The 117370-nt window shown below is 44.5% G+C and overlaps 1 protein-coding gene and 2 pseudogenes across 10 annotated transcripts; 2 read left to right on the forward strand and 1 right to left on the reverse strand.

Moving 5' to 3' along the window:
- The first annotated feature begins 4478 nt into the window (after positions 1 to 4478).
- Positions 4479 to 7208, forward strand: LOC100751007 (annotated as a pseudogene).
- A 14155-nt stretch (positions 7209 to 21363) lies between these two features.
- On the reverse strand, positions 21364 to 22331 carry LOC100751298 (annotated as a pseudogene).
- A 24706-nt stretch (positions 22332 to 47037) lies between these two features.
- Positions 47038 to 113189, forward strand: Abcc5 (ATP binding cassette subfamily C member 5). Of its 10 annotated transcripts, XM_027413069.2 has the most exons (31): positions 47063 to 47181; positions 47946 to 48156; positions 51712 to 51892; positions 64393 to 64550; positions 64718 to 64873; positions 65509 to 65656; positions 70119 to 70352; positions 70496 to 70669; positions 71246 to 71393; positions 72303 to 72466; positions 73217 to 73324; positions 76632 to 76988; positions 80366 to 80437; positions 85778 to 85902; positions 86015 to 86087; positions 87794 to 87997; positions 88921 to 89064; positions 91627 to 91726; positions 93749 to 93933; positions 94410 to 94556; positions 94812 to 94941; positions 96436 to 96589; positions 96671 to 96799; positions 98435 to 98621; positions 100248 to 100337; positions 103691 to 103880; positions 106788 to 106947; positions 109547 to 109625; positions 111259 to 111372; positions 112028 to 112192; positions 112692 to 113189. In XM_027413069.2, the coding sequence occupies exons 3-31, from the start codon at positions 51764 to 51766 to the stop codon at positions 112791 to 112793; spliced, it is 4326 nt and encodes a 1441-aa protein (XP_027268870.1). In that variant the 5' UTR covers positions 47063 to 47181; positions 47946 to 48156; positions 51712 to 51763; the 3' UTR covers positions 112794 to 113189. The 10 variants fall into 10 exon arrangements, with proteins under 10 accessions (XP_027268868.1, XP_027268872.1, XP_035300599.1 ...); XM_027413067.2 differs by lacking the exon at positions 47946 to 48156 and having other exon boundaries at positions 47038 to 47181; XM_027413071.2 differs by lacking the exon at positions 47946 to 48156 and having other exon boundaries at positions 47038 to 47181; positions 72318 to 72466.
- Positions 113190 to 117370: the final 4181 nt, after the last annotated feature.

The raw sequence follows: 117370 nt of genomic DNA on the forward strand, positions 1-117370 counted from the left end.
CTCACCTGTCTCTCTTTTTCACCTGTCTCTCTCTCACACCTGTCTCTCTCTCACCTGTCTCTCTCTCACACCTGTCTCTTTCTCACCTCTCTCTCACCCGTCTTTGTCTCTCACCTGTCTCTCTCTCACACCTGTCTCTCTCACCTGTCTCTCTTTTTTACCTGTCTCTCTCTCACACCTTTCTCTCACACACCTGTCTCTCTCTCTTTTTCACCTGTCTCTCTCTTACACCTGTCTCTCTCTCACCTCTCTCTCACCTCTCTCTCACCTGTCTCTCTCACACCTGTCTCTCTCACACCTGTCTCTCTCTCACACCTGTCTCTCTCTCACACTGTCTCTCTCACACTTGTCTCTCACACCTGTCTCTCTCTCACACCTGTCTCTCTCTCACACCTGTCTCTCTCACACCTGCCTCTCTCACACCTGTCTCTCTGTCTCTCTATCTCTCTGTTTCTCTGTCTCTCTCAAGCCTCCCTCTCAACTGCATGGCTGCTTGTCTATCTCAAAGGGCATGGCTTTTCTCCTTACCTTCATTCTCCTGCAGGCAGCTGCTGAGTTTTACATTTTGCCTTCCCTGGGGCTTTTCTTTTAAATGTTAATAAAATTGTCCTTAAGCTTCTGTTTGAGTCTATTATTATTTTTGTTGTTGTTTTGCTTTTTTCTAGACAGGGTTTCTCTGTATATCCCTGGCTGTCGTGGAACTCATTCTGTAGACCAGGCTGGCCTCTAACTCAGAAATCTGACTGCCTGTGCCTCCTGAGTGTTCGGATTATAGGTGTGGACCACCACTGCTTGGCTTTGAGTCAATTCTTAAAGCCCTTAATTAAGGACACTTAACCTCAAGAGCCAGGCTGTGGTGGCACACACCTTTAATTCCAACACTTGGGATGCAGAGGCAGGGAGATCTCAGTGAGTTCGAGGTCAATTTGGTCTACAAGTGAGTCAGGGCTACACAGTAAAACACTGTTTAAAAACAAAAAAGCAAGAACCTCAAGAGAGTCATTGTAGACAATGTTGTGGGGAAAAAAATCCTCAGGAGGTGACAAAAATTTTCCAGGAAATTGGACATACAGTACTGAGAGGTAACCAGCCACATGGCAGAATGTAGATTAATAAAAACAAGTTAAGTTTCAAGAGCTAGTTGGGAACAAGTCCAAACTAAGGCCAAACTTTCATAATTAATTAAAGTTCCTGAGTCATCATTTGGGAGCTGTCTGTCCAAAGAAATACCTGATACATATTTATTTATTTGTTTTTGAGACAGGGTTTCTGAGTAGTCCTGGCTGTCCTGGAATTCTCTCTATAGACTAGATTGAAGGACCAAAAATTAAAATTAATAAAAGTTTAAAAACTTAGGCCCTGACAATGAAGGGACCAGCTCCCCTTTTGACAGCCATAACGGCCAAACACGTGCTTCTATGACCTTGTCCGAGACACTAGAAAGTCAGACACCTGCCTCGTGACAAAGAACCAATCAGAAGTTAGCTGGTGGCGCTATGCTTTACAACCCTGGGTGTACTTTAGGGACAAGCGCACAGCAATGACGCACAGAGCATAGCAACCACCCTGGGAGGGCCTATGGGCCATAACAACCAGTTGACCAATCAACACAGGACAAACCCTCTAAGCCTGGAGGCACACCAATCGTGAGCCTGTGCATACCCCCAGACACTCCCCTTACGCTGCCCTACAAGATCTCTCGGGAAGCCCTAGGAGCTGTCTTTTTCGAGCCATTCACCATGGTGGGTGGGTGAAAGACCCGAGCTAACATGGGGTTAGCTCGTTAAATTACAATAAAGCCTCATGCGGTTTGCAGCGAGCTCTCGAATCTGCCTGGTGATTGGGGGTGACCATGGTCGTGGCCTGGGACCCTGGATACCTGAGTTTTCCGGTGGTCTAACAAAAAGGGAACTTCTAATAACTGGGAATGCTGTGGCTGGTACCTGAGTCCCGCTCTCAGAGAAGGGAAGGTGACCCTCCACCACTTGGGTCAAAATTCCTATGTCGCTAATTGCTGGTCATAAGGTTGTAAAGATCCCTTGGACCAGGGGATGACTGACAGACCCTGTGACCCTGTAACCCTGCAATCCCATTGCCCTGTCTTATCTTACTCAAATGTATCTTGCTTAAAATATATAGTTACTGCTTTACTCTGTACTTTGTATGACCTTAAGTAACTGTGGAAACTCTGAAATTTGTGGCCTTCAACCTTATGGTCTGCCCCTTTAAAAGCCTCTCTTTTTGGCTGGTTGGGATCTCATTTTCCTGCCATGGAGTGAGATCCAAGCTGACAAGCTTGAACAATAAAAAGAAACCTTTGCTTTTGCATCAGAGTTGTCGGCTCCTTGGGTTAGTCTCTGGGGCTCTGCGAACCTGGCACAACAAGGTTAGCCTGGACTCAGAGATCTGCCTGTCTCTGGGGTTAAAGGCATGCATGTGCCTCCATGTCCAGCTTCAAAGTTAAGTTTGTTTGAGATTCACAAAAATGTGTGGGGAAAGAAATAAGGCCCTACTCAACATTATATGTATCATACATTTAAAAGCCTTCTGCCTGGGTCATTCCTAATTTAACATAAAATATCTGTATGTGAAATATTGACCCTGTTGTAGCAGACTTACTAGTAAATGTTAATTGTGATAGAATTATTTTTTTCCTCAGATGGAGAATGGCATGAACCAGAACTCAGAGTGAGGGGCTCCTTTCCCTTCTCATGGCTCCACAATTTTCTGTGTCTGGTATCCTGACTCAGTAAGATGGTAGACTAGAGGCTGCCTCTGTGAGAGCTGGCAAAGGAAAGAGTCAGAAGAAAGAAACAGGCTTTTGCTGGGGGCTGGGGTGGGATGGGTGGTACATGCCTTTAATCCCAGCTCTCGGGAGGCAGAGGCATGTGGATCTCTGTGAGTCAAAGGCCATCCTGGTCTGCAGAGTGAGTTCCAGAACAGCCAAGGCTACATAGAGAAACCCTGTCTTGAAAAACAAGCAAAACAAAACAAAATAAACAAAAAAAGCTTTATCCCAAAGAGAGAAATAGAGGAAAAGGTTATAAAATTCATGAAGGAAGCGAAAAGAGGCCAAAAAGGAGCAGCAACAAAGGTGTACAATGCAGAGAAGCAAACCCAACACAGACAAACTCAGAAGCTATTTCCAGAGGGTAACTCAAGCAACAGTCCTAGCCTGGAAGTCCTGCACTCAGGATAAACCCACTGTCCCCAAGAACCTCAAATTCAGTTGTAGGTTTTGATGGCACAGCTATTCATCATGTAGATAGGTCACTGTTGAAAAGAAATCCAATTTTCCACTTGGAAATCTACAGATGTTATCTATAGAGACAGATTATTAAAAATTGATATACTGGGACCAGTGAGGTGGCTGATTGGATAGATGTGCTGTTTGCCAAGCCTGATGCCCTGAGATTAGTCCCTGGACTGACATGGTGGAAGGAGAGCACTGACTCCTGCAAATTGACCTCTGACCTTCATGTGTGCACGCATGCATTCAACAGATAAATAAATGATGTTATGTAATAGTGTACTCCAAGATTAAAAACCTTCCAATTGGAGGGGAGCATGTTAAAATTCAGGACCTGGCTCACAATTTTCCATAATTCCAGATGGAGGAGCTCTGACTCCTCTAGCCTCTGTGAACACTCTCTCTCTCTCTCTCTCTCTCTCTCTCTCTCTCTCTCTCTCACACACACACACACACACACACACACACACACACACACTAAAATAATAAAAACAGCCGGGCGTTGGTGGCGCATGCCTTTAATCCCAGCACTCGGGAGGCAGAGGCAGGTGGATCTCTGTGAGTTCTAGGCCAGCCTAGTCTACAGAGCTAGAGCCAGGATAGGCTCCAAAGCTGCACAGAGAAACCCTGTCTCGAAAAACCAAACCAAACAAACAAAAAAACAAAGAAAACTCCTCAGGACATAATCAACTCAATAGCTTCAGGAAGTCCCTAGAGCTTACCAGATTCTCTATGTCTTTTACTCTGTAAATTTAGATAAGCAGTGAGGACAACTGAGAAACACCCTCAGACCAACCCAGATGCCTAGAAGTTTCGGATAAGCTGAGCTGCCTAGAAGAAGCTCATACCAGCCTAGCTGTCTGCAAGAGGCATTCTCCAACCTGTTGAGTTGTCTGAAAGTCATGCAGTGAGCTCCAGGGGTCCAGTTTTTTGGTTGCTTTTTGTTGATGTAGTTGTCACATAATAGTAGAGCTGGGAATACCACCAGTGCACAGCATTTGAGAAGTAGAGGTAGGCAGATCTCTGTGAGTCTGAAGCCATCCTGGTCTGCATAGTGAGTTCCAGGCCAGATGGAGTTACATAGGTCGGAAGAAGTAGCTGCAATAAACACCGTTGTGTAGAAAACCTATTCCGGTAGCTCCCCCTGGCCTCAGGCGCAGCTGCTCGAGGGGAAGGAGTTACCGCCGCTCTTTGGCAATAGAATTTACCCTAATGGCTGTGACCTAAACTCCTTAGGAAGCCCCGGGGTCATGGCCCAGTAGCACCCAGAAGAAGGGTTTTGTGGAGCCCATCACAGTGGTGGTGCCTCCCTCAGGACATCAGGACCCTCTGTGGACCCTGAAATACTTGCATTCTCAGGACTCAGGGACTCAACAGACACTGCTCCTAAAGCTACACGCTGCCTCACAGAACCCTCTGGTTCTAAGTACACACAGCCCCCAAACCCAGCCCCCTGGAAGGATCCAAGCCATGGACCTCCAAGGGGGTTCAGGACCACCTAGAGAAGGAGGCTACCTTGATGAGAGTGAGGCACCCTCAGAAGAGTCAGGAGCGGACCAGGAACTCTCAAGAGAGAACGAGACTGGGCACCAGGAGGACGGGAGCCCTTCTTTTTTTTTCCCATTTGGTCTGCTTGTAACTGCCAGGGAAGCCCTGGAATTCCCGAAGGAACTCACTCTGAGGAAGGAGATGGCTCTTCTAGCAACTTTTGCCACCATTGCACCTCCCCATCCTTAGAGAAAGACGAAGAGTTAGAAGAATATGATGACAAGGAATCTCTTAAATTTCCCACTGATTTTTCACGTGTGTTCAGTGGAAAGAACCCCCCCCCCCGACATCCCAGAGGCAGAGGCACAGTTTTTTGACCAAGAAGGATACTTGGGATAGTGGACGCAGACATCCCAGGTCCCCAGGTCGTCATCAGCTGTGCCGAAAACGAAATCAGGCAGATAAGCACAGAGGCCTGGGACTGTGGGGTGTGGAGGAGCTATGTCAGCTTGGACAGGCAGGCTTCTGGTAGCTGATTTGTAAGACCCCAGGAAACTCAGGCCTCCAGAATCTTTTCCCAGGACCTCGGCCACCCCAATCACCATACGGAGGCAAAAACTTGATGCAAACAGCAAGAGGCTTTAATGAAAGGTGGATGTTTGTACAAACGGACTCTCTCAGCAAGCAGGCTAGAGAGCAGCCCTGTCCCCCAGGCACAGGCGTTTTTAAGGCAAACCCCACAAGTTTAGGGAGGGACCTAGACTCTCTGTTCGTTGAGTATGTGACCAGAGTCATGGGTTCCTAGGAGGCCCTTTGTCTTGAGGAGAGGGCTGGGAATCAGATGGCCTCCTGACCCACCAGTTGTAAAACCTGCAGACCTCAGGATATGCTTATCTTGCCTGAGCAAATGGTAGCTATCTCTTTGTTTCATAGGGACCTTTAATTGTTAATTATTGACACATTGGCCAGTGGGGAAATCTGTTTCCTCCATGAGCCCCTCAGGGAGGGTGGCCATCTGGGAATTCTTGGTACCCAGTTATCTTATGGCCTTGTAAGCTGGTAAATTCCAGGCACTAAGTCATAGTAGTGGCCTTAGTTTCTGGGTTAGGCTGCCCTACATTCAGTTTGGAGAGTTTCCTTATCTGGGCTATATTTCTTTGCTAATTTTTAAGTCTTTCAATTGAACTTCTAGCATTGGTGGGAGAGTATGTAGAAACATGTGGCCATCTCATTTATGCATACAGGCAGCTGAAAGGCAGTGACCTGGACCTCTTTAGAGTTTGGGTGGGAGCTTGGGCAGGGAGATTGGGGGGCTGGACCCAGGTGATGGTCCAGTTCCTAAGCCAGAGCTTTTCCTGTGCAGCAGGGCTATTCACCCATCTTCTTAGGCCAGTGGGTGCTTTCCTGCTCCTGGCTCTTGCCCTCCTTTTGGGTTGTCTACAGCTGGGCTGGCAGTTTTTGGTGGGACTGGGTGACAGGTTAGGCTGGAGGGATAGAACCACCAGGCTGGTCTCTTGGCTGGATTCTCCAACTGTGCACCGTTGCTTGACTCTGCTTAGGCTGGAGTTTCCTTGGGTCAAGCCGAGGACTGATAAGCAAGGTAATGGACCTGCCGCTAGTGGGCGCTACTGCCAGCCAGAAGAGGAAGTGGCCCGACTTTTGACCATGGCCGGGGTCCCTGAGGATGAACTGAATCCTTTTCATGTGCTGGGGGTTGAAGCTACAGCATCAGATATGGAGCTAAAGAAGGCCTATAGGCAGCTAGCAGCGATGGTTCATCCTGATAAAAATCATCATCCCAGGGCTGAGGAGGCCTTCAAAGTTTTGCGGGCAGCTTGGGACATTGTCAGGAGCCCAGAGAGGTGGAAGGAGTATGAGAATGGCAGAGAATGAGCTAATCCGGTCAGTGAATGAGTTTCTGTGGACGCTACAAGATGACCTCAAGGAGGCAATGAATACTCTGATGTGCAGCCGATGCCAAGGAAAGCATAGGAGGTTTGAAGTGGACCGGGAACCTAAGAGTGCCAGATATTGTGCGGAGTGTAACAGGCTGCATCCTGCTGAGGAGGGAGACTTTTGGGCAGAGTCAAGCATGTTGGGCCTCAAGATCACCTACTTTGCCCTGATGAATGGAAAGGTCTACATATCAGAGTGGGCTGGATGCCAGCGTGTGGGAATCTCTCCAGATACCCACCCACAGAGTTCCTTACCATATCTCATTTGGTTCTCGGGTACCGGGCACTAGTGGTCGGCAGAGAGCCACGCGAGAGACCCCGCCTGCTGACCTGCAGGATTTCTTGAGCCGGATCTTTCAAGTACCCCTCTGGAGCAGATGTCCAATGGGAACTTGTTTGCAGCACCTCACCCTGGACCTGGGGCCACTGCGACCTCCAAGCCCAACAGTACAGTACCCAAGGGAGAAGCCAAACCTAAACGGCGGAAGAAAATGAGGCGGCCCTTCCAACGCTGACACCCTTCTCTTCTTTCCTCAAATCAATGTCAGGGAATCAAAAGGGCTGTGTACAGCACAGGATGGAATTTGATTTATTTTTAAATACTTTAAAAGGGGAAAAGATTAAATTGTTCACTCAGTACTTAGAGGAAGTCCGTGACCTATACTCCCTCTTCCCCAACACCTAGGAACTGTATCTTGTCTTCTGACAATACCAAAGAAATAAGAGATGGCTAGAGCAAACAACATAGGGGTCTGGACCTAGTCCAGTCAGTGTGTTCCTGAGGTGTGGGAACTGGGCATTTTCTGGGTTCTGTATGCCTTTATCTTATCATTTGCTTTCAGAGCAAATGAAACTCACCCTTTTTAAATGAGTGTATCTTATTTCCCATTTCAGGGGTTCCTCCCTCTTTACTCTGATGTACTAGTTAAAAGAAAAAACATGTAGCCCTAATTTTGGAGATATAGAATTCAGAGTGGAAACTGAATTTTTCCTCTGACTTTCACTTTATGGGAAACCACTTGACTTCAGGCTTGTTTTTGCAAGGATGGCCAAAATTAATTAATTTTTAAAAAGAAGACTTAATGCCCTGTACCCTTGGGTGAGGGAGAAGCATAGAGGGGTTCCCAGAGGCCCCTTGTGAGCCAAGGGTTTGTATTTTTTTGTTTGTTTGTTTTGTTTTTGGAGACAGGGTTTCCCTGTGGCTTTGGAGGCTGTCCTGGAACTAGCTCTTGTACACCAGGCTGGTCTCGAACTCACAGGGATCCGTCTGCCTCTGCCTCCTGAGTGCTGGGATTAAAGGTGTGCGCCATTACCGCCAGCGGGTTTGTATTTTTTTTAAAGTTTGTTCATATTTGTATGTATATATCTATTTAAAGCCAGGGAATTATCTTTCTATAAATATATAACTGGCAACTTAAAAAAAGAAGAAAATCTTGCTGGGCGGTGGTGGCACACACCTTTAATCCCAGCACTCCGGAGGCAGAGGCAGGTGGATCTCTGTGAGTTCGAGACCAGCCTGGTCTACAAGAGCTAGTTCCAGGACAGCCTCCAAAACCACAGAGAAACCCTGTCTCTAAAAACCAAAAAAAAAAATCTATTCCATGAAACTATAGCAGAAAAGTTTCCAAGTGTAGAGAAATAGACATCCAAACACAAGACACATTAGAACCCCAAGCAGATGAGACCAGAGAACACAACACACCATACTCAAGATGTCAAGAACACAAAGCTAAGAAACAAAACTTAATGCTGTAAGCAAAAGCCAGCTCATAAGAGCAGAAGCATCAGAATAACAGAATTGCTTGTCAGAAACCCTCAAAGTCAGGAAAGCACAGAGTGTTACATTCTCAGCACCCAAGCAGCTAACTGCCAACCCAGAACAGGATATCAGGCAAAGCTACCTTTGATTTTTACAGAGAAACAGGACACTTCAAGACCAGTACAGACTAAAGTAGTTCATGACCATCAAGCCAGCTTTGTAGAAGATATTTAAGGGAGTACTATACTATTAGGACTAAGATAGACAGTCTTAATGGTTAGAGCACAGTTAATATCAAATTTTATAGGAGGAATAGCTGAAGAAAGAACTAGGAAGGAACCCAGTGTTTCCAACAGAGTGAACCATTAAATTCCTTATACTAAAGAGAAAGCAAAGAACAAACCGTAATCAAACAAACCAGGAAACCAATAAAGTTATAGGAATTTCCTGTGGTCGTTTGAATGAGAATGGTCTTCATAGGCTCCTATGTTTGAATTCTTGGTTCCCAGTTGGGAGAACTGTTTGGGAAGGAATAAGAGGTGTGGGTTTGGTGGAGGAAGTGTGTCACTGGGGGCAAGCTTTGAAGTTTCCAGTAGCTTTCTCTGCCTTGTGCCTGTGGACTAAGATGTCAACTCCTAGCTACTGCTCCAGGACCATGCATGCCTGCTACCCACCGTGGTATTGGTCATGGACTCATCCTCTGAAACTGTAAGCATACCTCAATGTAAAACATCTTAAATATAAATGGCCTCAATTCAGCAATAAAGAGACATGGACTGGATTAAAAAATTAGACACAATTTTCTGTTGTCTCCCAGAAACTTTACCAGTAAAGAGACAGAGTATCAAAGGATGGAAAACAATCTATTAACTGAGCAGAAACTGAAAACAAGATAGTGTAGCTACTCTTATATCCGATAAAGTCGTTTTCAAACCAAAATTAGAAGAGATAAAGAAAAGCCACTACATAGAATAAAGGGAACAGTGTGTCAGAAAGATGTAACAGTTGCACATATTTTTGTACTACATACTGGGGCTTCCAATTTTATATGAAAAGAACCCACTATTGAACATAAGAGGTCAAAATATTGATACAATAATGGTGGGTGATTTTAATAACTGGATGTCATTTCTGGATAGGTATTCCAAATAAAAAAAAAAACAAGAGAGGCTGTGGCTGAGCACAGTTGGTAAAATGCTTACCCAGCACGCTCAACACTGTGGATTCTATCTCCAGCATTGTACAACATGGTGCACACATGTAAAGGTGTTGGTAGGAGGATCAGAAGTTCAAAGTCATGTTCAGATACATTGTAAAACCTGTTGACAGAGGCTTATAGAAATTATAAACTGTTTGACCGATGGCTCAGGCCAAACATTGGCTAGCTTTCTCTTAATTATTAACCCATTCCTTTTTTAAGATTAATTTTTAATTTAAGTTAAAATAATCTTATTTTACATACCAATCCCAGTTTCCTCTCCCTTCTGTCTTCCCATCCCCCCACCATCTCCCCATCCATGCCTCAGAAAGACTGAGGCCTCCCATGGGGGATCATCAAAGTTTGTCACATCATTAGGGGCAGGACCGAGGCCCTCCCCCATGTATCTAGGCTGAAAGAGCCTCCATAGGGAATGGGAATCAAAAGTCCATTCATGCACTAGGGATAAATACTTGTTCCACTGCCAGTGGCCCCATAGGCTACGCCAAGCCCCACAACTGACACCCACGTTCTGGGGCCTAGTCTGGTCTTATGCAGGTTCCCCAATTGTCAGTCTGGAGTTTCTAAGCTCACACTTTCTCAGGTCAGCCATTTCTGTGGGTTTCCCCACCATGGTCTTTACCCCTTTGCTCATCATTCCTCCTCTCTACAACTGAATTCCAAAAGTTCTGCTCGGTGCTTAGTTGTGAAGCTCGGTGCTTCCATCAGCTATTGCATGAAGGCTCTATGGTGGCATTTAAGGTAGTCATCAATCTCATTATAAGGGAAGGGCATTTAAGGTAGCTTCTCCACTATTGCTTAGATTCTTAGTTGGGGTCATTCTTGTGGATTCCTGGGAATTTCCTTCATGCCAGGTTTCTCGTTAATGCTATAATGGTTCCCTGTATCAAGGTATCTCTTTCCTTGCTCTCCTCTGTTCTTCCCCCAACTCGACTTTCCTAATCCCTCATGTTCTCCTTCTCCTTCCCCTTCTCCCCTTCTCTTTTTTCCTACTTCCCTCTCCCTCCTCCCATGCTCCCAATTTACTCAGGAGATCTTGGCCCTTTTTCCTTCTTGGGGGGGTCCATTTATGTCTCTCTTAGGGTCCTCTTTGTTTCCTAGTACAGTTTCTGTGGGGTTGTGGGTTATAGGTTGGTTATCCTTTGCTCTATATTTAATATCTACTTATGAGTGAGTACATACCATGTTTGTTTTTCTGTGTCTGTGTTACCTCACTCAGGATCGTTTCTTCTAAGTTCTATTCATTTGCTTGTGCATTTCAAGATGTCATTTTTTTTTCCCACGGAGTAGTACTCCATTGTGTAAATTTACCATATTTTCTTTGTCCATTCTTCAGTTAAGAGGCATCTAGGTTGCTTCCAGGATCTGGCTATTACAAATAATGTCGCTATGAACATAGCTGAACAGATGTCCTTGTGGTGCATGTGAATGTGCATCCTTTGGGAATATGCGTAAGGAGTAGAATACCTGGGTCTTGAGGTAGACTGATTCCCATTTTCCTGAGAAACTGCCATCCGATTTCCAGAGTGACTGTACAAGTTTGCACTCCCACCAGCAATGGAGGAGTGTTCCCCTTTCTCTACATTCTCCCCAGTATAATCTGCCATTGGTGTTTTTGATTTTAGCCATTCTGACAGGTGTAAGATGGTATCTGAGAGTTGTTTTGATTTGCATTCCCCTGAAGGCTAAAGATGTTGAGCAATTCCTTCAGTGCCTTTTGAACATTCCTCTGTTGAGAATTCTCTATTTAGATCTGCACCCAATATTTTAATAGGATTATTTGATGTTTTGGTGACTAGCTTCTTGAGTTCTTTGTATATTTTGGAGATCAACACCCTGTCTGATGTGGGGTTGATGAAGATCTTTTCCCATTCTGTAAGCTGCCATTTTGTCTTGTTGGCTTTAGTAATCCATTTCTATTAATCTGTGTATCTCCATGTAGTCTTGGCTTACTGGTGATGCCCATACTTCTTGCTTCTTTGGCAGCTACATGCCTTCTCTTTTACTCTGCCTACTACCTTTATCTATCCCTGTTTGGATTTCCCACCTGACTAAATCCTGCCTGTCCATTGGCTGAAACAGCTTTATTCATCAATCAATAAGAGAAACATATATTCACAGCATACAGAAGGACATCTCCCATCATCTCCTCTTTTCTGTCTAAATAAAAAGGTTTTAACTTTAACATAGTAAAATTATATATACAAAAACAGTTATCAAGCAAGAACCATAGTTGACTATATTTAGTCTACTAACATTTGACAAGATTTAAAGAAAGTATTCTATCATATATCTTATCTTTGTGAATCTAAAGCTTTATGTGTAACTTATTTTTTATCATAACTAAGGAAAACCATAGCCATAATTGTCTTTAACTCCATCAAAGACCCCCAGAAGAATACTATATAAGCTCTAGAATTGACAGTACATCTTGCTGCCTGGACAGTTACCCAAAGTTCCTCTGTAATGGTGGGGCATCCCTCTCAGCCGATAGGCCCAGAATGTCTGGCAGACTTTTTGATGAATCGGAACCTTGAAGGACCATCCTGTCCCTTGGCAAGTTCAGCAGTCACTTTTCTTTGTAACCTGCTTGTCCAGTTTGAGCAGCATGCTGTCAAGCAGTCCAGGCAAGAGCAGTTACTTGTCCAAATGGCTATCCTCTGCCAGGTTGAAGGCAAACTCCATAATGAGTTTCTTCAATGCCCATCTTCCTCTCTGGCATAATTGGTGTTGTCAGGAGCAGTTGTGTCTCACTGTCATGAAAAACCCTAGTAAACCATTTTTAAATGCCATATTCTGTAGGTCTTTGAAAGTTTTGTGTGTGTGTGTGTGTGTGTGTGTGTGTGTGTGTGTGTGTGTGTGTGTGTTTCCTGGAGACAGTTAATCTGTATTGCTTTGGTGGTTGTCCTGGAACTCACTCTGTAGACCAGACTGGCCTAGAACTCACAGAGATCCACCTGCCTCTGCCTCCTGAGTGCTGGAATAAAGGGCATGCACCACCAATGCCCAGCTTTTGAAGAATACCTATCCATCTTAAATGTATCTCTGTATATCTAGAAAATCTAACCAATACAAGTTTTGACTATTATAGATAACTATTAATTTGTACTTTTTAATTATACATTACATTTTAAAATGAGCTGTGTAAACACAATATCTAAACAAGAGTAGCAATATACATATAGTAAAATTAACCTTAAATTTCTATTAATAAAGCAAAATCCATACCAGTGAAAAGTATTCATTTCTATATCATTTTCCCTTTTTTGGAGGGGAGAGAGATTGACTGTGATCATTAACCATTTATAACCAACCCCATTTAAAGGGAAACAAACATATAAATATTTGGGAATTTGGGCATAGCTCTTTCCAAACTGCTTCCTACTGTTTGGGGGCACTGTCAATCCCAAGGGGATCCTGAGAAAACCCAGAACCCTGGCCAAATCCTGGCTGTAGTGATCTGTGAGGCTGTATGGTCTCAGCTTTTTTGGATGTTGGATCACCTGGGCCACTGCTGCAGGGGGTCTTGTTTGATCAAACCGTATTTGTCTGGAAGGAATCCATAGCTTTTCATCATCTTTGGAAACAAAAGCAGAACCTCTTTTCCAAAGTAACCTGTCCTTAGACTTAAAATTTGAAGTTAAGGCATTTTCAAAATATATAGGTTAGATTAATCCAGCATCATTTGTAATCACATGTCTTTTAGCAGCTGTTGCTTCTTCCTCAGCAATCAAACAATTCAAAAACAACAAATAACATGCAGTACCTAGAGTCTCTGTGTATTTTCCATTTTTACATGGCTTTTTTATGACTCTATTTTTTATATTTATTTATTTATTTGTTTATTGGTTTTGCGAGACAGGGTTTCTCTGTGTATCTTTGGTTGCCTTGGAATTCATTCTGTAGACCAGACTGGTTTTGAAATTACAGAGATGCACCTGCCTCTGCCTCCTGAGTGCTGGGATTAAAGGTGTGTACCACCATGCCAAGCTACTCTATTTCTTCTTTGAGGACTTTCTTTATCCTTTTTCTTTTCTCCCCCAAGCCTACATATATTTTTAATTTTTAAAAAAGATTTTATTTATTTATTATGTATACAACATTCTGCTTCCATGTATATCTGCACACCAGAAGAGGGCACCAGATCTCAAAACGGATGGTTGTGAGCCACCATGTGGTTGCTGGGAATTGAACTCAGGACCTCTGGAAGAGCAGTGAGTGCTCTTAACCTCTGAGCGATCTCTCCAACCCCCTACATATATTTTTTAAAACACTGTAAACCGTTTAGAGGTTTTTTTTTTTCTCTCTGAATCTGTCTTTACTGTATATCTCTATCTTTTTCTGCCCACATGAGTCTTTAATCTGCTAAACTTCATGGCTAGGAGGCTCCCTAAGGCATTTTCTGATGGCAAAGGGCTACCTTGCCTGTCCCTTGTTGGTCTTCATTCATTTGTCCAAATGGCCTTTACCATACCTTCTGTGTACTCCAGAAGGCTGCAGCCTTGTATTTGTATTATCTCTAGAAAAAAAAAATGTTTCTAGGAACACCTTGCCTACAATCCCTTTTCTGATAACCACAATTAAAACATTTAACATTTTGATTTTTCTTTAAAATTTTAGAAATCACTTCTCCTATCCAAGTATCATCATAAGTGTGAGATCCAATATCAGCTATATTTCCAATCCATTCATCTATAGGTGTTGATCTTGCCTTTAAAGGCCTAATCACCCTTTGGTAGCAATAAGTCTTTCTGCCAAGCCACTCAAGCACTGCTGCCACCGGGGCGCTTTCTGCTGTGCCGCCCAAATTCTGCCCACCGCCATGTTATGGTCCCAAGTAACACACAGAGACTTATATTAGGTACAAATGCTGATTGGTCAATGACTAGGATTTCTCATCTGCTGGCTCAGTCTTAATTATCATAAATCTAAATATTTTATAAGACTTATCAGACAACAGAGGCAAGCGTCCTGTCTTCCCCGGGCCCACATGGTGACTCAGCGCTTTCTCCTACTTTTCCCAGAATCCTCCTTGACTCCTAATCCCATCTATCTTGTTTTTCTATTGGCCAACAGTACTTTATTTATCAACCAATAAGACAATCATATACACAGAAGGACCTCCCCCATCTTCTTTTCTGTCTAAATAAAAAGAAGGGTATTACATCACCTTTTTGCATTCTGAATTAGCATTTTCAAAAGACAAAGATTCAAATATTTGTCTCACTTCTGGATCTGATATTATTCTATTTATAGCTTAAGTCAACCTTTGCAAAAAATCAGTGAAGGCTCTTTTGGGCCTTGTATAATCTTAGTAAGTCACTCAGCCATCTTTCCTGATTCTTCAACCCAGTCCCAAGCATTCAAAGCTGCTAGATGACAAAGGGCCAAGGTGTGATCATCAAATCCAAACTGCCTTTGCAAATCAGCATACTGGACTTCACCAATAAGTGGTCTTAGGAAGTATCAATACCTCTAGCCCTACCTCATTGTTCTATAACCTAGCTTCCTCCTTTTACCATGTTTTCCATTATAACTGAGGACAAGCTTACAATATTGCTTTAGCTAAATCTTCCAAGTTTGGGGGATAATTCTGTTCCAAGTTGCCCATGAATTTAGCATCTCCTTCACAGAGGACGAATGCATACCATATGAAATGACTGCTTCATCACATAACCTCCAATCTAACATTTCTAAAGGATTTCAGTTAACATCTGCATAGTTTGGGGTGCCTATCATCTGGTGGTTGTTCTTGTATGGTAACTGGGTAAGCTAAGGCTGATATTCTAATAACCTTGGGGCACTCCTCTTCAGTTTCATAATGCAAGGGTGCAGGATTTCTGTTCTAAATTCCTCTGTCTCTGTGTGAACATTTTCCTTAGTTCCATTAGGTAGGTCTTTCTAAAGATTGCATGTTATTAGTCAATTTTTTCATATTTGCCACAGTTATCAAGCCACTTTTTTAAGGGTAAAATATGAATCACCAAAACTGATAATAATTATAATTGACATTATGTCAATCCCAGCTAAGTTGATTATTCCTTCATTTATTTTTTTCATTTTCAAGCCATCCATCGTAGAACTATAACAGTCCTAACTCCCTGCAGTGTAATAATATTCCCCATTCTTAAAGTAGGAAAGATTTTTTTTTTTATTAAAGCCTGATACCCTCTTTAAGAATTCCCAAGTGTCGGGGCTGGAGAGATGACTCAGAGGTTAATAGCACTGACTGCTCTTCCAGAGGTCCTGAGTTCAATTCCCAGCAACCACATTGTGGCTCACAACCATCTGTAATGAGATCTGGTGCCCTCTTCTAGTGTGCAGATATATATGAAAGCAGAATGTTGTATACATAGTAAATAAATAAAATCTTAAAAAAAAAGAATTCCCAAGTATCTCACCAGATCTACTGATTTTTCATTTTGTCCATAGCAGTAACAGTAGTAATGGCAGAGCTGTGTATGCCCAGGCAGCAGGCTAGCGTGGTGCAGCAGGCTGCCTCTGCTGCACAGGCTGGGTCAATGGCACCTGCAGCTGTTCATGCACAGTCGGGGGTTGAGGACGCAGGCACTGATGTGTGGCGTGGCAGCGGCAGCAGCAGTTGCCACGGGAGAAGCCCAAGCAAGTGCAAGCAGGTGTCTAGGCCACTGAGGCTAATTGCCTGAGAAGCAGACACAGGAGGATAGTCAGGAGGCAGGAGGCGAGAGCAAAGGCACCACCTGAACAAGAGAGCCAGTGGTTGATGGCTGTGACTCCTGCAGCTATGTAGCTGGCAGTAAGCAGCTGTGACTCAGGCAGCTGCAGAGCCAGCCGCTTCAGAAGCTACCTTGTGATCTTGTGACCTGCACTGAGCAGCAGATGAAGTATTTATCTGGATTGTTCTATTATTAATAAAACTTGAGAGAAAGATATCAGGGTTAAAAACCCGATAGATCAAGCTATGGATACCATCAAGATTGATAAAGATTAGATTCTAACAATTCTAACAGGAGAGACCTCTTGATTAGAAAAGGCAATAGTTCATCAAACAGTGTGGCCATTCAATCTAAACTAACTTGCAAGACTAATAAATGCCTCTCATTTTATCAGATATAACCTGCCTCCCCCCAAAGGAATTCCCCAAAGTTAGGGTTGGGGCAGGGTTTTGCTTTTGTCTTTCCAGGAGAATTCAACTGAGGAATCTGAAGACCACTGCACAAATGAGAAATTGGAAGAAAAAGATGGTGCATCAAGAGAAAATGTCCCAACAAAAAGAATAAATTGGCCTAATGGTATAGCACACTTTCAACAGGATAGAATTTCATAAATCTTCCCAAACATCTATTTTTGCTGTTCTCTACAGACAGATAAGTCAAATGATCTTTTTGTAGTCCCAATTCAATTAAAAAGTAAAGCTGGCTTTGGAGTTGGAGTGTGGCTCTTTCCTTCTCTAAACCCAAGCATGCTTGTTAAAGTAAGATCCAAAATTTCTGTCTCTTTTCAGACAAGCCACATTGTATGGGACAGAAGAAAACCAAAATTAAGTAACTATTTTATTGTCGCTGATCTCATAATCCTTTGGTTTTATTTTGACTCTTTAAAACTTTTTTTTTAAAGATTTATTATGCATACAGTATTCTGCCTGCATGTATGCCTGCAGGCCAGCAGAGGGCACCAGATCCCATTACAGATGGCTGTGAGCCACCATGCAGTTGCTAGGAATTGAACACAGGACCTCTGGAAGAGCAGTCAGTGCTCTTAACCTCTGAGCCATTTCTCCAGCCCCTTAAAACTTTTCTTAAGGTATAAATATCTCAAAACTTCTAAGATTATCTATCTATCTATCTATCTATCTATCTACCTATCAGTCATTTATCTATAAACTTCTATCGTGATATTAATGGTCATATCGAGTACTAACTAATTCTAGAAATAAGCTTTATCTAGCTTCCTGTATGTGATTTCAGGCTTGAGTCTGAAACAGGTGACTAGGAACTAAGTTTATATACCCTAGATATATTTAACAGATTGTGGTCCTTTAACCTCTTTGAGATCTGCCGCATATGACAATTTAAAGTGTTGAAGTTTTCTGTAGTAAACTATGATCATTCCTGGCAGTGACCTTTGAGGTCTCCAAGAAGATGATGGGGCCTGGCAACTATGAAGCCACCTGAATTGTGGTAATGCCACTAAGCTGACAAACATAATCCCAAGATCAGCTTTGGACTCTACACTGCTCAGGACAACTCCAAAGTGGTAAGCTAAGATGGTCCAGCCTCATAGACTACTCCAGCCAAGCTTCAGATAAACAGCACACTTTGCCATCACACCAAGACTGGAAAACAACTAGATTAAACCATTACTCAATTTTCTTGGGGTTCCTTAAAGATGCTGTTGTCCCTGTGGTAGTTTGAAGGAAAATGGCCCCTAAAGGGAGAGGCACTATTAGGAGGTGTGGCCTTATTGGAGGAAGTGTGTCACTGTGGGGGTGGGTTTTGAGGTCTTTTTCTCAAGCTTCACTCAGTGTGACAATCAGTTGATTTCCTGTTGCCTACCTATCAAGATGTAACGATTCTCAGCTCCAGCACCATGTCTACCTGCATGACACTATGTTCCCCATAATGATGATAATGGACTGAACCTCTGAACTGTAAGTGAGCCATCCCAATTAAATGTTTTCTGTATAAGAGTCGCTGTGGTCATGGTATCTCTTCACAGCAATAAAGATGCTAAGGGTTAGGGTTAGGGTTAGGGTTAGGGTTAGGGTTAGGGTTAGGGTTAGACACCCCCAGAAGCAACATGATGCCCACATTCATAAGAGGTGAGGTGTGCAGTTTTTGTTTATTCAGTGGATTATGGGTGTTTATCATTATTTATGGGGTTGCAAGCTATTATTGGTCATGGTCAGGAAGGAAACTAAGCAAAGGATTAGTTAGATTCAGGGTTCTAGTTCTAAAAAGATAAAGGCGGGGATATAGGAAGAATGATAGGATAAAAGGAGAGATTATTGAATCTATTTTTAAACTAAAAAACAATTATTAATCTCAAATATTTTATATTGGTATGGATTTTTGTATGTTGATACAAATTTAAGGTTATTTTTATTACAAAATACTGTATATATGTTTCTACTCCTGTTTAAGATATTGTACCTATGTTTTCATTTAAAAATGTAAAGTTCTGGCCCTTGAAAGCTATTATTATAAACTGTTTAGGATAATTAAGAAATGCAGGTTAGTATTTAGTCATGTATAGTAATCAAACTTGTAGTCATGTTAGGTATGTTTTCAAGGTCAAAACAGAGTTATACTTTAGGTAGATAGGTGGTCTTCAACACTTCAGAGATCTACAGAATATGGCACATAAGATGTGTAGTAACATAAGACTTTTCTTAACTGTGAGCTGTGTCTGCTTTAGAGAAGATGATAGGCATTGAAGAACTTCCAAATGGAGTTTGCTTTCATTTGTGATAAAGTTAGTCACTGGGCAAGAAACTGCCCTTGCCTCAACTGCTGACAGTATGCTGTCCAAAAGTGTGTCAAATCACAATATGGCTGGGTGTTGGTGGTACAAGCCTTTAATACCAGCACTTGGGAGGCAGAGGCAGGTGGATCTCTGAGTTTGAGGCCAGTCTGGTCTACAGAGCTTGTTCCAGGAGAGCTAGGGCTATTACATAGAAAAATCCTGTCTCAAAAACAAAACAACAAGCAAACAAAACAAAAACAAAAAGCAAGATAATAGAGTAATTTTTTTCTGAATTTGCAAAACTACAAATGGACTGGACATTGTAAATGTAATACTTACCTGATAATTGTTCTTATTGTATATAGTTTTACTAATTTAGAGTTAAAAACCTTTCCTTTTTATTTAGGCAAAAGGGAGGTAATGTTGTGTGGTATTTGATTGCACTGGAACATTCTGAGACTGTTAATAATGTTGACTTTGAATCAGGGGGTGGAGTCAGTGACTGGCTGACCCGAATTAGCTACAGAGATTTTGGAGGACTCAGAATATGATTGAAAGAACAGGAGGTAGGGAGGGGCTTAGAAGGATTTGAGGGTTTTTTGATCTGGGAAGTGTGGAGAGAGTCAGGTTGTTACCCCAATGTCTGACACCTGAGTTTTCGTTAATAATAGAAAAATTTAGATAAATGTTTCTTGTGTGTGTGTGGTTGCTCCAGGAGTTCAGAAAAGGGTGTCAGATTCCCTTGAGTTGGAGTTACAGATGGTTGTGAGCCTACTAATGTTGGTGCTGGGAATGCAACTCAGGTTCTCTTCAAGTACTCTTAACCACTGAGTTATCATTCCAGGTTAAAAACAAAATATTTTGCCGGGTGTTGGTGGCCCACACCTTTCATTCCAGCACTCGGGAGGCAGAGGCAGGCAGATCGCTGTAAGTTTGAGGCCAGCCTGGTCTCCAGAGCGAGTGCCAGGATAGGCTCCAAAGCTACACAGAGAAACCTTGCCTCAAAAAATAAAATGTTTTAAAAGGCAAGAAAAGAAAGTTCTTGCTTTTAGAGAGAAAATAAATGTTGAATTATGGTTGGTGTGATGATTAAAATTGCCAACTCTACAGGATCTGGAATCACCTAAGAGACAGGTGTCTATGGGCATGCCTGTGAGGGATTTAGATTAGACAGAGGTGGTACGCACCTAAATATGGGTGGTAGCAGGATGGCGTCCCCGTTTGCTTGTTTTATTTTCAGTGCTGGGGATGAAACCTAGTATCTCGAGCACACTATGCAAATGCTCTATTTTATACTTGACCTAGTCAAAAGGCTCAGGAGCCATACCAGCACGCTATCCTTAGTTTTACCTCCAGCCCAAATATACCTTAGCCTAATGAACTTTGATAACTCAGCTTAGAAAATTAGAAAAAGAATAAAATAAAATGAAACTAGAGACAAAGTCAGAGCAACACAGGAGAAAATATGAGTAAAAACAATCTGCTAGTAAGTGTGGACTAATGTCCCTGGAAAGCCAGCACTCGGGAGGCAGAGGCAGGTGGATCTCTGTAAGTTTGAAGTCAGCTTGGTCTACAGAGCAAGTTCCAGGATAGGCTCCAAAGCATTACAGAGAAACCCTGACAGTTGAAACCATACACAAACACACACACACACAAAAAAAAAAAAAAAAAAAAGAAAAGAAAAGAAAAAAGAAAGAAAGAAAGAAAAGAAAACTGTGCCATCACAAGCACTCCACTAAAGCTGGTTTGTTTGTTTTAGTTCTTTTTGCTTTTTGAGACAGGGTCTCTCTATGGAGTCCCAGGTGTCCTGGAACTTGCTATGTAGGCCAGGCTGGTCTTGAAATCCCTGCCTCTGAATCACAAATTCTGGGATTAAAGGCATGTACCCTCACATTGGTCTTACAATGGCTGACTGATTAGAACTTCTATGACTGTGAAGAGGTTAGAATGTTTTCTTGGCTCCTTGAATAGTAATTTATTGTGTTACTATTAAGTGAATCCTTTGAAACATGTGAACGGATTCCTAATTCCCACCAACCGAAAAGTTAAGGATGTCATCAGACAGCATCTGAGGCCTATAGCAGATGTTTCCCAATTTGCTGTAGCCCTCCTACCCAAAGTAAACACCAACACATTTGAAAAGTATTTTTTTTCTTACTCAAAATCATTTTATTTAATGAAAATGATAACTGATGAGAAATTAGTTCTGAAAACTTCACAGTTGAAGCCTGGGCTACATAAGAAAACACTATCTAGTTTCTTCTGATAAGCTGAGGCAGGATAGGGTATGTGGTATCTTTTCAGGGCTCTTTTTGGTCTCATTGAGGATGCTTGCCAGAGAAGCATCTGTTTCAGTGGCCATGTCCTTCAACACATCTGGGACAGTTCCATCTTCTTCCATAGCTTCAGGAAGTTCTACTGCATATCCTTTGCAAACTAATTCTAGCCCAATATCAGGTTTCTGCCCATTACTGGTTTCATATAAATGTATTTTTGGCCAAGTTGAGTTTCCAGTCTGGACATAGCCAAAGATCTTGGCCACCAATGGCTTCAAGTCAGGAAAGTGAGTCTCTCAAACTCATTTAGAGCTTCCTCTTCTTACCGTTCACCGCAGGGGGCGATTTGTGCCAGACTGCTTTCTATTGCTTGAAAGGGAAGGCTCAGGAAGTCACTCCTGAGAGCCCTGAGATCCTTCAGTAGGCAATCTCCATTATTTCCAAAGTCCACAAAATAGACATCCAAGTTCCCATTTTCCAGGGTACCACCAATCTGGTCTCGATACCAGGAACCATCTGCAGAATATGGTACTGCTACAATGTCTCCTACGTGCACAGTCAAGTCTTCAGGCAGAGTATTTTCATAGTGCTAGGTCATCTCAATGATAAGTTGATCCAACTGGAGGCTGTGTGAGCCAATGATTTGGATTCAGAAGTGGTTAGGGTGTTCATAAGCAGAAATGAAGATGTCTAGGTACTCATCCTTATGGAAACTGAAGTCAGGACTGGGAACTTCAATCATGGACGTCTCGGGACTGTTCTGGGCACCAGAATTCTCAAGGCTGTCATCAGTAGGTTTCTCCCAGGAACTTTCATTTGGTCCTGCAGCAACCATATCACCAGCACCTTTGCAGAGAGGAACCTCCAGGGGTACAGCTGGCCCCATGGTAGAACAGGTATTCTTCCATAAAGCTGCTTCACCAGCTCCACCTGGCTCCATCACTGAGACTAGACTTACAGAACAGCCAGGCCTACACTGATAAACCCCTGGTGATCAGCAGGAACTCCCGTCTTCACCAGAGTAATGCTGCTGCTTCTGAAAAGTACTTTTGATTTATGTCTTTCTTTGTTCTGTTACTATAAATTTTTGTGAAATGGTTACCTTGTTGGAGACACTGTTTGTAGTGACAGCATTTGCTCCTGGGCCATGGTTACTCATATTTGGCTCCTCTGAGGTGAGAGCTGCATTTCAAACATCATCATAAGGAAACATTCATTTGAGAATCTCTCAGGGGACGGAGACTCCATCGCAACAGTTGCAAACATCAGACTTAAGATGATGGGGTCATTTCTTAAAGGCACCCAAGATTGAAGACAGGAGGAAGAATGCAGCATTACTCCGAGACTTCTAGTTCTGCATGAACTATCTACCCTACATGGCAAAGCCAGAGATCTCTGCAAAGTGATTTATTATTGCAAATTAGCAGTAAGGAAGCAGAACCCGTTACATGGAAGATGTAACAGGACCTAGAACCATGTGGCAGGACTGAGGGAAATTTCATAATGTGGGAACAAGGAAACATATCTGAGATGGAATGAGATTGAGCGGCTGGGCTGGGTTAGCATATGGGAATGCCACAGCCATTTCATAATGTTTGAGGGTGTGACAATTAGTGCTCCAGAAAGGGCAAAGACCTGGATAGCTGGTGAAGGCCAGAAGCTGTTGTGGGCTATTTGATCACACTGTGAACCCTGTGTTTTTGTTAAATAAAACCTCGGGTCAGAAGGTGGAGCTAGCAACTAGTTGACAGGAAATAGCCATTGAGAGTTAAAAGGAGTCCAGAAAATGAATAGAGAAATATACAGGAAGTAGTAGGGAGGGACTTCGTGTTTGGCAGTCCTTTTGATTTTGGGGAGGAACTGTCTCTTGCTGGGTTGCCGTTAAGGAGGAAGGTCAGCTGGCTGCTTTCTCGGTCTCTCAGAGTTAGCAGGTTTTCACCCCAGTATTTGACTCCCGAGTCTTTATTGTTAAACAGAATAATAGAGACGTAGGTAAAAACTACATTTGGCTACAGAGGCAGAGGCACTTCCGGCGGGATGCAGAAATCCTGTTGGGCCTCGGAGCCACAGTAGATTCAGGTGCAGCTGTTTTGTCGACAATAAAACAACAAGAAGCAGCTATGGGGTGGGCTCCAGAGGAGCAGGCAGACTCTGCCTGTGTGCTCCAGAGGACTGTGAAGGTGATGAAAGAGGAGGCCAGGAAGAACAGTGTCTCTCAGGTGGCTGAACTGTACCTGCAGCTCCACCAAGGGCCACTTCTGGGCCCGTAGCTCCTTCTGGGCCCATGCTGACTCAGGGTACTCTCTTGGTTTTCCTCTCTGAGACCTGGCTGACCCATTCTGCACGAACTCTTCTGGTTCCTTCAGGCCTGTGAGGAGTACAGAGACACAGAACTGATCTAGGAAGGTGTGGTTTCCCTATTCCACCACTGTCCCCTGCTGCCTTTGCTTCTCCAGGATATGGGAGTGGCTATATTGATGGCGTGGGAGTGTCAAGGATGGAGAAAGTCATTATGAACAAGGAGACATTGTAGTTCAGTAGGAGGGTGATTGTTAAAGAGATTTCAGAAAAAATTTCTCTGTGTGTGTGTACATGCACAAGTTTGTAGGGGAGAGGACAACTTGCAGGAACTGGTTCTCTCCTTGCACTATCTGGTACTGGGATCAAACTCAGGTTGTCAGGCTTGGCAGCAGGCACTTTTACCCACTGCACCATCGTGCCGGCCCAGGAGAATCATCTTGATTGAAGCAGAGTTCACATATTCCGCTGGGAGGTAGAAACAGTAAGGCACTCAGTACCAGGAGGTGTTTGAAAGAGAAGCCAGGCCTGCATTTGGTGGACAACCGCAAAGAGAACAGAGAATACAGCACACAAATTGATGCCAGAGTGTTTATCTTGGATATTAGACTATCTAATCCTTGGCCGTGTGGCTGGGGACTGTCTCTGTTGTGAGCCTGAATGTATTAAGTGTGCTCATTCATACACATTAGTACCTTGTCATCTTATTTTATTTATTTTCAAGGTGCCAATAGATAATAGTTGTAGGTCTTTATAAGAAAATAATGTTACCCTGACCATGGATGCCAATGGGGAGGCCCCTGCACTCCTGGGAGCCTCCGGAGGTGGACTGGCGTTTTGCCCTGGTGTGTGTGTGGGACTTCCAGAGCCCATCCCACTTGAAGGGATGCGCTCTGGCTCTGAACACATGGGGAGGGGCCTAGGCCCAGCACAGGAAGATTTGATGGACTTGGTGGAGCCCCGGTTGGGGGCCCTACCCTGCCTGGGGAGTGGTGGGTGGATGGGGTGGGGGGTAGGTTGGAGGTGGGGGAGAAGGAATGGGGGTGAGGGGAGGGAGAGGGAGAGGGGAATTACATGTGAAACAAGCCTGTTCCCTAATTTGAATTAATAATAATAATAATAATAAAAAAAAGAGAAAAACAAAACAAAACAAAAAAACAACAAAAAACAATAGGAAGCTATCCCTAACCAGGAATACACTCTCCTTAGTGACAACAATGGGGGCAAGGGGAGTAGCATCCTCCAAGTTACTTCCTGCTGAAATGGGAATATGATAGCCTTGTGGGGTCTTCGAAGCTTGTTTGTGGAGCATCTCCTTAAATGTTCTCTGGAAGTGGATTAGCATTTTCCCTGGTGTAAGAAGGGACTTTGAGAGCCCATGCCACGTGAAGGGATACACTCTGGGCCTGGACACATGGGGAAGGGCCTAGGCCCAGCACAGGAAGATTTGGTGGACTTTGCAGAGCTCCTGTTGAGGGCCCTACCCTGCCTGGGGAGTGGTGGGTGGATGGTTGGGGGTGGGGGAGGAGGGATAAGGGTGAGGGGAGGGAGAGGGAGAAGGGACTTACATGTGAAACAAGCCTGTTCCCTAACTTGAATTAATAAAAAAAATATATAAAAAAAATAATGTTACTACAGATATTGTGATGGTTTGAATGTAATTGACCCCCATAAACTCATGGGGAGTAGCACTTTTAGGAGCTGTGGCTTTGTTGGAGTAGGTGTGGCCTTGTCGGAGGAAGTGTTTCGCTGTGGGAGTGGGCTTTGAGGTCTCCTATGCTCACGCCACACATAGTGACACCATACACTTCCTGCTGCCGTGGATCAAGATGTAGAACTCTTAGCTCCTCCAGCACCTGCACACCGCCATATCCCATCATGATGATGATGGACTAAATCTCTGAAACTATAAGACACCCAATTAAATATTTTCCTTTAGAAGAGTTGCTGCGAGGGGTCTGGAGAGATAGCTCAGAAGTTAAGAGCGCTGGCTGCTCTTCCAGAGGCCTGAGTTCAATTCCCAGCATCTACATGTCAGTTCACAATTGTCTCTAACTCCAGTTCTGGGGGATCTGACACCTTCTTCACACCTATGCACATAAAATAAATAAATAAATAAATAATCTTGCAGAATATTTATTTTTAAAGAAAGGAATTGCCGTGGTCATGGTGTCTCTTCACAGCAATAGAAACCCTAACTCAGACAACCATGAAGTAGTTGGTTGCTCCATTCCGTGTAGCAGTTCTCATAAAAACCTTCCCATTGTGGAGCAGAGTGAATGTGGAGGAGCCCAGGATATGGACTCAATCAAGCATGTTGAAAGCAAGCAGGTGTTTGTTTCACCACCTCGGGCTTCTGTTTACTTCCTCCAGAGCGCTGAATAAAGATCATCTGGAATTGGAGGCCAGCCAGGACTCATGGAGTAAATGATTGGGTCATGTAAGTTGCCGCCACGGGGTGGCAATGATAATCAGAAGCTCCACTCTCCTTGGGTCTAAATGGTATTTTGAGACAGGTCTATGATGCCCTAAAGCTTGTCCTTGTCCATAGTCAGTTACATGCTACCTACAGTAGGAGAGGCCTGTCAGCTCGTAATGAAAGTGTCCTCCAACTGCTTGGCCACAGAAATCTGATTCCTCATTTACTGAGCTTTTTCCACACAGTTTTGTCTTCCTGCTTTTGAGGCAAGGTATTTGGTTTGCTCAGGAGTGGGCAACAGGACTAGCTATTTATTATGTACATGTGGGCTGTAACATTGATTTTTGTTGAAAACAAAAGAGTGACTCAAAGGCATTGTGGAAATGTTAAACATGACTTAAATATGAATCAAGAATTTTGGGCACCATTCCTGTTTTCCTACTCAATTCTGCAGTTGTAGGACATTACTCCAATGGAATAAGACTTGAGTAACTCAGCATTTTGATAACAATATGCACACCTGCTATGATGATTCATTTATCCACATCTGCCATATGACATAACTTGCTAGCATGTGCTGGCATGTAAAATTAAAAGATTTGGGCTGAAAAATTATAGTTGTGTAGCAGATCAGAGCCAGACAGGCGTTCGTTGATGCCCATGCATCATGGGACCATGTGCAATATCTTTTTTTTGAGACAGGGACTCTCGACATAGGGCTGGCTGTCCCAGAACTTACTCTGTAGACCAGGCTGGCCTTGAACTCACAGAGATCCACTTGCCTCTGCTTCCTGAGTGATGGGATTAAGGCCTTGAACTCACAGAGATCCACTGCCCAGCCAAATAGTACTTCTTCTTCTATTTTTTTTTTTTTTAAGATTTATTTATTTATCATGTATACAGTTCGTGCCAGAAGAGGGCACCAGATCACATTACAGATGGTTGTGAGCCACAATGTGGTTGCTGGGAATTGAACTCAGGATCTCTGGAAGAACAGTCAGTGCTCTTAACCCCTGAGCCATCTCTCCGGCCCCAAACAGTACTTCTTAACCTTGCTATCATTGCTTAACATTGGCATCACCAGGGGAGACAGGAAAATTAATAATCCAATACCTGAGCACGACTTGGAACAATTAAATCGAGATCTCTGAGGAAGTGCGCAGTTATTGGTATTTCTGAAAAACTGTAGTAGGCAAAGTTGAGAAACTCTCATCTAAAATCTTCCCTAACGGTATCTACACCAATTATCTTCCTCAAAACATTAAAAAAATGTATCTGTTTTGTGTGTACATGGGGGAGGGCAGGGGTGCATATGGAAATCAGAGTACAACTTGTGGGAATTGATTCTCTTCTTCCATCATGTGGGTACCAGGGGTGGAACTCAGGTCAACAGGCTTGGCAGCAGTGGCCTTTATCCTCCCAGCCATCTTGTTGACTCTTGTTCAGAACCTTAGATAACAAAAGCTACATCACCCTCACCCATGTACAGTGCATAAATGAAAGTGAAGGCAGTTCTGTTGCCAAAGGGAAGCAGGAAGTGCTATTGCTGAGCTGACTTTACTGTGTATTGTTTGACCTGTTGTGGGGCATCCACCAGAGAAAACTGCTCAGACATAGATTCAAGCTAACAGAAAGTCTTTATTAGCCAGCGGCTGACTACACTGGGTGTTCAGGACCTGAGTGCAGTCCTGGCACTTTCTCAGGATGAGCTTTAAAGCATAGAAACCATGTCTTGGGCTGACACACCTTGGTTAGCAATTATAGTCAGCCAAAAGTAGAATTACAGAAGCAAAAAAGCAAGTTAGTACATCTAAGGACTTTCCCAGAACTATGGACTTTGATGGATTAGGTCTTTGTTCTCATTTTAGCAGGTGTTGCTGCCTATGTGCTGGGTTCTAAGGCCTGAGTAGTACTTCCATCATGGCGTCTGTTGTGCTAAGGTCTAGGAGCATGTTACATTCTCTACTAGTTCTATGGCCATGAGTCAAATCTGGGGACAGGGGGTTATATTGTCTCCTTAGCACTATTAGTTTAACAGAATTTATTCTCTGTTTTACATAGCTAAGTACTGAGTTGAACAAACAGAGTCCTATAGTGAGGGCTAGGAGCCAAAGGATTAATGTTCCAACCATGACCATAAGTAGAATAGTCAACTAAGGAGACCAGGAAAACAAAGACTGGTACCAGTTGTTGGATTCTTAACAACTCCTTTCTCTGTCCTGAAGGTTACTTCTGACCATGGCTAAACCTCCTCTAATTATCCCTGACTGACTGACAGAGAATCAGTGTCACACAGAGACCGCCGTGTCTCTAAAGAGGAAGTCTAGTCCTCATTGACTCTGAGCAACAACCTCAACTAAGGAGTCTAACTGGGCTTCCAGATGGGAAGTGGAATTTTCTAGATGGCTCAGGTCTAAGTCTTCTTGAGCGCTGAGTTCCTGGGACCCCGGATACCTGAGTTTTTCCGGGGGTCTAACATCCCAAGTGCTAGGACTAAAGGTGGGCACCACCACTGCCTAGCAGTCTTAGGTGTTTTTAAAGAAAGATTTATTTCTTTATTATGTATACACTATTCTGCCTGCAGGCCAGAAGAGGGTACCAGACTGCATTACAGATAGTTGTGAGCCACCCTGTGGTTTCTGGGAATTTAACTCAGGACCTCTGGAAGAGCAACCGGTGCTCTTAACCTCTGCGCCATCTCTCCAGCCCGAAAGAGGCTGTTGTTTTGTGTTTTTGTTGTTGTTGTTTTTTAATTTTGTGTGTATATGTGCTTACCTGAATATATGTATGTGTACCCCACAGACCAGAAGAGGGCATCAGATTCCCTGGAACAGGAGTTACAGACGGTTAAGCTGCATGCATTCTGAACCCAGGTCCTCTTTAACCACTAAAGCACACTGTTAACCACTAAGCCCCAACTCTTAGGTGATTTATAATAGGCACAAGATTTTGTGCTTCTCAAGTTTTATCTATAAATAATGTTAAGCATTCTCTCCTGGACATTGGTCTGAGTCCCAACCCTAGCAGAGGAACTATTTGCATTTGATAATGGCTGGGTGGGTGAGGGAGTCATTTTTCTTTAAGGGTGTAACCCTTGGTAGGTCAGCCACTCTCCAGGGCTGGCCCCACACCCAACAGTATTTAAGTAACACAATTTGAACTCAATGAATTGAAAAAAAAAAAAAAAAGAGAGAGAACAAGAAGTTGGGTAAGAAGGAATGCAAGAACGGATGTGAGAGAAGTTGGGGTATAAATGTGATCACAATACACTGTACAAAATTCTCAAGGAAGTATTAAAATAGTATTTTTGAATCCCTTCCCTCCATTTTTTACTTTACTCAAAGGGTGTACTTCATACAAGATTGACTTGCTATTACACTGTAGAAACTCAGGGATCAGATGAAAGTGCCAAAACTCTAGGTTGCAAGGTTTCTTGGGTCTAGCTAGGCACACATAATTGCATTAGGAATCTGAGAGAAGTGTTAAAACTGGAGGTTCCAGGTCATTCTAGCCCTCAATAAGCAGATGTGGGAAGACAGACACATTGTCCATCCGTGGTTCTAGAAGTTTCCTGGCTCTGACTCTGTCTTCAGGAAACAAGTCAGATTTCAGGGTAAATGCTCTAATGTTTTGTCTTTTTATTTTGCCTCAATTCCATGGGCTATAGTTCTAGAATAAATAAAAAGGAGAAAGGGCTCTGAGCAGTGGCAGCTGTTGCTTTTAGGTTTCCGACTGGATACAGTGTGACCATCGATGGGCACCATGCTCCTGCTGCTAAGCCTTCCACGCTATGGTAGGATGAACCCTCAAAGTTCAAGACAAAATAAGCCCCCTCTTCCTTAAGTTGCTTTTGTTAGGCATTTAATTACAGCAATGAGAAAGGTAATAACACAGTGAGAGTTAGACCCCCGAAAACTCAAGTATCCGGGGTCCCAGGCCACGTTTGCGGTCACCCCGATCACCAGGTGGATTGGAGAGCTTGCTGCAAACTGCATGAGGCTTTATTGTAATTTAACGAGCTAACCCCATGTTAGCTCGGGTCTTTCACCCACCCGCCATGGCGGATGGCTAGCAAAAGACGGCTCCTAGGGCTCCCAAGAGATCTTATAGGACAGCGTAAGGGGAGTGTCTAGGGGTACACACAGGCTCAGGATTGGTGTGCCTCCAGGCTTGGAGGGCTTTCCCTGTGTTGATTGGCCAATTGGTTGTTATGGCCCATAGGCCCTCCCAGGGTGGTTGCTATGCTCTGTGCGTCATTGCTGTGCACTTGTCCCTAAAGTACACCCAGGGTTGTAAAGCATAGCGCCACCAGCTAACTTCTGACCTATCTCATGAGAATGGGTTGTATTGACTGAGAAACAATGCCTAGGATTCTCGGAAATTCAAAGATTGCCAGGTATTAACACTTCTGTTTTAGTTGAGGTTTCTAATGCTGTGAAGAGACACCATGACCATGGCAACTTTTATAAGAAAAACATTTATTGGGTGGCTTACTTACCGTTTCAGAGGTTCACTACATTATCATGGCAGGTAGCTTGGCAGCATACAGGCAGACAGGAAGTGGACTATGACACTGGGCAGTATCTTGAGCATAGGAAACCTCAAAATCCCATAAAATACAACACTGGAAACCCTAATATATATACAAAAGACCTGTAAGGGAAAGAAAAAAAAAGCCCAGACAAAGTGTTGTAAGACAAGAAACCTTCGAGAATACCATTGCGTTTGTTTTGTGTTGGTCATCTACTGCTGGGCCTGGGCCTTCCCTTCAGGGTGGTTTGTGTACCCAGTGAGACTCCATTAGAGAAAATTAATTTTTCCTTTGTGAGCAGTTATCAGTTGGAAATAGCTTTTGGGTTAGGGATGGGGGCTACTGTCCACTTCCTCTCCCAGCACGGGGATCCCATGTGGGCCCTTGCTTGCTTCTAAGAGGACATTCTTAATGCTCTCATCCGCCTCATCTCATATTCTCCCTCCTTATCCCTTCATCTCTTCTTCTTTCTCGAATCCTTAGCCCCTGCTCATTTTACTTCTTAATTATAGTATTCCACAGCTTTAACAACCTCTGACATCTGACAGTGTCCCAACTTCTCCTAGCTACTTGAACCAGTTTTATCTTTTTCCTTTTAAAAGTTATGTAAACTATTTTATTGCTTGCCATCTACTCCTTCTGGGTGCGTTTGCTTCTTTTTGTTCGGGTGCTTTTGTTCTGTTAATTCACTAGAGTGGTGATATTGTACTTAATCCTTATCCCTCCCACTCCTAATCTTCTTAACTAAAATCTGAACACACTCTATCCTGCTGGTTTTTGTTTATCCTCCACCAGTCTTTGGAGTTAAAGGGCTCACTGTTGCTAACTGGCTAATATGACACTCACATAGTGTTAACATCAAGCTCCTGGTGTTGTTCTCATGGATAAAACCTTACCCAAGAATAAAAGGTACCCAATGCTTCTGGACTGAGGAACTATTTCCTTCTCTCCCTCTCCCCCCATCTCTCCTTGCATATGGATTCAGAAACTCACAGAGACCATAGATTCCAGATCTTACGGAGTTGGAGTTACAGGAAGTTGGGAGTCACCCAGTGTGGGTGCTGGGTATTGAACTCAAGTCATCTAGAAGAGTAAACTCTCCACTGCTGAGCGATCTCTCCAAGCCCCTGAAGAACTATTTTTCTGAACTATACATTCAACTTTACCACATGGAAGGATTGGAACAATCGAACAAAGAGATGAAATAGCAAGAAGGCCCTGTGTTAGTCGGGGTTCTCAGGAGGAATGGAACAGATAGAATATACATCTATTTAAAGTAGCTCACAGCTGACGGGGGGGGGGGGTGGTGGTGGCGCATGCCTTTGATCCCAGCACTGCAGAGTCAGAGGCAGGAAGATGTCTGTGAGTTCGAGACCAGCCTGGTCTACAAGAGCTAGTTTCAGGACAGGCTCCAAAGTCACAGAGAAACCCTGCCTCGAAAACAAAACAAAACAAAACAAAACAAAAAGTAGCTCACAGGCTGTCTCCCAACATAAAGGCCAAGAATCTGGTGGCTGTTCAGTTCTTGAGGCCGAATGTCTCAGCTGGATTTCAGTCTATGTTGGAATCTTACAGTGTGCTCAATAAGTTATCCCCCACCCCCACCACCCCCAATCACATCAGGAAAACCAGCTCTGTGAACTTATCAGACACACATACAACATATGCACTACTTGGAGTAACTTAGGACAGGGAACAACCTGATCTCAAGACATACCTTTAAGTGCTACTAGCATTTGCAAGTGTCCTTCAGTGACTAGAAAGAACCATTAAAGGAGAGAGGTGGCACCTACATTCCTGGAAAGTCACACATTCCCACGAGTAGTCAACTCATTAGCCTAGCTCTCTCCCTCATTTCTTTAACTGTATATCTATAACCTGAAAGGGCTGAAAGGTTGCTTTGCAAATTTATCTCTCTTCCTCTTCTTTTTCTCCTTCCTTCTTCCTTCCTTCCTTCCTTTTTTTGAAGTAGGGTCTCTGGCTACCCTTGAATTCCCTATATAGATTAGGTGTTGAGACCATGCTGTACCCTGCTCCAAATTACAGAGGAGATTGCCTTGCCTTGAGAGACTCCATTCTACAAGCAGATTTTGATTCCATTTTGAGGACAGTACCATCTGTCCACCACCACCCACACAGCACAGACTAATCAATTATGTATTCCCAGGAGTAGAAAGGATGGTATATTATAAATTTATTGCAGTTAATCGGGGGATGTAAGGGCACATGGCCATATTAAAATTGCGTCAGGAAAACAAGATCTGAGAATTTACTGAACAACACCAGACCAAGGAAGGGATGTAACTCCCTATAAAGAAGTGGACACCTAGTATCACAATGGCAGTGCCTCCCCCCCCCAAAAAATCCTGTCATCAGAGCATCAGGTGCATGTATCAAGGACCAATAGGCAGAGAACACTCAGCTGTTGCAGGAGGTTTCAGCTCAGGTGGTTCTTGCTGTTGACTCAGTCTTCTTGAATTGCCATCTACATGTCCTCCTGTCTACCTGTCTAGGGCTGTGTCCACCTACATGCCTGTTCATTGATTCCAACCATGCCTTTGGTTCACCTCGATGCTGCAGCCCTGCTTTTGCCATGCACTCTGACTACAGCACAGCATTAGCAGCTCAGTCTGGTCTTTCCAGTGCTGAGACTAGTGTGTTCCTCTGTTTTCTAGCTGTGTCTTTCAGGCCTCTTTGACTCTTGCCTCCTTAATGAATGCGTTAAATTTGTAATCATTCTGTCTCTCTCTCTCTCTCTCTCTCTCTCTCTCTCTCTCTCTCTCTGTGTGTGTGTGTGTGTGTGTGTGTGTGTGTGTACTGGAGCAAGCATGTGCCACAGGCAATGTACAATACATGATCTAAGTTAATATTAGTAATTAAGATTGGAATAAAAAATTGTGTTTGGCTATACCCAAGGGTGTACGAGCAGTAGAACTGGCCCCCCCCTCCTTGTTGTCTGCTTCTCTGGGTGAGCTAGTTGAGCAATGGTGGTGATTGGGTGGTGATGATGAGGGAAACCTGGCAGTCTGACCAACCCAGCTACCACCCAGGCCCAGAACCAGGACTACAAGGGAGCACACCTTTAATCCCAGCAGCCAGAAACTAGGAGGTGGTGGCACACACATTTAGTATTAGAACTCAGGATTAAGAGGTAGATGGATCTCTCTGAATTCAACGCCACCCAGGATTACATGAGATTGAATCAGCCTAAAAAAGTAACAGATCATATGCCTTTAATCCCAGCACTAGAGAAGAATAAAAGGTAGAAGCAGGGTCTTCAGTATTTGGTAGGAGGTGTTCATTCTCTAGCCACACTGAAGATAAGAACATTCATTCTCCAGGCACACCGAGGAGAGGCAACAGTTTGAGGCTTGGTGGAGAGCTCCTGGGTCAGCCCTTTCAGCCTGAGGTAGGGATAAGAATTAGTGGCTGGCTGCTTTGCTTTTCTGAATCCTAGGGTAAGCTTTAATAAATTATAAATAGATCACTACAATGCAAGGCAACAATAAGATATCCAAGAGGAGTCCCAGAAAGGGCCCAGTACTGAGGGCAGAACAGAATCAGAGGCCTCAAACCAGACCAATGACTCATTGCAAATGAACACTTACAAGTAAAGATATATGTACTAAAAGGTATACTGTGTGACTCAGTGGGCCACACTACCACTTCCATGCCAAGATTTTTTTGTTTATTTGTTTGTTTTGGTTTTGGTTTTATTTTTAAATTTTGTTTTTGGTGAAGGTTGCAAGGGTAAAGGGCAGAATCAAGGGGGTGGGAAGATGATGTGAAATCCACAAAGGATCAATGAAAAGTTAAAAAAAAAAAAATCTGTGTTTGAGTTGGTTAGGGCTATCAAGGGAAGTGGAAATCTCTGGTAAATTGCTGCTATTGAAACCTTGTGAATTTCTTCTTTAATAAATTCTGACGTGTGGAAAACACAAACATATTTATCCATCTTTCTGACAGAGCACACTCATGACCTGGCTTTAAAGTATAGCTTAAGTCCTGTTGCTCTGCCTCCCCAGAGGTTTTACAGGGGGGTGACATCAAGTCAGTTGTTTATTTGTGTGTTTGTTTGTTTTAGACAGGGTCTCACTATGTAGCTCTGGCTGTCCTGGAACTCTCTATGTCGACCAGACTGGCCTTGAGCTCACAGAGATCCACCTGATCTGTCTCCTGAGTGCTATGACTAAAGATGTGACCTTCTCGCTCACACCTTCCAGGTGCTGGAATCAGAAGCATGCTCAACCACCACTCCTGAATTCCCATTCTACTCTTCTTAACCAAGAATACATTCTGCTTCACTTCACTGTTCAACTGGTGCTCAGTCTTGTTATTAGTACGGAGATGGGATGATGGGATGATGGGATGATGGGATGATGGGATGAAGACCCAGTTTGGGAAGCCAAAGATAGTAACATCATTAAGCCTTTTTGGTGGCCCAGCTTGTAAAAATCTGTGAGTTGAGGAACTGCCAAAATAATAATAGATGCAGTAATATATTTAATTGAATTTTGGAGCTCCTCATTTGAGCCCATGTTGTGTGTGTGTGTGTACAGTCAATTTTCAACATGTTCTGGACACACCTGGAGAACTGGGGGTGGTGAGAGAGTACTTAACAGAGTTCTGAGACTGAAGAATCAAAGATAAAAGAGAGCGAGGGAAGAGAGTCAGCAGAGAACCATGATTCCAAAAGCAGGTGGAAGGGCCTGAGGGAACTGCAGGGATTTGGGACCAGCTTTCCATATCCCTGCGGACTGCTGAGCTATAGCAGGACACTGCAAAGAAAGAGCCGGTTCCAGCATGTCCTGTTGACTTAGCATCCGGAAGTATCTGCAGCTTCAGGATCCTGTCCTACAGTGGCTTTGACTCTTGGGGCAGATGTCTTGCAGCAAACATGGGGACTCAGGCAACCTCATTCCTTTTCCAGCATTTACAGCCACTTGACAAGACTAGAGTTTGAGGATGGGCAGCAAAGAGGAAAAATCAGAATATATTGTTTAGGAAACAATTCTGTGACTCTGATTTCTCTCCTGGATATTATGAGCTGGATTCCTCCCTCCCTCCCTCCCTCCCTCCCCCTCCCTCCCCCTCCCTCCCTCCCTCCCGCTCCTTCCATCCCTTCTTTCTTTCTGTTTTTCAAGATAGGTTTCTCTGTGTAGCCCTAATTGTCCTGGAACTCAAGCTGTAGACCAAACTGGCCTTGAACTCAGAGGTCTGCCTGCCTCTGCCTCCTAAGTGTGGAATGAAAGGTATGCGCCCATTGCCACCACCTGGCTGAGCCATAGTTTTGAGACCATTAGAAACAAAACAAAGCTGAAAATAGTAGGATGAATGAAGGGATACAAGATCATGTTTGAGTCACATGTGGGTTGCTTTTCTAAATGTGGAATGTCAGTGATCAGTGGAGCCTCTGCTTGCCTAAGGCAGCTCATGAGACAGATGGGCCAGTAGACAAAGATGTTCAAAGTAACATGGCTAGTGCCAGGAGGAGTTTTCCCTTCACATGGAGCATTTGCGTTTCTCCCATGTCAAGCAGATACCATTTCAAATGTGCTTCCTTCGGCTTTGTGCCCTTTTCTTAGCATGAATAAGGAGGGAAGAGCAACCCAAATGGCAACACAGACACTATTAGCAATAACAAAAGATTATGCTAACACTGTAAGTGCTTGATGATGGATGAGTCATATGCCAGGCTGTGACAAAAGGCACAAAGAGGCCTTGTTCTGGCACATTATTAATTTCTGAATCTTAAATTAAGAAAGCTGGGTTTTGGACACTAATCCGCATTATAATTCTTTCTAATAGGTTTTGGCCCCTTCTCTCCAAACCCTTTCCACCCTTCCCCCACTTTTACAAGCCTGATAAATTAGATAATGAGATGTTGTGCAAGAAGACTCTCAAGCTCAAGTTTTTTTTTTTCAGGTGCAGTGAATTTTATTGATGGTATTCGAGACAATGGGGCTCCCTAAGCCTCTCCCCTTCTTCAGTGGCTCTGGGATGGAAACTGAGGGGAGATACTCAGTGTTGGGGGGCTGAGTTGGGGCTGGAACTCCTCAGAGGCTGAGGGCCTGTTCTCCTCTCAAGTTCTCGCTAGTGTGGCGTTGAAGAAGACATCTGTGGTGGCTAGTCATCCAACAGAGACAAATCTGTTCCCTCCAACCTTCTATGGAGGAGAAGATGTAGCTGTCTCTGGAATAGGAGGAGACCCCCCCCCAAAAAAAAAACCAAAACAAACCTTTTTAACTGTGGGAAGATCCAGGACTTGTCCAAAGGGGTTTATTGGGGTGAGTCCATCAAGAAAGTGCTTTGGGGACAGAATCCTGGGGAGTCAAGGGGTCAGGACTCATGGGATAAGGCAAAAAGGTATCTCATATAGAAACAAGTACTTACTTAGAGACATAGAAACTATCCTTGTCTGGTCCAAAACTGCACAGAGACCTGGATTTAAAATGAGTTGCTTCCAGGCCTTTAAGGTTCAAATTTGGATGGGTATGAGTGGTGGGTGGTTTCTGCAAGCATGAGTATACCCTTATTGTGCTTCTTAGGTGGACATCTGCCTAGGTGCTCCAGGGGATGAAGATGACAGAGGAGGTCAGGAAGCTCAGGTACAGGCGAAAGAGCAGGGTGTCCATCCAATAAGAGCAAAAGTGGAGATGATACCTGTAAGTGGTTTGAAAGAAAATGGCCCCCAAAGGGACTGGCACTATTGGGAGGTGTGTGGCCTTGTTGGGGTAGGTATGGCTGTGTTAGATGAAGTATGCCACTGTGGAGGTGGGTTTTGAGGTCTCATATATGCTCAAGCCACACCCAGTAGGTCAGACCACTTCTTCTTGCCTGCAAGTCAAGATGTAGGACACTTCTCAGGCAACATGTCTGCCTGCATGTCACCAGGTTACGCTATGATAATGGACTAAACCGTGAACTGTAAACCACCACAATGAAATGTTTCCTTTATAAGAGTTGCTGAGGTCCTGGTGTCTCTTCACAGCAATAGAAACCACAACTAGGACAGCTCTAGACTAGGCTGCCTAGTGAGGCAACTGCTTGTCCCTCCCACTGTTGTCCTTCTAAACCAGACCGCAGAGTTTGACTCATTCACGCTGTATACAATGGAAACACCTGTCATTCCTTCCTGTCCAGGTACCCACTTTCTCCACTGACGCTTTTATCCCATTCTTCTCTCAGCAAGACAGGGAGCAGGTCCCTGGAACCACACATCTCACCGTTTGTTCCTGCTTGTTTATCCTTTTGAGATCAAGACATTGGGAAGGGGAAAGTAGACAGTAATAGATGCTCTGAGTTTTTTTGGGGGGAGTGGATTTGAAATCATTATGTACCAATCTCAGGGTTCCGTTGCTGTGAAGACACGCCATGACCATGGCAACTCTTATAAAGGAAAGCATTTAATTGCTGCTCACTTATGGTTCAGAGGTTTAGTCTATTATCAGCATAGTAGGGAACATGGAGGCACAAAGGAAGACATGGTGCTGGAGAAGGAGCTGAGAGTTTTACATTCAGATGGGCAGGCAGCAGGAAGAGAGAGACGCTGGGCCTGGCTTGGGCTTTTGAAATCTCAAAGCCCACCCCCAGTGACTCACTTCCTCCAAAAAGGCCACACCTACTTTAACAAGGCCACACCTCCTAGTAGTGCCACTCCCTGGAAACCAAGCATTCAAATCTATGAGCCTAGGGGGCCATTCCTATTCAAACCACCACAAAGCTTTTTATTTTAAAATAACTTTTACATCTTTATAAAAATTCTTGCTCTTTAAAAGTCCCAGTAGCACTTGAGGAAAGACAGGCTTTTTCCCCCACTCCAGAGAAGATTTATTGGATGGGTATTTACTGAGAACTATGCATTGTTCTAGAATTGGGGGTTTATTTTTTTTCCCCTTGGGTGAACAAGCCATTTTTTTTAAAGATTTTATTTATTTATTTATTTATTTATTTATTATGTATACAACATTCTGCTTCCATGTATATCTGCACATCAGAAGAGGGCACCAGATCTCATAAGGGATGGTTGTGAGCCACCATGTGGTTGCTGGGAATTGAACTCAGGACCTCTGGAAGAGCAGTCGGTGCTCTTAACCTCTGAGCCATCTTTCCAGCCCCCGTGAACAAGCCATTTTTAATGTATGAGGGCTAAAATTACAATAAATGTTCATCCTAAACAGTTGTATGAGCAGAAAGGACCTTAGAAATATTTTGCCTTGCTTCCATATTTTTAATATATATACTTAAATTTTGTTTTTTTCCTTTTTTTGTTTTCTAATTTTCTTTCTTGTTTTCTTTTCCTTTCTTTCTTTCTCTTTCTTTCTTTCTTTCTTTCTTTCTTTCTTTCTTTCTTTCTTTCCATTCCAATCTCAGTTCTCCCTCCCTCCTCTCCAAGCCCACTTGCTCCCATGTTTAACTCTTTTGAATAATTCTACTATGATAAATCAACGTTCACTATGTCTTTGGTGCTCTTTTTGAGACAGGATCTCTATGTAGTCTCAGTGTCCTGGTATTTGCTATGTAGATTAAACTGGCTTTAAACTTGGAGAGGTTGTCATGCCTCTGCCTCCCAAGTGCTGAGATTAAAGGTGTGCACTGCCATGCCCAGCCTAAGTTATTGATTTATTTTATGTGGAGGGGCATTTTGACTGTGTGTAGTTATGGCCTGCACACCACATGTATGCAGCGTCCCAGAAATTAGTGAAGGGACCAGACCCTCACCCAGCTCCCTACTTTGGCAGCTATGACAGGCTGCAGAAAAGACCTAGCAAGATGTAGGTCTCTGATTCAGCAACATGTGCTGAACTTCTGACCTTTCCCAATCTTGCCCCAGTCACCAGGAAGCCAGATATCCTTCATGCAGCAAGGAACCAATCAGAAGTTAGCTGGCAAGCTCTGGGTGTGATTTCTGGTAACAGTGGTTTACAGAGCATAGCAACCGCCCTGGAAGGGCCTATAGGCCATAGCAACCAGTTGACCAGTCAACACTGGCTGGACAGGTAGCCCTAGCTCAGAAGTGAACCAATCCTGAGATGCTGTAGACCCCAGACACTCCCCTTGCTCTACCCCAATAAATTCCCTGCCCCGAGGTCCCTTCAGGTTCTTCCTGCTCCACCTGCTGAGTGGAACAGACAGAGGACCTGAGTTAATACAGTTAACTCGTTAATAAAAGACTCTGCTTTTGCACTGGATCAGTTGTCTTGGTGATTTTGGGGTTCAGAATTTGGGCACAATAGTTAGAAGAGGATGTCTGATCCCCTGAGACTGGAGTTATAGATGATTGTGAGCCTCCACGTGGGTGCTGGAAGGTCCTGCAGCATTTGCAGCCTCAACACAAACCTCTCCAGCTGCACAGAATGTTCCTGAACTGTCTTGGTGATGTCAGTGACAAATTTTGCAATCAAACCATGTTTCTTCTCTTGAGGAGGCGAAGGGAAAAAGGGGCCACTTCCTGTTTCCTCGCTTAGATATGAGTCTCCTTGCTATGTCACTTCCTGCGTGGATCACCAATTCTCTACTACATTTCCCAGAATCATCTTTGACTCCTAGTCCTGTCTAACTTGCTGTCTCATTGGTCAAACAGTATTTTATTTAATAATCAACAAGATAAACATACACAGTACATTCCCCATCACCCAGCCTCTGGTTTGGTTCTGTCCACATTCACGGTGAGTCTTTCTATATCAATCAGCAATGACAACAATCCTCCACAGGCCAACAGAGTCCTATCTAAACAGTTCCTCAAGTGACACTTCCTTCCCAGGTGACTCTAAATTGTGCTAAGTTGACAGAACTAACCCACACATTAACCTTGAGCTGCCAGCAACACCCTGAGCCCCAGTTTTGAGGAATACCAGTGATAGGCTGCATTAGTTAACTTCGCCTGCAAGCATGCTTGGCAGCTGGAGACTGTCCTAGTGTAATGACCTGCACTGTGATCTTACTGGATGGCAATGCCACCGCCAAACGTAATAGCCAAATCAATCTGGAGTGCAGACAGACTGGTAGATGTCTGAAGGGCATGGAATAGCCACCATGCTCTTGAGTGGCAGCTACTTTAATCCCCCTTTCAGTTTTGAAACTAAGGTGGGGGGACATATTCTGTCATTTATTTACATACTTACTTATTATGTGTGTATATGATGGGTGGGGGGTGTGTGTACCTCAGTGTATATGTGAAGGACAGAGGACAACTTGGAGGAGTCTGTCCTCTCCTTCTACCACGTGGGAGCTGGGAATTGAACTCAGGTTGTCAGGTTTGGTAGCAGGTGTCTATCCTGGGAGCCATTTGTAGGCCTGTGGGGGACCTTTTAATAATCAGCTTCAGATTCTGATGTTGTAAACATGCTGTCAGCATTAGTAAATTTTAAGATTTGATTTTTATTGTAGGAGCAATTGTTAGAAGCAATTCAGATTGAAGAAAGGGAGTGAGGGGAGATGGAGGTGGCAAAGGCCACACACTGTTTCTAGAGTTCTTACCTCTATGAAACCCTCAGACTGAATGGGGCAAGAGATCCTGTTTCCACTCACTGTATATTCCTGTCTCCACCTCCCTAGTGCGTCCCAAGTGCTGGGTTCAAAGGCATGAGATGCCAAGTGCTGGGATCAAAGATGTGTGCCAGCACTGCCGGCCTCTGATCTTCAGGCAAGCTTTATTTGTTAGAGTATAAACAAGATATCAGCACAAGATATCCTTCCCTGCTACGGACAACTGGCCATGCCAGGGAAGGGGCAAAGTTCTCTGCAAACACTATTAGCTATGAAGGAAAGCCACAGGCCTCCGTAAACACAATTTAGCTGAAAACTTGTTAGCAAAAATTGTAAATCTTAAAATGCAATATGTCTCTAAGCTTAACCTCAAAATTGTAAAAATGCCTTTGTCCATGCCTAATGCTTATTTTTTGCTATAAAAAGGGGCTTAGAACCTGCCCCCATTGCACAGTTTCAGAGGCCCGAATTCTGGCTGTGGTCCCAGTTAACTGGTAAGCTTTTTGTGCCCTGTGGTGATTTTTGGAATAAAGTTTGCTTCTGGTTTCTAAAGAGGCCTAACTTAACATTAGCATAGCCATGACAGGCTGCAAGTGAACAATACCGGGACTAGGCTTCACCGCATACAATAACCAGGAAAAATCACAGACTGTACCTTGTGGAGGACCAATCAGAATTGAGACAAACAAGTACTAGATGCTCCAGAACATTAAGAGTAGCTTACCTAGCTTGTATATAGGTTGCCAATTTTCTTGGAGCAACACCAGTACCAATCCCTGTTTGACAAGACTTCTGCTACCTCACTCCCGCCCAATCAGGAGTTCAACCCCCATCTGAATCTGGAATTTCCCCATCCCTGCCCCATCCTTTACTCATTAAAAACCCTGCCAAAGCTGAGCTCAAGGCTCTCCATAATCCAACAGCTATGTTGGACTTCTGGATGGAGAGCCCAAGCTTGAGCTTGCAATAAAGACTCTTTGCTTTTGCATATGAACTTGGTCTCCTGGTGGTCTCTGCGGGGGCTCATGATGCAGACATAACATTTGGGGGCTTGCCCAGGATCGCCCAGACCCATGGATTCTTCCACCAACCGGTGAATGTCTGTCTGTCTGTCTTGGTTTCACTTTGTCTCTGTCTTCCATTGTACTTTGACTGGGCCCCTTTCTGAGTTGCCTGCAAAGGTCTGGTTAGGTCACCAGACTGGTAGACATCCCAGGACCCTTTTGTACAGGATTGTATCTCTGAATAGACAAGGTGGGTCGTGGCTTGTCTATCAGTGACAAACTGTCGTCTGAGTTTCAGTTTTTCCTCTGGTGGCGAGAAGGAATTTGCATTAAAGCTTTGTTGCTTTTGGACTGCTTGTTTTGTGTCTGACTCTCGAGACTGACATCTTGGGATAGAAGCCAAGTACTCCCACTCCCTGGACTCTGATTCTTGACTATTTTCAGGAGTTCCATTGGTTTGTCCTTAGAGCAGCAGTCTGTCCATGTCTGTCAGTTTGTCTGTAGTTTCGTTAATTGGTTAATTGTTGCTCTGTGTTTTATATTAAAAAATAAAATAAAGATGGCTCTTTTACAAAAACCGACACGCTGACTCTGCTATGGGAGCGCTGCACCTGCAGCTCCTTTAAACCAAGTACAATGTATGGTTACAGAATGCAGTACTTGGACTTGTGGGCAGCTTTCCCTGATGCCCTTGAGAATTGGAGCCAACGGGTAGCAAGGCACCCTCCTTAAAATTATAACTACAGAAAGTAAAACAAAGTTGTCAGTTTGATTTAATGCATGAATGTGCTCACTGCATGTCTGTGTCTGATTAGTTTTGAATGTATGAGTTTACTATGTTCTGTATGTCTTGATTACAGCTCAGGTGTTACTGTTGCAGGCAGCCACATGGGCTCGGAATTTATCTCTGGGCATTCTGGCCATTAAAACTAATGTAATAGTGATTCAAATGTCAATTGAGCATGGATAATATTGTTTTGTGCTGTTCTGCATTATTAAAAAGCTGGCTCTGAAACTGGGTTATGATCCACAATTTTTCAGACCCAGACTTACTTCTAAAGTCTCTATGTCTGGGGTCAGAACTTGGCAGACAGGAAAAACAAGAGCAGAGCAACCAAAAAATTATTGGTTTGTAAATTTATTAGACATGGTTAAAAATCTGTAATATTTGCAACAAAAAGGTTAACTCAAAACTTCAACACAGGGTTAATAATAAACAGAAGACAGCTACATAGGTAACTTTAAAACCAAGACCTAATCCGTCAATGTCTATAGTACTGGGCAAGTATTCAAATGTGTTAACCTTGCTTTTTAACCCCATTGGTTCTACTTCTGACTGTTTTTGTCAACTGAAATATGTCAACCACAAAACATGGTTTTATGTTTAAAGGCTCACCCTGAGAAAGACTCAATGCTACACTGGTGGCCAGAAGAGGGTGTCAAATCCCCAGGACCGCAGTTACAGACAACTGTGAGGCGCTATGTTGATTCTGGGAATCAAACTTAGTTCCTCTTGAAGAGAAGGCGGAGCGTCTCCCTAGCCCATACTTCATTATCCCTTTATGTCTACCTGAGTAGACATACCAGGTGCACGCGCATACCAGGCCAGTAGAAGTTAGCTTTATGGAGTTGGGTCTCACTTTTACATAGATCAGACATAGTTAATTCAGATCCCCGGCTTATATGGCAAGTGCCTTTACCCGTTGAGCCTTCTTGCCTGACTCACCTTTTAAATGGTTGTCTTTCGTTCACTGTACGGAGTTGTAGTGTGGTCTAATACACCATTTGGGCTTTGTGATTTCTCCTCATCTGCCTGTCTTCAAAGTCCCTGCTTTGCTAGTTCTCACTCTGTCTTGGAGGGAGCAGATAACCTGTAGTGAGATATACACCCTGCCCATAACTGTAGCACTGACCACGCCCATTTGGTGAGGGTGTGCCAGAGGACGCCAGAGCTCTTCCCCTGCTGCTGGTCGGGTCACAGGGAACAAGCCTGGGAGGATCCTTGGAGCTGGAACCTGTGGCAGCCACCTGCCTCTTGTGTAAGTGTAATCTCTCCAACTAAACCTCATTTAACCTGTACTGAGTCTAGTGAATCTTGATTCCCATGTGACAGATACTGTCTTTCTTTTTTTTTTTAAGTTATTTATTTTTATGTGATGTGTTTGGATGTTTTGCCTGTATGCATGTCTGTGCACCACACATGAAGGCAGGGATCACGAATGCCAGAAGCATCAGATCCCTGGAAAATGGAGTGGCCATGCGGGTGCTTCTTCCTCTGGAAGAGCAGCCAGTGCTCCAACAGGTGAGCCATCTCTCCAGCTCAAACAGGCCCAGATTTTTATGGTACTAGGGATCTGAACTCAGTTTCTCAAGCATTTTATGGACTGGACAATCTCCATAGTCCCCATGTTTTTTTTGAATTTTTATTTAATTTTATTTTTGAGACAGGGTTTCAGTAGGTAACCCTGGATGGTGTGTAACTTGCTACTACTATGTAGACGAGGCTGGATTTGAACTCACAGAGATTCACTTACCTTTGCCTCCCATGTGCTTATATTAAAGGTGTTCACCACCATGCCTGTCTTCTTCATCCATTTTTTTTTTTTTTTGAGACAGGGTTTCTCTGTATTGCTTTGGAGCCTGTCCGGAAATCACTCTATAGACCAGGCTGGCCTGGAACTCACAGAGGTCCGCCTGCCTTTGCCTCCTGAGTGCTGGGATTAAAGGCGTGCTCCACCAACGCCCAACTCATCCATGGTTTTTAAGAGAAAGGATAATCAATATATTTGAAGTAGTTCAAGATTTTAGGAGCTTGCATCTTCTGTGAAGGTACCTGATCTGCAACTTTTGTGTTCTACAGTAGTCAAGGCATTGTCGGGACTACTGGGATGCTTCAGTGAGATGGAAGCTCACTGTTACTTTAACCTTTGACTGGTAAGAGAACCTGGGTGTCTTTTCAGATCTGAGCGGCTATTTGCGGTGAAGAGTGATGTTATTTGCCTTTTCTTATTTGGTCATTATAAACTTCACTCACAAGGATATAGATCGGATGGTAGAGTCCTTGCCTATTATGAACTACGCCCTGTGCTCAGTCCCCAGCACTGTGTAAAATGAATCATATCGCTACACTCAATATTAAACCATTGGTTGAATCACCGGATCTTCAAGACCTCTGAACACTGCCTAGCATCACGAGCCTTGGGGGAATACTTAGTACTCACATGCAATGCCCGTCTCTGTCTCCCCTTTTGTTAATTTTAAGAGGTTCTCCTGTATTCTCAAGTTCATAAAGGTATCTCATGTTTTCTCCAAAAAGTTTTAAAATTTACAACCAATTTAAAGTTTTCTTCACATTTAGATTTTCGATCTGCCTGAAACCTGGTATTGACTAGTTTTCTTTTAAAATGAATAATCAATTGCCTCCGTATTATTTACTTGCTTCATTTCTTGCTGACTTGTAAATTTTTATCACACATCAAGTTTATATTTAACCAGAAGTCTATTTCCTAGAGGACCCATCCCCTCCTTTTCCAGTGTCTCATCATATAATTCTGGCAACCCTGAAACTCACAGAGATCCACTTGCCTCTGCCCTCTCAGTGTCGGGATTAAAGGTATGCCCTACAATGCTCCTCCTGGCTTTTTACTTTTTTGTGTGGTCCAAAGTTTTGGCTCAAAATCACAGTTTTCTTGCCCTCACGTCCTTAGTGGTAGGATGACAGAAATACACCACTATACTCTGTTCTTTCTAGACTATAAAAATTAGAGGACAGCTTTGGGTGTCCTGTTGTTTCACTCTGTCTTGTCTTAAACCAGGCTCTCTCACTGAGTGTGAAGCTGGCCTGGTAGCCAGCAAGTCCAAGCAATCCTGTCTCTGTTCCACACAGTCCTGGAGTTCCAGTGAATGCTCAGTCATAAGTGGCTTTTTCCATAGGTGCAGAAGGATTTGAACTGACATCCACAGGCTTCACTTGTATACACTCTTACCACTCCTGGGCTATTAATTCTATAGAACTGGTCTATTGCTCCTTCTGTGTGTCACGTATACACTCTTGTCAATTACTCCAGCTTTAGTGTTCACACTAGCTAAGTAGGGAGTTGTGTGAAGATGGACAATCTCACTAGCCTATTTTTGTTTTTTCGAGATAAGGTTTCTTTGTGTATCCTTGGCTGTCCTGGAATTCACTCTGTAGACGAGGCTAGCCTTGAACTCACAGAGATCCACCCACCTACTTACAGGCATGAGCCACCACTTCCCGGACTTAAATAGGTAACCATAAACAAGTCGCAGGTACTTAATGGTAGGGAAACACTCAACACAGTAGTTCTTATATTACGACGCTGAAATAGACAAAAAAGACAAAACGACGAATCCGTCAGGAGCCTCTATTTCATTTATGAAAACAAATCGATTAGCTAGCATATCATTTTTACATCCCTTGTCACTTTAGAAATTGTGATCCTGGCATTTTATTACTTAGAAGCCAGGCAGCTGTGATGGACCGGGTGAGAGAAAAGCTCCAAAGATACTATCCATGTAGAATGCGGTGGACTCACGCATCAGCAAATGTGAAATGATGAGTGACACCACAACTAATAGTTGGGGCTACTATGACCTTCCTGATGTTTTCTGGCTCTTGGAACCGCAGCATCTTTGAATCTCGGGCTGCCCGGGAATACAACGCCACCGGCCATCTCGACCTGCCCGCCCAGCCCCCGGGACTCAAGATTTCAGAGAAGATTCCAGACCGGGAATCAGAGGCTGGGGAGGGATGGGGGCAGCACGGGATGCGCGCGGGCACGGTGAGCAGCCTGCACCCCATCCCGGGCACCGGTGGTGCTTCTGGGAAACGTAGTCCTTTGCGGTGTGCTGCGCCGGGGGCTGCCGAATGAGGGACTACGATTCCCTTCTGTCTTGCGCAAGCTTTGTGCAGCAGCGCGCTTGCGCGGTGTGGGGACTGATGACGCTATAAAGGCTTGTTTGGCTCCGGGTCCGATGTTCGAGAGCATACCCGTGCGGTGCGCTCTCCCTTGGGGAGGCTGGAGTGCAGGTAGGTGATGGCTCTTGCCTTTCCTATGCAGTGACCGCGGCTGTCACGGGCTCACTCCGTGGGCTTCCCGGGGCGTGGTGGGCGGTGAGAAGCCTTGAGCGGGAGAAGCGGGGCCAGTGTAGCCCCGGTGTCTCGCGGTCCCCGGCTTGGGTGGCGACCTCGAGACCCGGGACCCCGGTGTTAGAGGGCAGGAGGGGAGGTTTGATAGGCGGTCGCGGTCGGCTCTACTCTCAGCACGGCCACCAGGGGGAGCTGCGCCCGCTCTGGGTGGGTCGTGTGGTCACCCGGCCCGGGCTGGCGTGGGAACGCCCTAGGGCCGGGGTGGCGGAGCTGCCCGAGAGAAGCCCCAACATCCCCGGGACTGGAGGCTCGACTGCCAGCCACCTACGACGTAAGTCATTATCTTCGCCTTTTTGCGAAATGGTGTGTGGATGTACGTGACATCAGCACGCACAGCGAATCCGTGGCAGATCCGGGATGGGAGCCCAGGTCCCCTGTCATCGGTGCCCTTTTCGCTGCTGGCACGCAGAGCTGCTAGTGCGTTTGTGTTTATCACATCTGGGTCATGTGTTTTCGCACAGATGTGGAAGTCACGATGCAGATGGGCACAGGATGATTGGGAAGTTTGAGTTCTGAAGGGAGAAATGGATAGGTTTTACTGGGGTCTCTGGAGTAAGTGAAAGGTGAGGGAGCTTGGAGGCACAGGTGGGTTCTGGGGGAGGGGCGTGGTAAGTGGGCATCCTTCAGCTTCCTTGCTTCTGTAGCTACAGGGCCTGAAGGAGCTTCCTGAGGCACTGGAAACCTCCTGATGGATGTTGTGATAACACCACTTGGAAACACCAGCCTGGCTAGTTCCAATTCTCTCTAGTCCTACGCAACGCCCCTCCCCCCTGCAGCATCGTCGCATCCCTACGCAGGGCCAATGGCTACTCCTTTATTACTGGAAAGAGAATTTTTAAGCAAAAGACTGATCAGGTGACCGCATCCTTGTCAGTTTTGAGGGGGGGGAGCACTGATGTTCGAGTCCCCACTTCCTTTATTCTTTTTAATCCTTTACCAACGCTGGCTTAGACCTAAGCATACCGGTTTTCCTAGCCCTCTGATACTTGGGGCCTTGGCTTTGGTTTTGGCATTGCTGGAGACTGAACAGAACCTCTGGCTTACATCCTTTTATCACTGGGCCCGAGTTAGCATTTTTTTTTTAAGACTTCCGGTCAACTGCAAGGGAAAAGTTCAGAAAATAAGGAAGTGAAAGCGTGTTGGTCAGGAGTGATTCATCTAGTGTAGTAATCCATCCTTAGTTGTTTGCTTCATATCCAGGCCTTGTTTCTTTTCCAAACCTACCAGTCACCTTCCTGCTGCTCCACCAGCTCCGAGCTTGTCATATCCCAGACATACAGAATATGGTTCTGTATGTTCATTGTGAAGAAACCAACTTTATGGCTACTCAGGTGTTTGCATATGCTCAGAGTGGTGCTTTTTTTTTTTTTGTTTTGTTTTGTTTTTTTTTGAAAGTCAAGCAATGGAAGTGTTCAAGATAATGGGGCACTGTTCCCCATACCTTTCATTATAGAAACTAGCTTTGTCTGAAAGGATAACAAGTCAGAATAGATCACCACAGTCCCTATCTTATCTCACCAACCACTAGGAAAACAGTTGTTTCTGTCATAACAGGACCATTTCTACCATAGTCTTCTTGTACGTTCTACAGGTTCTGCTTCATAAGCTTTGTCTGAAAGGATAACAAGTCAGGATAGGTCACCACAGTCCCTATCTTATCTCACCAACCACTAGGAAAACAGTTGTTTCTGTCATATCAGGACCATTTCTACCATAGTCTTCTTGTACGTTCTACAGGTTCTGCTTCATAATCCATGACTGAAAAAAATCTGCCTCCTGTAGGTTTTAGATACCAGAGACACCTTTCCTGTTCTTGGTGTGTTTGGTATTGTGAATGGGATCCCTTGGGCTCCTGCTCAAACTCCCTTAACCCCATCCTGCCTGCTTTTAAAGTGTCACTCATCTTCCTCTTCCAGATGCCAGTGGGGCCAGTGGCAGATGCCAGGTCTCTTTATAGCTTAGCCTTCCTGAGGCCTCTGTGACATGGGCACTATTTTTGCTTAGTAAGCTGGTTTTGTTTATAGTGTATGTAGTCATTCAACTAGGTGCTGTCCCCCTCTACCCCAAGGCAGGATTTCTCTGTGTAGCCCTGGCTGTTCTGAACTCACTCTGTAGACCAGGCTGGCCTTGAACTCACAGAGATCTGCCTGCCTCTGCCTCCCAAGTGCTGGAATTAAAGGCAAGAATCCCCACTGCTCATCATGGATGCTATTTTTATTTTATTTTATTATTTATTTATTTATTGGTTTTTCAAGACAGTGTTTCTCTGTGTAGCTTTTGAGTCTATCCTGGCATTGGCTCTGTAGACCAGGCTGAACTCACAGAGATCCGCCTGCCTCTGCCTCCGCCTCCCGAGTGCTGGGATAAAAGGCGTGCACCACCAACGCGCAGCTAGATGCTGTTTTTAAATAAACACCTTTTCTGTATCAATTTGGGATGCTTGAACCAGAATTCTAAACAGCAAAAAGTCCAGCCCTCTCTGGAGATGTAAGGAGTTTTAATTTTTTTATTTCAAGAATTAATATTTTTTCTGATAATTTAAAAACGAATAACAGGGGCTTGGGATGTAGCTTTGCTGACAGAGTGTTTACCTGGCATGTGCAGGGGTCTGGGTGTGGTCCCCAGCACCATACAAACCTGGCATAGGAGTTGATTTTATAATCTCAGCCCTCGGGATATAAAGGCAGGAAGACCGGACGTACAAGTTCATCCTTCAGTAACAGAGTTTGAGGCCATCCTGGGCTACTTGAGACCCTTCCGTCAAAAACAAATGAATTACGGTTGTCAAAATTTTGTCCTGCAAAGAGACACCACACACTCTGTAGTGACGGTCATAGCTGGGTCCATGGACTACAGTGTAACGCGGTCATACTTCCTTCAGTTATCCATGGTGTCTTCATCTCTTGTGTCCAGGAATCTGTGACCTTCTGAGAATGGGGGCACCCTTTTAGGGGGACATGCATGTGTTTAGTTTTTAAAAAGTGGCCAGAGGGCCAGTGAGCTGCTCTGCTGCCAAGCCTGAGGACTTGTGCTCCATCTGCAGAACCAGAATGGTAGAAGGAGAGAACTGACTTGCAAGCTGTCCTTTGATCTCAACGCACAGTACTGTTTCTATTCGCCCTGTCTCATATAGTAAATAAAATAAATTCAAACTTTTTTTTTAAGTGACTGGAGTTGATAGAGTGTTGACGAGAATTAGCCAGGCAGGCAGTGGTATAGAGCTGTAGAACTGGGTTTTAGGAAGAGAAAAGGTAAAATGTAAACCGGGTGGTGGTGGTGGTGGTGGCAGACAACCTTTAATCCCAGCACTTGGGAGGCAGAGGCAGACAGATCTCTGTGAGTTTGAGGCCAGCCTGAGCTGGTCTCAAAAAGAGAAACCCTGTCTCGAAAAACCAAAACAAACAAACAAACAAAAAAGAAAAGGTAAATCATGTATACGTATAGATGTGTATATGTATATATATTTATATATTTTGTTTTTGGAGGCAGGATTTTACCATGTAGACCCAGCTATCCTGGAACTTAACTCTGTAGATCAGGCTAGCCTGGAACTCAGATCTACCTGCCTCTGCTGCCTGAAAGCTGGGATTAAAAGTATGCACCACCATGCACATTTAAATTTAATTTATTGTTATTGTTTTTATTAGTTACTTTTTAGTTTTTGAGTTAGGAGCTCTGTGTAGCCCTAGCTGTCCTAGAACTCATTCTGTAGGCCAGACTGGCTTCGAACTCCAGAGACCTGGGAATTTGTGTTTAAAGTTGTTATTCTGTTTTTTTTGTTTTTTGCTGTGTAACTTCTTGGAGCTTTAAAATAACATCAATCCATTAGATAATTATAAAAATGCAGAAATGGGGTTTCCCATTGGTAGGGTAAGATTTGTAAGTTGCATCTAGGCACATTTGGTAGGAGAGAGGTCCTGGAATTTGTAATGCATGCAAGAAGTTTAAAGGCTTTCAGAACGCTTTCCCTATCATCTCAACGCCCCATTCCTCAGATTCTCTTTTACTGGTAGGCTTATTTTTTAGTTTATTTTTTCCTAGGAGTTGGGAGAAGATATATTTTTTCCCTTATTCTTCTCCTCCTCCTTTTTTTGTTTTGAGACAGGGTTTCTCTGTGTTGCCCAGCTGTCCTGGAAATCTCTCTGTAGACATGGCTGGCCTTGCATTCACAGAGATCCACTTAACTCTTCCTCCTGAGTGCCTAAAGGTGTGCACCTCTATGCTTGGTTAGGGAATTTTTCTTGACACTAGAATACTAACCCTTTTCCTTTAAAAAGCAAGGTAGTATTTGAAATAATTTGTATGGCTATAGAGGTAAGAACATGTCAATACTTTTGTCCCTTCTTCCTGTTGTGAAGCACTTCGGCCTATGCCTAAGCATGGTTGGGACATGTCTGCTTTTAATTTCAGAAATTCTGAAGTGAGAGGAAGAGTCTGAGCTCCGGTACCCCACTTGGTGAAGATGAAGGATATTGACATGGGAAAGGAGTACGTCATCCCCAGCCCCGGGTACAGAAGTGTCAGGGAGAGAAGCAGTGCACCTGGACCACACAGAGACTGTGAGAAATCCAGGTTCCAGAGAGCAAGGCCGGTTAGTGCTTCCCGCCCCAGACTCCCTTCCTCACCTGCTTGCTGGACTACCCCATGTCTCCTTTTCTGTATGGGCTTTAGGTCAATGTTAAGGCTTTATGATTCCTTAGCCCTGGAGTGTAGTTCAGTGGTAGAGGGCACTAGGCATGCATGAGGCCCTGGCTTCAGTCCCCAGCACCACAATAAAGAGCTGGTTCAGTTAATGGAATGAGAAGTTGTCTTGTACCACTCATTTGTTTCTTCCTGTAGTGTCACAGAGTGTCACTCTGTGTGTGTGTGTGTGTGTGTGTGTGTGTGTGTGTGTGTGTGTATGACAGAGAGAGAGAGAGAGAGAGAGAGAGACACGGACGGACGGACGGACGGACAGACGGACGGACAGGGTGGCCTAGCCTGGTTAGCCTGGAACTCTATATAGGAGAGCCTCCTGCTTTGTCTCCCAAGTTGCTGAGGTTAAAGGCATGTACCACCATGCCTGTCTCCCTTCTTTTTCATTGACTCCATTTTCGTACCTGTTGAAAATCCCTTGATTAAAAAGAGGAATGGAGATGTAGCTAAATGGTGGAGCACTTGCCTGGCATGTATAAAACCCTGGCTGGGTTCAACACCCATTACTGAAAAAAGAAAATAAGACAAATAGGTAGGGTGGGGGAGGGGAGGAAGCCAGAGGACGTTGGGAACTCAGCCATTCGGCTTCTTTCATGGGCTTCAGTTTGTTTTTTTCTCCTCTCTTTGTTTTTTGTGCTTTAAAAGAGGAATTATTTTGCCAGGCATGGTGTCGCATGCCTTTAATCCCAGTACTCAGAGGTAAAAAGAGGCGGATCTCCTAAGTTTGAGACTACCCTGGTCTACATAGCAAATTTCAGGCTAGCCAGGGATACAGAGAGAGATCCTATGTCCTAGTTGGGGTTATTGTTGGTGTGATGAAACACCATGACCAAAGCAAGATGGGGAGGAAAGGGTTTATGCTTTATCATGACTATTCATTTTTGAATGGAGTGAGGACAGGAACCTGGAGGGAAGAGCTGATGCAGAGGCCATGGAGGGGAGCTGCTTACTGTCTGGCTCCACATGGCTTGCTCAGCCCACTTCCTTATAGAACCCAGGACCAGCAGCCCCGGGATGGCACCACCCACCATAGGCTGGGGCCCCTCCTCCCACATTGATCTCTAATTAAAAAATGCCCTACAGCTGGCTCTTATGGAGGCATTTTTCTCATTGAAGTTTCCTCCTCTCAGATTACTTTAGCTTGTAAGTTGACATAAAACTATCTGTCTTAACAAAGCAGAACAAAAGAATCATTTGGAGATATTTGCTTAGATTTCAGAGTGGTTGGACTAGTTATTCTAGACAACTGTGGGATAATCAGTTAGTTGTGTGAGTGTGTGTGTGTGTGTGTGTGTGTGTGTGTGTGTGTGTGTGTGTGTCCTGATAAAATAAAAGCATTGTTTCTTTTCTGGACTTGCAGAAGAAGCCAGAAGTGTGGAAGGGTATCTAGGTTAAGTCAGGTTAGGTTTCTGTTCAGGCTTTTGTCACCTGAATGCTGTCAGGTCTTTGCCATGTGAGCACTTGCGGCTGTGAGCTTTGGAGCTGACACTGGTGTCTCATTAGCCTGAAGTGGCCTTGGTTGGATGACAGTTGTTGCTTCCTCTTCAGTTTTTTCTTCTAATGGGTCTCCTTTGACTCCACCGTGGTATCGAATGCCTTATCATTCAGTGTTCAGTGTTTCACGATACCAGTTTTATAACTGTGTGTCTTTATTGTCTAGCACAGTGGCTCTCAAACTTCTTAATGCTGCCACCCTTTAATACTGTTCCTCATGTTGTGGTGACTCCAACTATAAAATTGTCTTGTTGCTACTTCATAACTGTAATTTTGCTACTATTATGAACCATAATGCAAGTATTTTTGGAGATAGAGGTTTGCCCAAGGGTTCATGACTGCACACATTGAGAAAATGCTGATCTAAATCTTGTATTAATGAAACACTTATTGAATGCATGTCTAGTAGTTAAATCTAGAAAAATCTTAAGGGTACATTGGAGCAGAGCATTGAAGGATGGGGGGGCTTAGGCAGCAGAGATAAAGATCTAGAGGTCTAGAAAAAGGGCAGGGCACATTGGATTTTTGAATAACCTGCCTGTTCCATTGTGCTTTTGTGTGGTAGGATTAAGTAAGATGAGTGTGTGGTTCCTGGTATGGTCAGAGCTCAATAAGTAATTTGTCCTTAGATGAGTTATCTGTAGTGTGGGGTGTGTAAAGGGATATGATAGGGACATTTCTGCATGCCATAATAGGAAGTCTTTTTTTTTTTTTTTTTTAATGGGCATAAGGAAACCATTGGAAGTTAAAGAGATTTTAAAAATTACTAATTTTGAGATAACTGAATTTATGTACAATTATAAAAAAAAATAATGAAAACCACTACAGGATTGACAAGGATCCAGCCCACTGATTTTATGAAAAGTTTAGCAGTCTGAGTTGGGGAGATGAGATGTCAATCCTGTTGTTATATTGGACTAAAGTTATGCAAGATATTGATACTGGGGGAACCAAAAAAGCATGCAAGGGATTTTTTTTTTTTGGTGTTCTTTTTCTGTAATTTTGCATGTAAATAAATGAATAAAGTAGAGAGAATAGAGGGCAAGGCCCAAAGTTGACCCCTGGCTTTCACACCCTCAGGCATAGGTGAGTTCATCTGTGGGCACACACACAAGTTGCTATGCTCTTTCCCAGAGTGGCTATGTCACTACATACAAGTAGTCATCCAATTTTTTCTGTTTGTTCTCACACATATTGGCCAGTCTGATAGATAGATAGATGCTTCTGATACCTCATTGTGGTTTTCATTTGCATTTCCATAATGGCTACTGACCTTAAACTAAAAAAGAGATTTTAAGGTTTTATTTTGTTTTGACCCCAGTATTGAGGCTTGACACTAAGGTTTCTTGCACGCTAGGTTAAGTACTACCAATGAGCTGTTTCTTCAGCTTCTATTTGCTCTGTAGTTCAGGCAGACCTAGAATTTGCCTCCCAGGTAATGAAGGGACCAGACCCTCACCCAGCCTCCCCCTCCCCAGCTGGTTTTAGCAGCCATGACAGGCTGCAGAAAAGACATGTAGGCCTCTGACTCAGCACATGTCTGACCTTGCTGGGCCTGCCTTTAGTCACTAGGAGGTCAGATACCCTCCTTGTGGCAAGGAAGCAATCAGAAGTTAGCTGAGATTGTTGCGTACCCCTAGACACTCCCTTTACACTGCCCTAATAAGTTCTACACAAAGTTCAGACGAAGGGCGAGTTCGTGCTGTTAGTTCATTAAACAACAATAAAAGACTCTTTGCTATTGCATTGGAATGGGATCTCTTGGTGATTTTGGGGTTCAGAATTTGGGCACAACACTACCAGGTCTTGCTATCTTGTCTCTCCGTCTAGGAGTATATCATATAGCCCCAACTGGCATGCAACTTTTGATCTTCCTGTCTTAGCCTTCTAAATAATGGAATTAGAAGTGTGTGACACTTCCTTGCCTCTGAGAATCCACTTTTGTTTTCCTTTTTATTTTTTTTGAGAGAGGGTCTCATGTAGCCAAGGCCAGCCTTGAACTCACTATAAAGCTGAGGCTGGTCTTAAACTCCCAATCCTCCTGCCTCTGTTTCCTTGTGCTAGGATTTCAGATATGTGGCCAACTGCTTGCTGCCTCCTAAGAGCTGGGATTAAAGGTGTGTATCATCATGTCCAGCTGAGATGAGATTTTCAAAACTATATTTTCATTTTGGATCAGTCTTGAAATAATGTAGAAACCCCTATGAGTATAGGGAGCATCATGTGGCAGGAGCTAGGACCTGCTTCCAGACACAAGTGAGGAAGAGGGACATAGAGAGGTTGAGGGGTACGTCTGGAAGCGAGGACTGGGAACTGTCTGAGATTGGCTAAGTTTAAAATGGAAGAAAAAGGAAATCTGGAAGAAGAGAGTGAGTGTTTTGATCACTTTGGGGCCTCTTGGCTAACATCAAGTGTGAAAAAATGAGCGGTTTTTACAGGAAGCATTGGGACCCATGATGCTGATGCTCAGTCCTGTCCACAGTTTGTTGAAGTGATTGACAGGGCGTTCAATGGCTCTGCTGGGCTTTTCCTCTGTCGAGGAGAGGAACTGCAAATGAAGCCGGCTTTACTAAGTCACCGGCCATGAAGCCTTTCCTTGAACAAGATGGTTGGTAGTAGATCTGTCAAATTTCAGGAACCCTTTCTTGTTTGCCAACCTTTTTTTGTTTGTTTGTTTGTTTGTTTTTTCGAGGCAGGGTTTCTCTGTGTAGCTTTGGAGCCTATCCTGGCACTCGCTCTGTATACCAGGCTGTCTTCGAACTCACGGAGATTCGCCTGCCTCTGCCTCCCAAGTGCTGGAATTAAAGGCGTGTGCCACCAAGGCCCGGCCGGCATTTCCCAACCGTTTAAGTTTGCTATTTTCCTAATTTTCTTAACATTTTTGGCATAAAATATTTAAGAGAATACTTATTTATTAAAGTTCTACTTAGCCTTGACCTAAACAATAAAACGGTAGATTTATCCAGCTTACTTTTGCATGTACATTTATTTATTTATTGTATATAATGACTGTATAACTAGTCAGTGTCTTTAGAAGTAAGTACACTTGTCATCTAGCGCCGTCTTGGCTACCTCCAGTCAAAACCAGGATTTCCCAAATACATGTACTGTATTTGGAAACAAGCGATGTAAGCTTGTTACTGGGTAGTCAGCCTAATGACAGAGGTTTTCAGGCTTGAAATGATACTAATGTTGATAATTTCAGTTTTTAGGGAAGAGGATACATTTTAAGTAGAAAAAGAAAAGAAAAAGAAAACAAAACCCAAACCCCGAATAGCTGATGGGGCAGAGTGCAGTTTCCTGCCACATCTTGGTGCACATCAGGTCTTCGTGGTGAGAGCTCTTGGGTGCTGGTCTGTCCGCACTCATCAGAAACGCAGAGCAGTCTCTGCAAGACATGTGCATGTGATCTTGTTCCTGCTTTTGTGTTCTCGGAGTGGAGAACACTGCCTGTGAGTCAGCTCAGTTGAGGAAGAACAGCAGGATAAACATTAGTGTATTGTGTATCTGCTTTGTCTGTCACTTGTTGGTCCTGGTAAGTACACTTTCTGCCTCCCCCTCCTTTCCTTCCTGTAAGCTCTGTAAGGCTCAGGGGTCTCTTGGGTTGCTGGGAATGCATGACACAGTAGCAGCCCTTGCTTCAGATATCGGTCTCAGTGCTGGCCCCAGGCTCCCCATTGGAGATGGCCACAGTGCTGCTGCTGCTGGTAAGAGCTGCTTGGGGATTGGTTGTGTCTACAACCACAGGTCACTGATTCTCACAGGAAAGGAAAACTGGTGGAAGGAGCTTGCGGTAGGTTTTTTTGTTTTTGTTTTTGTTTTTTTTGAGACAGAGTCTCACTATGTAACCTTAGATGGCCTGGAACTTTCTCTGTAGACCAGACTGGCCTCAAACTCAGAGAGATGTGGCCTCTGCCTCTGCAGTGCTGGGAGTGAAAGGTGTGTGCCACTACATCAGACATAGCTGCCTGTTTCTCAAGTAGTTTTAAGCACCAATGTCTATTAAGGTAACTTGGGAGTTACAAACGGCCAGTGAAAACTTTTCCAATAAAGTCTTGGTTCTGTGTTTGATAGCTTCTGCTAATGCAGTCTTACATCTGATCACAAATGAAAAGGCCAGTTGTAGGATAAATGGTCCCTGTGGGACCCTGTACGCTTCAAACACAGTGATGCACAGTTCTCTTGGTACACTGACGTCCACTAACTACTAGAATTAGGCTTGTCTAGCCCTTCCTCCCTCCCCTTTAAAAGGTGGAGTTAGCTATTTAGATGTTACTAGGCTTTGATGATTCAAGACTTTTCTGGCTAGGCAAGGGCCTTTACTCCCCGTACTTGGAAGGCTTTAGTAGGAGGATAATCCCAAATTTGAGGCCAGCCTGGGCTGTGTAGTAAAAACATATTTCAAACACCAAGAAGATTATTCTCTGCATTTGTCATTCAAAGAATCAACTTGAATTTGGCAGAAATGATAGAAAAACATTGTTATGATAAATCTTTCTGCCAAAAGCCGCCTGAGCCCCACCGCCACGTGTGAGCTTTACGGCAGCCGCCCGCCTGAGTTAGGGCCCAAATGAATACACAGAAACTTGTATTAGGTTCAATGCTGCTTGGGCAATGACTAGGATTCCTCATCTGTTAGCTCAGTCTTAATTATCATAAATCTATATATTTTATAAGACTTATCTTATCGGACGCCTTATTGGCGTCCCTCCTTGCCGGTGGCTCACATCCCGCCGCTGGAGGAGGAAGGGGAAAAGAGGACACTTTCTGTTTCCTCCTTAGATATGAGTCTCCTTGCTATGTCACTTCCTGCCTGGATCACCACTTATCTACTACATTTCCCAGAATCCTCTTTGACTCCTAGTCCTGCCTAACTTGCTGCCATTGGCCAAACAGTATTTTATTAAACAAACAATAAACATACATAGTAGTACTTCCCCCATCAAAACATGATTGACAAAGTCTGTTCATGAAGGACTAAAGCAAGACCGACTTACAAATGTGTGTACTTTACAAGGTACACAGGGTAAAAGCCATACTTAGCTTCACCTCCCTGTGGGTGTGACTCAACAGGATTTATCAGCAGACCTGAGTAGACCTGGTGTTATCTTATCCATGTGGTATTTCTGGAGTTGGATGACTCACAGCAGAGCTAGCAGCTTCGCTTTGAAATATTACTTTCACCTGCCTACTGTTTGGCTTCAGTTTCTAGGACCATCGGAAGGATCTTGGGACAGTCAACAATATTGACCTTGTTACCTAATCTCAACATTAAGATATGTTTGCTTCTGGAGCAAATATTGCCAAAAGGATTTGTGTGCTGTTCTGTGTCAGAGAAATACTTACATTTGGTTTTGAGAAGTAGGTACACAATATGGGTGTTAATAAAAGCTAAAGTCATTTGGCTCTTGTAAGAATTCCATGATAGCTCAGTGATTAAAGTGCTTGCTTTGCAAGTGTGATGACCTGAGTTTGACCCCAGACTCATGTGAAAAGCCAGGTACAGCAGCATTGAGGGCTGATTGTCAAATCCCAGGTCCCAGTAAGAAACCCTATCTCAAACAATAAAAATAGTGGGTCCTGAGGTAGCTGGGATTGGCCCCTGGCTTCTACATGAAGGAAGTTCTGTTTTAGTGTTGTTGTTTTCCAAAACTAAAAACTGAAAATCTCAAAGGAACTTTCATCAAGACCAACATATACAAGTTTTAGTATCTCAGACAGTAGTTTTCAAGTGAGACTGTGTATAAAGTCTCTTGAAGAGTGTTAAAGTAGTGGGGCCTATTCTCCATCCACCAACCAGTCTCTGTGGGTGGGATGCAGGCATTGGTGGAGTTCTGAAGACTCCTGGGGGAGCTGCCCTGCGAATCCCCAGATCTCTTGGAATAAAGGCAGCTCTCAGCCCTTATGTTAGTAGTTATCAACCTGTGGGTAGCGGCTTTTTTCACAAGGGTCGAGTAACAGATATCTTGCATATATGATATTTACATTACAATTCATAACAGTAGCAAAGTTAGTTATGAAGTAGCAAAAGTTATTTTGTGGTTGGTTGGGGGTCAGCACAGCAGGAGGAACTATGGTAAAGGGTTAAGAACCACTGCCTTAAGCATTGGGCTCCAAGTAGTTCCTCATTCTGTGACTCATTGTCAGTTGGATCACTTGAAACTTAATCATAATATTAATAAACTTAAACTCAGATCTCCCAGTGTGATAGGAACTTTGAATTGCTTCCAATCAAGCTTATGCAACAACTTAAGTTCTTCCTCATTATGGGTAATTTTAGATTACAGCCTGAAGAAAAATACCTATTTTCCTATGCCGATACCATGTTCATCCTTTGGCTTTATGTATTTGTTTTTATTTATGAGTTGCACTGATAGGTGGGCATGGGAGTGTGAGCTGACATGATTTCATTTTCCCAGTTGGGCATGCTGGTCAGGAAAGTGTTGGTTTGTTCTAAAGGGGGCCGATTTCTGGTCCCTGATCATTGCAGGGCAAGCACATTGCTACTCTGTTGGCAAATTGGCAACCTAATGTGAGATGGGCAGCCCAGATAAGCTGTGGCTGTGTATGTGATAGGTTCGTGAATTATTACAAATTAATGCCCACAAGGAGGAGAAGTCTTTTGTGCCAGCGGCTCTGTGTGCGGTGGATTGACTGCTTCTTTTCCAGCTAGGCACATGAAAGCAGCTCTCCGACCTTTTGGCTGTATTTTGGCAGAGTCCAGACGTTAACTTTTGTTTTTATCTCTACAGTGTCTCTATTCCTTCATCATCATCACCTCATTAGTAAGACGATGAGTACTCACTCTCAAGTCGTGGTTGTAAAGCAGAGACAACCAGCAGCAGCGTCTTCTCCTTGCCTAGTCTTTTGGCACCTCCTTGACAGATAGAGCAGCACCTTGCCCCATTTGAGAAAGTCACTGCTACAGTGCCTGTCCATGTGGCCACTGAGACCCTTTGACACCATTGTATTCCCCGTCTCATCCCAGGAAAAGCCTTAAAAACTTAACTTCTGGCAGCTGAAGATGTGTTCAGTTGCTAGACTGCTTATGTATGTGTGAAACCCTGGGTTCCATCTCAGTACTGCATAAACCTAGGTGTAGTGGTCATGCATGCAATCCCAGCACTGGAGGTGGACATAGGAGGATCATAAGTTCAAGGACATACCAGGCTACATATTATAGATAAGGCCAGCCTGGTCTACACAGTGAGTTCAAGGACAGCTAGGGCTACGAAAAGAAATCCTGTCTTGAAAAACAAAGAAACAAACAAAAACAAAACAAAAAATTACTTCTGAAAAGGATTTAAAGCTTCATAACATAAAAAAAAAACCCCTATGACCTCATGAAACACTTTCCCGTAGATTAGTGTATACTATGTACTTTGCTAGCGGTTTAACAATCCATGGTTGTCTCAGTGCCACCAACATTGTAGAATGAGGATTTTTATTGTGGGACTACCCTGTGTATTATACGATGTCCATCCTCTTCCCTGGCCTCTGCCCAGTACAGCTAGCAGCACCTTGTCCTGGTGACAGCTACATATTTCTTCAAATATCCTCTGGCCAAAACAAAGAAAGGAAGGAAGGAAGGAAGAAAGAAGGAAGGAAAGAGCCCAAACCACCACCACCAGAATACCCTCAGTAGAAACTGTTTGCATTGCCCAGTATAGTAGCCATTAGCCACTTGTGATTCTTGAACATTTGGAACATTTCCAGTCTAAATGAGCTATGCCCCATGATTAAAATAGAAATTTTAACCACAAAAGCCAAATACCTCATTAACAAAATCTCAATAATGTTTATAGTGATTGTATGTTAGCCCATCCATCTTAGCTTTGATAAATTTTTGACTTTTGGCGTAAGTGGAAGCTATCTCCCGTCCAGCTTAAGCTACTACTTAATTTTCTCCCAGAGAGGACATTGGTGAAGGTACTGTGGGATGACCACCACGCACAGCAGTAGCTGTGGAGTGGAGCCCAGAAGATCATGAGTCCCAGAAGTCTGACCCTGAGCGTCACACTGCTGGACTGGGTTCTGCTTTGATGTGATTATGACTGTGCCTGGTCCTTCCCTTTTGGAATAAGACAGTATGTAACATATTTTTGATTTTACTGGAGCTCAGTTATGAGACCTTAGATATTTTAGAGAGATTGAACTTCTGGAGTGTTTGAATTTGTAAAGATTGTGGGACCTTTAAAATTTGAATATATTTTATATTATATTGACATTAATATGACATCTTAGGAACAGCAAAAGAAAAAAAAAAGCAGTTATGTGTTTTTCTTTTCTTTTTTTTTTTTTTTTTAAATAATCCCTGGCAGGTCGGGTGGTGGTGTCGCACGCCTTTAATCCCAGCACTTGGGAGGCAGAGGTAGGCGGATCTCTGTGAGTTAGAGACCATCCTGGTCTACAAGAGCTAGTTCCAGGACAGCCTCTAAAGCCACAGGGAAGCCCTGTCTTGAAAAACCAAAACCAAAAACAAACTAAATAGTCCCTGGCAGTTATGGTTTGACAGCAATGTGCACGGCAAGTTGACAGGGGGGCCAGTCCTGCTGGCCAGTTTTTTGTGAACTTGACATAAACTAGAGTCATTTGGGAAGAGGGAGCCTCAACTGAGTAAATTTCCTTGTGGGCAGTTCTGTGGGTCACCCTGTGGGACATTTTCTTGATTAATGGTTAATGTGGGAAGAAGGCCCAGATCACAATGTGCAGTGACATGCCTAGGCTAGTAGTCTTGAATGCTGTAAGCAAGCAGGCTGAGCAAGCTGATATCCCTGGGAGGCCTGCTCTTTTCTGAAGAGAAAGGAAGAGGAATGGATGGGGGCAGGTAGGAGAAACTGGGGGGAGGGACTAGGAGGAGAGGAAGCAGGAAGAGGAAACTGATTGGGCTGGCAAAATTAATCAGTAACTAATCAATAAAAAAGACTGCACCACACTGTATGATACCAGTCTTTAAATAGTGTTTAGGTTTGCTTTATGGCAACATGCAGTCCATGTGACAGATATTCAGTATACCTGTGAAGTGCTGTTCTAATGTCCTTTGTCTTCCAAAGCTGTGTCTGTGCAAGTAAAGCTGGTGCCTGTGACTTCATATACCTCCTGTGCAGAGACCCAGGCATACTTGGAGTCTAGGAGTATCTATCTTTGGGTTTTTTCTTCTCTGTGGTTGTATGTAGCTTAAAAGAAGAGACACAGCTGTGTCAGCACTCCTCTTTCCATTGTTCTGCGATTTTTAGACTCTAACCACAATTGTTTATGAAGACTTCATGTCAATGAACTGTTGACTCATTTGCCCGTTTTGTGCTATTATTTTCTTGAAATCCCGGCTATCTTGTCATTGACAAAAGGAAGTGTGTTTCCCAGAACTGTGTGATTTCCTGATGCTAGACATTTTACTGTCTGAGGATAGATAATTAGTCTATGAATTAAAGCTCTTAGGTTTGATCAGCACAGACTTTCAAGTTGCTCCTATGCACAGAATTCTAATACTTGAGTTGCCTCTGTAATTTTTTGGGAAAGCGGTAGCACATATAATTAGAGACTGCTTTGTGTGAGGAATGGTGCCCTAGGTTCTATACCACTTTGTCTTGATTGGGGGATCTGTTATTTGTCACTGTCTCATCACGATTGCTGGGAATACATGTGACAGTGAGTTTTCACTGCTCAGAGAGAAAAAGGAATCTAGGAAAATGGAGCTTCTACAAGGAAATCGTAAACTCTGCCCAGTGGAATAAAGGAGAACAGATGGTGTCAGGTGATGTTGGTCGCCTTAGCGACTGTGCATGAATCTACTGATATTTTAATTACCGTCTGCTGTCCCAGGGTCACTCAGGCCATGGCCTGGCAGGGCATCCTGTCCGTGGCCCCAGCTCTGCCACAGCCATGATATGTGGTTTAAATTAAGTCTCTATCATTCTATTTATCAGTAAGACTCAGGAGTCAAAGGCTGAGTTGAGAACATGCTAGCTCAGAGAGGCTGAGTAGCAACTAACTGGCTGACCTTGCTTTTTGGCCAGAGACACCTCAAGAGACACATCTCTTCCCTCGTTCTAGAACCAAGAGGGCTCAAATTATAGTCCCTGCCTTGCCTTTCTGTGCATCTTGTCTATCTAGATTTCCATCACAGTGACTATATATTTAGGACTGAGAATATTGGAGTTTCTTGGCTGGGCAATCAGCTGCTCTCCTGATGAGAGATGGAGACAGGACACCCTGGCTCTTAGGCTTAATTGGGACTGACTTTGAAATTCTGTAGTAGAAAATTTGCAATACAATTAGTAGTTATTGGTGAAAGGATTGTCTCTCAGTACATGTTGGGAAACAGAAGATCAAAAATTTGATTTTTAAAAATCATTATTTTGTGTGTGGTGCTAGGGAATTTTTCGGGGCCTTTTGTACTCTAGTGCTCCCCTGCCCCCATGCTAGGTATCAAACCCAGGCTGTCATCTATTCTAGGGAAGCATTCTACCATGAACTACATCCCTAGCTCATGATAAAAGATATGAGTGATAACAATAAAAAAAATTGAATGTATAAAACAAGGATTGAACCAAATATTAACATGTGGATTTCAGTTAATGTGTCTGCATTTGCTTGTCATTGTAACAGTTGTACCATCTAGTGGAAGATACTAATGTAGGAGGAAGAGATGGAGGAGATGGGAGATATTTGCAATCTATACTTTCTACTTAGTTCTACAAACCTAAAAATACTCAAAAACTCTGTGTGTGTGTGTGTGTGTGTGATCAAATGCTCTACAATGGGTTCTTAGCATGTAGAGTTAGTTTCTAAAATGTGTTCTGGGGGTTTCCAGTGCTGCTTGACACTGGTGTATTACGAGTTGTAGTCAGCTGGGTTTGCCTCTCTTCCATATATCTCATTGACTGTTCTTCCCACCAACAGTTAGAAAGTCAAGATGCCCTAGAAACAGCAGCCCGAGCTGAGGGCCTTCCCCTGGATGTCTCTGTGCATTCTCACCTCCAAATTCTGGATGAGGAGCATACCAAGGGAAAATACCACCATGGCCTGAGTGCCCTGAAGCCCTTCCGGACCACTTCCAAGTAAGGCTCTGTTGGCTAATGATTCATCCACAAAGCAGTAAGAGTGGGTTTGAAATTTTGGGATAAAGTGAGGACAGCTGGGGAGGTCTAGTGTTTGTCAGGAGCTATTTCACACATGCTCAGCCTGGTGTGGGCTGACACTCGTGGTTGGATTTTCCTCTCCTTAGGCACCAGCACCCAGTGGACAATGCTGGACTTTTCTCCTACATGACTTTCTCATGGCTCTCTCCTCTGGCCTATGTGGTTCACAAGAAAGGGGAGCTATTAATGGAGGATGTGTGGTCTTTGTCCAAGTATGAGTCTTCTGATGTGAACTGCAGAAGGTAGGCGTCTCTGGTCCACCCTGTATACTGGATGCTAGGCCTGAGTTAGGCGGGAGGGCCAGCTGTGTGGAGTCTGAAGTGCCATGCCCTTTAAGGCACTCGACTGAGGGTGGATAGCCTGTGGACTCTTTTCCCTCCGCCACATCTCTATTTCCCTCTAATTGTGTTTCAACCAAGGGCTTTTTCTCTCTCTCAGCCCCGCTTCTCTTCCTGAGCCTCCGGGAGATTTTGTTGCTGCCTTGTGACAGAGTACATTTTTGATGATAGTCTCATGAAAGCCTAGTTTGTAGCATTGCATTTTACCACAGGATCCTTGAGAAAGGATTGGGAGCCCTGGAGAAAGGAAGTTTTTTTTTTTTTTTTTCTTTTTCCCTACACTTTCTTCAGGGAGAGACCTTTGAGGAGTGAAGGGAAAGGCTCCTGCTCTCCTTGTTGTCTATACTTCAAACACTCCCTCTTGGGAGTAAGTGAATACAGGCCAGGAGGGAGTTTTTCTCTACAAGATGGAGGCTTCGTGCAGAACTGTATAGGAGAGATTTGTGGATGCCATGACCAAGCCTGTGAGGCAGGAAGGGGTCTAGGGTGTGTTCTTTTCCTGGGGAGATGTGTAACATAGGACCTGTGCCCTTGTTAAGACTAGAGAGACTGTGGCAAGAAGAGCTGAATGAAGCTGGGCCGGAAGCCGCCTCCCTGCGAAGGGTTGTGTGGATCTTTTGTCGCACCAGGCTCGTCCTGTCCATCGTGTGCCTGATGATCACGCAGCTGGCTGCCTTCAGTGGACCAGTAAGTTCTAACTATCCTTTCCGAACGTCTCCAGGGGCCCAGCCATGGCCAGCATTAACCCTGTTCTGTTGCAGAGGTTCTGATCGCCTTTGGGCCAGTTAGCATGCTTCTAGGGCTACCGAAGAGGGTCAGTGGATTTGGGAGTGGATGGCGGCTTGTCAGCTAGAAGGATGAGGACACAGTGCCGCAGGAGAAGAAACCACTGGCTTGTTTTCCTGGGGCTGGGTGAATCTGAACAGGTCCTCACAGCACAGGACCTGCTCGTTGGTTATGTGCTAACCGGAAGCAACAGTCTCGGACAGGACAGTGATGTCTCGGCAGTGCTGTGAGTGAGTGAGCTGAGCGTTGTGTGGCATGGGCTAGCAAGTCTGTGTTGGTGACATACCAGATGCCTGGGGGCACAGCTACCACGTGTAATGACTCTAATAAATGATCCCCGAAGAAGCTAGGGACCTATCAGAGTTTTTAAGAGTCTTTCTAGTTTTGCAGATGATGTTAACTGTGGCAAATGCTGGGTGTCAGCCGTGGTTTCCCTAGCCTATGTGGAGGCAGTGTGGGCTAAGGGGCTTTGGAGAGGCGTTTTTCAGGGCACTGTTTCTTGCATCTGCTGTGCTGCCCGACACTTGAGATTGTGATTGAATTCATTCTCTACGTATTTGCCTTGAGGCATCGGAGCAGTAGTACTGTTTAGACTGTGCGTTTTCCGTGTGTGGGTAAGCTGGAGGTTCTGGTGGGGTAAGTATGTGTCTAAGATGCATGGTGATGAGGTAAAACTAATCTACACTTTTGAGATTTTTTTTTTTTTTTTTACCCTTCTTTTTAATGTATGATCCTTAAAAAAAAAAATCAAAGTTTTGGTATTAGGTTTCTTCATTGACCAACTAACACTTCTATATAAGTTTTAAAAAAAAAGGGACCATGTAACTGAAATGTTATGTCATTAGCCAAAATGGCAAATGTTGCAGAGAGTCAGCGTCCCCCAAGAAGAGCTTCTGTCATTGTTTCACTACAGGGCTGGTGGCTGCTCTGACTCGTCACACACAGTTCTTTCGTCTAGGTGATACAGTGTTCAGAGTTTCTCAGTAAAATCCTAATGGGCTTTCTTAATTCCCTTCTTGGAAAAAAATGCCGTGGATGCCAGGGATTAAATATTTACTCCAGAAAAAGTAGTTACAAAGTGCATGCTCCCTTTGGTGTTGTGAAGATCATTCCTTGAGTGTCCATTAAGTTAATCTTTCTCTTCTGATGCAGCACACCTGGGTGCTAACCTAGAGAGTTCTTCTAGATGGCCATGGAAAGGCGAGTGCCTTTCTCTAACAGGAACACATAGACACCTCACTCTGTCTGCCCTTTTGGGAAGAGCCCTTGAAGGTTCATGGGCCTGAGAAAGCTGTGGGCTTGTCTATTGTCTCTTTTTTGTGTAAATGATGAGAAAGTATATACAATGTAGACTTCTGTTTTGGAGCCCTGATGCTGATTAAGTTCTTTTTTGACTGGAAATCAGAGAATCAGACTGGCTTAAAAAAATAAAATAAAATTAGCATTAGTGGTGAGCAAACCTCCTGTAAGTGGACATGGTCCTTTTGAGGAACATCTAGGGGTAGATTTTTGCACATTTTCTGATTGGGCATGATTTTCAGATTGGCTCGTTTTGTTCTTACCAAAATCTTAAATTATAAGCTCCAAACGTTGAACATCCCCTTAGGTCTCATTGAGCCTTGGTGGTCATATACAGAACAAATGAAACACAGTCAAGTTGTGTTTGTGTGTGTGTGTTTTTAAACTTGGTCAGTTGATGCTGACCTCAAATATAGACCAAGGTTCTGACACCACCAGCAACAGGTGCTCTCTGGTGGGTGCCTCAGGGTCATATGAGGCTAGAATGTTGCCAGACTTTGTAAGGGTACAGGCCTTACTCAAAACAAAGAACTTCTTAGACTAAGATAGTTTCAAAGGCCAGGCCTGACCTAGGATTTGTGATCGGAGAGCTAACACCTGCCCAAGAGAAGGCTGCTCTCTGCAGTGCTGTCTCTTTAGTGCTAACTGCTCCAGGCCTTGTGGGGAAAGAAAGGACAGTGAAAAGCCCGGGGAGAGGTAAGTTCCCACCCCCCAGCCTCTCCAGCCACAGCTCGATTGATGCTGTCAGGGTCTGGACTTGGGGGGAGTGTCTCTGTAGTGGGACCAGTGACAGAAGCTGTTCTTTAGAATTTTCAGGATGGCTGTATTCTGCGGTCAGAATGAGAGTCAAGCTGGGCAGGATCTCTCCAAGAGCTCAGGTAAGGTAAAGTTTATTCACTGGGAATGCTTTCCACAGCGAGACAGCTATGCTGGCCACTTCCAGTTTCCTTCCAATTAGTTTAGACTTATAAACTTAGGACTTTTTTTTTTTTTAAACCAAGTTTATTTGGATTTTTCATGAAAACCTGCTTTTCTTTCTCCCATGCAAGCTCATTTGGAATGTCATTGCCTTTTAAAACCCTGTGTTGGACATTTCTTTACCTCTCTCTCCCCCTTTGAAAGTTTTGCATAGTGTAAATATGCCTATGTCTTTTACCTCCCCTTCTCCTCCCCTCTGGGAGGGGCTGACTGCTTGCCCATTGCTGACAAGGGGCACCCTAAAGGTATGGGAAGGAAAGAGTCCTTCCAAACACCACCTGCTGGCCTTGCTTGGAGACCACTGCTGTGTGTGGGAAAGCGCTTCACCGCAGGCCAGCCTGCTGAGCTGCTTCATCAGAGGAGGGGCTTTGGCCTTGGGACCCAGTTCCACATTTTGGATGCATACTGGAAAGAAGCCAATCTTCTTGCTAGTAAATCTATGCAGTGAGGACCAAACATTGAATCTCAAAATTCTGAGGGAGGGTAGAGGTGGATTACAACAGTTCTCAGGGTCTGAAATCCCATATCTGATCAGGTTGTTTGTTCACTGGGGCTCGGCATGAACCTAAGTGTGGGGACCTCCTAGGATCAAGTAGACATTTCGGTATAAAGTTATGTTCAGGAAAATGGAAAGGATGAATTACCCCAGAATCTGGGCTCTAGAATTCAGTGTTAGGTGCTTCAGGATGATATGTCTGGCTTCTGTCCTGTGCTGTTTAGAAGCTTACAGCCCCAGCCAGGACTCCTTGCAGTAAGAACCAGGGTAGATGGGTGCGTGGGTTTAATTTCTTTTTTCCTTTAAGGTGGGCACTGGTTTGGCTTTCTTTTGTTACATAGTTTGGTTTGATTTTTGCCAACATTGGTTTTGGCTAGCAGGACTTGAAAAGACTCCGAAGGATGCCAACACCCCTGCCCCAGCTGGCCTAGAATTTTGTACTCTGTCTAGAGCAAAGTGTTGCCTTGCAGCTTGATACGCCAACAACACCTGCAGTTTCACGAAGGGTACCTTGTTAGGGACTTTTTAGGTTTTTTTTTGTTTTTTGTTTTTTTTTTTTTTTTGTTTTTTTCCTTAATCTTCTTTCTTTAGCAGCAAGGTTTTTATTGCTAGAGAATCTACTTGATTGCAGCTTCAGGATTCCCACCCGATGAAAGCTGCCAACCTGATGTACAGACTCTGGAAGCAGATACAGCTCTGTTGTGTAATTCTACTGTGTATAGTTACAAGTTGGAGGCCAATGGCCTATGTGATGGCTATCCCTGTACGACTCTGTATGTTCCCATGGATGTTCCTAATGCCCTCACTATTGTACAGTGTTTGTGAGATGCTCTTTAAAGATGGTATCTTTATAAATATATATATTTCATTTTCAATAAAAGTACATTGCTTCCCACTTCCTGGTATTTAATGCTGTTGCTGAATGTGCCTGTGTGAGTGTGTGCTCCGGCGTTTCAGGACCTCAGAGCTGGAGGTGCACTCGTGGTTCTTGGGGGCTGGCTGTCTTCCCTGCCTGCAGGTGGTGTTAGACACATGCTACCTGAGGTAACATGTTTTTGTTTTTGAGAGGGCGTGGGCGTGGGGAGGGCTGGAGGGAGGGACTCTGGAGTTTGCTAGTCTGCTTTGTTTGCTCTCTTCTGTCCTATTAAACTGCCCGTGTTTGTTTTCAGGGATGTTTTGCACTTCTCACTCTTCCCCGTACAACTGTAGGTACACTGTTCTTTCTTATCAGATGATGTAGCCACGTGTGAGAGGATACAGAGAAAGGTCTTGATGTCATTTAAAGAGATGTAGCCATGTGTGAAGATTCTGGAATAAGAATTAATTTCAGCTCATGGACAGGTTTATGTTACATTAGAAAGAGTAACGGTCATGATGGCGCCCTTGAGGAGCAAAGCAAATGATCCCTCTGTCCTGCACCTGTGGACAGGTTGCCGGTGATATTTGGTCCAACAACACAGTTTTTTCTTTATTTACATGCTGATCACTGTGCCGTGGAGCAGCCTGCTCTTTCTAACCTAACATAACACTGTGGCATTGTGTGCGGTTACTGTGGAGGATGTTGACACTGGTGTGTGTTTCTCCCTGTAGGCCTTCATGGTGAAACACCTCTTGGAGTACACCCAGGCAACAGAGTCTAACCTGCAGTACAGCTTGCTGTTAGTCGTAGGCCTCTTTCTGATAGAAGTTGTACGCTCCTGGTCACTTGCAATGACTTGGGCATTGAACTATCGAACTAGCATCCGGTTGCGGGGGGCTATCCTGACTATGGCATTCAAGAAGATCCTGAAGTTAAAGAACATTAAAGAAAAGTCTTTGGGTGAGGTGAGTTCAGAGTCTGTGCCTTTTGCCCAGAGCGAGCTCTCAGCTTGCTTTCTTGGCCTCGGTCCCTGCTGTGTCCTTGAACTTTACCTGAATGCAGTGACCCATGTCCTTCAGGCTCCCCCACTGTTTATCATATCTTACAGCTCATCAACATCTGCTCCAACGATGGGCAGAGGATGTTTGAGGCAGCCGCTGTGGGCAGCTTGCTGGCTGGAGGACCTGTTGTTGCCATCTTGGGCATGATCTATAATGTAATCATTCTAGGACCAACAGGCTTCCTGGGATCAGCCGTGTTTATCCTCTTTTATCCAGCCATGGTGAGTGAGCCTCTCTCAGCTGTGTTTTGGTCGCTTCTTCATGGGGGACAAAGAACTTGTACTGAGTCACAGAAAGCACATCCTCTGGGACTTTTCTCAGGGACGGTACCTTGTGGGAAAGACCAGTGCTAGAGGAGCTCAGTTCACAGCTCACAGTGGCAGTATCTGGACTTGAGAGGAAAGGTGTCATTTGCATAGAAGGCGGGAGTGGCGTGAAAGCAGAGTGAATCTAGGTGAACCGGAAGGTTTCATGCAGGTGAACCTGGCCTTAGGTAAAACCGAGTTACTCCATGTCCAGCTGATGCTGATGGGACTGCCCTGCTTCCACAATGGCACTCATTATCTGTGAGATCAGATCATTTAATTGCCTTCATTGCTCTACAAGGAGATGAGAATTAACTATTTTGTAGCCCAGGAAGTCCCTTTAATTAAAAAAAAAACAGTACAGCTGTGAAATCTGGTTTGTCTTAGGGGCAGGATTAGAAGCCCATTTAACTCAGACTGTTGTGAGCCAGGTCCAGTGGCGCTCCAGTCAAAGCAGGTGCCAGTTTTACAGGGCTCTGCTTTTCCTTCCAGATGTTCGCGTCTCGACTTACTGCGTATTTCAGGAGAAAGTGCATAGCTGCCACAGATGGCCGTGTCCAGAAGATGAATGAAGTTCTCACCTACATTAAATTTATTAAAATGTATGCCTGGGTCAAAGCATTTTCTCAGAGTGTCCAAAGTGAGTTTAAAGATCTCCCTTGTGCATATAGGAGAGGGACTTTGGATTCTTTGGATCTGTTCGTTCATGTACTTTGCTTCCTGAGCACATTAGATACTAGGCTTCTGATGTCTGTTATCTTCATATAGAATTGTTTATGTTTAAAGAGATCTTAGGGACTTGAACCTGGAAACTGATTATTGCCCAAGATATCATGGCCAGCTAGAATGCTAAGTATAAATCTAGCTATAATAGCCAGGAGGTGGTGGCGCACGCCTTTAATCCCAGCACTCGGGAGGCAGAGGCAGGCAGATCTCTGTGAGTTTGAGACCAGCCTGGTCTATAAGAGCTAGTTCCAGGACAGCCTCCAAAGCCACAGAGAAGCCCTGTCTCAAAAACCGATTGTAAATATGTATATATGTATATATGCATATATATATTATATATAATAATCCTTATCTCACCCAATACTTGATTTTTGGTCTGGCTAGGAAGCCATTGCAGAAAGTGGTGTCAAGACCATGGCCAAATGCCCTGCTCTTAAGCCTTCTCTAGTCTGTGGTGCACAGATGCCGGAGGTGGTTGTGTAACCCCAAGGGGTGAACTGGGCTTCAAGGCACTTGGACTCGGTGCCTACCTCTGTTGCTTCCTAGGGCTCATTTTGTGATCTTTTAAAATGCTTGATACAGTTACAAGGTTCTCGGTGTGGGCTCCATTCCCATGTTTAAGTTCAGCACAGGCATAGCATGTGAAGTATACATGCAGTACAAGCCTGTCAGGGTAACTAGCATGACACTGGCATTCAAACAGGTCTGAACATGAGTGGGACGATTGGCCTTAGACAGAGTGGCATTTAAGAAGTTTTATAGACACCTCACAGGTGATGAAGTAACAGTATCCCAAAGTGTGTTTTGACTTGCTTGAGAGTAGATTTCTTTTTCACAGAAATCCGAGAGGAGGAGCGTCGGATCCTGGAAAAAGCTGGGTATTTTCAGAGCATCACTGTTGGAGTGGCTCCCATTGTGGTGGTGATTGCCAGCGTGGTGACATTCTCTGTTCACATGAGCCTGGGTTTCCACCTCACAGCGGCGCAGGTGAGGAGACACTGTTTATGGATCCATTCTGCTCCTCTTGGTATTTCACTTGGGACTGCTATTAGGTATTTTTTTCATTCATGTGTTTACGTTGAGAAGGAGCTACCCTTCATACAGAAATAATGTGACGTGTTTTTAGTCAGCCTGGGTTTGGGTTCAGTTCTGGAGCTACAGACGAACCCTCGTTTCATGTTTATTAATAATTTTAGATGAAAGTCTCATTCAAAACAAAATAAAGAATGCTACCTTTAAAATAAAAATGTGGGCTGGAGAAATGGCCTAGTGCTCTTGTAGAGAGAGCACTGGAGTTCAGTTCCCAGCACCCACACAGGGCAGCTTACAACCATTTGTAACTCCAGTTTCAGGAGATCTGACACCTTTGGCCTCTGAGAACACCCTGTTCATGTGCACATACTCACACACATATACACATAATTAAAAAAAAAACACAAAAAACAAACTTTAAAATCTGTAATAGAGACTTTTGTCTCCAAACTTAATGACCTGAGTCCAGTCACTGGAACCCACATGGGGGAAGGAGAGACCCAACTGCTGTGAGTTGTTCTCTGACCTCCACACAGCACTGTGACACACATGAATGCACTCACACACAAACCAATTATGCTAGTGTAACTGATTGCACTAACATTTGATAATTCCAGCCTTCCTACCTCCCGAAAGGAGACTGGTGCTGCCGTATCTAGTGTATAACCTCACGAGGCTCGCTCTCACCTCTTTTTGTATTTTAAGGCCTTCACAGTGGTGACTGTCTTCAATTCCATGACTTTTGCTTTAAAAGTAACACCATTTTCTGTGAAGTCCCTCTCAGAAGCATCAGTTGCTGCTGACAGATTTAAGGTAAGTAGTTCCTGCCCCTCTCCCATATCAACAGCTACCCTGGGCACAGCTCTCTGTGCCCTGTATTCCAAGAGTCCACGCAGGCCAGCTGCACTTGATCCTGGTTTGCCTTAGGAGCTGATAGAGACAGCTGAATTAAGGGATAAGAATAATGCCATTCAAAATTAATTTGCATTTTTATCTCCTGGTTGGTCTGGTTCTGGGCGGTGTTCCCTTCCCAGAGGGAACTCTTCTGCCAGGCCCAGCATGGATATACACTGTCACCTACTCAGCCTTTAAGTGGCTTAAATGTAGACCAGCACAGCCAGGTGGCTGTCGGATCGCCCCACCCCTACCTCATTCCTGCTGCCACTCTGATTGGTTTCGATGCTCAGTCCTTTTGATATTTCTTTTTCCTACCCAGTGATTGCCACTACATGAGGCAGGGAACGCAGTGACATGGAAATAGTCATAAAACTAGATCATGTTGAGAAGTACAGTTAAGTAAGTACCAGCTCTTTTCCTCGCGTGGTTAGTTGATCAGACCTTTCTGTGTTCTTTGTACCTTCCGAATAATGCAACCAACCGTGTAACACAGGAGGATAAAGCAACCGCGTAACATGAGGGAGCTACCTGGGAGGGCGGAGGGAAGCAGGGATGAATTAATTTCCAGAAAGGAGAAGCAGCACTGTGTGGGAAGGAATTTACTGACAGGGTGTCACTTCTGATGTGGTCTCCCTTGGCCAGTGAGGTGGATACAGGAGCCCCTCTGCTGATACGGAGAGTTGAAGCTCCAGGGCTTGATGGATGACTACCTTAAGAGGCTTGGGGAGAACAGTGGGTGTCCCTATAAAGGTTAGGGTAGTTTATTGGAATTTATTTTGATTGTTTCCTTTTGCAGTTAATCAGGTGACTTGCATTGGGTCAAGAAAACCTCCTCCAGAGTATACCCTTTCTCTTGTATCCCTCCTCCCCTCCTGGGTACTCAAAACAAGAGCCAGAGTCACAGGAGATTGATCTGTTGACACCCAGAGCTTTGACTCACCAAAGCCACAATATCTAGTCCTGGAAGAAAGGGAATATTGTGACCAAAGTTCCGTCCATTTGTTTCTGTGTCCTTGGCAGTGGATAGAGTTCGTTGAGTTTTGGATAAAGAAATAAGGACAAAAAGTATTCTCCTGACCCCCTTGTTTCCCCTCCTAAGTGAGACCACGTATTATCAAGTGGCATAGTCATATTTATACTGGAAAAGGATTTTTTGTTTAACTGGAACCCAAGTGAAACGTTGTGTTGTGCTGTATCTGGCAGCTCTGTGAGCACTCCCTGATATGAACAAAAGTGAGCATGTTTTCCTCCTTGGTTTGTCGAGGGCTTTGTTTTGAGTCAGGCTGGCTGCTCACTCATAGTACTCCAGCCCCAGCCTTCCAGGTGCTGAGGTGACTGGTGTATCCCTCACCGAGGGGCTAGGAAGCGGTGTCGGTGGTCAGCACCCTTGTGGAAAGTAAGACTGCTGTCTTGCAGGTGTACACCTCAGCTGATACACATTGAGATGTCGTAATACCCTTGTCTGACTCAGCACATGAGGGCTGTGGGAAGCAGGGTGGAAGTACAGGGAAATCTGTGTACACGGCAGACACCAGTATCTCTCATCCTCATCCTTTTAATAGTGCTCTAGGAAGAAACGGTGGACACTCTATTCACATGTGGTTTTGCTCTGTGAAGTTGTCAGAAGAGTTGATGTCATTCTCAGCCAGTTTCTAGGAAGGCTCTGGAAATGTGAATTCCACAGCTGTTCACAGACAGGGTTGCCACCTAAGCTCTAGCCACAGTGAAGGTCCTCTGGGAAATGTGGAAAGTTGTCAATTGGAATGTTTAGGACACAGGGAGGTTTACAGGAAGAGAGACTGCGATCCCAGCTGGTAGTGGCAGGAGGGTCAGGGGCTCAGGGTCAAACTCAGGGGCTCAGGGAGCTTGCGGCTATCTTGGGCTACATGAGACCCTTCCTTTTCTTCTTTTAAGATTTATTTTTAATTATTTCTTTTATTTTTTGAGATTATAATTACATAATTTCCCCACCCCCTCCCATCTTCTAAACCTTCACATATATCCTTAGTTGCTGTCTTTCAAATTTATGGCTTGTTTTTTTCATTAATTGTTGTCATATACATATATGTATATCTGTTCGTATGTGTATGCATATATATATGTTCCTAGTACATAAATACAACCTGCTCAGTCTGTACAGTGTTACTTACGTGTGTTTTCAGAGCTGACCATTTGGTACTGGATAACCAGTTGGTATGCTCTTCCCTGGGGAGGACTGTTTCTTGGCTCTCAGAATTCCTTAGTTGCCTGTAGTTCTTTGTGTAGGGTTGAGGCCTCGTGGGCTCCCCAACCCTTATCCATATAGCATATCTATTACTGTCCTTGGTTAGTTCAGTGAGACCCTTGCTTAACTCTTCTTCTTAAAAGCAGATGTTGGGATCCAGGAGAAAGGGGATAAACATTCCATTTACTAGTGCTTGGGAACTTTAAGTTGGGGTATCTAGTGATTAAGCAGAGTTCTCATTCTGCAAACTGTCTTTTTTTCCTCTGGAGATTTCCTAACATTTGAAATGAACTTTTAAAAGACATTCTGAAAATCCCTCTATGATGGTGCTTTGTCAACATTCCTGGTGTTAAGAGGGGTCCAAGTATAACTAAAATCAGAATCTCAGCTCTCACTTTGGAGATTTTTCCAAAGTTAGATGTTTCCTTCCCTCTGAAATAACTCAGTAGGAGCGGTGAGAAGAGTCTATTCCCCTCCCACAGAGCGGTTCTCTTCCATGAAGGCCCTTAGCTTAGGTCTTCTTTTCTAAGCCTAGCAATTAGGCTGGTGCCAGTCTCAGTTCAGGCCTCTCTCAATAGTGTGCAGGCATTAGTTCTACAGAAGTGGTCTGGAAGGACAATGGCATGGTGACAGTCTGCAAACAGGGTCAGCATACCCTTTGGGTTTCTTCACCGTTACTCAGGAACCTACGAGTGATTGCACAGGGGACTCCATATCCCCCCTCAGTTATTAAACATCCTTTGGTCCACATTAGGGTGGCAGAAAAAGTAGGGGTACCTCAGTGTGTAACTTAGCATAGAGGGTTGGGTCAGTGGACGAGGCCCTGAGACCCCTTGTCAGTCCTGAGATGAGGCTACACTAATGAGCTACCTTTTGCTCTTCAGCTTCCTTCCACTGTATAGCCTGATGTGTTTTGCTACGTGAGTGTACGCCATAAGCTTGTCTCCCTGGTCTTGATCCAGTGTCTCATCTTTGCACCTCTCTCACAACTCCTATCAGAGTTTGTTTCTAATGGAAGAGGTTCACATGGTAAAGAACAAACCGGCCAGCCCTCACATCAAGATAGAGATGAAAAATGCCACCTTGGCATGGGACTCCTCCCACTGCAGTGTACAGAACTCGCCCAAGCTGACCCCCAAAATGAAAAAAGACAAGAGGGCTACCAGGGGCAAGAAAGAGAAGTCGAAGCAGCTGCAACACACTGAGCACCAGGCAGTGCTGGCAGAGCAGAAAGGACAGCTCCTTCTAGACAGTGACGAGCGGCCCAGTCCGGAAGAGGAAGAAGGCAAGCAGATCCATACTGGGGGCCTGCGCCTGCAGAGGACACTGTACAACATTGACCTGGAAGTCAAAGAGGTGAGCTACCCACCCTGCAGGATCCTCCCTGCTTGTAACCCCTGGCATTGCCCCACTCTGCAGCTCCTCCCTGCTTGTATCCTGCCTCTGTCTCCAGCACCTTGCAGGCTCCTCCCTCTAAGAAGAGCTCTCTGGCTGTGAGTGGTTTTACATCAAGAGCAGTTAGTGAGCAGCAGAATTGATAACTGATTATCTCATGAGATGCTCATTTTACTAATGAGGAGATGAAGCGTGCAGGTGTATCTTCCAGGACCCTGTTCTGTGCTGGCTTCTGGCTACTGTATATGAGCTGTTCTCATTACAGCCACTGCTGTACCTGTGTGGGTAACAGAGAATTTGGCTTATAAAGGGTATTCGCGGTGCTGCCTTCGTTTTTTTGTTTTTTTGTTTTTTTTTTTTTTTTGGTTTTTAATTTTATATGACTGTCTGTAGGTTTGTGTACGTGAGTATAGGAGCCATTGGAGGCCAGAAGATGGTGTGAGGTTCCCTGGAGCTGGAGTTAGGTTGGGAGCAACTTGATGTGGGTGCTGGGGACTGAACCGAGGTCCTCTTATAAAGCTGCAAGTGCTCTTAACCACTGAGCCCCATCTTTAGTCCCCTCAGTGTTGCTCCTAATCACTGTGATTTTTTTTCTTATTATAAGTGAATGATGATTTAGGTATATAATATAGCTCGCTCAGCTAGTATAGACCTGGACTCGCAGAGCGTGTCTGGAACAGAGATTTCAGGTTGAGGGCTTAATTATGATTCAGACTGTAACTGTAACCTAGCCTCATGTTTAGAGGACCATTATCATCTGTGGGTCCCAGATGGGCATTCATTCATTCATTCATTCATTCACCTTTTTTTAAAAGTGCCAACTTTACACCAAGTGCTGTTGAAGGATTGTGAATACAGCAGCAAGACCTACACAGTCACGGCTCTCTTTCTCTCTGGAGCTTACATTCTAGCGGACAGACACAAACAAGCAAGGGAAATGTAGTGTGTCGGGTTGTGATGAGGACTATGCCAAGGATGGTAAAGGCTCTGGGACAGGAACTGTTGTGCTTGCGTTTCCAACAGGTTTCCTAAGGAGAGACTCTGTTTGAAGAATGCCTTAGCTGGGCTGGGTGGCACATGTCAACAGTCCCAGCTCAGGGGACTCTGAGGTAGAATCACTGTGAGTTTGAAGCCAGCCTGGTGCACGGTGACTCCTGTCTAAAAAGGTGATAGGCATACCGGAAGTGTAGAAGCCCTCCATCTGGAGTGTGCTGGTTACTGGAGCGGATGAGTGTGGGAGATGAGAGCAGGCCGTGAAGATGGAGACCAGTGGGGCTGGAGCCTCCCATCCTACCTTGACTTCACCCTCAGAGGAACGAAGGTGGTGGAGGATTTGCAAAAGTAGCCATGACTTACACATGCCCTGCTGGGTTCAGAAGAGTGTGCAAAGAGACAAGGAAGGAAACAAGGAAAGCCCCGAGGGGCTGCTCCTCTAGTGAAGGAGAAGGGTGAGAGAGCCCATAGCCAAAGGTTATGGAGACGGAAGTGCTCATCTGAAATGCTGGCAGGAGGCTCTGACTAGCGAGACTGGAGGCGCCCTGGGCAGACCCAGAGATAGACCAAGGCAGCAGCAGAAAGCTTCCTGATCTTAGCAGGCATGAACGAGACAATCTTGGTGGTCACCTGAAGCTGTCAGTGTAGTGTATCACCTACAGGTCATTGTCGGCTTTTATTTCATGCTTAGCAGCAAGCTTCTTATTTGATAACTGCTACTGATTGCTGGGGCAGTTCCACTGTATTCCTGGCCAGCTTTTTTAGATAATGACTTCTCATAATCAACTGAAATTTACTCTTCCGTTTTGTAACGTAATACCTGATTCAGTGAGCAGCTAACCTTCCTGCAGTACTTAGCCCAGTGAGGGACACAGAGACACGGTGTTGCTTTGGAACACCGGGACACACAATTAGCAGGTGGGGGTAGAGTTGGAATTATGGTCATATACTGCCCTACCCTCCCTCCTTCTCTTGGGGACTTGGTCACCACGACACAGGACTGCCAAACAAGTAGCTCTCTTTAATTAAAAAGTCAATTGTTACCAGGAGGTGGTGGCACACATCTTTAATCCTAGCACTCCAGAGGCAGAGGCAGACAGATCTCTGTGAGTTTGAGGCCAGCCCGGTCTACAGAGCAAGTTCTAGGACAGCCAGGACTATAAAGATGGGCTCAGTGGTTAAGAGCACTGGCTGCTCTTCCAGAGGACCTGGACTCAATGTTCAGCACCCAAAGGTGGCTGACAACTGACTGTAATTCCAGTTCCAAGGGATCTGACACCCTTTCCTGGTCTCTACAAACACCAGGAATAGACATACATGAAGGCAAAACATGCATACATAGAAGATAAAAATAAAAAGACATTTAAAAGTCAACTATCTGTCTTTAAAAATTTATATTACTGATGGGGGATTTATCATCTTACCTCCGTATATGGTTGGCTTTCTATATCTGTGTTGGTTGCAAATCTACACATTCAAACCAACCACAGTTAGAAACACTTGGGAAACAGTTGTATATACTGAGTACATACAACTTTTTTTCTTGTCATTCCTTAAACAATATATAGCAACTGTTCCCGCTGTATTATATATATTATATGTAATCTGGAGGTGATTTAAAGTTAATCTGAGGGTGTGTACATATAGGTACACAAAGGGTATGTTGACAGAAAGACCATGGGCATCTGCAGGCTGTAGGACCCCTGGGGTCTTCTGGACACTGCTTGTCTGAGGACACTAAAAGATGACTGCTTAGAAACTCCTAAGCTTTGCTTTCTACTTTTCTGGGGGATTGATAGCATAAATACTCCTCATGTTTTTAGAAGTGTTTTACAGAGAAGCTTGATGTATAAAAATACTATATTTTAAGCCAGCTGTGGTAACACACACCTTTAGGCCCAGCACTCAGGAGGCAGAGGCAGGTGGAACTTTGAGTTTGAGGACAGCCTGGTCTACAGATTGAGTTCTAGGACAGCCAGGACTACAGAGAAACCATGCTTTGAAAAAAACAAAGCAAAACAAACAAAATAATAAAAATTATATTTTAATGGATAGAATATATATAGTTTTTACTAAAAAGAAAATAAATTCTGGAGGAAAATTACAATAAAATAATTTTAAAGAGTTCTGTCTTGTGAAAACAACAATTTTAAAGAAAAAACAAAACTTGGGCTCCTTAAAGTTGGCAAGAGGCTAAGACTTGCTAAAAGTGAGTGGTGGCCGTGATGTGTGGCAGTTAATCCTCCTAAGGGGCTTCCCTGTCCCTGGAACGATGGGCTGACTGGAAGGTCACAGGACGTGTGGCTGGTCGCTTCTTGATGTCCTTCTCTGTGTGCTTTGTCCAGGGCAAACTGGTTGGAATCTGTGGCAGTGTGGGAAGTGGAAAAACCTCTCTCATTTCAGCCATCTTAGGCCAGGTAAGATTTTTGTTATTTCCTTGGTGTTTTCTGCTTCTTTCTTGGGCTCTGCTTGGCAGACATCTCAGGAAAAACAAGTTGAACTTCTGAAGAGTCAGTAGAGGTGGTAGAGCAGTGGCTGAGATCTTATGTTCTGATCTATAAACATGAGGCAGAGAGGTAATGGGGAATGTTGTGGGCTTTTGAAACTCCCAAAGCCTGCTCCAGTGACACCACCTCCAACAGTCCTGCCTCCAGTGACACACTATCTCCAACAAGTTCACACCTCTTAATTCTTCCCAAACAGTTCTACTAACCAGGGACCAAGTATTCAAACATGGGGCCTGTGGGGACATTCTCATTCAAAACACCATACCCACTAAGTAATTTGATGTTTCCTTGGTGGTGGGAGAAGACAGGTGCAATAACTTATCCTTCATCCAGGAAGGAATATCTCTGCATGTTCCACACCACTGGACTCCTAGAAGTTTCACTGGGGTAGAAGGCCCTTGAATTTGGTTGGATTTATTTCCCATCCTCTAATGTGCATATGTATTACCAATAAATCCAGAGTGTTCTGCTCACTTGATCCAATCAGCATAATGTCATCAGTATAGTGGACCAGTGTGATATTTTGTGGAAGGGACAGATCATCAAGATCCCTTCAAACTAGGTTATGAAACTAAGCTAGAGAGTTAATATACCCTTAAGGTAAAACTGCGAAGGTATACTGTTGGCTTTACCAACTGAAAGCAAATTGCTTCTGGTGGTCCTTATGGACAGGTTACAGGGAAAAGGGTGTTTGCTACATCAGTAGTTAGATCCCAAGTCCCAGGAGATGTGCTGATCTGCTCAAGTAAGGACACTGCATCTGGTACAGCAGCAGCAAGAGGGGTCACTACTTACATTTTCAATAAGTCAACAGTCATTCCCCATGAGTTGCACTGGCCAGGCTGGAGTGCCAAAGGGAGATATGGGAGCCACCACCCCTACCTCTTTCAAGGTCTTACAGTGGTACTCATTTCTATCATTCCTCCAGGGATGCAATATTGATTTTGGCTCACTATTATTCCTGGCAGAGGCAACTCCAATATGTTCCATTTGGCCTTTCTTTTTTCTTTTTTTTTTTATTTTATTTTATTAGTTCTAGTTAGGGAACAAGCTTATTTCAAGTCCCTTCCCTCACCCCATCCATTTGGCCTTTCTGACCAGAATAGCTGTCAGTTCACAGTTCATGGAAAACTGCCGGGATTCTGCCAATTTCTAATTGCATTTATCTCAACCACACAATCTGGGATTGGGAAATAACTACAGAATGAGTTTGGTAATCCACTAGTCCTACTGTAACCCTGACATTAGCCAAGACTCCATCAGTCCCCAACCTCCAAAGCCCTTACTTAAACTGGATGGCCACAATGTTTCAGTGTCAATCAGAACCTGTATCCAGTACACCTAGAAAGTCTGACCATTTCTTTTCCCCAGTGTATGCTTTGCTTTGTGAAAAGGCCATTGGTTCCCCTGGGGGAAAGGTGGGAGAAAGTCTTGACAGTAAAACTCTTAGATATTTTATCAAGGTCCTTCCTCAAGGGATCTTGAGGACCATTCAAGGATCTAGCTGATCTTCATTCTCAGGGTTCTGGCTTTGCAAACTCTCTTGAGTCTGGAAATTGGTTCATGGATTGAGACTCCCTATTGCTGTGATCAAACGTGGGCTTCATTTGTTTGAGGATTTTTCTGCTTATACAGATCAAACAAAACCATAATCGGCTTTTTCCATCTTGGAGACTGAAGAATTCCTATGAATCATGCTAGCATAAAAGTCAGTTTGCCTGTGCTGCCTGTGGCCCTGTTGTGCCTGGGCCCAAATAAGCTCATTTCATCCAGGTGAACTGCAACCTCTCCAATCCTAAGGTGTTCCACAAAGAAAACAATGATGGCAGAGCTCTTCAAGTGTGCAGGTGCCCCTGTATGCAGGGGTGCAGTGAGCCCACTGAGCTAGACTGCTCCATGGGTAGAAAGACTAATTGGGAACCAAGCTGCCAAGGCTATTTGGGGTGGTGGTGACAGAAGAGCTGAAAGCCAGAAAAGCAGATTTTATATGACAATCAGCACGGTGGGAGTCCTTTTGCTGATACAAGCTGTTTAGGTTGACATGACCAGGGACTAGCTAACCCTTGTCTGAGGTGGTTGACCTTGGAGGACAGATTAATATTGCTGATGGTTTAAGGGAAGTTCCTCTGCTTATCTGGTAACAATCTTGTCTTTTTAGTTGGCCAAAGCCTTGTTTTGTATATTGTCAGCTGTCACCAGCACTGTCACGGGGAAGTAGAGGGTGGAGGGATGGGGTGGGGGGACACACTCTGGACCTAACACCCCCTTCAACATTTTGTATCTTATAATCTTATAGCATTAGTGCCGGCCATGTCTTCTGGGCCGTCCCATTATGGAGGATCAGGTTTTACACAGATAACCCATTCTAACCCTGCGATTCTCTGGACCTCCAAGTCCTTTCATCAACAGTGAGTGAAGGGATACCGGGTATCTCTAGCCCCCTTCCAGCAGGCCATCTTATGACAAGTGCTTCGGCCAATCAATTAAACAAACATATTTATTTTCTTTCTTTCTTTCTTTCTTTCTTTCTTTCTTTCTTTCTTTCTTTCTCTTTCTTCCATCCATCCTTCCTTCCTTCCTTTCTTTTTCTTTCTTTCTTTTCTTTTTTCTTTTTTTTCTTTTTCCCCTGAGACAAGGTTTCTCTGTGCCACTTTGGAGCCTGTCCTGAAGCTTCCTCTATAGACCAGGCCAGCCTCAAACTCACAGAGATCTGCCTGCCAAGTGCTGGGATTACAGGTGTGCGCCACCACCACCCGGCTTGGCACACTCTCTAAACTTTCTTATTAAACCTAGAATCTCCATCAGTCCTTGCATATTGAAAAACTCAACCTGATCCAGTTCTGTGTTCCTTCCACCATCATCCCACACCCTTAAAAGTCCATTCCCACATGTATATCCCAGACTTCTGCTTGAATGAATTTGCAAACTCAGTAAGCTCTTTAGTAGTGTAGTGCACCTCCTCACGGACTCCTCTCTCTGTGTTCTCTGCACTTCCCTGACATCTCCTTCATGGAAGGTCATGGGCATTCTGCAGACACTGTGGGACTATTTCCCCAGGCAGAGGAGGAAAGGACAATACTGCAGGGGTGTTACGCTAAATCTTTCTGCCAAAAGCTGCCTGAGCCTCACCTCCACGTGTGCGCTTTACGCCAGTTGCCTGCCCGAGTTAGGCCCAAATAAATACACAGAAACTTGTATTAGGTTCAAAGCTGCTTGGCCAATGACTAGGATTCCTCATCTGTTAGCTCAGTTTTAATTATCATAAACCTATATATTTTATAAGACTTATCTTATCGGACGCCTTATTGGCGTCCCTCCTTGCTGGTGGATCACATCCTGCCGCTGGAGGAGGAAGGGGAAAAAGGGGCCCTTCCTGTTTCTCCTTCACTTAAATATGAGTCTCCTTGCTATGTCACTTCCTGCCTGGATCAGCACTTCTCTACTACAATTCCCAGAATCCTCTTTGACTCCTAGTTCTGTCTAACTTGCTGTCTCATTGGCCAAACAGTATTTTATTTAACAATCAATAAGATAAACATACACAGTAGTACATTCCCCATCACAGGGGTAGATGTGGGGAGCATCCTCTGTTGGAGGATGAGACACCAGCTTCCTCAGGTGAGATAAATCCTTCAGAATCTGGGGGTTCAAGTTCTCAGCCTCCGTCGGGTCCCCCCCCATCTCTATCCAAGTTATAGGGTCCCATTTCTTACCAGTCAGTGCTCTTGACCATGGCTAGCCTCCAAGGCTGAGACTTGGATTTTCGTGGTAATTCAGCCAATCTTATAATAAGGGTTGTGGTTTAATTTTGTACAACTGTGGCTTCTGATTCTCTTCCAGGGCACAATTCGACCTTTAGACTGTTTATTCTCACCGGGAGCCGCTCAGTTCTTTCTCTGAGTTCGTTCTTTTTCTTTGCACTGTATTCTTAGATGCTAGAAGTTGGTTAATTTTTATCACTGAGGTCATTCTTTTCCTTGCCAGTTTACCCAGAGATGCTAGAAGCAACCAACCAGCGTCATTGTTTTCTTAGGTTTTTCCACAAATTATCAAGTTTTTTATATTGAGTCACCAAATCCCTTGTTTTTTTTTTTTTTTTGTTTGTTTTTTTTTTTCAATAGGTGAATCAGAATAATCAAATGTATTTATCTGATATGTTCTTTGGGTAGTTCACACCATAGATCTTTAGTGCTTTCTATGCTTCTAGGAGAGGCTTCACTAACTGTAGGTATTGTGGAATTGGGAAGCCAATTTCAGTACTTAAGAATTCATAGTGCTGTTTTTCTAGAATCATTCACGGTACCACAATCTATATTAGTTTTGGTTCTCTAGAGGAACAGAATTGATAGAATAAGTATATGTACAACAGAGAATAAACAAGGATATATACAACAGAAAATCAGGTACCATTTGATGATCAGCTTAGCTATTTGTTAGCATAGTGGCATTTGCCAGGTGTGTTCTAGTGGTGTGTGTGTGTGTGTGTGTGTGTGTGTGTGTGTGTGTGTGTGTGTGTGTGCTCGTGTGTGCGCGCACGCTCGTGCACAGTTTATTTGAGTAGCTTCCAGGCTGAGGTCTCACTAGTTCAACATGATTCTCCCATAGAAAGGCCAAGAATCTGGTAGTTACTCAGTTCAGGAGGCTGGGTGTCCTAGCTCATTTTCTGTCTGTTTTAGAATCTCAGAGAAATTGGTCCTAATATCAGTGAAAGGAGTGCCTCAGAAACAGGATAGGTGGACTACCCAACAAGAATGAGGGCAGCAAGCAGGCAAAAAGTAAAAGTTGTTTCTTCCTTGTCCTTTCATGTGGGCTGCCCACTTGTGTGGCCCAGTGTGGGGGTGGGTCCTCTCACAGGAAATGCTCCCAGAAGGAAAATTCCTCACAGGTGTGCCCAGCGGCTTGTGTTTTAGTTATTCCAGATGTAGAGAAGTTGACAACCGAGATCAGGCACCACTGTTGCACTTTCATAGTGAAGTTAATTTACAGTTAGAGAGTACCACACAGCCAAGGATTGCCAAGGGCGGTCGTGTTGTGAATTGTGCTAGGCTCCCATCTCACGTAAGTAAGGATAAGTTTCTTTGTTGCTGTAGCTTTCTTTAGAACAATGTGTGGTCTGGAGTTTAGTCCAAGAAAACCGTAGAAGTGGCCAAAGCTTTTGACTCCTGTAGTCACCATTGGTAGTGTGAGGTGTTGTCTGTCAGCTGAGGGTGATATTTGACTCACACTGCCCCATGATGCCTATCTCCCTAGATGACACTTGTAGAGGGCAGCATTGCAGTCAGTGGGACCTTTGCTTATGTGGCCCAGCAGGCCTGGATCCTCAATGCCACTCTGAGAGACAACATTCTCTTTGGCAAGGAATTTGATGAAGAAAGGTAAGACATGTTTGGTTTCTGTCATCTTTCCTTTGGCTGTGTGTGAGAGAAGGCAGTCCCCATCTTTTCTTGTAACCAAGTCCCTGATTCTCTGTCACTTTGTGTTCTTCAGATACAACTCAGTGCTGAACAGCTGTTGCCTGCGGCCTGACTTGGCCATTCTCCCCAACAGTGACCTGACCGAGGTACAAGCCTTCTGCCCCTAGCAGGCCACTGTAGCACAGTTAGCAGGGAGGGCTTGGAGAGTTTTGCAAGGATATGCCAGGTCTCTTCCTAGGAGGGTGTCTCCTCGGGAAGAGCCACACAGGGAGTTTTGCTTTCATGAACCATTTGTTAGTAAAGCATTTGTTGATCAGCACACGAATATCAACACTGCCTGTTTTAGGTATTTACATACCTAAATACTAGTAAGTAGTATACCTAATTACATGTCATGCAAATAAGCATATCCCATTTTGGATTCCAAATAGTTTTGTTTATGCTCTGTTTAAATACTTTTTAGCAGGGCATGGTGGTGCATGCCTTTAATGTCAGAACTCAGGAAGCAGAGGCAGGGAGAAGCCATTCTGGTCTGCATAGCAAATCCCAGGGCTGTATTGTGAGACGCCTTTGTGACGTGTGGGGGGTGGTGGAAAGAACTGAGTAAATATTTTGTAAACTGCAAGTCCAGCGAGTGCATGTTGAGCTTCTTTTCTACATTTTACCTCCCTTCCACTGGGTAAGGAAAACCTTAGAATAAATCTCTCTCCTCTGTCTGAGCAGGCCCCATGTCTGGCTCTTTGTTGAGCTGACTCTAGTTGAACCCTCAAACCAGACAGGTTTGGTAATGGTTTAATAGTTCCTAAGTTCTCAAATCTTAGCTACCAGGGCTGGAGAAATGGCTCAGAGGTTAAGAGCACTGACTGGTCTTCCAGAGGTCCTGAGTTCAATTCCCAGCAACCACATGGTGGCTCACAACCATCTGTAATGAGATCTGGTGCCCTCTTCTGGTGTGCAGATGCACATGGAAACAGAATGTTGTAAACATAATAAATAAAATCTTAAAAAAAAAAAATCTTAGCTACCATATCGGTAACTTCAGCATCACCTGGGAACTTGTTAGAAATGCACATTGTTGGGCAGTCTGTTTTAATAAGCTCTGCAGATAATTCTGTTACATACTAAGTTTGAGAACCTCTGACTGATAGTATGTTTTGTTTTGTCTTCCCCCTAAGAATAACATTTTTAAAAACAAAACAGAAAACCAAGTGCCATTTGATGATTGACCTATTCATTTGTTCACATAGTGGCATTTGTCATGTGTGTGTGCCAGTGATTCTGCAGCAGTTGCCTGGTATTGGGACCACAAAAGAGTAGGACAGTAGTTTGTTTGCAGAAGAAGCTTATAGTTAAGGGGGTAAGAGACCCAGATAAACTGGCACAAAATAAAAAGAGCCCCCTTCTGTGGATGTGAGTAAGAAGAGGTAGGAGGAATCTCCCAGAAGAGATAGGACAGGCAGTGTAGAAAAGGGCATGATGTCAAGTGGGTTCACAATGTCCATGTTGTTTTAAATCTCAGGCTATGGGAGGTTGTATGTGACTGTTTAGATTCTTTCAGGGTTCTTGAAGAGTTTCAGGCAGGGATGAAGGATTATCAACATTTTGTTTTAGAAAACTCTTTCTGTGGAAGAGAGTGACATGGACAGTGTCAAAACCACACATAAGTCTGATTGGCACTGAGATGGTTGTGGGACAAGGCTCCCCTGGTCTCTAGGAGGAAGACACTGGCACTTTATATAGGCAGGGAATCCAAGAGTCAGTTTGGTTAGGGGAGAGGAAAGATGACTGGGGTGACCATTAAGCTTTGTTCTGGATTTAAGATAGAGGCTTCCTGTTGCTTTTGGGCTCATAGATTGGAGAACGGGGAGCCAACCTGAGCGGTGGACAGCGCCAGAGAATCAGCCTTGCTCGGGCCTTGTATAGCGACAGGAGCATCTACATCCTGGATGACCCCCTCAGTGCCTTAGATGCCCACGTAGGCAACCACATCTTCAACAGTGCCATCCGGAAGCATCTCAAGTCTAAGACGGTTCTGTTTGTTACACACCAGCTGCAGGTATGGTACATTTTCTCTTAGGCTGCTCACATAGGCTTGGTATAAAGAGGTGGGCTTGGGCTAGGTATCTCCGAGACAGCTAGAGATTCCTAGAGCTAACTGTTTTCATGTCTTCAGTAAAAAGCCTCCTGACCAGTGTTCATTAGTTGGCCATCAGAATCAGGTCCTTGGAACATAAGGGGTCTGCATGTAGATCAGCAGGTGAAAGGAAAGCAGCTAGTCGTGGAGTCTGGGAATGGCTTAGTCTGGGAGGAAGCATCGTGGTAGCATCTGTAGATGAGACGGGGAGCACAGCTTGCACTTTCCCTCCATCAGCCAATGAAGGCAGCCATCTCAGAGATCTCAAGACTGTTGCTCTCTGAGTTGTCAATTAAATTCAGGGGGCCCAGTTTCCCTTTTCACTTTAGGAAACCTGTAAATTCTGTGTACTTCTGCATGTAGTGAGAAGACTTGAATTAATTAGTTAATTCATGTGAGACAGTCTCACTATATTCCCCTGACCTGGTTTTTGCTTCGTAGACCAGGCTGGCCTCAGCCACCACCTCCTCCTCCTGAGCACGGGCCATCAAAGGCCTTGCTATCACCCTCAGGCAGGATTTGAAATTGAACGGGAGGTTTGTGCAGCTCTACCCTCAGAACACATAAGAAATACGGCCTGGCCCGTGTCATAGGGTGCAGTGAACTAAAAAGCAGAGGCTGTCGGTCTGAGGACTGGTCACTCTTGTGTGAGGTGGGGGTGGGGATGGGAGAGTGATCTGTGCAGTCAGGTCTTGATCCACTCTATGCCAGACAATCTAAAATATCCTCATGTCAAATGGGCAGCCAGCCCATCTCTGGTTGAGACATACCAAATGAAGATAGGGTATTTTAATGTATTTGCATAAATGTCAGCAGTTCTGTGTCGTCCCTGTGGTTGTCTCCAGTACCTTGTTGATTGTGATGAAGTGATCTTCATGAGAGAGGGCAGTATCACAGAAAGAGGTACCCATGAGGAGCTGATGAACCTAAATGGAGATTACGCGACTATTTTTAATAACCTGCTGCTGGGAGAGACACCCCCAGTTGAGGTAAGCTTTGCTGGGTTTGTGCGTCCCCTTTCTACACAGGGGATGTGATGACACTGAAGCTGAAAGAGCGCAGATGAACTCTGTGCCTGTGGTCCCATGACCAGACTTCTGTGCTGTGTTTTCCTGTGGGAGGGCGTTAGAGAGACTGTGTGCTAGTGCGCGGCCTCAGCTAGGCTCCTTAAACCTCGACTAAATCAGTGTGAGGCTCTCTCTGCATGTCCAAGTGAACCAGATGTCGGGAAAGGAGTTAAATGCTGTGTACCTTTGGAAATGACCCGTGGTATCTTGGATCCTGATTTGGCACTTAGGTGCCTGGTTACTGGGTTAAGTCCTTTAGATACTGCTCCATTAGACATTTTATTAGAGTTATGTGGCTAGATATGATTCTCTCTCCCTTAGAGAGGAGGAAGCTGAGGCCCAGCAGAAGTGAGTAGCTTCCTGATGAGGGTGATATGTTCCCACGTTTCTCTGTATTCGTGCCCGTCCACCTCCTGTGCAGCTCCCAGAGGCCAGCTTTTCATGCCTTCATGCGGGCTCCAAGCTAGGTCGAGCAGGGCATGTGTAGAGCAGTCCCAGAGGCTGTGCTTCCTTCCTGACAGCATTGCTATTTCCTGAGGTCCCGGGAGTGACTTAGGTAGGGTTCAAGCTGCCATGTTATTTTTGAGACTGACACAGAATGAAAGGCCATGGCTGGGACCCTCTTTCATGTCTTATCTCAGCATTTCACTTTTGTGATTTTACATGCAGTGCAGCTATTGTCCATAACTTATTTGTTAGGCCGTTTGATAGACTTCTAGCCTTCCTGGGATGACCAGTGACATTCATAGAGACACTCCGATCCAGGTTTAAATTTTATGATCTGCTATGCCTTCTGGGAAGCTTTGGACTCCCCAGATTGTTGCCTCATCACTGTAGAGTTGGAAGGGAAGATCTGAAGGAGAGAAAATATGGAATTGTGTAAGGAGCAAAAGGTAGCTATGAACAGCTAGACTGTTTAGCTGGGAAGCATGCTTTCCAATATTATTTATGGGCCAGCAGGATGGTTCAGTTGATAATGACATTGGCTTTGTAAGCCTGGCCACCTGCGTTCAATTCCCAGAATGCACCAAGTTGTCCTCTGACCTCCACATGTGCACCGTGACATGTGTGCCCTGACACACACGTTGTATTGGCTACTTACAGTTGTGTTAAGCAATATGTAATATGCTTCTCCCAGTAAGTGACCCACAGATGGTAATATCTTTTTAAATAGTGCATTTACTCATGCAGTACAGCAAATATATTTAGAGACCTATCTTCTGTCCCAGATACAACTCTACTTAGACTTCATAGTTTTACAATTTCACCATGTGTTTAGAAAAAATTGGTAAGCCTGCTGGGGATAGATAGATCACATAAAATTGAACTCAGTGGCCTGTATGGAGGAAATTTTCTAAAGATGTAGCAGGAACTGGGAGAGCATTAAATAGGGTTTTGGTGGGTGGTGTTTTCTTGGTTTTGCTTTGTTTGATGAATGCTTATCTATTACCTCTGTGCCCTATTCTGGGTAGTTCTGGCAGTAGGCACTGAGTAGTGGATAACCCTGTGTGAGAACTCACCATTGTCTTGGAAGGCCATCAGTTAGGTATTTCAGGGCAGAGCGGTGTTTTCATGCTCTTAACAGGTAATTCTGACCAGATGCTGCCATGTGCTAAGAGGACCGAGGGAACGTGAGCTTTATTACAGGGGAATGTAAGTCGCCTTCAAAAGGTGTAATATTTGAACCCATCTGAATAGGGACATCCATGACTGAGCTTGGAATGAGGAGGGGGACCTAACCTGGACGAAGGTACAGCAGTGAGAATTTGAACTATGGTTAAGGAATGGTGTGAAGTCACGTGTAGCAGGAGAGTAGGAGCCATGGGAAGTAGTGAAATGGGAGAGGAACTGACAGCCTCAGGGCTGGAACGCGGACGTTCTACAAGCAGAGAAGTGCTGGTTTTTCTGTAGTGGCAGGGCAAACGGTGGCATCTCTGGATTTGAGTGAGTATGTGACAGGTCAGAGACAGGAATGGTCGTGACTCTAGTACTACTAAATCACTGGGACAAATTGAATAATAGTATTAATTTATATTAACACCAATTTTATAAAATGTATTAAGACAATAGTGTATTATTAATAATATAACGATCATATTAATTATTATTGATATAATAATATTGATAACAAACTGGTTTTGGAGGTTAGGTTTTGAATGGCTTCATGGTGAATGTCAGTGGACCAAGAGGCTAGGAACCTGGATCCCCAAAGATCGAAGGGATTGAGTTAGTACAACAAATTAGTGTAGATTATCATAGGTGGCTTTCTTAAAATGTAGGTGTGCCAAGCATGGCATCTGGCCTGTGATCCCACCACTCACGAGGCTGAATAGGTACACAGAAACCTGGTATCAAAAATAAGAACTTGGGTGTGTCTTTTATTTATATTACTAGCTCAGTGGATGGTTCTCTGGAGTGTATCCTGTAGGAATTCATCTGAATGAATGTCTTATGACTGGAGATTTTTTTTTTTAATGTTATTAGATTAATTCAAAAAAAGAAGCTAGTGGTTCACAGAAGTCACAAGACAAGGGCCCCAAACCAGGGTCAGTGAAGAAGGAGAAGGCAGTGAAGTCAGAGGAAGGTAAGGACTTTTGTTGTTGTCTATCATTTATCAGGAACAATCTGCCTGGAGATGGATGACGCTCCATGCCATTGCGTGTGACACTTAAGTGAGGGCCCTTGGGTGTGCCCAAACAAGGGATGTCACATAACCTTTTATCCTTGCCTTTTCTGCAGGCAAAGGGTGGAGTCAGTTGTGGGAAATTACACCTAAGTCATTCTCAGTGAGCCTGTCTCCTTCTTGGCTTCCTTCCGGTCACCTCTGTGCTTGAATTCAAATCCCAGTTAAAGCTGAGTGTCCAGTGTGCTTCATTCTCAGAGTCTGCTAGACTGGCAGGCTTGTTAGCTGGTCCTGGTGCTATTTGCAGAGAGCTCCAAGAAGTTACAGGTGGCAGTTTTCCTACTTGGACTTCTTGTCTGGATCTTGAGTCTCAGAACCTATTTGCCGTAATGTAGGCATTTTCATATTTGTGAATTTGAAGCACATGTCGCCTTTGAAATGCAGTGATCTCTTGGGTGAGTCACCTCCTTATCTAGTAGTGGGAATTTTTAGGACAAAAGTCTGGGTTCTGACAGCACCAATAGATGGTTCAGCCACCAGTTCCGAGTATACTGAGAAATGATGAAAACCAAGAAAGGACATTTATTCAGCATGGCTACCGTGGGAAGAGGTACTGAGTGACACCAAGTTCACCTCCAGGGGCCTGACATGAGCTTTTGGATTAAATAGAAGGAGAACTGGGACAGGTGGTGTGCAATCCTAGTCAGGGGTTCTTGCCCACCCTTGTCCTGGTTCTCAAGGGGACCTGTCTGGTTTTCACACAATGGTTACTTTAGTTCTATGGTACAACCCTGTTTGTGTGGATAATTACCCTCCTGGATGGGGAACTGTCTGTCTTTCGAGGTTTTGTTCTTCCTGGAATCCAAAGGTAATTCAGAAATTCACCAATCTGACCAAAAATAATCTTTTTTTTTTCTTATTTAATAAATGAGTTTATTAGTTGATGCAAGTGATACGGGACAAGCAACTTCGGACCACATTTAAAAATCACGGCTCTTGTCCAACTTCATAACCAAATCTTTCCGTGCCCTAGAAATGCTGAAATCTGGAGACTTCCAGGCATAGTGATTTAGTTTGACCAAGAATAATCTTAACAAAGAGGCTTTTTATTTAGATACTAGCCATCTAGGGCTACACCTGGGACTCAAGATCCACAGGATGTATCATCAACTCGCAAAGAGTCAGGGGTTCATAACGGCAAAGAAACATGGGGTCCCTTCCATTCCGTTTGTGTGCAGGCATACATCTTGCAATCAGAAGGTTGCATTTTGTTTAAGTGCAGGCTCAAGCCCTTAGCAGGCACATGTCTTGCAGGTATTCTGGTTATCTTAAAAAAGCAGTTTTGTTTACAGAAGCAGAAGCAGTCATTAACATTATGACCATTCTCTTGCATAAATTATCTTGCATAAACAACAGGGTTTCTCTGTGTAGCCCTGGCTATAATGGAGCTCACTTTGTAGACCACACTAGCCTCCAACTCAGAGATCTGCCTGCTTCTCCCCCTCCCCCCAAGTGCTGGGATTAAAGGTGTGCACCACTACGTCCAGCCAGAGAGGATGTAATTCTAATCTTTGAGGCTATGGGTTCTGTTATTCTGCTGCCATATAGATGACTTAGTTTGAAGGGAACAGCTTGTTTAAAAGGGAAATGTCCCACATGAGTGAAAGGAATAGAGTTCAACTGGGCACAGTTCCAAACCCCAGGTTCTCAAAACTCCTGCCATCAATGTGCTCTGACATTTATAGAGAGAGGTTTAGAGTAGAAAACAATGCAATTGGCTGTAATTTGCCCAAATACCTCATTATTTGGCTGTAGCTTAGCTAGTTAGCCAATTAGGTCTTCCTGCTGCCCACCAAAGCTGGTTTCTGTGACTGAACTCTGATGGATGGGGTGTTTGGGCCGAGTGTAGTGCCTCCCCCACACCTGCAGCTTCCTACAGTTTTACTCTCTTCTAAGGCCATGTTTCTTTCTCTCTTTTCCCAGGCCAACTTGTGCAGGTTGAGGAGAAAGGGCAGGGCTCAGTGCCTTGGTCGGTCTATGGTGTCTACATCCAGGCAGCAGGGGGTCCTTTGGCTTTCCTGGTCATCATGGCCCTCTTCATGCTGAACGTGGGCAGCACTGCCTTCAGCACTTGGTGGCTGAGCTACTGGATCAAGCAAGGGAGTGGGGTGAGATGACTCACTACTGGGCGTTCTGTCTGATAATGTGGCCTTGTCTCCCTAGTCCCTGGCTGGTCATAGGGAACTCCTATAGTTTTCACTAACAAGAGCTTTAGAAACATCCTGGGACAGCCCAGTAATAGGTATAACTTTACTTTGTGTATCAGTTAAAAGATAATTTAAGGGAGAGAAAGAAAGCAGTGAGCTGAGATGCTCCCAGATGGGGAGAAGGATGCTTAATGGAGTCTCACAGAATAGGAAAAAGTCCCTGGCCACTTCTGTACCGCAAGTAGGTTCTTTGTGTTCACCCACTAATAAAAGGGGAAGTGGGTTCTTTGTGTTCACCCACTAATAAAAGGGGAAGTGGGTAGCAAGATTGCCTTGTGTTTGCCATGACCAGGCCATTCTCCGTGTTTCTCTCCTTGAGCTGAAAGTGACCTAGGTGTCTCAGGAATCTCACCCCATGGTACCTTGCCTCCAAACAGAACACCACAGTATTCCAAGGGAACAGAAGCTATGTGAGTGACAGCATGAAGGACAATCCCCACATGCAGTACTATGCCAGCATCTACGCCCTCTCCATGGCAGTCATGCTGATCTTGAAAGCCATTCGAGGAGTTGTCTTTGTCAAGGTATACCAGTGGGTGGGCTGTGGTGCACCCCTCTCCCCAGATCATGTGAAAGGCATGTGGCATGTGTGCAGTTGGGCGGCCCCAGTGAAATAAGTTGGACCCTGTTAGTCTTGGGCTTTTCCTGTTAGTCACCTGTGGCTTCTGACCAGTTGTACTTACTCCAGTGTTGGGAATGGACATCTTGCATGAGTAGCAATTGGACCCTCCTTGAGTACCCAGGTCTCTGGGCCCTGATCATTTCATCTCGCTCCCCAGGGCACACTGAGAGCCTCCTCCCGGCTCCATGACGAGCTTTTCCGAAGGATCCTTAGGAGCCCCATGAAGTTTTTTGACACTACCCCAACAGGAAGGATTCTCAACAGGTTTTCCAAAGACATGGATGAAGGTATCTCTCACTGGTCCTTTCTTTTATGCTCTGGAGTCCAGTCAGCACCCACCGCCTCTAGCCTTCCTGGGTGCCACTCTAGCCCACCCCCAAAATAAAAAGAGAATGTGCAGCTTTGTTTCTCCCGAGACTGAGAACAGAGCCTGGCATTCACATCAGGACTATTTTGAGTTCTCATTCTGCCTACCTGACCTGAACATAACATCAGAGAGGGTCAACTTTGAAAGGGCAGTCTGCAATCCCAGAATGCACCTACAGCTTCTGATGTGCTTTCTGCATGCAGCATGGGCTGCGCCGCACCAGCACACAAAGTTCTCCTGACCTTTACTGAGAGAGAGTGGTGCAGCAAACAACTGTGGGTGTTTTATGTACCTTGTCTCAATCCACACAGCAGCTGCAAGGCATCTGTTGTTTTAGCCATTGAGTACCTAGAGAGGCGAAGTAATTTGTCCAAGATCAAACAGCTATTGATTGACCAATCTGGGAATTGGGCTCAGATCTTTTCACCTCCAAGTTAGTGTTTTTATCTACTGCGCACGGTGGTCAGTTCCATAGGAGAAACTTGGTTCAGGTGTCAGTAGGCCAGTGTAAGGCTATGGCCATAAGTAAAAGGAGCAGGGAGCAGACACAGTACCAGAACTGGTGTGTAACATTTCTACTTCTGCATACGTGCAAGCACACTGTGGCCGTTTGCACAGACACGTGTATACTCAGGCATGCACACACACAAATGCATAGACGCATGCACGCCTGCACACACATGTACATGTGCACACATAGGTGCACACACACACAGACACACACACAAGCAGAAAGACAAAAGAGCTAGAACTGTTCAGTTCTGCCACTGGAGTGTGCGGCTAATGGATTTTGAGTTTGAGGCCATCTTGAGCTTTATAATAAGACTCTTTCTCAAAAAGAAGGAAAGAAAACCAGCAGTGCTTGTGACGTAGCTGTGTCTTCATGAAATACCTCTGCCCAAAGAAAGGGGTGTAGGGAAAGTAGCTAAAAAGAGTTGGAGATGTTGCTGTTGAAGGTTCTGTACACTTTTTTTATTTTTATTTAAATTAGAAACAAACCTGCTTCACATGTCAATCCCAGCTCCCTCTCCCTCCCCTCCTCCCCTCTGTACACTTTTTTAATGCTGACATATGTTTAAACTTTCCTTGTGTTATAAGAACATAGATGATAGTTGCTTTCCCTTTGGCGTGTTAATTTTCCAAGTATTTTGCATACACATATATAATACTTTGTAGAGGGCAGAGTTTAGGAGGAGCAGGGAAAGCTGAGCCAGAACCGGACAGTGGAGAAATGACCATTCACAAGAAAACCACAGCAACTGAGTTTATGTTTCTTTGATAAAACTGTTCAAGAATCATCACAGGCCTTGGGAATTTCATGGAGCCTTATTATTTTTTTAAACTATTTTGCTCCATTTTCCTTGCTTGTGGGTCCCAGGAGTCTCTAATGCTTGTTCTTTCGTGGTCTCCGCAGTGGATGTGCGCCTGCCATTCCAGGCCGAGATGTTCATCCAGAATGTGATCCTGGTGTTCTTCTGTGTTGGAATGATCGCAGGGATCTTCCCATGGTTCCTTGTGGCAGTGGGGCCTCTCCTCATCCTCTTTGCAGTTCTACACATTGTCTCCAGGTAAACAGGACGTATGCAGGGCCAGAGACAAGGCCGGGGTTGCTTCTCTCCTTCTGTGACACAGAGCCTGTTCTCTCACAGGGACCTGATTCGTGAGCTGAAGCGCCTGGACAATACCACACAGTCTCCTTTCCTCTCGCACATCACGTCCAGCATACAGGGCCTTGCCACCATCCACGCCTACAACAAAGGGCAGGAGTTTCTACACAGGTTAGTGTTGCTGGGGCCAAAGGTTTTGAAGGGGAGCTGGCATCTCAACTGCTACAGTTGCTGTAAGAGGCCATTCAAGGCCAGAGCTTGGGATCAGAAAACTCCAAAAAGGTGTTATTGATGCAACCCAACTCTCTCTGATTAATCAGCCTCTTGGTAAGACCTTTTCTGAGAAAATGAGATGACAGAAACACAGACCAGGACCAATGTAGATATAAGACATGGTGCCCTTTGAGAATGTGTGTGTGCATTTAGATATCTCTGAAAGGATATGTAAGAAGCAGTAGCTCTCTATGGAAAGAGGAACCGGGTACCCAGAAATTGGTAAGAAAAAGACTGGCTTTTTTTGTAGTGAGCCTTTTAAAACGTCAGGGGGCTGTGTATCTTGTGTAACATTTGCTATAAAAGCGTGAGGACTGGGTTAAGATCCCCTGAACCCACGTAATTGCCAGATAGGTATAGCATGGCAGCCGTCTGTAATGTGAACCTTTAAAGGCTGAAACAGAAGTTCCCAGAGTGAGCTGGTGATGTAGACTAGCCATATCAGCATGCTCTAGGTTTGATTGAAAGACCCTGCCTCAGTAAATAAGGTGAAAGAATGATCAAGGAAGATTCCTCAAGTTTCCACAGGCACACATGTACACACATGTACATACATGTGCCCTCTCTGCTCACAAACACAAAGAAAAAACCTTAAAATTCCCTCTTTCTCTCTTTCGTGTGTGTCTGTGTGTGTCTGTGTGTGCATGTGTGTGTGTGTGTGTCTGTGTGTGTGTGTGTGTGTGTGTGTGTGTGTGTGTGTGTGTGTGTCTGTGTGTCTGTGTATGTCTTTGTGTGTGTGTTTGAATGAGTTTATGTACCCTATGTGTGTGCAGGGATTCTGGGAGTCCAGAAAAGGACATCCAGTCCTCTGGAACTGTATGTAGTTACATATGGTTGTGAGTTGCCTTGTGGGTGTTGAGAACCAAATCCAGTTCCTCCTGAACAGTCAGCTGAACTGTCTCGCTAACCCCTAGTTTTTTAAGTCAGGGTCTTACTATGTTCACTGGTCTGGAACTCCCTATGTAGACCAGGCTGACCTCAGACTCACAGAGATCCACCTGCCACTGCTTTCTAAATGCTGGGATTGAAGGCTTCTCTCCCACGCCTGCCCTCCCTAATATCTCTAAGGTGGGTTTCGGTGTTTCTGTCCCACCTGGTCCTGCTGCCCTTCAGTCCCCAATAAACACACAGAGGCTTATATTAATTATAAACTGTTTGGCCAATGGCTCAAGCTTCTATTGACTAGATCTCTCTTAGTTATTAACCTATTTCTATGTAGAAGCCATGTATCTCTACATGGTCTTGGCTTACTGGAGAATGCCTGGAATCCTATCTCCTGGTAGCTACATGGCATCTCCCTGGTGGCTCCTTTCTGCCTGCCTCTTCCCAGCATTCTCCTAGTGTGGTAGCCCCACCTATACTTCCTGCCATGTCCTCATATGTGAGGCCTGTGTTTCTGAAGTTTCCAAGTCATTCTTTTGGTTGAAGACCCGAAAGCTCTTGCCCTGCGCTCTGGTTCACTGAGGGTTGACATCAGCCCGTGAGTCGGGTGTATGGTATTTTACTTGTCCATTGCCGTTCTCTTCCTCACAGGTATCAGGAGCTACTGGATGACAACCAGGCTCCTTTCTTCCTGTTCACTTGTGCAATGAGGTGGCTGGCAGTGCGGCTGGACCTCATCAGCATTGCCCTCATCACCACCACTGGGCTGATGATAGTCCTCTTGCATGGGCAGATCCCCCCAGCCTACGCGGGCCTGGCCATCTCCTATGCTGTGCAGGTTAGCCCCGGCTGCAGGCGTTTGACTGGGGAAGTGGGGGTGGGGTAGAATCCAGAATTAAAATAATCTGCTGTGTATATTAAGGAAAAATACAGGCATTTGTTTGTTTTGAGACCGTGTTCCTTTGTGTAGTCCTGGTTGTCCTGGAACTCACTATTCAGACTGGGCTGGCCTCAAACTCAAGAGATCCACCTGCCTCAGTTTCTTGAGTGCTGGGTTAAAGGTGTGTGCCACCGCGCCTGGCAGAAATAAACATCTTCAATCCCAGAAGTTGGTAGGCAGAGACAACTGGATTGCTATGATTTGAGGCTGGCCTCTTCTTTATAGCAAGTTCCAGGACAGCTAAGTAGGACCTTGTCTCAAAAAAAAAAAAAAAAAAAGTTAGGGGGTGGAGGGATACATGTTATCTTCATAAAGAAACATTTACAAGTGGTTTTCTAATTACAGCTGTGTTCACCACCATCTCATCTCTGGTATCTTCTAGTTTTCTGAGTGTTATGCCATCCCCCATTTTCTGCTTTCATCTACTTTCTGTTTAGACTTTTGCTTTCCCCAATATTATGTGTATAAGCCATCTTATCCCTAGGGATGGTTAAAGGTCCTCAGATAGTGCAAGCTAAATTTGAGAATTTGACCACTGACTATAAAAAAATTGTATTTTTTAGTCACTATATTTTAGACATAAACTGAAACACTTAAAAGATACCATGGTAGAATATTAGGATTCTTCCATATATTATAAGGGATGGAACCGAGAGGAGTGGCAAAGTGTACATGAAGCAGTATTGACTATAACTGGATTATTTATTAAGATGGAGTTTTGGTACACAGGTGTTTATTATACTACTGTACTCTTGTGTGATTTTGGCTTCCTTTTCATATTTAAAGATGAAAAATAAGGCAGATGAGCTTTAAAGAGCTGTGTCTTCATGGATGGATGTCCTGGTGTCTGTACTGACCTACTAGATGCCTGTGTGTCATGTAATCAGCAGTCTGAGGTGCAAGGGGACTGTGCATATTCTTTCTTCACAGTGTTGGCTCTTTTTTTAAATTTTTTATTTTATGTGCACTGATTGGTGTTTTGCCATGGCTGTTGGGTCCCCTGGAACTGAAGTTAAAGACAGTTGTGAGCTGCCATGTGGGTGCTGGGAATTGAACCTGGATCCTCTGGAAGAGCAGTCAGTGCTCTTAACCATGGAGCCTTCTCTCCAGCCCTCAGTTGTCTCTTATGTCCCTTTCCTGGAAGCATTTTCAGTAGTTGTTCACAGATTGTAATCTCCATTTGTTCTGATTGCTACAAACAGGCTGAGGTAAAGTAGGTGGTTCAGAAGTTACACAGCTTCAGATCTGAGTTAACTGAAAACAAATTAGATGACTAGTCCTTCAGGTCCAGGAGTATAGTGACTCTATAGTGTGGTGTACCCGTATGCACTAAGCACCGAATTTGGTGAGGGTAGTGGGTGTGGTTTTAAGTGCAAGCAAACCACTGGGCCCTGAAACCTCATGCTGCATGTGTGAGCTCTGGAGGTCCCTGTGTGTCACTTGGCTCTGCAGGTGTAGGAAGGTCCCTCTCGTTACCGCCCCTGTACTGATACACATTCTCTTGTTTTTTGTTTCCTTTTTCAGTTAACAGGACTGTTCCAGTTTACAGTTAGACTGGCATCTGAGACAGAAGCCCGATTCACTTCTGTGGAGAGGATCAACCACTACATAAAGGTCAGGATGATGCGGCCCTCTCTGGAGTTCTTTTGTTACTTCTGCCATGGATGGAGGAGCTTATGTTCTCCACCTGTCTCATCCCCACTTAAGAGGATTAGCAGTCTCAGCAGTGTGTTTGGAGTAGAAAAGGGAGTACCATACAAGTTCCTGAAGAGACTGATAAATTCTTCTTAGTTGAAAACTCATGTTCACTGGCTGATTTCTAGAGTTAACAGTGACACATTCAGAAATCTTGTCCTTCAGTTATGCTAAAGTAACATTTTCTTTACACTGTTTAAAATCATACACCAATAATTAATAATAATAATAATGATGATGATGATGATGATGGTGATGGTGATGCTGGGTGGTGGTGGCACACATCTTTAATCCCAGTACTGGGGAGGCAGAGGCAGGCAGATCTCTGAATTCAAGGTCCAGTCTGGTCTGCAGAGTGAGTTTCAGGACAGCAGGGCTACACAGAGAAACCTGTCTCCAAAAACTAAAATAAAATAAAACTAAATAAACAAATAAGTAAACACACCATTTTTATATTTGTTTTTTTATGTTTGTTTATTTTTGAGATTGTATTCTAATTACATTTCTCCCTTCCCTCTTCTCCATCTCTGCACTCCCCCACATACCTCTCCCTACCCTCCCTCAAATTCATGGTATCTTTTTTTTAATCAATTTTAATTGCACACATATATGTATTTGCATATACATATATATTCCCAAATGTAGCCTGTTGAGTTCATATAATGTTACCTGTATGTATATTTTTAGGACTGACTGTTTATCACCGGAAAACCAATGAATTTTTCTCTTCCCTGGGGAGGGCCACCTCCCACACTCTCAGCTCCCTCCGATGCCTGTACAGGTCTTTGTGGAAGGTTGAAGCTTCCTGGACTTTTCCCTGTGCAGTTTGGCATGTTCATTGGTGTCCTCCTTGTTCAACTCAAGTCTGGGGAGTTGTATTGGTGAGACTTTATGAACATAGCTTCTGACATTTCTGAGAGACACAATCTCATAGCAAAGTCCCTGATCCTCTGACTCTTACGGTTTCTGTCTCGTCTTCCACAATGTCCCTTTGGTGTGGGAGCGTTTTGTAGATGTGCCCATTGGGCCTGCCCAGGGGGCATTCAGATCAGTTTCATCTCAGGGGCCTCTGGGCCCTGTTTATGAACTGCAAATCATACATCATTCTAATTCTCAGTCTTGGTCTAGTGGACCTTGGCCAAGGATGGCCACCAGGGTCCCTTGCCTGAGCCTTTGGCAGAGATTAGCATGGGTCTCCTCTCCGGAGATAAATGTCGTTGGTCTGAGGTCAGAGGCTCTGTAACTGTAAAGCTGCACTGTAAATTCTAATCTGTATCCACAGTTTAGAAACTAGTGGGTTTGGCTGTCACTGGGAACACTGGTTCTTCCCACCCTCTCTCAGGAGCCCCTCAGTTTTTGCCCTGAAGTTGTGTCTTGCTGGTGTCCTCCCTGGAATTCTAAATGTGATTTTATGTAGAAGGAAGCATTGCATATGGTAGTGAGGGTTTCCAGGATTGCTTGTTTCTCAAGATCACCTATTTTGTAAACTGTCCTGAGAACTACAGCATGTACAACGTTGCTCACAGTGAAGAAAATTTTGCGTTCCAAATAACTGATGTTCAAGCAGTCCTGAAGAACTCTTTTACTTGAAAATTTCATGTCTGAGCAGAGATGTGTGTCTTCACTGATTTGAAAATGAATGTACTAGTTGTCAGAGGATATGGTTTACTCTGTGTAGCTCAGGCTAGCCTGGAAATTATGATGTTCCTGTCTTAGCCTCCCAAGTGTAGGCTTTACAGGCTTATACCATCATACCTGGCTTACTTAGATTTTTTTTTAACATTTATTTTCTTATTTTTCTTCATTCAAGTATCTGTCTAACATCTATCTGTCTGTCTGTCTATCTATCTATCTATCTATCTATCTATCTATCTATCTATCTATGTGTGTGAGGGTGCATATGCCACAGTGCACATGTACAGGTCAGAGGACAACCTGTGGGAATTGGTTCTCTCTTTCTACTATATGGGTTCTAGGGATCCGATTGAAATTGTCAAGCTTGGCAGCAAGCACCTTTACCTGTTAAACCATCTTGCTAGCCACGATCGGATACTTTCTCTTTTCTTCTCTCTCTTTTTACTTATTGAGACAGGTATTTATTTATTCATATATGTATGTATGTAAGAAGACAGAGCTTTTCTCTGTGTAGCCCTGGCTGTCCTGGAACTCTGTAGACCAGATCTGCCTCTGCCTCCAAGTGCTAGGATTCAAGGTGTGTGCCACCACCACCCAGCTTTAGCAGATATTTCTCAAACATAACAAATGGCTGTTCTCATAAAAAATTCAGATAGCTATGCTATGTAGCTGGTGCTTTGTCCATTGTTGTGGTCTTCAGAAAGCATATGTGGATAATGTAGCATTGAGTAAATATTGCTCTTGGCGAGTCCTTTGCTGGAGAGAACAGAATGATAGACAGTGGTGGGACAGTGAGTACTGCTCAACCAGTGACAGTTTTGAAGATTGCCTTCCTGATGTCACTCCACAACACAACCCAGATGCCTGTCCCAATAGAGCAGCACGATCTTTCCAGCTTGGAGTGTCATCTGCCACCCCAACACACACACACACACACACACACACACACAAATACTAATTTCATGCTCTTCACTTAAAGGTACGAAACCAATTGAGTACTTTCCAGAGACATTTTAAACCATGAGGGGTGACTGCTATGACAAAATTACACAGAAAGTTATAATAGAGCCTTTTGAAGCAGGAGTGGGTTTCCAGGACCAAATCAGTTCTGCACAGTTTGAAAACAAGGACCTAAGATACAAAGAGGTGAAATGGCTTTTATAGGTCATACTGTTGTGGCATGTGGCATGGGTAGCTCAGACTGCCAAGGGTGGCCAGCTGGAACTGCAGTCTGTATTCCTTGGATTGGCCATAATATTTAGCTGTTCAACAAATGTTATTTACCTCACTTGAGTTTTAATTCAGGCCAGCAGTATTCAGTTCATGGAATTCTGTTTCGAGTGGAATATTTTCAGTGAATTCCAATGAAAATGTGTTGGGGAGGGAAGGCCTCACGTTACACCCTTAGGTCCTCCCTCAGTCCTTGGCAGTGTTCTGCAAGCAGGGTACTCTCAGACCATGGCTTAGTAGCCATGTGCTGCTGTGTCTCCATCTTGGTTGTTAGGGTGTGAGCATTTTCTGTCAACATGGTCTTTCATAGGTGGTAGCAGCTGCCTTGGCAGCTATGCGTGCTTGGTTTTACTCTCTGGTAAGCTTTACTGCTCTACAAAAATCTGAAGTACCCACTCTTTCTGCAGACTCTGTCTTTGGAAGCACCTGCCAGAATCAAGAACAAGGCTCCTCCGCCTGACTGGCCCCAGGAGGGAGAAATAACCTTTGAGAATGCAGAAATGAGATACCGGGAAAATCTTCCTCTGGTCCTTAAGAAAGTGTCCTTCACCATCAAGCCCAAGGAGAAGATTGGCATTGTGGGACGGACAGGGTCAGGTAAGGACTTGACTGGTCTCTGGAGAAGTGTTTGAAGTCATCAGAATTTAATCTTTGGTCACCACATGGCAGCTTGTCAGAGATCACTCTCATCTTTACAAACCAAATGCCTGGTACACAAGTCACTGTTACCTCAGGCCCCTCTGAAACCAGCTTTCTAAGTTTGCCTTCAGCCTTCTCAGAACAGAATGCTTGGAGCACATGGTAAAGTAGAGTAGAAGAAAGCGCTTGGCACCGGTTACTACAGATAAGCACTGATGACATTTTGGTGGGTCTCTCCTTGGTGATTTCTTCTTAACACATGTTAATAAAGTGTGGTCATTTTGTATACTGGTTTTGTGACCTTTTGGGGTTTTTTTGTTTGTTTGTTTTAGAACCATAAGTGACTTGCCTTGTTACTTAACAATTGTTATATAACATACTACACGATTGTATTTAATGGGTATACCATAATTTATATTTAACCATCCCAAGTTTTTAGAGAATTTAACCATTACTGATTTTTCTTGAATAGTACTACATCCAAAACATGTGAAGAGTCTTCAGGCCTTTGTCTTTTTGTTTGTTTGTTTTAATATTTAATTTTATTTTATGTTCACTGGTGTTTTGCCTGCATGTATATCTGTGTGAAGGTGTCAGATCCCCTGGAACTGTAGTTACAAACAGGTGTAAGCTGCCATGTAGGTATTGGGAATTGAACCTGGGTTCTCTGGAAGAGCAGCTAGTGCTCTTAACCACTGAGCCATCTCTCCAGTCCTATCCTCAGGCCATTGTAAGACATCACTGTAGCCCCTGTTTGTCAAAAGCATGGACAACTTTAGAAAGGGGCTTGTGTTCCCTTGAAGGTAGAAATTGTTTTCTTTATCTGGAGCCAAGCCTAGTGGCACATACCTGTAATCTCAGCACTAAGGAATCCGAGGCAGGAGGATCACTACAAGTTCAAAGCAGGCTTGGCTGTGTAGACCCTGTCTCAACAGAAACAAAACAAATTGGCTTTCTTGTCAGGCATTTTACATCACTCTTATTTTTAGAAATGTGTTACTGTGTGTTATGGGAGTATTTCCTCTTTATGTCAAGGGGAAGGTAAGTAGGCCCTCTAGTTGTAATAGTCACTCAGTTCCAGGGGACCTGTTTTGCTCTCTTGGCCAGGTTCCCCATTTGTTTCAGGTAGATAACAGGGAAGATTGCTGCATTAGGTTCCTAGTAAAGACTTAAGTAATTGCCAGGCCTCAGTGAAGGGCTGTGTTCCCAACCACAAGGGAGGCTGAGGAAGGAGGATTTTGAATTCATGGTCAGCTCAGATAAGGGCTATCTCAAAGTAAAACACATTTAAAGGGCTAGAGCTGCAGTTCAGTGGCAGAGTGCTTACCTTGTAAGAGACATAAATTCAGTACCCAGCTCTCCCTCTACCCTACAAACAGGTTTAAGTAATTCTCTATTACATTTCCTTCCAAGTGACACTCAAAAATTGTCTTCCCTAACCTGTTTATTTCCAGGCTCCATGTTTCCTTGGCTTCAAAACCTGTCTGGGATGATCTTAACTCAGGGACTAAAAGTAAATGTAGAATTGCAGTATTCTGCCTGTCACTGTAACTCCGAACCATCATTTCATCCACCAGCCTTTTGCTTGGCCTTGGTTTCTGTGCTGGTCATCCACAGCCACTCATCTTCTCCAGCTATTTCCCTTGACATTTACCTTAGATCTTTCTCCATGCTGCTGCTGTGAGAGGTCTTGCCTTAGGTTCTTCCTCAAACACATCTAGTCAGAGAAAACACATCCTGTCTTATAATTTGTCCCAAGCTGCTTGCTGTAGGTCCGATAATACCCTGCTCATGATGGACAGCTCAGTTGCATGGTAATGTGGTAGCCCATTGTCCCCATAGGAGGCCAAGGACTGTCTCTCCAAGGGAGAACGGTTGCCTACAGATGATGGTAGAGCCTTTTGTTCCAAAATACCAAGGGGCTCCTCTGTGATTCACCTCCAGGGACCTGCCAAAGGCTCCAAACAGCATCCCTGTCAGTCACTTACACCTCAAGTACCGTCTGGTCTGCTGGATCATATGGTCCATGCAGAAGAGCAGCCTGTACAACAGCCTGGACCTGTTGAAGAGCCTTCTCCTGTTCCAGGAACCACACACAAAGCTAATAACTTTCTGAGTCCCTTGGTATATAGGCCAGAGTAACACCCACATGAGGAAGGTGCTGTCTCCAAATCCAAATAGGCCCCTGTCTTAGTTACTTTTCTGTTGCTGTGAAGAGATACCATGACCAAGGCAGCTTATAAAGAAACAGTTTATTTGGGCTCACACAGTTTCAGAGGGTGAGTCCATGGCCATCATGGCAGGCGGCATGGCAGCAGGCGGGCAGGCACAGTGGTAGAGCAGTGGCTGAGATCTTATGTCCTGATCTACAAACATGAGGCAGAGAGGTAATGGGGAATGTTGTGGGCTTTTGAAACCCCAAAGCCTGCTCCAGTGACACACCTCCAACATGCCTGCCTCCAGTGATTGCAATAACAGGAAGGCCAAGAAATCTGGTAGTTCTTCTGTCCACAAGACTCAGAGGGCTGTCTGTTGACATGGAATTCCCTAAAAAAAAGTAGGCTCTGACACAGGCAAAGGAATGTCTCAGCAGCAGGATAGATGAACTTGCCATCAAGGAAAGGCAAGAAGCAAATGTTTCCTTGTTCCATGTCCTTTTATGTGGGCTGCCACCAAAAAGTGTGGCCCAGATTTAGGGTGGATCTTGCTTCACAGGTCCAATCAAGAAAGCCTCTCACCTAGGGGCCCAGCTACTTAAGTTTTAGTTGATTCCAGATGTTTTTGACATTAGCCACCACAATAAGCTAGTTTTATCTTTCCAGAAGTTACTCACAGAGTTGCTATTCTGCTTGTTTGACTCATCAGGGAAGTCATCTCTGGGGATGGCCCTCTTCCGTCTGGTGGAATTATCCGGAGGCTGCATCAAAATTGATGGAGTGAGAATCAGCGACATCGGCCTGGCTGACCTCCGAAGCAAACTCTCCATCATCCCTCAGGAGCCAGTCCTGTTCAGTGGTACTGTCAGGTGAGGACCTGGCCTCTTAGAGGACTGGACGGTTCTAGAGCCATCACCTGGGATGGAAATCCCATGTCCTTGGACCCAGTGTTTCTCATGGTTCTATAATTTCTATTGCAGTGATGAGTCTGCTTCTGCTATGCATGCAGCTAAATTAATTGTCATCGCAAGGCTCTCCCACAGCGGGTTCTGAGGCCAGAGAGCTCTCTGTCCCATGAACTTAACAGCTTGCCACCCTTAAGAATATTTTCTCATCCCTAAAATGAGGCTGCTTTGAAGGCCTGCTGTGGTGTAGATTGAATAAATTCCTAAGTTCCAAGTCTAGCCAGTGATAAGAGCACAAATGGTAGCTGTCACCATCATCCTCTGTGCTCCACTCTGTGATGCCACCTCTCCTCTGCGGACTGAGAGCCAATGCGGTGCCTTCCTGAATGGCTGGCCACCACCACTCAACAGCCATCCATTCTTCATTTTCAACTAGCTGTCTTTCCTTCTTTCTGGGGCCTAGGAACTGAACCTATTGCGGGAATCTCTATATTAAGCATTCAGACACCCCTGAGAGTGGTAGAGATTTGTCACTGGTGGACCAAAGCCAGGACAGCTCCTGAAGGTTTTGGTCCTGAGTCCAGTTTACACTCATTTTGTACTCTATAACCTCAAGGTAGGGCCAGCAGGCTAACAAACAGAAGCATACATGGCAGTTAGCTTGGGGCCGTTGGTTTTCAAAGGCATATGTTACAGTTGGCAGATGTAAGTGAGCTTTTGTGGTCAGGTTGTTGAGGGCAGTGACCTATTTGTTTAAGCTATTTCTCCAGGTAGCAAGTGAAGTCGTGCTTGGCAATGGCATGCAAGCAGTGCTTCAAGTGACTAAATCAATGAGCCTGTATCTAGGAGTTGGTCTTGCCTACCTCATTCTACTTCAAGCCCAGGTTTCTGCAAGGCTGCCCCTCTACCAGTGAGCAGTGCTTCTGTCACTGATTCTTCCTTTGGCGAGCACGTAGCATGATATATTTTAGATCTTCCCATCTTGGAAGCTTAGTCTCAAATTATGGGCTTTTTTCCTGAAATTTGTTAATATACCACAGATAAACGTCCCCTTTTGCCTGTTGAATAGTAATTAGTAGGAAAGTCATCTCTTCTATCTCTATCCTTGAAACTGCTGCCTAAAACGTAGGAGTTTCCATGATTTATGTCCATTTCTAATCAAGTTGCCTTCCTTTGGAAATAAAAACTATATAGAAGAGCTAGATACAGTCATCCAAAAGTGATGTTGAATTTCTTATTTCAAAAAAAAAAAGGTACCAATTTAATTTCAGACTTGCCTTTGAAACTGGCATTTGCCCTCATTCAAGGTGGGCTTTGTAGGTCCCTTCATCTGACAAGACTGCTGTAATAAAATACCATATTCCATGAAGCTTAAATCACAGGAAATTCTCAACAGTTCAGGAGTGCAAGATTGGTGTGGAATAAGAGCATCTTCCTTGTTGTCTGGCCAAGTCTTCCCATGGCCTCAATGTGTACATGAAGGAAAGCAGAGTGAGTCTTCCTCTTAAAAGGTTGCTAATCCTATCACACAGGCCCCATCCTCGTGACCTAATCTTTCTCTCCTTCCTTGTTTCAAAAGACAGCATCTCACTTTGAAGTGTTGACTGGCCTGGTTTTTGTAATCCCGTCTATCCTCAAACTCAAAGATAAGGCGTGTGCCGCCATGGCCTCGTACTCAATGAAAATCTTAATCACTTCCTGCAGGTCTCACTTCACACTGCCTATGTGACAACTTACAAGCTGAGTGGGAGGGTCTCTCAAGCTCTTGCTCTCTTGGGTGGTCAGAGCGGAGCCACTAGCTTGCTGGTGGTGCTCTTCACCCCTGGGCAGAACAGCTGGATCAGCAGTGGTGTCTAACCTGTTCTGCGTCAATGAGTGTTTACCACTATTTTAAACCTAAATAAATTCTTGAGAACCTTTACCAGACTCTCATGGAGTCACGATACAGAGGTGGGCACAAAGTCCCACTCTTAGCTGAGGAGCTGCTGGGAGACCACTCTCCAGTAGAAGCTATACTTCCCAGAGTATGTGAGCAACACAAATTGTACTTGATAGGTAAAAAAGAAAAAAAAAAGATACAGGTGGCTGGACTGTGAACGGGGGATGGATCTGGAAGGAGACAGGGTGAAAAGGGTGAATATATCATATAAAAATATACATGTATACAATATATTATATGAAATTCTCAAAGAACTAATAAAAAGTGAGGAGCAACGAAGGCATTTTCCTTCATTTGTACATAATGAGATATCTGAAAGATACCATATTTCTAGGTGTCATTGAAGGTGATTCAAACATACATATTTATGATTCTATATCTGTATCATAAATTCTTTTACAGCTAACTTGTATTCTTTGCATAATAAAAACAATAAATTTTAAATTGGGTTTTATAGTACAGGGATCCCAGTCTCAGGTGTGGTCCCATGACTCCATGGGGAGCCTGTAACCTGTAAAGTTGACATCTAGTTTTCTGTGTATGCTTGTGTAACCTCAGACAGCCATTGGAATGTGGTTTGTCAAGTATTGGTCTCTGAGCAATTTCCCTTATACTTCTCCTTAGATCAAATCTGGACCCCTTCAACCAGTACACAGAAGACCAGATCTGGGATTCTCTAGAGAGGACACACATGAAGGAATGTGTAAGTGGAACTAGGAGGGAGGGCTGTGCTGGAATCACAGGGCTGGGATGGGGGAGCACTGCTCTCTGTAGCTGAGGGAGGGCTGTGCTGGAATCACAGGGCTGGGATGGGGGAGCACTGCTTCTTCTGGCTCCCTCTTCTTCAGCAGCCACCCCTCCCTCCCACTCCAGGATGCCTGGAGAATACTTCCAAGCAGGAGTTTGCAGGCATTGCATATGCATCCCAAAAACCAGTGTCTTAGCCAGTGAGTTGCTCAGCTGGTGAAGTGCATGCCACCAAGCCAAACCACCTGAGTTCAAGGTCAAGGAGAGAACCAACTCCCACAAGTTGTCTCTGACCTCCACACATGCAGAATCTCTCTCTCTCTCTCTCTATCTCTCTCTCTCTCTCTCTCTCTCTCTCTCTCACACACACACACACACACACACACACACACACACACACACACACACGCACGCACACTAAAATTTTAAAGTTGGTCTCTCAGCCCCACCTCCCACATTGCTCATGGCCATAATGACCTCATATTCTCCATTGACTAAGAATATATTAATGACAGCTAGTTAGACCTTTCTAATTTTATCAATTATAATAGTATAACATTGGATTACGTGGTGGTCGCACACCTTTAATCCCAGCACTGGAGAGGCAGAGGCAGGTGGATCTCTGTGAGTTCGAGGCCAACCTGGTCTACAGATTGAGTTTCTGGATGTCCAGGACTACATCGAGAGACCCTGTCTTAAGAAAACAATAAATAAACCCAAACAAACAAAAATAGTCTATACACAAAATTTCTGTAATTTATTGCTGGTTTTGTAACATGCAGTGTACCATAAATCATGGATGTCATAGAGCAACCCAGCAACCACTCTGCAGATGGGCATCACTGATCTTGAGTGGAGCACTGCATCTGAGTTCAGTACCCACTGCCCTGGGCAGGTAGATGAGCCTTGCTTTCATCTTCCATCGAGCAGCTTCAATTTCATATGAAGAACAGGTTCCATGATGCTTAAGAAAAGAAAAGGCTGCCAGCGTGGGCCAGGTTTTGGACCCCATCTCCTGCAAAACTGTATTTTTAGAACCAAAAGCGCCCACCATCCAATGAGATCTTGAATTTCTGGGATATTTTCATGGTATGAAATCAACAGAATCATATATTACAAAGATGAGCTGTTGGGCTAGAGAAATGGCTCAGAGGTTGAGGGCACTGGCTGCTTTTCCAGAGGCCCTGAGTTCAATTCCCAGCAACCACATGGTGGGGCTCATAACCATCTGCGATGAGATCTGGTTACCTCTTCTGGCCTGCAGAACACTGTGTACATAATAAATAAATTAAAAAGAAAAAAAAGGATGAGTTGTCCTACAAAATACAGGTCCTGGTAGATACAGGTGGATCTTTCCAATACCAATGTAATTCTTTTTCATCTGCTTCAGAATAATTTGTTCCCTTATAAGGGGTGGGGCAGTTTAAGAAAGGGTCTCAGGATGCAGTCCATGCTGATTTGAACTCACAACACTCCTGCAGTAGCCTCCCAAGTGCCTGACTATAGGTGCGAGCCACTTGACCTAGTTAGAATAATTTCTGAAAGGTGTGGTTTGTATCTTATACTTCTAACCTCTATTCTCTTTCTAGATTGCCCAGCTACCTCTAAAACTTGAATCTGAAGTGATGGAGAATGGGGACAACTTCTCAGTTGGGGAGCGGCAGCTGTTGTGCATAGCAAGGGCTCTGCTGCGTCACTGTAAGGTGCGATGCATAGCAGGTGGCATGAGGTGGAAAGTGGTGAAGAGCCGGTGCCCTGGGTGCAGCCCTGCCTAGAGGCACCAAACCCTGAGTTTTCTTGTCTCTGAGCACAGTGGTGCTTTCTAACCAGTCATTTCTAAGTCAATCATAACCCCACTTGGCATGCTGGTTTGAGGGATCTTTGTTTCAACTTTTTTCTTCTTCAAGCTTTTGCGTGTGTATGTTGTAGACACATTCCGTGTCCTGCCCCCTTTATTTTTCAACTTCCCCCAAGCCTTTGGAATTCAAGGATAACTTTGTTTCTGGCTAATGAGTACTTGTAGAACTGCAGACCCAGCAGATTGAAGGCTGCAGGAGAGTTCAGCAGGTGGAACCCCTCGTTTTACAAACAGGAAAGGATGTCCAGAAAAGCAAACCTACACATGAAGGCTGCAGAGAAAGTAGGAGTGTTTGACTAGATCACTGTAACCAGTGTGTCTGTCCCGTTTGTAGAATTCTAAGCAAAGGGCATTTTCACATACATTTATGTATGAACCTACTAATTAGTAATAGTACATAGTATAGGATTTAGAAACTGAAATGCATTTTAGGGAATTGAGATAACAAGAATACTTAAGGCAGTAATTGGATCTCTGCTTGTTCTCTGCTTCCCTGGCAGATTCTGATTTTAGATGAAGCCACAGCTGCTATGGACACAGAGACAGACTTACTGATCCAAGAGACCATCCGGGAAGCCTTTGCAGACTGCACCATGCTGACCATTGCCCATCGCCTGCACACAGTTCTGGGCTCTGACAGGATTATGGTGCTGGCCCAGGGACAGGTATCAGGCTCCTCAGGAACATCAGCTTGCTATGGGGCTTTGTCTGGGAAGAAAGAGGCTCCTGTCATGAGGGGCTGCCGGTCATGTTCATGTTTCTGGGCATTCAGATAGCAGAAAGTCCGCCACAGGAATGGACAGTGGATGTGCTGATCCCTTGCTTCCTTTTTCTCGATGCCAAGTAGGCATCCTGAGTTCTTCCTCCCTGACTGGAGTCAGATCAGCTTGCCCTCAAGTTGAGCTGTAGCCCCCACCCCCATAGTTTACATTTACATACTGATGGATTTCTGTGTTCCCACAGATGAGAGAATTAGGTTGTACGTGAAGGAAGCATGCATCCATTCTCTCCAACCTTTCCCTTGCTCCCTGGACACTGTAGGCCAGTTCAGTTGTCCTCTGTTCTGTCCCAGGGCTTTGAGGTTTGCCACCGTTGCTCAACAGTGGATCCTCCGAGTCCATGAGACCATCCCACAGTCCCTCTGACGTGTCTCCTCCTTTGCAGGTAGTGGAGTTTGACACCCCATCGGTCCTTCTGTCCAACGAAAGTTCGAGGTTCTATGCTATGTTTGCTGCTGCAGAGAACAAGGTGGCTGTCAAGGGCTAAGTCCTCCATGGGTGAAGTCTGTTCCTCAGCATCGCTATTCTCTTCCTGGTTTGGATCCCTCATCCTGTCCTGCTGAAACCTTGCCTTTTCCCTGTTTTATCTCTCACACAACAGTTCATGATTAGCCGTTTGTTTCACTTTTAGGGAAAATCATATTTTGATTATTGTATTTATTCCCTATTCATGTAAATGAAATTTTTTTGTTCTTAATTGCACTCGTAAGAGGTTCAGGGAACCATTACTATAAATGTATCAGTGGCCTATAATGAAGCTTTATATGTGTAGCTATGTCTATATATGACTCTGTATATAGCCTATATTTACAGTAAAGATGTAAGCGGTTTATTTTCTATTAAAAGCAAGCACTGTGCTACCAGCAGTGCACATTCATTTCTATCGTTTTGTACAGCTCACTGCACTAGGGCTCTCCTGCTCTTAGCTGTAGGAAAGGCAGCGTTCCGTCCTCTAGCTGGTCGTTTCACGGTGCTGGGCTTTCCAGGTGTCCAGGGGACACGTGGCAGTGGTGGGCCCCCCAGGCCTGCTCTTTGAGCTCCCCAGTGGGAATCCAGTGCAGCTGGGCTGTGGGAGGCCTTGCCGAGCACCGTGAATTCTCAGGTCTCCTGCTTTCTTGTCACTTAACTGTTTATGTTAGAGCAGTGGGGCAAAGCCCACCCCCTTCCCCTCTCAGGAATGAGAACCCCAGCATTCCTCAGAGGGGAGAGTTTCATTCTGCCCTCCTCCTCCTGCTGTCATTTCTAAACGAGATCCAGACTGCTCCCAGTGTCCCATACTTCAGGTTCCTAACACTGGCCACCACAGAGCTCCAGCTCTTTGGCCAGTTGGTTCCCAGCCCTGGGGTCCACTGCTGCTGTTGTAGGTGGCATTTTTTTTCTTTTGCCTGATCCCACACGTCCAGAGTTCGGTGGCAGGGCTCAGGGTCGTGGGGTCTGTCCTTCCTCATGTCAGTCTCCTCTGCAAAGTCTGCGGCCCTCAGCAGCTCTTGCTAGCCAGTGTCTTCACTGGTGTAGAAGTTTTTTGTACTGTAAAGAGACCTACCTCAGGTTGCTGATTGCTGTGTGGTTTGGTGTGTTCCTGCAGACCCCCTTGGTGCCCTGGGGCCCATAGCTTGGGTGGGTGTGGCTGCCACTGTCATCAGTCCAGTGGTCAGCGTTGCATGTCCTGACCACCTAGACATTCTGTCGCCTTAGCATGTTTGCTAAACACCTTATGAAAGCAAAAATCTGAAAAAGTGAATAAAATTATTTTGGATTTGTAAAACTCTTGTTGCAAAAAATAGTTCTCTGGGAAGGGAATGAGATGTTTCTGAGTGCCTTTGTAGTGTTACAGCCCTGGACCCCAGTATCTGATGATGAAATTACATCTGCAAAGGGGTGTGTGCCATGGGGTCCCGAATACCTCCAGTTGTGTGTGATGGGCCTTAAGTCTCTACACCTTGCATCCCCCAGTGTAGCCACCAAATGAAGCACCCAGGCTCTTGTAAGAGGTCAGAGTGGGATGAGTGAGTGTGAATGCAGGGGTGGGAGGTGGTGTGTGTGTGGTATTTTTAAAATCAAGTAACTGTTGAGGGCGTGTAGCCACTGAAGTGATGGAGCTGCCTTTCCATCCACTTCATTCAGCCCAACCCAGTGAGAGTTGGTGTCTTTTCAGAAGGATGCTCACCTTAAAGCTTTTGTATGGTATCAAATACAGTAAAAAAATAAATAAATAAATAAAAAGTGTTTAAATCGTTAGTTTAATATTGGTTCTGCCGCCAACCAATAGAAATTATCTCTTAGACCTAGCCCAATTGTTGTTAATTTAAACAGCGGTGCACACCAGGAGACCACTTCCTGAACATAGTGCCAGTAGCATGGGTACTGAAAGCAACAATGAATAAATGGGACCTCCTGAAACTGAGAAGCTTCTGCAAGGCAAAAGACACGGTCAACAAGACAAAACGGCAGCCCACAGAATGGGAAAAGATCTTCAACAACCCCACATCTGACAGAGGGCTGATTTCCAAAATATACCAAGAACTCAAAAAGCTAGTCACCAAAACAGCAAATAATTAAATTAAAAAGTGGGGTGCAGAACTAAACAGAATTCTCAATAGAGGAATCTAAAATGGCTGAAAGACACTTAGGAAATTGCTCAACATCCTTAGCCATCAGGGAAATGCAAATCAAAACAACTCTCAGATACCATCTTACACCCATCAGAATGGCTAAAATCTAAAACACCGACGACAGTTTATGCTGGAGAGGAAAGGGGAACACTCCTCCATTGCTGGTGGGAGGGCCAACTTGTACAGCCACTTTGGAAATCAGTATGGAGGTTCCAGCAATTCCACTCTTGGGCATATACCCAAAGGATGCACACTCATATAACAAGGCCATCTGTTCAACTATGTTCATAGCAGCATTATTTGTAATAGCCAGAACCTGGAAGCAACCTAGATGTCCCTCAACCGAAGAATGGATAAAGAAAATGTACATTTACACAATGGAGTACTACTCAGCAGGGAAAAAAAAAGAAACAAACAATGAAATCTTGAAATTCACAGGCAAATGGATGGAACTAGAAGAAACCATCCTGAGTGAGGTAACCCAGTCACAAAAAGACAAACATGGTATGTACTCACTCATATATGAATTTTAGACAGAACAAAGGATTACCAGCCTACAATCCACACCTCCTGAGAAGCTAGGAAATAAGGAGGACCATAAGAAAGACATACATGGTCCCATGGTGAAGGGGAAAGGGACAAGAGCTCCTGAACAAATTGGGAGCATGTTGGAGGGGAGAGAAAGGTAGGAGAAAGGGGGGAGGAGAACAGGAGGGATCAGGAAGATTGAATGAAGAGAGGAATAGAGGCGAACAAGAAAACAGACACATCAATAGAGGGAGCCATTAGGTCTAAAGAGAAACCTGGCACTAGGGAATTGTACAGAGATCCACAAGGATGACCCCAACTAGGATTCTAAGCAATAGTGGAGAGGCTACCTTAAATGCCCTTCCCCTATAATGAGAATGATGACTACTTTAAATGCCATCCTAGAGCCTTCATCCAGTAGCTGATGGAAGCAGAAGCAGAGATTCACAGCTAAGCACTGAGCCGAACTCCTGGAATCCAGTTGTAGAGAGGGAAGAGTGATGACCAAAGGGGTCAAGACCAGGATGAAGAAACCCACAGAAACAGCTGACCTGAATAAGGGGGAACTCATGGAGCTCTGAAAGCTGTGGAACCAACACAGGACCAAACCAGGCCTCCTGAATTAAGGTGTCAGCTAGGAGCACTGGGCAGTCTGTGGGGCTTCTGGCAGTGGAACCAGGATGTATCCCTAGTGTCGGAATGGACTTCTTAGCCTAGATACACAGGGGAGGGCCTAGGCCCTGCCCCAAATGGCAGATTTTGATGATCCTGAATCGAAAGCCTCACCCTCCCTGGGGAGTGGATGGAGGATGGGATGGGGGGTCAGTACGGGGAATGGGATGGGGGGTTGGTGGGGGGCATGGGAAGGAGAGGGAACTGGGATTGACATGTAAAATAAAGCTGTTTCTAATTTAAATAAAATTTATTTTTTTAAAAAAGCAATGCACACAGGAAAGAGAGTGGCTCATATGGAGGGCCTTTTGGGGGAAAGGGGGAAGGGGAGGAGGAGGGAGACTGGCCTCTGGGAACAGGAGCAGTGGAAGAGAAAAGAGAGAGACAGAGAAGCAGAGAGAAGGGAACAGGCAGACAGAGAGGGGGAAAGATGGGAGGTGGGCAGGGCCCTTTTCACAGGGAATGTAGTGGATATGCACAGGTGGTGCTCTTAGGGCTGCAGCTGTATCCTGTCAGGACCCCAAAGGTAGGCCAGTACAGATGCCTGAATACTGGCACCAATTTCTTTTTAAAATAATTACTACTGGCCAAGTGTGGTGGCATATATCTTTGATCCCAGCACTTGGGAGGCAGAGGCAGGTGGAGCTCTGTGAGTTTGATGCTATGGTCTATATAGCCTGGTTTACATAGTGAATTCCAGGCTACAAAGTGAGACCTTGTAGCTTGTTTTTCTCTGTCCTGCCAGACAGCTCCCAAATAATGACACAGAGACTTAATATGTATGAAAGCTCAGCTGATAGCTTAGGCTTGTTACTAACTACTGTTAGACCCCCGAAAACTCAAGTATCCGGGGTCCCAGGTCACGTTCGCGGTCACCCCAATCACCAGGCAGATTCGAGAGCTTGCTGCAAACTGCATGAGGCTTTATTGTAATTTAACGAGCTAACCCCATGTTAGCTCGGGTCTTTCACCCACCCGCCATGGCGGACGGCTAGAAAAGACGGCTCCTTGGGTCTCCCAAAAGATCTTATAGGGCAGCGTAAGGGGAGTGTCTAGGGGTACGCACAGGCTTATGCACAGGCTCACGATTGGTGTGCTTCCAGGCTTGGAGGGCTTGCCCTGTGTTGATTGGTCAACTGGTTGTTATGGCCCATAGGCCCTCCCAGGGTGGTTGCTATGCTCTCTACGTCATTGTCGTGTGCTTGTCCGTAAAGCACACCCAGGGTCGTAAAGCATAGCGCCACCAGCTAAC

The sequence above is a fragment of the Cricetulus griseus genome, chromosome 4 (genome assembly GCF_003668045.3).
Source record: "Cricetulus griseus strain 17A/GY chromosome 4, alternate assembly CriGri-PICRH-1.0, whole genome shotgun sequence".
In the NCBI taxonomy this organism is placed as follows: domain Eukaryota; kingdom Metazoa; phylum Chordata; class Mammalia; order Rodentia; family Cricetidae; genus Cricetulus; species Cricetulus griseus.

Bases quoted from the DNA above. Each gene is read 5' to 3' on its own strand.
- Abcc5 (XM_027413067.2), top strand. From the start codon at position 51,764: ATGAAGGATATTGACATGGGAAAGGAGTACGTCATCCCCAGCCCCGGG. The intron at 71,394-72,302 runs GTGAGTTTAAAG...GCTTGAGAGTAG, and splicing joins ATTTTCTCAGAGTGTCCAAA to ATTTCTTTTTCACAGAAATC. The intron at 96,800-98,434 runs GTTAGTGTTGCT...TCTTCCTCACAG, and splicing joins GGGCAGGAGTTTCTACACAG to GTATCAGGAGCTACTGGATG.